At 38.1% G+C, this 144179-nt stretch overlaps 2 protein-coding genes, 2 long non-coding RNA genes and 1 pseudogene across 5 annotated transcripts; 4 read left to right on the top strand and 1 right to left on the bottom strand.

Moving 5' to 3' along the window:
• Positions 1-46072: 46072 nt before the first annotated feature.
• Positions 46073-84595, top strand: LOC148358570 (uncharacterized). The gene is made up of 3 exons (XR_015851601.1): positions 46073-46124; positions 69316-69387; positions 82991-84595. It is a non-coding gene; the product is annotated as an uncharacterized LOC148358570 (long non-coding RNA).
• Positions 62279-89000, bottom strand: LOC148358569 (uncharacterized). Its single transcript, XR_015851600.1, has 4 exons — positions 88977-89000; positions 87247-87347; positions 77089-77188; positions 62279-62904 (listed from the first exon to the last, which is right to left on the bottom strand). It is a non-coding gene; the product is annotated as an uncharacterized LOC148358569 (long non-coding RNA).
• Positions 80319-80561, top strand: LOC148358571 (U2 spliceosomal RNA; annotated as a pseudogene).
• Positions 89001-94079: 5079 nt separating the features above from the next.
• Positions 94080-117987, top strand: LOC148358568 (alpha-2-macroglobulin-like protein 1). 2 transcript variants are annotated; one of them, XM_088346470.1, is made up of 36 exons: positions 94080-94129; positions 98761-98889; positions 98964-99144; positions 100110-100269; positions 100835-100887; positions 101976-101996; positions 102237-102402; positions 102478-102562; positions 102664-102799; positions 103316-103433; positions 103507-103616; positions 103689-103856; positions 104885-105109; positions 105347-105410; positions 105549-105694; positions 105779-105928; positions 106323-106466; positions 106532-106845; positions 107318-107543; positions 107872-107998; positions 108102-108223; positions 108312-108363; positions 109360-109443; positions 109815-109982; positions 110452-110527; positions 111036-111192; positions 111304-111378; positions 112292-112454; positions 112758-112945; positions 113401-113613; positions 114822-114946; positions 115491-115581; positions 115664-115732; positions 115811-115916; positions 117660-117701; positions 117811-117987. In XM_088346470.1, the coding sequence occupies exons 1-36, from the start codon at positions 94095-94097 to the stop codon at positions 117813-117815; spliced, it is 4494 nt and encodes a 1497-aa protein (XP_088202596.1). In that variant the 5' UTR covers positions 94080-94094; the 3' UTR covers positions 117816-117987. The 2 variants fall into 2 exon arrangements, with proteins under 2 accessions (XP_088202596.1, XP_088202597.1); XM_088346471.1 differs by lacking the exon at positions 94080-94129 and having other exon boundaries at positions 106532-106622; positions 106698-106845.
• Positions 117988-119649: 1662 nt separating this feature from the next.
• tbcela (tubulin folding cofactor E-like a) lies at positions 119650-138135 on the top strand. Its single transcript, XM_088346516.1, has 9 exons — positions 119650-119712; positions 122736-122917; positions 125514-125653; positions 125837-126018; positions 127228-127484; positions 130433-130559; positions 130659-130775; positions 131546-131657; positions 132264-138135. The coding sequence occupies exons 2-9, from the start codon at positions 122770-122772 to the stop codon at positions 132468-132470; spliced, it is 1290 nt and encodes a 429-aa protein (XP_088202642.1). The 5' UTR covers positions 119650-119712; positions 122736-122769; the 3' UTR covers positions 132471-138135.
• The last annotated feature ends 6044 nt before the right edge of the window (positions 138136-144179 follow it).

The following is a 144179-nucleotide window of genomic DNA, read 5'->3' as shown; positions in this document are numbered from 1 at the left end:
GAGCCTTCCCTTGTGGAGTTTGCAGGTTCTCCCCGTGCCTGCGTGGGTTTCCTCCAGGCACTTCCTTTTTTTTTGCTACGCCAATTTACGATAAGTTTAGATAAAATTGAAAATGAAAAAGGGTTTTTGTGTCCAGTGAGCCATTAGATTCAGATTCAGATATACTTTATTGACATTCTTGTACACGTGTATACAGAACGACAAACTCAGTGTTTCTCAGCGACAGCCCAGAAACATTACTGATCTAGAGAAGATCCGTGTGTAGGAGTGGGCCAAAATCGCTCCTGCAGTGTGTGCAAACCTGGTGAAAGACTACAGGAAACGTTTGACCTCTGTAATAGCAAACAAAAGCTACTGTACAAAAAACTAAAATACCCTTTACTGAAATTAATAGATGTCAACAAGCAGTGAAGCACTGGCACTCTGTGTGTGGTCATCAAGGTAGGTAATTATTTTGTTTCAAAACCACACACCGCTTCGGTCTTTTGGACACATTTTGGGTTTACACTGAAGAAGCGGTCCGTTGTTTTGATAAAATGAGCAGTTAGTCATGATTTTTTGTTCATTTCTTGACTTGGCGACCATTAAATTGCGCTTCTTGATGAAGGTGCACAGTATCTGTAATATTAAACTCATATTATGATAGTAGTATGTAGAAGGGGGGAACTTTATATATTCGTCAACTATTTCTGTGACATTTAATCGCCTCCAAAAATTCTTTATTGTGACAGCCCTAAATGCATTATCTGTAACTATGCAATCAATTTCTGCTTTTCTGCTCCTTTTATTCTTTTCACCTGCGGCAAAGCAAGCAGCAAATGCGCCATTGTTCTGTTTGGGAGAAGACGGCACAACTGTAAATCTTTGCAGAGCCTGCAGAGCATGTTTCTTGCCTCCACTATCCCCTTTTCTTCCTCTCCTACTCGCTCCCCTCTCTTCCTCCTGCTCACCATTTTATTTCCCCTTCTCGGCACCCCTCCCCCATCCCGTGTTGGCGTCCTCATCTGACCCTGCTCGGCCTGAATAGCTGTCTGCGCCCATTTGGATCGGGCACAGCTGGTACTGGCGCTGGAAGCTGATAGCCATTACCCAGCTCTGCATGTTTGTCTGACACGAGCGACACGTCCCTATAATGAGATTCTCACTCTTTTCCTAATTTATGCAGAAGTAATTTATATATTTCTGCAGGATTTTCATCGTCGTCTTTTTTCTGAGCACCGATTACCGAGATACTGAACCTGAGCAATTAATGTCGCAGGTCATCAAATACCAAGAGGAAGGTATTTGTCGTTGATGGCTGGAATTGAGGCAACTGTTTACTATGCACCATATGCTGGTCAGCGGGTCTGGGCGTTCAACTTATGAACCGGGGGCCAGTTCTTCCTCACTGCATCATTTTGAGGCTTTATAAACTGAAACTACATCCGTTTTTTTTTTACCAAATGCTATGAAAGGCCAATACTGGGAATTTTGGGATCGATACAATCCAAGTAAATACAGGGTAGAATTGGTCAATACCGATCCATTACTTTTGTCTTGAAAACGCCATTATCATTGAATAACCCTTGCCCCCTTTGAGTTAGTTCATAATTATAATAAATACAGAACAAAAATTGTATCCACTAAAATTATTCATTGTTTACTAAATGACTATACAACCAGGAAAAAGCTAAATATAAATATTTCTATTATACTTGCTTCAGAAAAAAAGCCAAGAGAGTCAAACCAAAAAAGCAGCAATGTACCAAAAATGCAAATACTGTATACAGATGTCATCAAGACAAGTAATATAACTTTCATTGTGCAATATTTTGAAGATAAACTAAGAAAGAAGCCCTTTTGGTTCTGTTCCCATAATGTCAATGGGTCTATAGTTTTTTTTTTGTTCAGGAACAGTGATATTATAACATTTCTGGTTGCAGCTCATTGCTCTCACCAGGGTGATCTTTTTTCCATGTGTTTATGTAAAATGGTTGTGTTGCAACAGTAGCAGACCACTTTACCATACAAATTGAACCTCGCTTTGTCATTTTGTGTAGATTAAATAAAGTCCACACCGAGCTACACTTATTGTTTGCTGCTGACATTTTTAGTTTCCATTAGAGGAGGTTAGCATTTGTAGGTTATTTCAGTTTGTATAGTGGGTTTTTATCATAGTTTCTCAACAGTGAGCATACATTATTTAATGAGCTTCAATATAAAGGAATATTTTGCGATGTACAGCCAAAACGGGTTCTGTTGGTTGTGACATCTTGATCGTAAACTGTAGGTAATACTATGCCATTTATATATTGGAACGAACGCTAAATGTTATAAAACGAGCTTCAACGATGCACAGACCAAACCTGACACTGAGCTTACCAGATTTGTAACACTGCAGTGAAATTTATACAAGTAGCATATTATCACCAAGTCATATGTACTCATGAAAAAAGCCATGTATGGATTGCGAGCCACAGGTTCATAACCTCTGTCCTAGAAGGTAATTTTGACTAACAGCATGTTCATCCATGGAGAAACTAGGAAGACTGTTTTGTAGTCTGAAAAGTGGCAAAGCACATGCATTTGCACTGTTTGGCAGTGCAAATTCATGTTCCAAACACACCTGTCTCCAGGTGTGTTTGGAACCCAGAAAAACTGTTTTTCAGTTTAAAGCATGTGGCCAAATGGCAGAGATACAAAAAAATCCAAAGTATGTCCATCCATCCATCCATCCATCCATCCAGTAGTAGCTTTTTAAGGGCATCCTACACCCTCTACCAAGCCTCATTGTATCCTAACCAGGCCAGCAAAGAATATTTGTCCCTCCTGCATCTCTTGGGTCGTCCCTGTTTTTTACTGATGGTTGAAAATGCCCAGAACACATCTCCAGGAGGAATACAGTGCCTGAGCCAGCTTAACTGGCACTTGTCACATAACAAAGCTTCCCTATCTCTAAGAGAGAGAACACCCTGCAATGCAAAATTAATCTTGGCCTCCTTGGTTTCCTATATCTTGTTTTTACAACAACAACCAGCAGCTAATGACCATAAGCCAAGGTAGGAACATATACTGATCAGTAAATCAAGATCTTCGCTTTGGTTTCTATCTTTCTCCATCAAAGCCTCAAGAAGAAGACTGCAACAGATGACCATATCTCTCATTTGGAAGTGCTAATTGTCATCCCAACCTTAACACTAGACAAATTATTATTATTATTTTTACTATGATACATGTTAGTATTACTTTCAAAGATGTTATTAATCATTGGGTAGCTGACCGGATGTGGTCCCCTGATCAGATGTTTATATTTGTTTTTACAACTTTTGGGGTCCAGGTCCTTCATGAATTATAAATAAATGCTTGATATTCTAAATGTGTGTCTTTATTATTATTTTATTTTATTTTATGAACACTTAGGAGTATCGGAATATTATTGTTCACAATCAGCAAAGATAAGAGAAGAAGAAGAATTTACTTTTATTGTCATTCTTTGTAACCATGCACACAGAACGAAATGTCGATACACCTGACCCGTACAGTTAAACTGTAGCGAGCCGATGCAGCCGCAGCCAAACAGGGCGCCGCCATTTTAGACCCAACTGCTGTGTTGGGAGTCATTAGGTGACCAAACCCCCCAATTCCAACCCTTATATGCCGAGCGCCAAGCAGGGAGGCAATGAGTACCAATGTTGTAAGTCTTAAGTATGACTCGGCCGAGGCTTGAACCAACGACCTCCCAGTCTCGGAGCGAGCGCCCTACCATGTAGGCTACCGAGCTGGTAACATTAGCATGTTTGCGTTTCTTGGTACCAGCAGAGATTGAGAGCTTTATACACAGCATTTCAGTAAGTCGATACATACCAACTGTATGCCAGTGCTGGGTCCAGAGACTTCATAGATATTCCAGAATGTGTCTGTAATGGGAAAATGATAAAAAACAAAGTTAATGAAAGCTCAGGTTGTCTTCCGTGCATGTACAATAAAAAGCCAACTAACTACAAGCCCTCCTAAATCAGTTCTAAAATCCTGTTTTACCTGTCAGCCTGAGGGCTCATGATATTTATAGACAATGAACCACATGTGATACAAATTTAAAGAAATTGTTATCGCTGTTTTTAACAATCATGAAATGCACCTTCAGTTGTATGTGTTAACTTCAATGCATAACAATTTCAGTGAAATAAAAAAGGAAGAACAAAGTTTGAAATCTTAAGAGGGGGTTTCTGCAGTCCATGTTCCTTTAAACGCAATGACCTAACCATCAGGGCGGCTTGGCTACGGATGAGAAAGGAGCTATTTCAAGCCCCCTACTCATTCATATGTGTATGTATTTTAAGAGACCCAAAGCAGTATCCTGGATGTCTGGCTACATGCTGAAAAAGTACAACAGTTTTAATGGAATCAAGGGACAGCACATAGGGGGATGGTGGTGATGGAGGATCAGGGCAGATACACACAGGCGTATAGCATATCTTTAATGCTACTGATGTTCAACCAAACTGGCGCCCTGGCTTGCTGGCAGGATGCCAAATGTTCCCCTGCTGGCTGGGGGCTTGTGTAGTTTGGACTACTGCTGCCACAGAGGCCAAGTCAGAGGTGGCAGGCAAACAGACTGCAGACATACAGTGGCCAGAGGCAAAGAAACAAAAAGTACGGAATAAATACTGAATAAGTTGATGGAACTGCAATTCAATGACTTCAATAGTATGCCCATTTTGGAAGGCTGATTTCCATCACATATAATCAAACTTTTTATAGACTAACTTTTTACAAAATTACATCATCACTCCCTATTAGCAAATGACACGAAAACTTATGGTTTATCTATGCTTTGTAGCTCGCCCCAGCAGGCCGTGTGCGACCAAACGGCGCTTTCACTTTGCCCAACTTCACAGTCTGACTCACATATGCGACACTCATTAAAATGTACTGTTTTCCTCCAATTAATCAAAAATTGCCACTCTACTGTGGGCTAGCAGAAACCGTAACCATTTGTAGCCATACACTGCTTGTTTTTTTTTTTTTGCTAGTGTTGTATTATAAAGTCAGCGGGATTCAGGCCTCGGAAACGATCGACGACTTGGTCAATCACAGTCGCCAGGTCACCGTGACAGAGATGCATATATTGATGCTTGCTTTGGATGCTGGTGACTCAGATTCCTGCTGAGAGGGAAGTGGTCTTCCTGCATGCATGTATTGGTTCTTTTTAGCTTTTAGCCATGGTTTAAACCAGTGGTCGGGAACCTTTTCTGTACCACGGACCGGTTCATTGTCCAACAATATCTTCACGGCCCCACCTAAGGGTGGCATTAAACATGCTTAACCATTTTAAAAATATTGATAATAACAGCAATAATAATAACAATTATAACATTTATAATAATAATAACAATAATAATAATAATGAGCGTAACTATAGCATGGAATATTAAGATGACCTAATAACATCGACCAAAATCGTATTCATTTATTCATTTTCCAAACCGCTTATCCTAACAATGATCGCGGAGTGCCGGGCCCATCCCAGCCATGTTTTTTTTTTATGTGCGAGGAAACTGGAGCGCAAAAAGGGCCCGGGGAGAGCATGCAAACTCCACACACTAGGTAGTTGGAAATGAACCCAGGCAATCTGAACAGTGAGGCGAACGTGCTAATAGCAACACACTTTGGTCACTATTGTAAAATTTGAATGTCGATCAGCGTATGAACCAACTCTGCGAAAAACGTTTTAGTATGTTCTGTTCTTGACTCAGGAATCCAAACATGCTCCAACTCCATTCCCAAACATTTTTCAATAGCGGCACTTTTGCTAACAATCTTTCTAGCATGACGTAGTGGGCCGCACTTGACCATTCTCCATCCCGATTGTCTATAAGTGCAAACATTTTGATTTGATTAATCCTTCACTGTATTTTCTGTGGACGGGAATCTTTGTTGTTAAGGTGATAGTTGGACTGCCCGACAGGCAACTGCGTCCCCTCGTAGGTAAGGGTAAGGGAACTTGTTTTTCTATCTGTGCAGCGTGGCACTAAACAGCCCATGGCCCCGCATCGGTTCCCAGCCTGGTGGTTGCCGACCACTGGTTTAGGCTCAGCTACAAAAGATGTCATGGATGATAACATTAATTTGGGACTAAGGATGGGCAATACCAGGTATCAATATTGGCACAGATAACAGCCTTTTTAGGGCATTTTATACTCTTAAAAGTATGTGATACTAATCTTGGCTAGTTAACAATCAAGAACCTGGAATGAATAGACTAATAGCATGTAAAAATAAGGGAAATTAAGACACTGGTATTTAAAAGTACTTTTTGCAGACGTAGCAGATCTTAATGTATGGCGTTTGTATGTGGATATTGGTGGTATCGATGCCTTCTTAAGGAGCTGTGTTGGGACCAACAATCTTCAATGTGTACATTAACGACATTTTTGCAGTAGCCCGAGGACTTATTGGTTTGATATCTGTAGAAACTGAAAAAACTTGGGTATCCATATTGGTCTAAAAAAAATATGGTTTTGAACATCCCTACTTGAAACTGTTCAATTTAAGGAATAGTGTCACCATTATCTATTATCATAATAAATATCAAATATAGAGTGGGATGTTTTGGTATTGATGCGTCAGAAAAAAACATCAAAAACACCTTTCCTAAAGTTCAACAAAACGAAAATAAATAATTGCCGTTATTTTAAGTACAATTTGAATCAGGTCTAGGATATAAAGCTAATTTGCATTTTCTTTTACCTGCCGGGCAAGATACATTTCTGTTTTTTGCATTTCAATACCACATTATTGAATAGCACCTTTTCAGAGCTACTCTAATTAGAACTCTGTTAAAGGTTATTCAAATGTTTAGCCATAACAAAAAAAGAATGGAGTGGATTTACAAAACCATCCAATTTTAGATCCAGCAGCACATCTGGCTATACACAAAGGAGCAGGCATTCATTTTCTTGATAAAGAATAAACAGACCTGAGATACATCGTTGGTCTATTAAGCTATACACGATGTTGTAAACAGGTAAAACTCAATACAATTGATTAAAGTAAATATTATAAAAACAAATACACATTGCTTTTTAAAAAATATAAAATCTTTCTCTTCATTTAGGCAAATCATAATGTCAGCCCAATACAGGGGTTGGCAAGCCAAAATGTTGAAAGAGCCATATTGGAACAAAGGAAACAGGACAAATTTGCCTGGAGCTGCAAAAAAATAAAAGCTTTATATAAGCCTTATAACAAATGCAACACACGCCGTTTCTATCGATATTAGTTATATCATCAAAATGACTACGTTGGATGCAGCACTTAATGTGGAGAATGATGCACCACATGACTACGCTGTTGTAGGACGGCCAAACGTTTCATTACAATAATAATGAATTACAGATTGTTTCATTGCTTTGAAAAAATTCTTTACACTTCACACCAACCATATTGAATTGACGCACAAGATACTAAACTATAAAAATGTCAAACTTCTTTGTGCGCTGGAGATACAGTATAGAATGTTTACATACGAACTTGAAAGAGGAAGTGGGTGGGTGCTGGGTGACCTCTCACAGAGCCACACGCTGGTAGCGGCGGACAGAAACACGACAGTAATGTCCTGTACTCGGAAAAAGGTGCACACAATAAAAAACCTAACTTACAGCAATGTCCGTATATTTTTCCAAATCCCAAATTGTTTTTTTGTTGTTTGTATATATATATATATATATATATATATATATATATATATATATTGTTTTACGTAAGTCGAATGGCCGTAAGTAGGGGAGCGTCTGTGCAACAGTAATCTCGGCTAGAAAAATGATGACGGTTCTCTCTGTAATAAACGTTTCTCTCAGTTGCAATAGTTTGCAAATGTTACCCTTTTAAACATCATTTTAAACGTTTTTCTTGCCATTTCTTTCTTTGATGTAATGAAAAAAAGATTTTCTGCAAAAGTGCTAATGGTGCATCTCTTCTCAAAGACCCTGTCAATCAGGATTGACCTCCAAAAATGGTTTATTGTTATAATATCCAATACATTCCTTTCAGCAAGGCAGGAGGGCAAAGGCAGTCACCATCTAGTAATTATCTGTTCTCACCAATACTTGCTCAACATTCTTTTTGATTTGAAGCGCATTCTATCCCTTAATCCATCCTTCGTAAAGAAGCATCAAAATGTTTAAATTTCAGATGCATTATGTTATTTTTGAATACAGTATCTGCATGGCCTGTGGGCCATTCTCAAGGCAAAAATCAAATCAGCGAGGTTACACGGTGAATTGTGTAAATTAAGTTCTAGTGCTCAAAGTAAATTATGTAAAATGCACTTACATACAGTATGAAAACAACTTTCGTTCCATTTAATGCCAAAACTGTGTATCCTGTTTCCTGTGTCATATGTCATCCAATGCATATCTTTATTTGGCTGGCACTCAGTACCCTGTTGTAAATGTCTTCATCTTCCACTACCGTGGGTTTACGTGTATAACGTGCAGATCTTTTTATGGGAAAGCAGAAAAAAATCTCCTCGGATACGTTTTTTTTTCAAAATGTTGCGAGTCCAGCAGGTACAAGCTAAAAATTGAAAAGAATGTGCTGTAAAAAAACGTTGTGTAGTGTGTTCATGTATAAGTTACACTAAATTGAATTTTAAGTGTCTAATAAGTGCTCACGTAATCATCAAAACTCATGCGTTGTGACTCCTAAAACCCAGCTCCCCGTACTGTACTTGTTAAATGAATCAAGCTACGACCACGATTCTGGAACATATTAAGCTTGCATCTAGAGGTACCACTGGATTATTATGATCATTATTATTATTATTACATCTTTTGAATAAATGGCAACCAGTCCACCAAGCTGCCCCCCACCTCTGGCCCCAACACAACTGGGATGGGCTCCAGATGCCCCATGACTATTTTCAGGATAAACAGTCGATAGAATGTAAGGACAATTTGTTAAAATACATCCATCCATTATTTGCACCGCTTATCCTCAGTAAGGTCGCGGGGGTGCTGGAGCCCATCCCAGCCATCCTCGAGCAGTACGCAGGGGACACCCTGAAGTGGTTGCCAGCCAGTCGCAGGGCACACAGCGAAACTCAATTCACTCGCTCATTCACACCTAGGGACAATTTGGACCGGCCAATCAACCTGACATGCTCAGAGGAAACCCACGCAAGCACGGGGAGAACATGCAAACTCCACACAGGAAGGTTCGATCTCATGACCTCAGAATTGAGCCAAACACGCGCTAACCACTGCGCCGCCTTGATGCCCTGTTATGATACATGATTAATAAAACTGATAACAAATTGGCACAAAATAACAGTTTTAATCTTTGAATTTTTCAGGTTTCCAAAACTTTGGGGGAGCATTGATATGTGTATTTACAGTAGAAATATTAGAATATCTAAATATGCAATGATTGGCTTTTTTCCGCAGTTTGGATGCTTCCCCATAGCCTAGACTGGAACCTTCCCCCTCCCAAAAAATGCACATATAAGCTTCTATGTTCTATTCAGTTCTAAATAAATAAGGATTACTATTAGAAATGATTGTACTTGCTAGTTTTTATGGTACCATGTCTAAACGTTCAATGTTTACTTTGGGTTATTCATTGTTTTTGGGTTATTTATAGATATTCACTCTGCAGATTTTGTATTTTTATTTTAGTTATTGGATGAATAGATGCTCCATGCAAAGTTTTGTTCGTCTTATTTTGACAATGACAATACATATTGTAATTATGAATCTTTTGGGTTTGTCTATTGGCCTAAAGTGGCAGTAATAAGCAAGGATGACCGTATCATTATAGCACTGTCATGTTATAAGAAGTATGCATTTTGCTTTGCAGATAATTCATCAGGTTTAATGAACAAAGGTTATAGAAACCATTTTTTTAACTTTATCTGAAAGAGTCAATTCCCCACATGCAAACCAAACGTGGAAAAAAATTCTGCTCTCTCTGCCTTGGATGTTGCAACAGTTCTATTTTGCATTTTTGCAGGCGCCGGGAGAAAACTAGCTCCAACATTGCTGTCAGAAAACAAATCATGTCATCGCCTTCTCAAGGCTCATCAGATTACTCTGACATTGGCCTTGGTGCTGTGGTAATCCTCAAAACGCTGACTACACAATTAGCCTTCACTGACCAAGATTGGCAACAACTTGTAAAACTACGGTTACTGTTCCCAAACCAAACTTTAATGACCATATTTCCTGCACTTTTAAGGCGCACCAGATCATAAGAGGCATCCCCAAAAATAGTCAAATGTTGTTTATACGTCGCACTGGACCATTAAGGTGCATGGAAATAAAGCTACAGTAAGAGCTACTGTACCTTATTGATAAGTGTATAAACGTTGCACATTTCATACACTAACAGGATGTATTAATTCAACTATGGATCAGTTGAACAACGTCGCTGACAGAAATCGCAAAATGTTGCAAAGGGAATGAAACTGGTTTGCGGCCAAAGAGTGCAATCGGGAAGCAGCGAGCGCCGATCACAAAGACGCAGGGGAATTTCAAGAGGCATTAAAATGAATTTTTTTGCCTTAAGTTTTAGGAACCCTGAGTAACGCCCACATAGAAAAACACCATATTTTGTGGTACATAAGATGCAATGGGTTATAAGGCGCACCTTCACATTTTAGGCCAATTTGGAGTTTTCAGGTGCGCTGGATAGTTCGTAAAATACGGTACTAATACTGATTTAAAACAAATTTAAAACAAAAAAATATCTTCTTCTACACTGCCTTAGAACTCGTTTTTCCACCGTTATTGTGCATTCTGTTTGAAGTCAATGTCTGACGGGTTCATTTGGGAAGCGTTTCAATTAGACAGAATATTTTGCCGACGTATCTTGACGCTCATATGGTCTCACTTGAATATGAAAGATCCGACTTGAGGAAGTCATCACATATTTCATCACGGAAAGACTGACACATACTTGCCTCCAAAGAATAGAGCCTGCACTTCTCCAAATGCTGGTTAATGCTCCTCAGCCAGACAGTTTGATTTGCATAACTTGAATATGTATTGCACTCTTATTATTTATTTATTTTGGGATAAACTGTCTGGGTTTTGTAACATATTTCAAAGGGGGCTTACACTGCATGCTGGGTGGGGATTTTTGTATTAGGAAAAAATGAAAAAGGGGAGCTGCAAAACGACATCAAAACAAATGTAGTAAAGACATTTCTGAAATTTGAGAAGTCCCCGTAGCCGCCTCTTTCTTAGATCGACAATACTCCATCTGTTTTATTTTTTTGTTTTTTTTGAGAGTGAATAGAAAAAGCATTGAATCTCTTGACTGTGGTGGAAGGCCATCTGGGTTTGGGACACTCCCACCACTCTGAGGCCACTCAAAAAGTCCCAACTGACCGAGCAACAAACCTGGTGCATCTTAATGCTTAAGCCGATTTCTGTATCAGCTGCCATGCTACGTTTAAAAGTTGATTATATTCTTCTGAGAGGCACAGCAGGTAACCTGCATTTGAATTTACTGTTTGATTGTCATTAATAGATTACCTATATACTGTATTTTACGGCGCACCTAAAAAACAAAAATTCCACAAAGCGTGTTTGGAGGAAGAAGAATGAAGAGTAGAATCCAAAGAACACCATCCCTACCCTGATGCATGGGGGTGGTAGCATCAAGCTTTGGGCGTATTTTTCTGCACATGGTACAGGACAAGTGCACTGCATTAAAGGGAGGATGACTGGGGCCGTGTATTGTGAGATTTTGGGGAACAACCTCCTTCCCTCAGTAAGAGCATTGAAGATGGGTTGTGGCTGGGTCTTCAAACATGACAACGACCCAAACCACACAGCCAGGAAAACCAAGGAGTGGCTTCTTCAGATGCATATCAAGGCTCTAGCATGGCCCAGCCAGTTTTCGGACGTGAACCCAATCGAAAATCTGTGGAAGGAGCTCAAATCTTACTGATATAGAGAAGACCTGTGTGGAGGAGTGTGCCAAGATCACTCCTAGAGTGTGTGCAAACCGAGTGAAAGATTACAGAAAATGTTTGACCTCTTTAATAGCAAACAAAGGCTACTGTACTAAATATTAACATTCATTTTCTCAGGTATTCAAATACTTATTTGCAGCTATGTCACACAAATAAATAGTTTCAAAAATCATGCATCGTGATTTCTAGATTTTTCTTTTTAGTTTATCTGTCTCAGGGTGGACATGCACCTTCGATGAAAATTTCAGACCCCTCCATGATTTTTTAAGTGGGAGAAATAGCAAAAAAGCAGGATGTTTAAATACTTATTTTCTTCACTGTATGTTTGATCCACGTTTTAATAGGTTTGGATAAACAAATGTAAAGGGAATCGAGACAAAAACATTTCTTGCTGAAATAAACAGGAACTGGAACTCCAAGATTTCACCTATCACGTTCTCTAGATGTCTCTGGTATATAGCCTATTACTTACAAAGGTTTTGAGGGCCACCTTTGTATGTTTCACTTTTTATCAAAGTAACATTTATCTTTGCTTTTTGGCATTGAATTTTGGCTATTTTTCATGTTGGTGGCCTTTGTTAAGTAGACTTTTCTGGGCCGATTCTACTAAATCCAGGAATAGCACCTCAAATCCATTTTCACACTGCAGGTGTTGTGGCCACTTGTTTCCTTGAGAAGATCAGGTCAAAGAGTTCTAATCAGGTCAAGTCTTGCGAGAAATGCAAAATTTCTGGAGTCAACATTATTTGGTAATTCCTTGTACCGGCATATGTAGGAGTTTGATTTTAAAACAGTATGTCAAGAAGCCACAAGGAAGCAGTTTTGATGATGCTCAGATACTTACTTATTCAGGCTTCTTTCTTTCTTTGACTCCCCTTGGCTAAATCGGTAGCACGTTATTATTTGTACCGAGATTAGAGAAAACAGCCAATGTTTTTGCTATCCAATGGATGTTGCATTAATTCACTTTACATTCTGAGAGTTGTGTGATTTACCTAGAATGCAGCTGCAGTGGAAGGCCATGTGCACACCTAGCACAAGCTGCCTGAGATGATAACTGTGGTGTCTTGTGCGCTGTCTGGTGCTACTGATACGCAAACTGCTTGGAATCCCGCTAATTCACTGACAATGATGCTATAAAAGTCAACTATCCCTTTCTACTAGGCTGGGGGTCGGCAACCCGCATGCAGCTCTTTAGCGCTGCTGAGTCGCTCTCTGGCGCTTTTCCAAAAATGTTTAGGAATTGAAAATGATGGGGGAGGGAAATATATATTTTTTTGAAGATTACTTCTGTAGGCGGCATGGCGGCTGCATGGTTACCCCGTCCGCGGCACAGTTCTGAGGTCATGGGATCGAATCCAGCTACCAGCCTTCCTGTGCGGAGTTTGCATGTTGTCCCCGTACTTGCGTGGGTTTCCTCCCACATTCCAAAACCATGCATGTCAAGTTAATTGGCTGGTCCCAATTGTCCCTAGGTGTGAATGAGCGAGTGAGTTGTCTCTGTGTCCCCTGCCCACTGCCCATTGCAGATAATGGATGGAAGGATGGATGATTTTTGTAGGGGGAAAAACATGACACAAACACTTTACACCTTTTCCAATGCTATAAAAAGGCTTAGAATAAATATTACATTTCAACTAGGGGTGTAGCTATGAGACAAAAGGGAAGATCAGCTGGTACGAGTTCACGGGTGGGAAGTGACTGCCGCTTTCGCACTAGTATTAGGTTGTAAAATGACAGGGTAAAAGTTGTCGCCACGAACACAGCAGTCATATATTGTGATGTGAAGTTGTAGCTCTCAGGCTTGAACTCCTGCCTGGAGAACTTTGATGCATTGCAAAACTACGGCGCATCTCTTCTTCACTTCTTTTCCTTTCTCCCGTGTCACTTGTGTTAGAGCCGAGCTGTGTGAGCCCAAGCTCCATCCCTATTAAAGGGCAGCGTCACAAGCCAGGCAGGTGTGTGTTCGGCCATGGACCCCCAAATGTAAAAAGAAAAAAATAACTGCACAGAAATCAATCCTAAATTGTTTTAATGTGATTTTATTTAATTTAACTTTACAAAAGGCTGATATTTAATTTTCTAAATACATGCTCTGTTTTATTGCTGTCTGCATTGCCCAGATAAATTACACGTTATGCATGTTCCATTTTGTTGTTGTTTATTCGAATGTTCGAATCAAAAACAAACAAAAAAACTTCACAAATCAGATTTTTTTATTCATTAAAAGTCAACTATCCCTTTCTTTTTAAATGAAAGTGGAATAAGAAAGGTTGATGCTGTTGAGAAAATGGTTGGATCGCTTGTTTTCGGACACTTTTTACCACAGGGTAGGAAGCCACCTAACTCTTGAAGCTCATCTTCCAAAAGTAAACTTAAACTTACCCTATTTATCTTTCCAGAGCATATTATTTTTTGAAATGTTTATTTTTGAGTACAAAACAATACAGGTTACTTATACAAGCCTTAAACATACTCATATAAACCTTAAACATACAAAATATAACACTGAATCAACTTACGAACATATTTAACTTACGAACATATTCAACTTACGAACGATCGTACGGAATCTCGTTCATAAGTAGCGTTTGTACTCCTTAAACTTTGAACTATTAAAAAAAAAAAGATTTAAAACTGTCTAAAAATGTGTTTACCTCCCTCATCTTTTTACATTTCCAAAACTTTTTGACAAAGATCCAGGGAGCCAATAGAGCAGCCCTAAAGAGACGCATACGGGTCTAGAGCCGCTGGTTACTGACCACTGTATTAGTAGAATAGGGAGATTCATTTCGAATTCATAACTGCTTTGTGTGTATTTGCATCGAAACTTCACTCACATGGCAAATGTCTGTGGTGCAGTCTGCTTTTATGGATGGACATGACAGTAAATAAGTGTATTTGTATTTAATTACCTTTATTAAATTCATTTCACAAGAAATGATAAACAATTGCTTTTTTACAATTCTGTTCAAATTATGACCAAGGGGGCGTTTGTGGCTCACCTTTTGGTATAATTTTTTCAGCATGTACTGACAATTATACTATTTGCTTTACAGAACATAGTTAAATATCCCAAACCAAAAATTAAGCATTTACAATATTGATTTTTTTTTTAATTAAATTGTTAATTTCTACTAACCTCATTGAAAGCTACTTGGGTTACTGTTTTACTAAAAACAAAACAGGTTTTGCTAGTAAAATAAATAAAGAGAAACAAAGAGTGGCCTTTACATACTGTTTTCTACGTGTTGCCCTTATAGTAAAAAGATTGTTCTTCTTCATAGTATTGTTTGTGAGTTGTATCAACACATTTGGTCCATGGAGCGATTTTTTAAATTTAGATGTGTGTTATATTATTCGGAGGGATACATTTTGACGAGATTTTTAAGTCTAAGTAAAACTCTCTGTTCTGTAATTAACAGCCGGCTTCAGACAATAATGACTCATGCAACTTGCAAGTGTAAGTGTGTGTGAAAGACTGGATAGCGTAGGTGTGAACATGAGAATATGGCCTGAGTTGCGATGACAGCCATTGCTTGTTGCAATGTGTTTCAAAGGTGTTTTTAAATTGGATGTTAAGCAGTTAGAATATTACTGCATAACTTAGAGGCAATTCTCTTCCAGAAGTTGTGATTTTTTACTTTTAAGGGAGAGGACACACCATTCAAGAAGTATGAGAGGTAGGTAGTAACCGAGTTAAATTTACTTGAGTAAGTTTTGGTAAATTTTGTACTTCTAGTATTTTTGAGTCCTTATACTTTTACTTTTACTTGAGTATATTTGGGAAAGAAAACACTGTACTTTTACATTACATTAGGCAATATTGTTGTTACAACTTTACTTAATAAATCCACTCCACGTAAGTATGCGTCTTTTCTGTCTCCAATCTACCGTGTTTAACCAATCAAACGTAGCAGACCATTTTCACCTTCAGCGGGGGGAAAGGTTGTTTAGGGATGCAACAGATTGAAAATGTCGCTTAGCATTACCGACTATGAAAACACAGATGAGGAGGAACACACCTGGCCTCACCTCAAAAGCACGTTCTCCTTAAAAAGGGAGCCAAACACCAGCTACAATATGCAATGTCTCCTTTGTTCAAGTTGATGGGCTAGCTTGTAATTCTGCTTGGAGAGCCTATTAAGATATGTATTGGGTCTTTAAATGTGGTACATCAGCTTAATTTATTGATTTGATTTGAAGTATTATTTTTTTATTGTTTATTATAACACTTGAATTTACATTGATTATTTTATTCTACTTTTGAATTAACAGTATTTCTTGTTGATTGGATTGACTTTGATCATTTGATGATCTGATTGGTCGTTTGAAAAACAAATCAATAAATACGACGTTGCTACAGTTAGTCAGTACTTGGGTAATTTTTTCACCAAGTAATTTTTTACTTTTAATCAAGTGAGTATTTGAAAGACTACTTTTACTTCTATTTGAGTAAAATTATTCTGAAATAACAGTACTTTTATTTGAGTATTTTTTTGGCTACTCTACCCACCTCTGGGAAGTTGCAACACTTAAAAAATGCACACAACATTATTGTTATTATCTTTAAGAATAATTACAGTATACCCTAATTTGATAACCCAACGATCTATTGGAATTTTCTATTTTTACTGCTAAAACATGTGCAAACGTATAGAATTAGGCACAATGTTTATTCGATATATGCATGTACACAAAAATGTAATGTCTAAAAAACTGGGAATGAAAACGTGCAAAGATAGTAATAATAATAATACATTGTATTGCCCCTTTCAGGACACCCAAGATTGCTCTATATACGAGTACAACACAACAAAAATGGAGAGTAAAACAAGCAAGTAATAAATAGCCAATGAAACACATTATAGTTATTGGGGTTGGTTTGTGAGGCATATGGTCAAGAATAGGCAAGTCTGAAGAGGTGAGTTTTCAGTCCGGATTTGAATGTGGACAGGGTCGCAGAATTTCGGAGGTTAGGTGGCAATGAGTTCCAGAGTTGGGGGGCAGAGCGGCTGAAAGCTCTGCTCCCCATGGAGCTGAGGCGGGCAGGGGGTATAGTGTGATGGAGGGAGGAAGATGATCTGAGGGTGAAGGGTGACGTTGCAATGTAAAGGTCGGAGAGGTAGGGAGGGGTAAGGTTATGAATGGCCATGTAGGTGTAGAGCAGGATTTTGTAGTTGATTCTATGGTAGATTGGGAGCCAGTGGAGTTGCTGGGGGACAGGGGTGATGTGATGGCAAGCGGGGGTTTTTGTGATAATACGTGCAAATAATACTCATATTTAATTTCCTCTGTAGATGTATGAACAACCTTCCTCTGTCTCCATTCATTGTTGTTTTTTTATACATACACCTCAATGCCTTTTAACACGTCACTCCAAGTTCAATGTTGCAAGTGCAATTTTGAATTTTCACTTTGCCAAGGAGCCTTGATTGCATGAAAAAGACGTGTGCATGTCACTGCAAAAGAAAAGTGTGATGCTGACTTGTAAAGATTGAATAATGGAACAGAAGTAAAAGGCTCTTTTTATAGTTTGGTTCTATGAGTTCAAGAAAAAAAACAAAGGCACCTCCTGATATTATGGTTTCTGACTTGTGACAGCGTTTTTGTTTTGTTTAAATCAGGTTTCAAATTCCATGTACTTCAAGAGGCATATTTGTGTGTGTGTAGTTGTTTGAGTAAAATAGAGAACGAATAGGTATTACCTGATTTTAATGCCCTTCTTCCTTCGGGAATTGGTATGAATGTTACATTTTCAGACCAAAACCGAGGCTAAACTCTTAAGAAGCGATACATACTGATATCCGATACACGTAGTACCTGCTAATTAATGTATTTGCTCTTTAGACAATCCCTTCCCAGTTGAGCGTTGGGTAAAAATGGTCCCCAAAAATCTAATATGTAGCTTAAATTTTCAGTGGCAGGAAGTTCTTCCCTTTACTACTGGGAAATACTACCTTAATTATTTGCATGGTCCATAATAAATGTTCATAATTTAGACAAATTCCTTGCACTCCTACCCACTTTATAGAGCCTCAATTAGGTGTCCTTTTGGGAACAACGCTATGACGCTTACCGACAAAATGCAATAAAATTAAATGTGGTCCCTTTAAAACACACTGATTGACTTGAGAGGTAGAAGAGATCAAGTAGGGCATTATTGCCATCTACTGTTAAGGAGTATAATTGACACTCTGTTTTTTTCTTCTTCTTAGCATAATTTTGTCAAGGTAAAAGCTTAATAGGACAATGCCATACAAACGAATCCCAACTGCCGTTAATCATGATGAAAGAAGAAAGGCAATGGCAAAGTGAAGCCACCAGAGAGCATTCATCGTCATTTTTAAGCATTTTTTTAAACGTGGCAACAATTTCAAGCCTTTACAAGCATTCCACCTAACATCCGATCACTTTTCAAACCTAGAAAACACAACGTTAAAATTCACGCATTTTTGAGGGTTTCAAGCAGACATACAAAGCCTGGTGATACTCTGCATCCGTAATCAACCTAAAGATGGAATGAGTTTGGCTTGCATGTTTAATCTAATTTGTTTGGTTGGTAGAAATCTGAATAACAAAGTAGTTGAATCGTAACTTTCCATTCCCCGAAAACACTTTCAAACTTCTTCCACCAACTCAACCACATCTTTGAATGTCTACATGAGAGTCAGAACTGATCAATTAGTATCAACATTCAAGCCATAATAGATATAGCCGCAAGGATTTTTTCTCGACTGCTCATTTCAAAGCATTTCATGTTTGTGACACTACAATTTCTATGTATGTGATTAGCGCAGTCCCTTTTACTGCGTTTTACCATGAAGATCCCCAAGTAAAATGAATTAATCCTATTAAACAAATTTGTTCTTGGGATTTAAAGTTAAATATATAACATCTTTATTATAAAATTTGTATTGCCATAACACTTGGTTCTCAGCTGGTCTGACTTGAGACACTCCACGCGAATGTCAGGGTGCAAACCAAATCAAGAATACATTTCCATTTCTCAAGTGTATCCAGTGAAAGGATTACAAAGTTTAAAGGTGGGGTGCGTAATTAAAAATAGTGTTAAATGTTTAAAATGAAACATTTTCTCGACTAAGTGTGTTTTGTGTTAACAATGCCCAAAGGAGTTCAGTTCTGTTTTATTATTATTTTTTCCACTGCACGTATCTGCTTTTGTCCCACTTTTGCCCTCGTTGTTCCGACCACTTAGCGTATTACACTACAGAAAATGAGACGGGGGAATGAGGAAGGGAGTTTGATAATCCTAAAATGAAAACGTTGAAAGTAGGAAAATGACAGTTTCAAATACAAAAAATGCCAACCCAAACCCCTCCACAAAAGAAAAAGGAAGCGTTTATATAAGCGCATCGAATAATTTCACATACTTGCACGGGCAACAAAAGAAGTTTGAAAAAGGCTGTAATAATAATTTCAGCCAGAAGATGGTATCAGCAAGAAAAATATTTGGATATATTGGCATAGAGGTCTACATCGCATAACAGTGACCCCCACTATCTGCTTTAAAATGGCCACATACTACAAGTAATCTTGAATATTAATAAAGTTTGTACCCAAACATCGATAATTTAAATATGCAGTTAATAAAGATTAATATACTGGTAAAAATATTTAAATATAACATTTTTAAACCCTTTACTGTACTTTACAGCAGCGCTTCAATTCACAATTTTTGCATTCCGCAACAGTTTCCTCCTTTGACTCAATCCTTGGCCTCCTTGTTCTTCACTTTTACTTCCCCTTATTTCTAACTTTCTTGGGATTCATTATTATGGCCAGAAAAGGGAAAGAAAACCAACAAAATGCAATACAATTAAATGTGGTCCCTTTAAAACACACTGATTGACTTGAGAGGTAGAAGAGATCAAGTAGGGCATTATCGCAATCTACTGTTAAGGAGTATAATTGACACTCTGTTTTTCTCTTCTTCTTAGCATTATTTTGTCAAGGCAAAAGCTCGCGACCCTCTGCAAACGGGTCCTAGACCAAATTGTGGATTCCGACCCACCAGTTGAGAAACCCTGCCCTGGGCAAAGAGGTCCCCAACATCAAAGCCAAAGGAAACACCATGGTAGGGTGACAATACTAGACCAAAGCATCTTTTCATGGAAACAGTGCAGCTTTAAAACTGACATATCTTTATTTTCATGCTGAGGCAAGTCTGGTTTACCGTGCTTGGGAATTTGGCAGAAGATGCTGCACCACACTGGGGGATCTGGCAGTCCAAGAACATTTTCTTTCACACCTTCATAACACAATTAGCAATTTGGTGACTCATAGCAGCCTGGATTTTTAATAACATGGAGAGGGTCTGAGTAGCAGTGCATACATTTGATACTAAATTCATTTCATTCCTCTGGCAAACAATATGCTAGAAAGCATCTGAATTAAATTAGGAAAGCATAATTCAATCAATATTCTTCTTTTAAATTAATGGATGTGTACGTGTAATTTATATGAATCGTCAAACAATTTAAAGTAACGAAAGTACATCTTCTATGAAGCAATGTTAAATCATTTAGAGTATATTCTCAGTGTATATTATTTACACACTAGGTGTAGCTCACGAGCAGAACCAAGCTTGCAGGTGAAAAGGATTAGGAGCTTTTGATATGGAGATAATATGCCTATCAGTCAAAATCTGTCTTTTTAAATGTATTATTTTCAACAGCTGTACTATGTAAGATGGCAAATGTGTTCAAGGACGAAAAAAGCCTTTAATGGAAAGAGATTTGCTCAGGCAAATAACCAGCAGAACATTTTCTCTTTTTTTTTGAAGGGAGATAACCGTAATTTCCAGACTACAAGCGGCAACTTGTCACACAATTTCAACTCTGAAGTTTATATTTTTTGGTTGTGTTGTTGTTGCTGCTATGTTTTTGCTGTATTACTTGCTGTGTCTCTGCTTTTCCCCAGTGTTTTTTTGTAAATATCTCATGTTTTATGTGGGTACATGGAGCTTGTAGTCAGGTGCTGGTTATGTATTTAAAAAAGGTTTTTCCCTCTAAAAACTTATTGAGCGTGGTCCGGAGTCTAGGAATTACTGTGATTACACATAGTACAAAAAACAATGTTCGATATCACTAATACATAATTTACATACCGTAATCTTCGCTACGCCGCTGTTTCATTTGGAGTATTTTGAATTGAAATGTCTTAGTTGTCATTGATATTAACATAGCATGCATTGTGTTCTACAGCAGACAGCGCACAGCAAATGCAGGTTGTGTGTGTGTGTGTTAGATGGGCATGAGAGGGATAGGTTTGTGTATGCTGCCATTCTAACAGTGGGGTGGGCGAACAAAGCAAACAGTGAAGCAGTTAGTAGCTTAAGCAGCTCTTTACATTGAAAATAAATTCATCAATTATATCGGGAAGTCAGAAGAGCGTAAAGAAATGGTGATTACCGGCGGGTGCTCCTTAGATTACTATCTGGTTCGGGAAGGGACTGAAGCGGCATCGGGAAAGAGGGATATAGCTGTGCTATAGTCCGACCTACTGCTAAAAGCTAGGTTACATAAAAACTCTCAGGAGCCCCTCCCGAGCCTGTATCTCACCAATGCCTATTAAAAGGAGGTATGACTTGCGGGAAACCACTAGATTCTGGACAGTTGTATTTTCATTCGTAGAAGAGACCTGGCTCATTCCGAGGAGATCCGATGCTTTTGTGCAGCTAGCAAGCTGCTCTCTAAATCGCTTTCTTCCACTGAATGGAAAAGCTCTCCAATGTTGTTGTACTTTTGCACAATGACAATAAAGACTATTGATTCAAATACAATTCTGTGTTCTGTGTTTTTATTTGTAGAATTGTTATTTTATTGCAGTAGTAAAATCTCATTTGGTAAGGATGTCATCTTGAGGTAAGTTTGACCCTTAGGGGCTTTATAAACGGGTCTAGTTACTTCACAGATTTTCACGTTTTGCAGGGGGATCTGGTGCCCACTAACCACGATAACCAAGGGATTACTGTATTCATAGTCTTTCACATTTTTTTGTCATCTTGACAGTGTCATGAGTGAAAGAATGTGGGGAGAAGCTAAAGATTTCCGTTTGTGTACACATCGGTATGAATACGTTTAAGAACACATGTCCATCATATTCTTTTGTTTAATTCCTTTTAGCATATTTGTTTCTGTTCCCCGATTTCCCAATTGTCACTAGCTCTGGTTCACATATGCGCTTATATTCTGTTTAGTCTTTCCTTTATTTATTTATTTATTCCTTTTTCTTGCCACAACTCTCCACCACCAACCTTCACCTTCGCAACCTCCATCTTACTTCAGTCTCCGTATTTGGGGGTGGGAGGTAGGGGGATGCATTTTGTCTGGCATTTGGTTTGTCTCTAGCCTTTCGAAACCTTCCCGATTTAGTATTGGCTGGTTGGAATCTCTGGTATATTGGTATTGGCTGACTCCAGCAGGTGAGGGAGTGCTGTTCCGCTTAATCGATGCTCTATAGTGAGGAGGGTGTCGGCGTTTGGAGGAGGTGGTAGGTAGGTGTGCCAGACACACAGCACAGAAGCCGTCAGCATTGGCAGCACTCAACAAAGCAGAGTGTTGGCATAGTATGACCTTCAGACATTCGGGACTACACAAAACACACAAGCGCACACTTGCAAATCATATGAAATGAAATGTCTGCAGGCCACACCCAGAATTTACCCCGCCTCCACTGCAGAGGCAGACTCGCAGCATGGCAAATAGACATGGCATCACCTTGAGAAGGGCAGGGGGAAAAATACAGAAATTCAAACACAGGCAAACCTGCAGAAATTGCCATATACTTTGATTTTTTTGTAATAATTTAGCAACTGACCAAACATATAACCTCGGATAGGCATGTCCAAAGTCCAGCCCGGGGTCCAGTTACGGCCCGTGGCCCGCAACCACTGTCATTGAATCGATAATATGTTGCCCGCCAATAATGCTGACCCCAGTATGAAATACATTTGACAACAAAAAGCTAACTGGAACGAATGCTGTGAAAAGGTTAAGCAAATGGAAGATGTTTTAATTGCACTGCAGCGCTATCACGAGACCCTGCAAGTCAAATGAAAATGCTACAAAGGCGAGCTACGAGGTCGCGAGGATGATTGCCAAGCACTGCAAACCTTTTACGGAAGGGTGAAATTTTTTAAGATTGTTCAAAGAATGCTGGCTAAACAGTCGGCCATCAGCTTACCAAATCTGGCCTACTTTATGAAAAGTTTAGACACCCCTGGCTTACAATATGTAAAGAAAATGTGTTTTTGAGGGGATTAAAGTGAACAAAGTAGAATCTAATTTGTGGAAGTTCTAAAACTGACAAAATGCCTAAACCAGGCATGTCTAAATTACGGCCCGGGACCAGTTACGACCCATGATCAAATTTTTATTAACCTGCGGCTTCTATCATAAAATTAATAATGTGTGGCCCGCCAGTAATTTTGACAGCAGTATAGGAGAAATTACTACACACACAAAAAAAAAAAACACCAGTTCACCAGATGATGGCAGTAGCCCTATGCCCACCATGCCCTTGGCTTTTTGTGAGAATTTTAGCCCACCCGATTTCCGACATGGTGACTTTAAACAAAAAAAGGAAAGTTGACTGTGGAGGCCAGCACTTCCAGGACAAGTAAAAAAAAATTCAACTGAGTATTTGTTCAACTGCATCTGCCTAATTTGACAATAGACTGTGGCTGTTTTGAAATATTTTAAAATCAAGATGCACTGCCAGACAAACATGCAGACTACAAATGTTAAATGGAAACAAACACTGTTAAGCAACTGGAAGCTGTTTTAACAGCATAGCAGCACTTTTTCACGAGACCCAGCGGGTCAAATGAAAATGCTATAAAGGGGAGCTATGAGGTTGTGATGCTGATTGATCAGCAAGCACTGCAAACCTTTATGGTGGGAGAATTTATTAAGGACTGTTCAAAAAATGCCAGGCTGAATAGTCAGCCCTCACACATTTTCAGCTTAATCTGGCCCGCTTACTCAAAGGTTTGGACACCCCTGACCTCGGAGCGTAAAACATTTATGCAGAGACCCCTCGCCACTTTGCGCTTTGCTTATCGCTGTTTCACTGCACTGCGGATTTTGAATTAAATAGTCTTTATTGTCATTGATAACAACATATCGTGCATCGAGGTCTGAAGCAGACAGCACACAGCAAATGCTCCCAAGAGGGCAGGTTGTATGTGTGTGTGTGTTTGTGTTGGGTGTGTGTGACTGGTGAATGCTGTCGGTCCAACAGCGTAGGAAGCGCACAAGTTGATGTGGCCACCAAAACAAACTGCAAAGCACAGCACTAGCTAGCTTTACATTGAAAATAATTTCATAAATTAAATAGGACTCTGGGGAAATTCATAAGAGTGCAAAGAAATGGTGATTCCCAACGAGTGCTCTGTGGATTATTATTGGGTTCGGGGAGCGACTGAGGCGGCGTCTTGAGAGAAGCTAATAGTGAGGCTGAAAGTACTGACTACTGCTATGGCTAGGCTAACAACTCTCTTAAGCCACCCCTGCCAAGCCTTTATCTCACCAACGCCAGATCCATTACCAATGAAACCGATGACCTGAAGCTACAACTCGTGAGAAACCACTACATTCGGAAAGTTGTATTTTAATCATGACTGAGACCTGGCATCAGCCAAAGATAACTGATGTCAACATCTCCTATTTGTAGGCTATTGAAACAGAAATACGTCATCAAGGCTATAGAACTGACCAGTGCAGTGACTTTTCTTTAAATTTGCGAACCATTTATTTATGAGATGTGGAAAGTTGTGGATATGCGACATGGGTTAGCGGGAGATGGCAAAACATACAGCAGAGATTGCTGTCTAACTACAAAGACCTGCAACTTGAGGCGGTGTCGGCAACAACCACTATATATTTTAAGCTGGTTTCATGTGGTGGACCGTGCACTTTACACCTAAACCTTCACACCGATCTGGGCTGACTTCCACCTTGTGCCCGGTTCTCTGGGTCTGACGCCAACGCCGGCAAGCAGACTGTGCGAGACGTGAGGTATAGGTGGTCGCAAAGAGCCCCGAGCTACGCAGATGCGCAACACATAAAGCTTGTCTTTTGTAACATAATCTAAGTCAGACAAGACTGTATAAACAGATCAATGATGGATGGGTAATACAAAGAAAAAGTGAGAGAAAAGCTCGGCGGTCCGGAACCCAATGATTAACATTTTGGGCATGAAATTTGTATTGGGTCACGCTTGGACTTAGGCTTAAGATCTTACTTCTAGGCTGGAAGTGGCGTACAATACCTTTTCCTACTTGCGATAGGCTTGCTTGCTTCAGAAGCAAAAGCATGTCCTTTGTAACGAACTCTAAGCTAAACAATAGAATACAATAAGATCTTAACTCAATGCTGAAAGTTGGGACAAAAACTTTTCCTGTTTGTGCAAGGCTTACTTGCTTTGGATTTGTCCAAACTGTTGCTTTTAAATCGATACAACAGTCTATTTACTCTTTTAACAGCTATTGGCGCAATCATTTTGGTGAATTACTGGCTCCTATGTTTGTGAAAGTGGTATAATTTTTAGGCCTTCCAGAATCCAAATCTGAACCAACTAGTAATCTGATTGGCTACTTCAAAGGTTTCATTCTCACTTGTTTTTTCTCATGAGAGCCTGTGTATCCTCTTCTGCAGGCCTCAGGGTAGATTTCCTTTCAACAAGTAATGGCTGAAATGTGATCGGTTAAATGCCTGAATATAAAAGCTCACATTTGGAAGGAGTGTAGCCAGGGAGAAGCAATGAAAGGAAGCTGACAGACAATTTGGAATTATTTAAGTATAAGTATTGATGGGAAAAAAATGAACATCACATGATTCAGACATTTTACGCTAGCAGAGAAATCCTTGAAGAACCTCACTGCTCACCACTGCTAGACAGAATACCTAAAACAAAGTAAAATAAATAATTTTTCTTTTAAAATGCAAAAAACGTCAAAAAAAGCATTGCATTCTATTTGATCCACTTCTACAAAGCTACTGTAACTCCGCCCACCTAAAACACCTCCCTGAATCTTGACCTTGAAACCTTCCCCTGCCGGTTTTCTCCTTCACTCTCTCGTCATTCCTAAGAAGACCCCGTCGGCCCCCCACGTAGAGAACCTATTAACAGGCCCCGCAATGCCGTAATGATGCCACTCCTTTTGCCTCTGCAGCTGCAGTGTTGAATGAAAAGTAGACAACTGGGATACTCCAACACCAACGCCAATGTTTTAATTATTGCTGAAGTACGGATGGAAAACTAGAAAAACAATACAGGGCGTCCCCAAAAATATCTAAAAATATGTATACACATTTTAGCAGTGTTAACTCTTGTTTCTTTTTTAGTCATAGACTGGACCCATTGAACCAAATGATGGCAGCCAGTCTTGACTTTGAAAGGAAATGTATTCTAAAACGGTACTGGAAGTATGAAAACACACTAAAATCCAGGAACAATAAAAAGCAGCAGAAGCTATGGCAATAAATGCGAAGCTGGCCAAGTTACACCTGACACATAGTATTAGCTTCTGCCTATAGAAAAAAAAACACATCTGCCTGTTGCTGGGAGATCCATCGGTCGCAGGAATTATTTCAGCCTTGATGATGACCACAAGATGCATGCAGCCGCAGAACAGGGGGATAAACGTGAGACAAGGAAGTTGTAGAAGCTTGAATAGATGTTCATTTTATCTATTTGACATTGCGACAAAAACACATAATTGTTAAACGCAACAAAATATGACCTGATCCCTCAATCTAATTATTTATTATTCATTTGTCACACTGGCCTTGAATGCTTTCTTCACTCCTCGCTGCTGTTAAACTGTCCTTAAGAGCCTATAAAAAGCACTGTAGGCAACATAGACTGAGCATTTTTTTTCTTCAATGTCAAAGTTTGGAAAACAAGCACTTATAAAGTGCTTGCAGTTCTTTCCAAGCATCCAATTTTGTTGGTTTCTGCCTTGACCTTTCGGCTCCTGTACAACATGAACAATGGGCAGACTTTATCTGCAGAAGTGGTAAATCCAAGTGTGGTAGCATGAAATGTTATAGATTTTCTCTCAATTTGCTGCGTTAAGTATTCGATCCACTTGCACAGTACATTCTGCATAGTTTCAACGGGTCTCAATATGTCATTTTTTTTTGCAATATTTTGCAATATGTCAGAGCTGCCAAACATTGACACTATTGAAATGAGATGAAATAATCTGCATTTATATAGCGCTTTTCAAGTCAAGACTTCCCAAAGCGCTTTACAGTGTGCTTCACATTTTCCAATAGCGGCCGTGCAGCCATGTAAGGCGCTAACCTGCTTTTTGGGGGTATTAAGGGTTCAGTGTCTTACCCAAGGACACTTCGACACGTAACACGGACGAGCCGGGACTCGAACTGGGATCCCTTGATCCCAAGACGAGCGCTCTACCTCCTGAGCCACTGCCGCCCCTATTTCAGAATGTGTAAAGAGAATTTTCAGATGTTTTAGATAGATAGATAGATAGATAGATAGATACTTTATTCATCCCCGTGGGGAAATTCACACTTCCAGCAGTCTCCCTTGTTGTTTATTAACAGATTAACAGCATGCCCTCGGAGTGGATGACGTCACACGCTTCTGCCTGTTTTCATAATTATTACACTGATTTAATTCTCTGGCAGATACTGGGTAAATGTGGGTTGGTACGGTGCCATCTTGCATGTGCACATAAAAGGTCACCGTGAAAACTCCCCCAGGGGGTCGGCCAGACCAGAGCCAGGACCCATTGAACCTCACACCTCGCAATTCAGTGAGCTGACCAGAGGCAAACGAGTTCTCTGGAGCCAGATAAACAAGCAGCACAGAACCAAATATTTGCCAGTACGCAACCATAAAGATTCTGACCCAGTTCTAGCCTGATCGAGACAGCGGCCAACTCAAAGGGCCACAGCCAGCGACCTCAAGGAAGCCTACACCCACAGCCAACAACGGCTTCAAAACACTCGTCCTGACCGTGTCTCTAGCCTTGAGGGTCCCTAACCTCTCAACCACTGAGGACATCCAGACTGGGTCTTCACTCTCATCGAACCATAACCACAGTCCATTTCATGGTACTAGGTATTGGTATCGGGGTGATTTTAATGGGGAATTGGATCTAAATACAATGGCATAATAATTCAGCCATCTTTGTTTTCTATCTAAATCTTAAATTCAGATTCAGATTCAGGATTCCAACTTTGATCTTTCTTTCTTTTATTTTTTTATTCTTGTTTTGTTTTCTACTCCTCTTTCTTCTAAAGATGGTTAATAAAACAAAACTCTATAAATACGAGTGTGTGTCTTGATTAAAGTATATTGAACTATCAAAAACAGTAAAAATAATTCACTGTAAGTTGTGTGTAGCCACCCCTTCAGAATAAGTTTTTCCTGATATAATGATTTAAAACTGTATGTGGTGCTCTAAAAAGGCGGAACGAGTATTGAATACAATAAAAGCGGGTCTTTAATTTAATTGGTCACTAAAGTACTGGTTAAAATAATTTATTGACCATCCAAATTATGCTACAACCACTTTTAAACTATTTTACACATTCAGCCATTTTCCCAAAAATGTGTTTTAATTCACAATGGCAGTTTTTTATTTTGCATTGTAATACGCTGTTCTTTTTTCACACACTATGATTACCTTTTAATCATTCCGGCAGTGGAATTAAATTACCGAAATTAGGCTGGCTACAGTTTCATACTGGATAAATTATAAATACATTAGGTGCTCAGTAAACAGCAGCTAATGAAGATTTGAAACCACCAAACTACGCATATAGTCATCCTATTTTTTTTGGGTAGATTAAACAGTTGTCAACAATGTTTGTATGTAGATTTTTAAACATGTGAAATGTTTTAATGGGTGGCATTGTCAGTATAAATTTCCATAGTTGAATGGTACATAACAGTAACATACCTGTCAACTGTCAATGTTTTCCAATATTTTATAAGTTTGTTTGATCATTTCTAATTGTGTATTAACACATTTTGCATGGGTTTTTTTTCTTCAAACGACTGATTTTGTGTTGCCCATTTCAGCTTTAATCTGGATCATCTCTGTCACTGGTAGAAGAAGACAACGCCATCATAAATTGCTAAGATTTATTTTATGGTACTCACTGTGTTTTATGTACCGTTACCCAATGCTAGAATTCTATTGCACCCTGGGTGTCATGAAAGGGGTACAGCCACTTGTAAGGCCCCTTCTCAAGGTTTCTTATTTTCCTTGTGATGAGGTTTTGAGTTTTTCCTTGCCCGCAGGTTGGTTTAGCTCAGGGGATGGTGTCATTGTAACATGTGAACTCCTTTGAGACATTTTGTGATTAAGGGCTTTACAAATAAATGTGAAATACAAATAAATGTAATGAACATAAACTTCTCGAAATCCTGCACAGCTACGTGTGACTCAAGAGAAACACCAAATTTACTGCATGTGGGGAAAGAACTAATAAGCTAAAATAAGTTTGTTTTGTTTATTCATTACATAAAATAGTCAAGTCACATTTATTTGTATAGCCCTTAATCACAAAAATGTCTCAAAGGACTGCACAGGATTACAACTACACCATCGCCTGATCTTAAACCAACATCCGGGCAAGGGAAAACTCAAAACCTCAGCGTGAAGAAAAAAGAAACCTTCACAAGTGGTAATCCCCCTTCCAGGATGACCAGGGTGGAATTGATTTAGCATTAGGTAACAGTACACAAACATAGTGAACATCGATAAAAGACAACACTTACATGTTGAAATTTGTCCCAAAAGTCCATAACAGCAACGACGCAGCTTCCCATCTTTACACAAATAAACCTCTTTACACAAAGTATCTTTGATTTTATTCTACAGTCTGTCTTGCTCTAAGTAAATAGCAGCCGCGTTGTGTTTAGTATTTAGTTAACTAGGCGAAATGCAAGCATTTATAAGGGGAACAATTGGCTGAGGTTGCCAGGCGTCCATTAACTTTATCCTTCTTTTGTTAGCTTCGCTAGCTATACGTCAAAACATTGTCGGAGAAGGTGGAAAGTCAGTGTTGCGTTCAAAGTGTACACTGTAGGTATTTTTATTTCTTATTCTTTATTTTTTAATGCAAGTCAATTGGGGTGAGCTGGACCAAAAGCTTGGCCATTTGTGATATGGAGTGTTATATTCAAAGGTAACTGTCAATTAAATGTAGCATAAAATTACAACTATAAGATGTTATTTTTCCCTAGGTTCTGAACCATGTTGATTATACTGTGAGGCAGACAATTAATTTGTTTTTTGACCAATTTATGTATTTTCTTTAAACAGGTGCTAGCAGCACTTGAATGGAAAAGTAAGAGCAAGACTGGTGCAATATACGTCAATAAAGACATCAATTTGGATTATTCGTCATGGAAAAATGCTAGAAGAAATGCATTTGAAGCAGCTTCTGGTACCCTTAATACCAAGTTACTTCTACGGCATTGTTTGAAAATAAAAGTTAAAGTGTATCGTTTGAGGTGTCCTAAAAAGTGGAAAGTTCAAGATTTTCTTTTTATTAAGTACGTGTTAAAAATGCGCAAAAGAGGTCAAAGAGCCTGACATATTTTGTTCGACCGCGCCTATCTGCTTTATCTTACTTTTGTCAGAGGTGTTCGGGACTCATAACACATTACGAATAAGAGAAAGGGGATGGGTGGAAAGTGATTTCATGCTCGTTGTTGTTGTTTTCTTTCAAGTGTAGCCTGAAAATGGTAGAAGTAAGAAAAGGACTGTTTCAAATACAGTCCAAATGCCAGACCTAACCCCAAAAGGGATACAAAAGAATTTAAGCGCATGCATCTAAGAAAAGCACATACTTGATGAATGAATGAGCTGCGATCATGAGTTTAAGCCAGGAGATGGCGGCAGAAAGTAACACAGTTTCAAATTGCTGACACCACCTTTAAGGTTTGTGATTAAACCTTGAGAAATGGTTAAAAAAATTGGCAGTATTGCCTCTTCTAGAAATCCAAACAGAAATTTCCAATTTTGACTTGTCACTATGACAAATAATTATTCATTTGAGATAGGGTTCATAAAGATTTTTCATGGCTAAGTGCAAGCACTTTTTAAGGACTTGAAAACCAATTTTCCAATTGTTCCAGTACCATTCAAAGAACAAATACGGTGTGCATCAAGTATTTTACAGAGGCATAAATATATCTGCCATTTGCGTATGCTATTTTTAATCTGGCGTTTATATTTATCGAGACATTTTTAGATCTTGAGTAAATCGTGAATACGTTCGTGAACCTGAGCAATACGTGTGTGAATATATTTGAGGCTATATGGAGCCTTAAACAAAGTTTGAATCAACAGACCAAGGATACATTTGCCATCCTGATTGACAAAAGTACACTAAAGATCGTTTAACGATACTAACTTGATGAAATACTGGCAAGATGAGCAATGAAGTGTTCTTGTGGTTCCTGCATTACCATACGTTGTCCTTGAGCGGACCCCTGCTGCTTTCGCCACACTGGCTTTAGCATGAATTAGTTTTCATATGGCAGGATAAAAGATTATTTTGTCCAATTCAGTAGATCGTGTAAATGCAGCATTGTTACACGCCACATGTGATATAGCATATATAGTTATTTACAGTATATACTATTCAGTAGTATGCAGTCATTTAGCCTGTCATGGCGCTGTGAGAGCTAACCCAATAGCCACTCAAAAGAAGAAATCCAGCTTCTACTTCCTAGTTCGTGTGTACTACTGTATCTTCCAGAATTGCTAAGAACTTTGACATTTTTATTGTTTGATATCTAGTGCAGCCATTCAATATGGTTGGTGTAAAGTGTAAAGAGGAGCCAAGCCGTTTGTTTTGAAATGAAAGTGGAATAAGAAAGCTTGATGCGGTTGACAAAATGGTTGGATCGGTTTTCTGGCCACTTTTTATTATGGAGGGGGACCTCTTGAAGAGCATCTTCCAAAAGTAAGTTAAACTCAACTTTATTTATCTTTATAGAGCATATTATTTTTGGAAATGTTTATTTTTTGTAAAAAAAAAACAATACAGGTTACTTATACAAACCTTAAACATACAAAATATAGCACTGAAGCAACTTACGAACAAATTCAACTTACGAACAATCGTCTGGAAGTAGGGCAGCATCAGTACACTCTTCCCCAATGGGGCAAGCTGATGCAACAATATACATTAAAGGCCGTACATTTTTTAGCGGATCCCTTTATCTAATGGTTCCCATCAGCAGAATGAGTCATGTGATAAGCTAGCAAGAGGAATTTGGAGACCACAGTAGTTCATTGTTTTATAACCAATAAGAGTAGCCTTCAAGTTGTATCTTTTTAATTAAAGGTACATTTTCTGGTGATTAGGAACTTTTTCTCTTGACCTTGAAGGTGCTTGCCTCTAAAAACAACTCGAAATTGTAAAACCAAAAAATATAAACATATAGGAGAAAAGTTACAAGAGTATATATTGGGTATAAGAGTGTAGAATATAGTATAAAAGGCACATTTAGACCATAAGGATTGAAGGATTTACAAGGCAATGGCGTAAGTTTCTAAACGTGTTTATATGATGAATAAACAACTATATCCTGTAACCATTCAGACGGAGGTAAAGTTTATGCACTTTATTTTGGTGGAATCATTGGCACATAGTCTTAACGCACTGTATTTTGCTTTTGCAGTTTTCACCATCCAGAGAAGGGAATTAAAACTTTAATAACACATCCCCTGCTTCCACGTTTCGTCTTTGGTGGTTCAGCCTGGTGTCGCATCGATGACACCACAAGTGGTTTAACACACCATGTTGTAACAACAATTGAGTTAAAAATTGTATTAATAACACGTTACCGAACTCATTGCCGAGAATAATAATTGTGTTGCAGGAACACGTTCCTTTGTAATGCATCACACCCAACACTGCTTTTGACAGACGCTTATAAAACAATGCATTAAGATTGATAACAACAATATTGCCATTGGTGGCGAAAATTGAAGAAGAAGAAATAAAAAGCAGAATAATAATAACAAGAAGCGATGTCCTAGTGAAGTGTATGGAAAACCTGAGGGGTTTTATGAAGACAGAGAGGGGCGAGTTCATCCCGAGTTTGAGCTGGCGTCTGCGACGTGAGGCTGGCGGCGCCTGCGCCTCATTCAGAAGGATTAGATCGTCCCTGACTGACCTCAAGTGACTGTTTTTTCCCTGCAGTCTGCATTACCTTTATCCATATATCCTCTTCTCACCAGGGACTTTTTATCTTTGCTTTTCTTAATTTTTAATAGCAGGCGTCTTTTGAATGCTGTAACACATCCAAAAATTACTGCCCCCTATACATCCCTGTACAGTAAATGATAGTAAATGTTAATGATAGTATAGTATCATATCAAAATGTCAAGAATAATATTATATAACGAATTTGCCAAATATTAAAGTTGAGGTGTCCTTAAAAAGTTGAAAGTTAAATACTTTATTTATTAAGTATGTGTTAAAAATGCCCGACTGATTTCCAAGAACGCTTATGCGTGATTCCTATCTTCTATATATCTATCCCTGGTCATATCCCTCAAGAGGGGTGACTGACAGCAAGACAAACACTTACAAAAACAAAGAAAATATCAAAAGGGAAAAAGTAGCAAAAAACGTTTGGGGGGACCATGGCCAATCCAAATGCCCAAACACCCAAACAAGTTAAATACCTCGGCAAGTTGGTCATGCTTTCGTCCCTCCAGATGAAACGGGACACAAGAAAGCGGCCATGTCACTCGGGTCAGGATAAGAAAACACACTCTTCTGTTCAAGAGCTGTTCGACAGCTTTCACTGGTTTACCCCTGCCGCATCATACAGGTGACCTGCCCATCCCTTAGAACGCGTCCAAACATCCCACTATCCTTTCACATCACCTCTCCACTCATTCCTATCACCATCAAGAACTCTAGCTTCCACTATATTTAGACCTCTTTCTAGCAGTGTACTCATAACACCATCCATCCACGTCAATCGCAGCCGTCCTCTTTGTCTCCTTCCATTTACTTCTGCTGGGTAGATTCTCTTCAACATTCGCTCTCACAAACGCTGTACTTGTTTCTCTCTCTCTGTCTCTCTCTTTTTGTCTTTCTTTGTTCCTCTGTCTATTTCTCTATGTGTCTTTTTACATTCTATGGCTCTTTCTTTATCCTTTTCCCTCTCTTTCTCTTTCTTGCTTTCTCATTCTGTCTTTCTCACCTTCTTTTGTTCTCTCCTTCTCTTTTCTCTTTCTCTCTTTCTATTCGGATTTTGTTCTTTCTCTCTTCCTTCCCGCCTCGCTCACCATTTCTCTTTTGTTTCTCACGCTCTCTCTCTCTCTCCCTTTCTCTGTCCCACCCTTTCTACTTGTCTCCCCCTTTATTTCTCTTATTTGTTTCTCTTATTTTCTTTCTTTCTAACCTACTAGTTCGCCCCCGAGAGAATGTCTGTTCTTTCGCGTGGCCCCCGAGTTAAAAGGAGTTTGACACCTCTGGTATAGCTGCAACTAGTTGTCCTTGGTGCAGTGGCGTGCGCTAATACACACTAGGTGGTGCAAGAGCTCAAGGCACTCTTCCTATTCAAAAAAGTGCCCATATGGATTTTTCTTGAAGTGCCAATTGAACAACCTAATAAAGTCATGATATGTTGGGTTGTGTTAAAAGACCTGATTTTTATAAGAGCTCTTTCCTGTAATATTTAAACCATTTCAGCAGGGGATAAAGTCTGTTCCAGACAAGAAGACAAACCTCGAATTTTTATAGCGTAGACACTCATGGTTATATCAACCCTAAAGCTGATGAGAAAAATGTTAAATATCATAGAGAAAACTAGCAGTGCATTCAGCATGTGAGCATATTCAAATCATATATTCATTTTGATGCTAAATGTTACACCTTTATTTAGAAAATTTCGAGAATTAGCTATCTTCTCTCTCTCTGAACACTCGCCGAAATGTTTGTGCATGGGCTGCTGAAGTGGTCATGTAGGCGGATTTCTTTTCAGTCAATTTCAACACATTTCAATTTATTACTAATGATACTTGAAAGCTTCATGATTATCTGATTCGTTTTTGCTGATGCGGGTCCCACCACTACATTGTTACATCCTTTATGCAATGCTTTTGTGTGATTCGTTCATAGTGCTCTGCCATTAGATATGCAAATTCTCTAATATGCTGCAGTTAATTTTTATAAAATGGATTAGACTTTATTGTGTGGCTGTTTTAGAATGTAAGCCATGCAAAAGGAGAGGATACTCACAGTATAGAAATCAGTGGTTCTGTTATGGGGGTACTTCAAGTATCACTAATTCAACTGTTCTTACTTCCAGGGGAGAATCGTCTCCACTAAAATAACTTTTGTAAGAAAAGTCATTAACAGTGAATCAAACATAAGATGCAGTGCCTAGAAAGTATGGGCCCCCAAAAAGGATTTTGTCATGTTGCCACATTTCAGGCTTGAAACCAACTGAAAACATTTTCTAAAAATAAAAAAAACGATCGAGACACAATTGTGGAACCAAATTTTTTCAACATTTTAAATTGTATTTACGACAAAAAATCTGAAAAGTAGGTGTTTTTAAATTGTATTTAACACAAAATCTTAAACAAAGCAACAAACAAATGGTCAATGAACAACTGAACCGTACAAACCAGAAAACAAAATAAAACAAACCTCGAAAACAAGAATGATAAAAAAGGGATGTGTAAAAATTAAGTGGAAAATGAAAATGACCTGACAATGGGTATTGTCCGAAATGTCCTTTTGAAGGGTCAGTTATGGACAGGTGTGGGGTGATTGGACACACCTGTCCTACTTCCAAACCGATTAGGCCCCGTCTGATGGACGGAGGTGCGCCAGACCCTAATATGAACATTGCTTATTATGGCCTACTACTACAGCCTCCTACTATAGTTTTTCATTATATTATAATATTTGGGAGTTTCTAAAACACTTGCAATAATTAAACAAAACCGCCAGGAGAGGGATGGGCGCGGCCAGGCTGTACTTGCCCAAGACACACCATAGGAAGTGGTGTCCATACATCCCTAGCGGGTTAAGATTTCTGCAAACCATGAACTCTGAGTGTGTTTGTTAGAAAAAATGTTGAAACCTCTCCAAGCCCTTCGAAATCCGCCCCATCTTAATTCAGATCTTCATGTGTCTTGGGCAGTGTTCCCTCTAAGCTGCGCGTGTGCGCAATTGCGCACTGCTCGCACATTCTTGGCGCACAAGAAAATCTAGCCGGCGCACAAAAATGAGGACTCAAAATGACTAATTAAGAAGCGACTCACGTCAAAAATACAGAGCATGAAGGTAAAATGCACGGGTTCCCCTGACGTTGTGGCCTCAATTCGGTATTTTGAAGTCGAGTCGAAGGAGAACGAAGTTGAGTAAAGTTAGTAGAGTTTTTCAGGGAACCGGCTTCTTTGGCTCGGCTCACTAAAAGGAACCGGCTCTTTCAGGTCCTAAACGGCTCTTCAGGTTGTTTTTGCTTCTTTAATCCCAACATGACCAAATATTATGTAAAATTATGCACAAAATGACTCAAAGTAAGGAGGGAATAGAACAAAAAAGAAAAAATACCAAAATAAAAAAGTAGTGAAAAGCTGAGAAAAAAAGAAACAAAAGGAAGAGAAAAAAGAAGGAAAAATTTAGAAAAAAAGCCAGAAAAAAAAGAAAAGAAAGAAATGTAGGAAAAAAGCAAATAGAGAACAAAAAGAAAAAAGTAACAGCTCGGAAAAAATAAACACAATGAGATTTTTTTTTTAAAGGAATTAAAAAAAAGTAGAAAAAAAACACGGAAAAAAGAAGAAAAAGTTTGTGTTGCATTCAAATAATTTCCAATTATATTAAGTGAATCTTGTTGCCAAAATTGTGCTTCCACTAAAAAAATGTGATTAAGTACAGTTCTGTATTCTACAACCGACTAAATAAGCCCCCAAAAATGTTAATATTATGCGACAAAATATATCAGGAAATAAAAAGAAATGGATATCTTGGATTGCAAGACGACGTAGGCTGTACAACCTTTGCAATAGTACATGAGTCAATTCATTCAAAAGAGAAAAATAATTTTGCATTGCCGGAAACTCAGCAAAATGTAACTTGATGTCAAGTTTTGGACATGTTTGATAATGAATTATCTTGCCACACTTGGGATTATGGTGGCTCACTGTTTCAAGCGCTGCTCACCGACTTTGTGTGAACGCTCAGACCCGTGGAAAATTAGAGGGAACATTGGTCTTGGGTCTCTTTTACACATCTCGTCCTTGCAGTATTCTCACATTCATCACATTACCGACACACCTCCCTCCCTCTTCCCCTTTTATTCATTCTCGATATCTCTGCCTCTCTAACCTGTCGATTTAGTTACCTATAATTGGACTGACAAATTCACCGTGCTCGATTTTAGATGCTGAGAAAATCTACAGCCCCGGCATTAAATTGATGTTACGCCGAGTCAAACTATCAAATCAGCACATACAGTAAAGCATATTGATGAGAGTGCGTGCATGTGTGCGTGCACCTCACGTTTCCTCGCTTGCTGAGAGGATGGGGTAATCTGCGTCGGTTTCCATGGCACCAGACAGACCTTGCTCGACGAAGGCACGTAGCTTCCTCACTGCTCTATTTCCCCGGAGCCCTCCACTCTTGAGTGTGTGCATAAGAGTCTAACCAGGTCTATGAATAGTCTTAAATATTCATGTGTGTTGGGAGGAACATGTTACAAAGAAACTTACTCGGTAACAAATACTGTAACATACTGTTAATGACATATTGTTACAACATGGTGTCACAGACCAGAAACGGACACAGGACCCAATAGCGCTCGTTTTCTCAGTTTTTATTAATAAAGAGGGAGAGCAGGGCTTGCTTCCACGATCCCATGGCTGACGGACAAGAGGAGCAGGAGATGCGGAAGTGGCACTTCCGTGTCTAGCGAGAAGGGTCGAAGACAGGCCGGAATTACAAGTTCCTAGCCGGGACTCGAGAGCAAGGGCGGTGTCAAGTTCGGAAACAAGGTCAGCAACAGGAGGCAGGCAGGTAACGGGGCAAAACAGATCGAGTAACAGGCAGGGAGAACGGGGCGTCAGGTCCGGAAACAGGTTGGCAATGATGATCAGACAGAGAAAAGCAGGGCAGGAACAGAGTCTGACGTAAGGGCTTACTGAGCTGGAGGCAACAGTTCGCATAACGATCTGACAGCTTCCTCTTGGAAGCCGGGGATTTAAAAAGAGTACATCAGCCAATCAGCTGTCAGGGCTGTTGGCGCCAATTAAGCAGTCACAGGTGCTCTGAATCGGCAATCATGACACATGGTGCATTACTGCACAGCTTCTTAAAAGCAGGTACAGTAATCCATAGTAGATCTGCGCTTCTTTTATCGCTGGTTCACAGCTTCACAGATTTATAATTGAATTTGATATCAACGTATCGTTCATGGTGTTCAGCCGCTAAACTGTTAGCTGCAGCAGTGCGTCGCAGTTTGTTCTGGTGGAAACCTTGACATAAGAGCCCATCCTGCTGTTGGAGAGCATACTAAAAGCCTATCACAGTCGCACACTAAGACAGTCACACCCACCCAAATAGAGGTAATATCAGGCCTAATAATTCTGCCCGACCCGACCTGAGTCGTGAATATGAAAACTGGAACCCGACGGATGAACTGGCCCGAAATAAACCCGAGGCTTTAATTTGCTGCCAAAGTAAACACGAAACTTTACTCCGACCGTGCGTTTCAGCTCAACCACATAGCTTGGGGTTTACTTGGAGCCAAGTCCCTCAAATCAAGTGTGCACTGCAAGGGCAGCGCCAAAATGAACAGTTTGGCGCATTTCGGCGACATACAGTGAAACCGAACCAAATGTGAAAGTGTAACCGAACCAAATGTCACTGAAAAGAAAATCAAATTCCACAGATTACAAGCAAAGATTTGGCTAAGAAGCAGAAAGAACGTTTGTAAAGCTTATAAGCTATTGGCAAGAAGCAGAAATGACGTCTGACGTAAGGGGGGTGGAAGGAGGAAGCCGCACAAGGAGGAAGTTTCTTTGGATTTTGTGATTTTTAGTTAAACTACCGTAATCGTTTGGTAAGCAATTTCTTTCTCTCAATAATTACTTGAGTAAAAGTAAGAGCATTCTGTGTAAATTCGGGCCGGGTCAGGTCGGGTTCGGAGCCGGGCTCAAGATCTTACCTCTACACCCAACACACACACACAAACACAAGTCATTCCCAATTCTTCTTTCTGTGTGCTGTCTGCTGCAAAACACAATGCAAAATACGTTGATATCAATTACAATAAGGGCAATTTAATTCAAAATCAACTGAAGAGCTAAGTAGCGAGATATCTCTGTATGAAACGACACAAAACGCTTGCTTCTTTTATCAGAGGTCATTGTTTGGTTTGCGCACACATCAGCTAGGCTTCTGTTTATTTAACCCATGATGTTTAATTCCACCGTAAGAACTCATGCAATTACACTGGTGCGTCTCAAAAGGCAATCGCCGTGTTTGGAACCACTTTCCTCACAGCATTCACTGCCAGCTCATATCCATCCATCTACGTATCTCCAGACTCCCGCCTAGCTGAATAATTTAGCAGGCTATATTTCCAGCCATCTGCTTCCCTCTCTCACTATCACTACCTCATTCCTCTTCCCTCGGCGGCACGTTCGCTCTTCCCGAGGTTGTCTCTCTTTAGTCCGTTATCTTCTGCTAACAAAATTCAAATGATTTGCAAAAATATGTGCATTATTTCAGCAGGGCATTTCCAGCTTCCAGCAACACTGTGCAAAAAGTCAATACAATAAAAATCCCCAAAACAGGTAGCGGTATACAAGCAATATGATAATTTAAAAAGTTGGATTTGTGTTGTTGTTGATTTACTTGAGTGTTGAAATAAAAGTGCTTGAAGGCACAACTTTAAATACAAAGAAGTGTTTCAAATATACAATGTTAAGTATGAATATTTACTGTTAACTTTTCACTGACCTTTTATACCATTCCAAAAAAGACAGACTGAGTAGCAGAAAGCCAATTGCATTTGCACAATTTGAAACAATATAGAGACGGTCGAAAAACGGTAGATACGATTTTTTTCGGGATATCAAAAAATATTAGGACATTGCTGCAAGTTATAATTTGTATTGTACAACTATTTTCCAGTACAGGACAGTACTGTGAGAATGGCCTGTGGATGCAAATTTTTATGTAAATGCAACCATTTCAAAACTTTATTTACAATTAGGCTAGAACTCCCCCGCAAGCCTAGTGACGATAAGCGACTGAAAAACAAATGCATGGGTTTTCTATTGGATTTGTTTTGTTTTCCCCTGAAAATTACCCATCTTTAAAAGTACAGTATGTCAAAGGAGGTGCCACATTGAAAAAAATGTTGAGAAACACTGACCTCAGCTATAGGCTTGTTGATTTGTACTGTGTTTATATGTATATACAGTGTTTCCCACCAATGAACAATTGGTGGTGACTTGCCACAGTCTCGTTTGTGTCATGGCTTTTTGACTTAAGATTAAATTTGAAATATTCCTGATATGCCCTTGTGTGCTCTTAAGGATGATACCAACCTGTTATGTTCATATACAGGAATTTATATTACATTCAGTGGTCTCAAAATGCCCTAAAGATATACACCAGGCTTGAAAATGTACACACATACCCAACCCCAGGGGTCAAAGACCTTCCCACCACAGTCTCCTAAAATCCCATGGGAAACACTGATATATATATTAGTGTGCATATCTATCTTATAAACTTTGTACCGGTTCGAGACCGAGTGGAAACATATGTTGGCCTGGAGAGGGATGGATGCCACCAGACTGAACTTGCCCAAGAGACACCACAGGAACTGGTGCCCCTACCACCTTAGTGATTAAGGAATCCACAACCATAACATACCAAGGCATGGATGGAGGGGACGTGTGATCACCAATGCCGAGCAATCATTGTTTTGTCTCCACCAATATTATGTGACTTAAGAAATGTGCTATGTCCCCACCAATGCCAAGACCAAACCTCCGCCCTTAATGTATACATGTACCAGAATGGTGCGCTTTAAATAAAACCTGGCAAAGCTACCAGCAGGGGGCAGCAGAACCTCTATTCCTCCTCTTGAGTTAACCCTATGTTTCAGAACTGGAGTGGGCAATGCTTTTGAGAGATGGGTTGCACTAGGTTAGAGAAATTGGCAAAAGCTGGGGAAAAAAAAAATGATTATATATATATATATATATATATATATATATATATATATACATCTTTAATGTTTTGTATCTACCAATACAGGCTCAAATAAAATACATGAGGAAAAAATATAATGTAGGCCTATCTCTTTTTTGCCATTACTCAAAATATTTTCCATCAGGATTGTTTTTTTTTTAAACCTAACCAAAAAATTAAGTCTTTTTACAGGAGCAGTGGCAATATATATTTATGAATAGACAAACAGTCTGACATTTACAAGTACTTAAATATTTTTTTAGCTCTTTAATCCAATTTATTTTGAAAAGCTCAGAATTGAAGCAAAGTAATAAATTGTGTCCCTATTTTGAGCCTTGTATTTTATAACACGCATTGAAAAACTTAAGCTACAATACAGATAGCATTCATTCATACATTTGAACCATTTGGATGCACTTTTTGTTTTAAGTTAATTTAAGTCATGTTGGTTGTATTGACATTTTTATTTATTTGTTGTAAAAAAATTCTGGAAGCTATTTAAGTCTTTATGTACCTTTTATAGAAATTGGTGATAACCTGATTCTATTTCCTGCCCTGTTTTCGGTTTGAGTGGAAGATAAGCTATGTTAGTTGTGTTAGCTTTTTACATTTTTTTACGTGCTATCGAGCAAACATTTTATCTTTTTTTTTGCTAGTTATCAAGCTAAATATTGGCCTCCTTTTTAGCTAACCATATAGTTTTGGGCCTGGCTATTTACTTTTACTCTTTTAGCTAGCTATCTAGCTCCCTCTTAGTTTTCTACCTGAGTATGAACTTTACATTAAAATATTAATATAATTTATATAATCATCTTTGGCATTTGGATTCCTTATTTTGCTTAAAATATTTCTGTTTTTACATAAATATTTTATATAGCTAATGTTGTATTTTAATAGTTATTTGTGTAGTTGTGTTCTATACAGCCCTTTGTGATAAAGGGCCCTAAAAATAAACATGACTTGACATATGTTGAGAGCTAATTCTAGTGTCACCAATTATAAAAACTAATTTTTGCTATTAGACACAGACACCTTTTGCGGAATAGCAAATAGTATAATTTTTTTGACTAGCTTTGCTTTACCTGCAACAATTTAGCAGCTAATACTAGTGTTACAGATTTTAACTACTAATGTTATAATTGTCATTCATTCATTCATTGTGGACACACATGCTAGCTGTTAATTCTAGTTTCTTGTCATCAATGCCTAATGTTGATAAAAATGATCATGATGAAGATAAAAATAGTAAGTAAAGAAAACTATAGCCAGCTATTTGAATGCTGGGGACACTGTTATTTTCATTTGGCAGGCTGGTTGAAAAAGCCTGCCGGGCCCAGCGTCGTTAAACTGAATCAAGAGACCGCAGGTTCGAATCCTGGCTTCTCTGTGTTACATGTCGAAGTGTCCTTGGGTAAGACACTGAACCCCTAATGCCCCCAATAAGCAGGTTGGCGCCTTACATGGCTGCACGGCCGCTGTTGGTAAATGTGAAGCACATTGTAAAGCGCTTTGGGAAGTCTTCATTCACTTGAAAAGCGCTATATAAATGCAGATCATTTCATTTCATATAAGAAGAAAAAAATGCATCAGATTCACACAAAGCTTACTTAAAGGTGATGTTCTTAACTTCAAAATATTTGACTTGCTGACAGCATCTTAATTGCAGCCTCTGTCAATCTTCTTTTGTTTCGCGTGCAAGTATGTGAAATTCTTAGAAGCGCTCGTATAAATCCTATTTGGGGGTTTGGGTTGGATTTGTGGCCGTATTTGAAACTGCCCTTTTCCTACCTTCACCATTTTCATCCTAGAATAAAAGAAACCTGCAAGCACGTGCGAGAAATCGCTCTTCTACCCCCCATTTCCCCCTTTCCTCCAGCACAATGCGCTCCGTGGCTGAAACACCGAATGTAAAAATAAGATAAAAGAGTAGCGATGGGAAAAAATAATAAAAGCTCTTTGAAGTTAGTTAACCCATAATTAATAGAGAAAAAAAAAGCAACTTTCAACATTTTCAAGGACACCTCAAACGACGCAGCCCACCTTTACCTTACATATACATACTGTAAATGTGAAAATGTACACGCAGGTCAACAAAAAGTTAATTTGAGTGAATAAGTTAATTCTCATTAATCACCAAAATGGAACCTGATGTTCCACTTGACAGGCAGGCTGACCTGCTGCCTGGCTATAAAACTAATCTGCTGATCTGCTGATCTGCAATGCAGCAGTCCACATCAAGCCTCGAGTACACCAGTGTGTGCAACAGATTTGCAAACACATCACCTTTTTCTTAATCTAAACACAACCTGCAATGGCTGCCTTTATTTATTTATAATGTCAGTCGGACGGCGAACCCAGTGAACCAATGCACAATCGAGGAACACTGACCAATAGAGGAATGATCCCGCCTCGGTCATCTAGACGCCTTTGTAATTGGACCACAGATCAGCTGGCTGCACTTTTACTGTAGCTCTTGGTCAGCTCTAAGAGCACAACCAAAGAATGTATTCTGTTTCTAAGAACTGCAGAACACTTTAAGTGGAGTAGCTGGTGTTATTTAAGGTATTGGTCTCAGAGTTAGAGGTCTGAAGCTCAATCCAAATATCGATATTATCGATACTGAACAAATATTTGGATCGAAAGGATACTATTGCTCCTGGATCAATACTTAGTGCTGCCACCATATCCTCAAAGCGCCACTTGTCTATGTAGGTAGTGACTCCCTTCAGCCTCTTTTTAATTCAGAGCTTTTGACTGTCAGGCACACTTTAAACACCTCTCCCTACCTGGCTTGTTGCTGCATCTTACCTGCCAGACAGAAGAGCAGGCCATATCTATGCGCCATATCCAACCAGAAGCTACAAATGACAGAAGCAAATAGGAAGCGCTGTGTGTTGTGGATTTTTTTTCAACTACAGAAAAGGTTCGTGCAAGTCGTAATTTGTGTGGTAAAGTGGTCTGCTTTGTGGCAACACCACAAATTGACAAACACATGGAGAAAAAAAACTATCAATCTGCTGTTACTATGGCAACAGAGCCAAATAGAGACAATCGATACTTTGTTTTATTTTAAAAATATTACACAATGGAAGGTACTGTCGTTGCCTTGTTGTAATTATTTATTTATTTTTCCATTAGTGCGACCTAAAAGATTGGATATGGAGACTTTTCTACAATAATTAATAATCCATACATCTATTTTTGCACCGCCTAACTTCAGTAGGTTCGCAGTGGGCGCTGGAGCCCATCCCAGCCCTCTTAAGGCAGTGGGCAGGGGACACCCTGAACTGGTTGCCAGCCAGTCACAGGGCACATAGAGACAGACAACTCACTTGCTCATTCACACCCAGGGACAATTTGGACCGGCCAAATAACCTGACATGCAATATTTTTTGGGAATTGTGGGAGGAAACCAGAGTGCCCAGAGGAAACCCCTGCAAGCCGATGCGTTTACCACTCATCCACCGAGCCGCCCATATTAATGATAATTTTTACAATAGTTTACCTTAAATAAAGTGCAGGAATCAATGACATGTGCCTGGAGAGGGATTGGCGCCACCAGGCTGCACTTAGCCACGACACACCACAGGAAATGGTGTCCCTATGACCCTATTCAGATTCAGATTCAGATCTACTTTATTGTCATTCTAGTACACATGTATACAGAACGAAATGTCGATACATCTGACCCGCACAGTTTCCTTGAATGTACAGATATAAATAAAATGTTGTATTGAGTTGGAGTATTGGTCACAAAGTTAATTTTTCAACACAAATATGAAAGCCACAACTGATGCAATGTGTATTGTTCAATGTGATTTAAAAAACAAAAACAAAAACGCCTGGAAAGGGATAGGCACAGCCAATCCTTACTTACTGCTCAAGACACACCACAGCAAGTGGTTTCCCTACAACCCTGGCGGTTAAAAGATCCGTGACATTGTTATACAGTAATCATATTTTGTTTACATTCCTGCCTTTTGGTTTGACTCTTGGCTTTTGTTCTGAAACAGTTGCAAAACAAATATTTCTATTTCTTTACACTTTTAATATATGTTGTTAATTTATAAAAATAGCAACATTTTTACAGCTTAAAATTTTGTGCAGTGTTTATTGAAATTCTAAACCAACTGATGGGGAGAAGGGGTTCGATTATTCAATGATTATGGCATTTCCAAGCAAAAAGAATCGTATCAGTATCAAACAATACTACCCTGTGGTTACTTGGATTGGATCAATATCAAAATTCTCAGTATCGCTCTCACACGTAATTCAATTGAGAGCAGAATGCACTTTTTACACTCAGCCACACTTTGATGTACATATAAAACCAAATGTTTAGTCTTTTCCTTAAGGTATAGACATACTTGATTGAATCTTTATTGTATCTTAGTTTTTAAACTTCTTTCATCGACATTTTACAGGTTGTAAAGAAAACATTTATGTCATTTTTATATTAATGGCAGTAAAAACTATGTTGAATCTTGATAGGTCCATTTGCAGCCATGAGCTGATTTTGCAGATTTAAGCTACATGCGTCACCCACATTTTGCTCACATCGATCAACTGAGACAAGACAAGAAGGAGGTTAGATTAGAAAAAAAAGTCTGAGAAGGTGGCGTAAGAGGAAGGAGAGCGGGAGAGTGGATGAAGGGGCTGGGAAGGGGGATGCGCGTGAGGAGGGGGGTGGCGCCATTCGCTTACTGCTGATGGCAGAGCAAAGCACGGCCAGAATGAACCGAGTGAACTGCAAAGGAGGTCACAGAGTCCAACATTCCTCTGGAACACTCTGTTTACACTGCTTGTGGAGGGGCGGGAAGGGAGAGGGGTCTTGGGGGGGTTGCAAGGAGGACAACAGGCAGTGAAGGAAATCATTTCCCGCCTATGACAGAGAAGCCAAGGTAGGGGTCTCAAATTCATTTTTGCTTGGGAGCCACATGAAGGAAAAAAAAAATCTTACTGGGGCCAGAATCATACATTAAAGAGAGAGAGAGAAAGAGAGAGAAAAAAAAAAGAAAGAAAGAAAGCAAAAAAGAAAAAGAGAACGATAAAAAGAAAGAAATAAAGCAAGAAAGAAAACAAGAAAGAAAGCAAGAGCGAAAAATAACAAGAAAAAGTGAGAAAAAAAACAGAAAAATAAAGAGATCGAAATCAAAGAAAAAAAGAAGAGAGGAAAAAAAATAAATAAAGGAAGAAAGAGAGAGAAAAAAATAGAGAATAAGAGGGAGAAAATCGAGAAAATAAGAGAAAGAGAAAATGGGGGAGGAAAAAGTAAGAAAAAGAAACTGAGAAACAAAGAAAAAAAGAAAAAGAGAGACAGAGAGACACAGTGAGAGAAAGAGAGAGAGGGAGACAGAAAGAAAAAAACAAATGAAAGATAAAAAACAGAAAGAAAAGACAGAAAGGTAAAAAGGAGAAAGAAAAAGACACAGGGAGAAAGAGAGGGACACACAAAAAGACAACATTTTGAGAGAATAAAAAAGAGAGATAGAGAAGAATAGAAAAATAAAGAAAGAAAAGAGAGGAGATAGAAAGGGACAAAGAGGGAGGAAAGCAAAAGACAGAACAAAGGAGAAAATGAAAGAGACAGAAAGACAGAAAGAAAAAAGGACAGACAAAAATCAAGCTCCAGTGGTTTTGTGAGTGGCGCCTAGCTTTGGAGACGTCATGTGAACATATTTAAGACTGCGGCTCATTTTTACCTTGTGCTTCTCTCACTGTTGCTACACGGACTGGGTTAAAACCCTTGGCGGGCCTGATCCAGCCTGTGGGCCGTACGTTTGACACACCTGGGCCAAGGCAAAGTGACATGGTGAGGGGTGGAGGCATATAATTTTATTCAAAAATGTCAACATAGACACACACACATCTACTTTCAAAAGAGTCAAACGTATCCTGAAATTTGGTAGTTTAAAGAAAAATGTCAATCGGCTAAAGTGATTTACTTGATAAATGTATACAAATCATATTTTATGTCTTACCATTGAGTTTATGTCATGCATGGGAAAATATTTACAATGAGTATGTGCCTCTTTGGAGGAAATTAAAAGGTGTTGAACGCCAAGGTTGCACTCTGCACACACATACACCCCCTTCATAGACAGAAAAGTGCTTCATTTTCCACAGCGGAAAGCTCAGTGTAGGGAGTATTAACCTTCGAAGACAATTACTTTCCCCATCTGCTGGTACAACCGAGAAACTACAGCACTTTCAAATATGTAGAAAATGAGCAGCATTCAAAAGTATGACGGAAAATTTCATATATGAAAACAGTTTCTCGATCCAAATTGATGGTTGTTGCTTCCATGTGTATTTCTAATGTAAATATCAGTATATATATATATATATATATATATATATATATAGATATATATATATATATATATATATATGAGGGTGGGGCAGCATAAGGAAGCAAGTGGAGACGCTAAGGACTCAATCAGACAAAATCCAAAGTCATACTTGACTTCAGGGGGGCAAGCACAGACCCAGTCGTCATAAATGGTACAGTGAGAAGAAAATCCTTTTTCCTCCTACGACCTCACAGGAAAAGCATACAGAGAATAATCAACACAGGAGTCTAAGATAAATCTTCCATAAACAAAATATTCAAGTTCCTTATGTAAACATGGTAAAACACTCATCTCTTGCACCGAACTGATCTAAAGTTGTTTGACGAGGTCCACTGTCTGACTGTAACGCCGCACCAGGGTGCTTAGCTTTCAAGAGATACATCAGGGAAGAAGTGATCCGATGGGAATTAAATTCAGCTTTGCAAGGCATACATATCACTTTCGCCTTGTCAATATTCCCATCGGGCAATGTTTTAAAGCGAAACGGTCCGCCTTAACGTGTTTCTCTTTTCCATCACTAGCATGCTACGCCACATTAGCCTCCGTAAATGAAAGTGATTCTTCTTCGTTTGTTGGAAAAGCACCCGGGGGTGTGCTCAGGGCGGAGATTTAATCGTTATGTTAATACATTTTCACGTGTTAAACTGAAAATTATAACGTAAATTGTTAACGCAGCCCTAATAAATAAATAAATTACACACACACACACATATATATATGTACAGTGGAACCTCGGTTTTCTAACGCCTCTCAGTTTGGACAAATCGGTGTTCGACCAAAAATTTCGAGAAATTCTTGCTTCACTGTTCGGTCAAAAAATCGGGGTTCGAACGCCGGTACGCTATGGTGCGATGCTGAGCGGCGTACGGGTGTTTTAGCCCCCAATTATACCTCCGAAGAAGGTCGGTGCAAGCAGGACAGGTGAAAAAAGACAAGTTGTTCGTACAACTATTGCCTTTAAGAAAGACATAATAGCTTTATATGAAAGGTGTTAACGAATTTCCGATCTTGCTAGTGAATACAGCATGGCTAAATCTACTATCAGTACGATAGTAAAGAATAAGGAGGCTGTGAAATCGAGTGATGCGGCTAAGGAAGTTAGCGCTATTAGCAAGCAACTGCCGCAAGTTTTGGAAGAGGTTGAAAAACTTTTGATGATTTTTCTCTCCCCAGCGTCCACCACAAAGGTAAGAAATCTTATTCATAATCCTTTTTTTTTATTTTTACACGTTCATGTTAGCGTAATCTTTCGTACGGAAGATTACGATAACGCGAACGTACGATTAGCCTGGGTTAGCTTTGTTTACGTAAAACATTCAGGGTGTTGGAACGGAGCTCCCTTTCCAATGAAGCGCTAGCCACTTTTTGTGGAGACCCGGGTGCTAAATGACCTGATTTTTTTATTTTTACACGTTCATGTTAGCGTAATCTTTCGTACGGATTAGCCTGGGTTAGCCTTATGTTTACGCTCATGGTAAACATTCAGGGTGTTGGAACTGATTAAAACGATTTTACATTACTTTTAATGGGAAAAACGATTTCGGCGATTGAACAAATCGGTTTTCGAACAGGGTTCTGGAACGGATTATGGTCGAGAACCGAGGTTCCACTGTAAATAATTTATTTATTTATTTTTTGCTTTGACGGCGCTTTGTGTGAAAAAAAAAGGTTCCCAACCCTTGGGTTAGGTGCTTAGAGTGACCAAGTTCAATAATCCACCACAAGTGGTCACTGTATTGTAGAATGAAGCCTGAAGCGGGTGCGCTCGAAAAGTGGAACTACTGAAGTCCAAAAGGCTATTTATTTTCAAAAATTGCAAACTTACTAAAAATACTTATTATTTATTAAGCGGTGGAACACTGAATCACAGAACTCAGTGATGTTTGCTTACATTAGGTAAGTGAATCTTGAAGTTGGATTTATATGGAGGAGATAACAATAACAACAAATGCTAACAGCGAGCTATCGGCTTGAGCCAAGTGGCTGACATTAGCAAATAGCAAGGAAATAGAATGTTTTGCAAAGGTCTGCAAAGTAAGGTGAAAGTAAATATGTTTTTACCTATGATTCAACTCAAAAGTTTTTATTTTGAATTATTGAAGTGTTTTTAAACACAAAAAGAAACTGAGTGATTAACCTAGTCTTAGTTGGAAGGTAGAAACACTAATCTTTTGAAATTTACTTTCAGGCTGCATAACTACATTCAAATTCTAAATATCCACTATAGTATTGATCCATTTACTTATACCTATTATAAACTGCTGTAAGCTGTTACAGTAGGTTTGTTTTGCATTTGCCCTAAAGCTGTAGGAAATATATTACTTTGTATTCTATATATCTTGACTCTTAACCTGACATTCAAAATATAGATTTCTTATTTTGTGAACAGCCATTCGAATCCCAACCTTGGCTTTTTGGATTGCCTTTCAATTTGCCGAATGTAAAGTTAGAGTAGAGCATACAAGCAGTGACATGGAAAATGGAGAGAGATGGGCATGGTAAGGCGAGGTGAGGCCAAAGCACTCAAACAAACCATTTGGATAATTTTGGTGAAAGGCTTCATTTGATTCTCTCACTTCTGCACCTCACATCCCCTTTTAGCAGAAGTGAGTCCTTGCCCTTTCTCCATGACAGGCAACATTCTTTTGTCTGGGCTTGCTAATTTGTATTCTGGCCCCAGGATAATTCAGGAAATGGGGAAAAGGCTGATAAAATGCAGATATAGGTTCAAGGAGCCATTTAAGAAAAGTAAGTTGGTAATACACATTTCTGATGGAATATATATATGATTTGCAAATCATGTCTGACCTATACAAGAAATGTAATATTCAAACTGGTAAACTGTGCTTGTTAAAGTTTTTTATTTTTTCAATTAAGTGAAGAGTATTGAAGGTTTGGTCAGAATTATGTCTCGCAATGTCAGATAATGATCAAACAATGGCAAGACATGTGAAGTGAATACTGTGTTTTAAGTCAATGACATAGATATGTTATCTGACTGATACTGGTGGAATATGAGGTTGGGGATGGGGGCGTTACCTTGCATTTATGCTTCAAAGGTTGCCGTGGCAACTCCACCACAGGGGATCAGCCCCTCCCAGGAGAGCTGGTACACGTCTCAGCTTGCAAGGGCAGTCTGAATCTGGCCAGCAAAAAAGGCAACAAGGCATATCCTAACAAGAAGAACTGGACCAAAACCACGGCCGGTCCTGACCAAGTCTGAGCTCAACAAGCAGCCAGAGAACCTTGCCAAGTCAGCAGCCAAGCTTGATCTAGCTAGTGGCTAAACCGGTGCGACAAAGCCAGGAACATCAGAATAGCCTCAACCCACCAGCAGTCAACCTCTGCTTTAAAACTCTGCATCCTGAGGTCTTCTTCTCAACTGGGTCTCGAGCCGACCCGGATTCCTCACCACTCTACAGCCGAGTACATAAAGACTGGGCCGTGAGCTTCATCAGCGCAGAACATCTCATTGTTGCTAGGTATCGGTATCGATGTAACGTTTATCAAAATGCAATGACATAATAATCAAGCCAATGTTGTTGTCTATCCAAATGATGCCAGTTTAAGTTCTCAACTTCTAGTTGTCTTTATTATATTTGTGTTATATTCAAGCTTCTTTAGTAGATGATTTGTAAAAGAAATGTCTATATATTTAAGAGTGTGTGTGTCTTTATTAAAGTATATTGAACTATCTAAAATGGAAAAAAAAAAATCACCTCAAGTGTGTGTAGTCACCTTTCAGACTAATTAGACAAGGTTTTTCATCCGTTTTCCTGACATAGTGACATATGTGGTCCTCCATAAAGGCAAAACGAGTTTTGAAAAGAATAAACTCGGCTCTTTAATTTACCGTAAATTCCGGACTATAGGCCGCTACTTTTTCCCCTAACTTTCAACCCTGCGCTTATTCAGTGATGCGGCCAATTTATGTAATTTTTCTAACGGCCGCTAGCGGCGCTCGAGTGTTGCTACCATTAACTGCCCTGTCAAAGCTATATTATTATTAAAGCTTTGAAAACTCTCTCGGTGTACCGTCTTTCTTTGTAAATTTGTGTAACCCGTGTATAATATGTATTTGCAACTGTATATTTTTGTAATGTATTTATTGTAGACACTTATTCTGATGTTTTAAACGGGTGAACGAAAAATGAGGGCCGGAATAAACGTGGGGTGCCGAGTTTAAGTGGGGACCGCTAAAGGTGAGGGACAGACAAGGAAAGAAGAGGGGGTAAAAAGTTGGTTAAAGAAAAAAGGAGTTGCGTGAGTAAATGTGTTTATCAGATATATTTTTCCCACCCTTACCTTTGGAAATATACAATTTTTTCCTTGGATTACTTTCAACGGGACCTGGACTCTGCAGTCCTGCATCAAACCTTAAGTACCAGTATCATTTTCCTTTCATTTTGCCGGCTGTGATTTTTGGACTGTGGACTTTGATGAAGGAGATTTAGTTTCAATCGCGGGACTTGAAGTCGGGTTTGGGTTAATTTTGTGTTTGTGTTACATGTTTAAATGTGGGCGCATGCGGCTTATATACTGGTGCGGCTTGTGTATGTACAAAATCGGTTTTCCTCTCAAAATGTGTTGGGTGCAGCTTATAATCAGGTGCGCTCTATAGTCCGGAATTTAGGGTAATTGGTCCATAAATCGTTTGTTAGAATAGTTTATTTACCACCCATATTCGCTACAGAATTATGGCTTTTAAAATTAACAGGTTGCAAAAAATACTAGCGACGTGGCAAAAAAGACTGATACTAATAAAACATTGCATGGAATAGTTGAACTAGAACAAAACATGACAAAGCATTTTCTTTTACGCATCAGTGTAGCTTCGCTGTTTAGAAATATGGACCCCTTTTTCTTCACGTCTAAAATTCCTTCTTTATCTTTCAGGAAATGCAGTTTGTTATGCAAATGTTAAATCCCAGCTTTGGGCCAACTCAGTCTAATTAATAAATGAATAAACTAAAACAGGAGATAGAAGATTACATTTATTTGGGGGTATTATTCAAATGTTAAATCATTTGCTAGGTAATAAACCCTTAATAATTCAATATTTTCAGTTGTTTTCCAATTTAATTAAATGTTATCATCCCAAGTTCTAAAACACAAATACTCACCACTGCTTTAGAAACAAGCAGACAGGTTGCCATTCGAATAAGATCCAGGTTGCATTTGTTCATTCGAAGTAAGATAGGTCATTCTCCATGTGTTGAATAGACACTCTAAATCAGAAATACATTTTGAATGGATTAAAAAAAAACAGTTCTTTAGTTTGGCCTGTTCAGCTGAATGGGTGTCAGACCTACAATAATGGGAACTGATGGTGAATACTTCACAGATAGGGTTATGTAAGAACATTTTTAAAAAGTAATGGACTGAAAAGGTTGTTTTTTTTTTTTACTCACTCAACGTTACAGAACTATGACGCTATACACGTTATACAAAATAGTAAAGAAATAAAAAACACCTTGACATCCCACCTGGCCTCCATTGTCCAATAGGAAAATAAAAAATGATTCAATACATTTTTTGTTCATGATTTATTATTTTTTTATTGAATCCAAGCCAGGGTGGGAACTTAAAAATCCTAGAGAGATGACTAAAAATGTAAGTGGGGGCAAAGTAAATTATGAAAATAGGATTATAAACTTACCATTATTTTTTTGGTAATTTATTTATTTGTATATTAATGAATTTTGGTTGGTTAGTTTCTGGCCCTCACCTATGCTGGTTTCCTGACTACTTGAGTCAGCTGGGAGTCGAAATGGCCAATGTTTTATGAAGATTTATACTGAGGAGCACAAATACAGGCACACACGCACACACCCCAAACACGTAGACATGAAAAAGCAAGAGCAATGATGTCAAGAGAAATTATCTTGCTAAGATAAATAGACAAACAAATAACAAGTATTCAAATTAAATTATTTAAAGGCTCTTAAAAATTATGTCTACAAATTCACGGTCCTCGGGTAACGGATCCCTTAAACACCAGGGTCGTCGGGGCACCACTTCCTATAGTGTGTCTTGGGCAAGTACCGTCTCTCTCCAGGAGATTGCTCGAGAGGTGGGTAGAGTAGCCAACAGTTTTACTCAAGTAAAAGTACTGTAACTTCAGAATAATATTTCCCAAGTAGAAATAAAAGTACTCGTCCAAATACTTACTTGAGTAAAAGTAAAAAAGTACTTTGTAAAAAAATTACTCAAGTACTGAGCAACTGTAGGACTATTATATTTATTGATTTTTTTAAACAAGCAATCAAATCATCAAATAATCAAAGTCTATCGAATCAACAGAAAAATACATTTAATTTAAAAGTAGATTAAAATAATCAACATAAATTCAAGTGCTTTAATGAACAATAAAATAAAAATAGTACGAATCTATTAAATAAATTAAGAACAACAACAAATTATATATATATATATATATATATATATATATCTCATCTCATTAGCTGTCCCGCTTATCCTTATTAGGGTCGCAGGGGGGCTGGAGCCCATCCCAGCCATCTCCGGGCAGTGGGCAGGGGACACCCTGAACTGGTTGCCAGCAATCGCAGGGCACACGTGGACAGACAACTCACTCGCTTAGTCAGACCTAGGGACAATTTGGACCGGCCAATTCACCTGAAATGCATGTCTTTGGAATGTGGGAGGAAACCGGAGAGCCCGGAAGGAACCCACGCAAGCCAGGGAGAACATACAAACTCCGCACAGTAAGGTCGGTAGCTGGATTTGAACCCACGCAAGGTTCCCACGACCTCAGAACTAATATATATATATATATATATATATATATATATATATATATATGTATATATATATATATATATGTATATAACACCTAAATTATATGCACTGTGCACAGTAAAAAAAAGCCTACCTATACATCTACTTAATGTAAAAATAATTTTTAAAACGGGAAGGTTGAATCAATATTAATAATAAAACATTTTACTTCAAGGCAGCTTTCGAGACACCCAAGTTCGCTGTACACAGAATATCAAACAACAATAAAAAAACAACAAAACAAGCAAGTAATGAATACCAATTAAAACCAAAGTAAAGTCGAAATTAGAATTCAGGTAACCGACTGCTACATGTTTCCTCAAGTTCGATGCTGAATTCTTGAATGCAGAAATCTCCGTTTGTTTAGGCAAACAAAGGAGACATTGCATATTGTAGCTAGTGTTTTGCAGCCTTTTTAAGGGGAACATGCTTTTGATGTGCAGCCAGGGGGGCTCCTCCTTTACGGTCTTTTTATAGTTGGTATTGCTAAGCACCATTTTCAATACGTTTCATCTGTAAACAAATTTTTCGCCCCTGAAGTTGAATGTGCTCACGTGACGAGGCTGCTACGCTTGATCGGTTAAACATGCTAGAGCCTGCCGGAATTCTGCGTCAAAATAAATGCGCCTTAGCAGAGATAGACAGACAGACGCGTACTTACGTGGAGGGGATTTATCAAGTAACAAAGTAACGACTTCAATGTTGCCTAATGTAGCGGAGTAAAAGTACAGTTTTTTCTTCACCAATTTACTCAAGTAAAAGTATAGGGATTAAAAGTTTACCAAGAAATCCAAAATTTCCCAAAACTTACTCAAGTAAATGTAACGGAGTAAATGTAATCCATTACTACCCACCCCTGGTTTGATCCCCCACATCAAACAGCTTTTCACCAGCTGTGTCAAATAGACGTCAAGTATAAAAACAAAAATGTCAAGATATTGAAGATCAAATAAGGAAATAGACATTAGGCAACAGCATCATATAATAAAATAAACTTAGTGGATGGATCGATGTTGTTTTTCAATACTCTTTTAAAGTACATTATTTGAAGTGAACTGTAAAAGTCTACTCTTCAAGTACCAAGTTGGCATGTGTTTAATTTTTTTCTTTCACTCTAATTATTAGTTAAAACAAGAGCAAGTTCATTTTCAAGGGTGTCACATGTACACACACAATGCAGATCCATAAATCATTCTTGTGGCGACATTGCCACAATAACTTTCACATTCTGACGGGACACAATTAGCGCAAAATGCTAGCCATTTTTAACGGCCTATTTGGGAAAGGAAGCCAAGGGGAAGTGTGTGTGGAACAAATAACTGGAAAGGAGAGAATGTGGAGAAATTAAGTAAAAGCAGGAAAACCGAATCCAAACCAGCATAAATACCCAATTAAAGAAGGAAAACAAGCGGGTAATAAAAGCAATGATCTACAACAATCCTCACTAAAATAAAGATTGTGTGACATACACTTTTGTCAGGGAAGGTTGGATTGATAAATCCTATTAAGCTTTTGAATATAGGCGTTTCACAAACAAAATAATTAGTTATTATTATCTAAACAAACCGTTTTGGAGAATAATAAGTAACAGTATAGAGCAGGGGTCGGGAACCTTTTTGACTCAAAGAGCCATAAAAGCAAAATATATCAATTTTATTTTGGGAAAGAGCCACACCATATATTATGAGACAAATGTACTAAATTGCTAAACCCAGCACATTTTTTTTTGATGATTTGATAGGAATTATGAAAAGAGAATAATGCCAGAGCCCGTGTCCCAAAATCAACAATCATACCACTTTAAACCTGTCTCTTTCTTGCAATTACTTAAGATCGGTCAAACTCATTTTGACCCTTTTTTTCATTCATATTGGTTTCAAAACCAGATGCAAGCAGTTATTTTGTAAAAACGTCACAACATTCTGCAAACAAGGAGCCTGATGTGCTTATTTATGGCACAGACGGTGCAGGGCGAGAGATGGGAGGGAGTGCTTGCACTTTTTGCATAGCTCCACCCATCCCTCCCACTCACCCAATCAAAAAACTTTAAGTTCTCTTCCGGTGTTTTGGCGTATTTACAGTTTGTTCTGTGGATTCATCATAAGGTATCTGAACACTGAAGACAGATAATATAGTGATGTTTTATATAACGGATTATTTAGCGTTGTACAGCCAGAACGAGTTTTTTTTTTTTTTTGTGACACCTTGACTGTAAGTTGTAGTAAAAATGTGCCCTATATATACTGCGAAGTACTGCTTCATTGTTAACTTTGGTATGACTCTGCGTGTATTTGAACAGGATTATTTGAAGCTTATCTTTTGGACGAGATGGAGAAAATTTGCATGCAATCAAATTTGTCTCTGAGCCACAGGTATTCATGGAAAGAGCCATATATGGCTCGCGAGCCATAGGTTCCCGACCCCTGGTATAGAGGAAATATGTTAAATGTATACAGAAAGAATTGGATTTTAAACAAAGACCTTTAAATTTTGATGAAGAGGTGCTAAGTAGTCATACAGTCTGCCTTCCCCGGCTTATGTTGCCACAAAGGGAATAGCACCGAAACATAAGAGTGATAAACATATTAACATATTTCACTCTTAAAGTAAAATCATTGCTTACGAAAATGTAACAACGCGAAAACAAAAGTAAATCTAGGCAGCACAGTATTATTATAAAGTAGATTCCCAAACTGTTAAAATAAATCGCCAACAAATCCCTGTACTGCAATAAATATACAAAGAAAAAAAACTTAAAGAACCATCAATAACCACCTACTGAGAACCAACAAACCAACTTTACATCAAACTGAATTTATTAATTTGTAAACAAACAAAACAATCCAAGCTGTGTCTAAGATTTGTAATCAGTGAGTTTATTTTGGAGGCAGAAAACAACCTGTTAGAACCATTATATACTGTTGTATGTGTGTGTATAAATTGGTTACTCTTTCAATAAAAACATTTTCGATCAAAGAATGTGGACATATAAATACAATTCAGTCTTTTTTTTATCATTTATTTTACTGATAATGATTGCTAAACTTTTGCCCAACATAAGCTTGTGTTTCAGTCTAGACAACATAGTTAAAAAAAACATTTCTAAACCAGGGGGTTCCAAAGTGGTGACCACGGGCACCATGGTGCCTCATAAGAAGAGCTAAGGTGCCTGCGGACATGATTTAAAAACAGCTCACCAGTGCTGGGTCATTGTGATTTTCTGGTAAAATTATTGTTTTTTTGTGGTTGACTGGAATTTAATAACTATTCTTCCAATATTTAACCTGGTAATAACATAATAGCAAGATAGTTATGACATAAGCTGTTATATAAAACTGGGTGCCCTTTGGGGTAATTAGTAACAAAAAGTAGCTATCAGATTGAAAAGGGTTGGAGACCCCTGTTTTAAACAGCAACTATAAATATGCAAAGAGAACTGAAAGGTTGTCTCATGAATATGAATTCTACTGTTCTAGCTTGTTTCATCTGAATTGCGTTTAACTTTATAAAGATGTAATCTCCCAAATTGAGTGTAGTAGATGAGAACAAAATACAAAACGCAGTCAGCCCTCCCAGTAAATCAAATTTGGAGGTACTGGCTGTCTCTTGATCCTTTTACCGAGACTAAGTGGGGCAGCAGCACATAGAGACCCCTCAGGGAGGTGTACATCCGTAGTTGGCAGCATGGCGCTGTAGACCACCAAAATAATTACTTGCCACACAGCGGTGGGTTGGTGAGTACAACCCAAAGCAATCATTTTACACCTTCAAACATGTTAGTATTGGGTGTTAGTCCGACCATCACCATTTTAACTGACCCGCGCTCCTACCCAGGTTGAATTTACTTCATTTTTAAAGTCGTGTTTCTTACTGCACTTCTTGTAAATGTAAATGGTCTGCATTTATATAGCGCTTTTCAAGTCACTGGAGACCTCCCAAAGCGCTTGACAATGTACTTCACACTTACCAATTCACACACACACACTCACACACACACCGATAGCAGCGTCAGCCATGCAAGGCAATAGACATTAGTGATTCAGTGTCTTGCCCAAGGACACTGTGGTACTGTCTTACTTTCAGCACACTTTCAGCACAAATAATTATAATTTATTAGAATAGTGGGCTAACTAAAGCCAGTCAGGCTTTTTAATCCCGCCTGCCAAATCAAAATCGTTAAAAAGATAACGACAAAATAGAGAATAGTATATAAAGTAAGAATAATAATAACAAATGTTTTTTGAGGTGAAAACATTGTCCCAATTGTCACTTTGTGTTTCTATGACAAAAATACTACGACAAAAATATGACACAAATATAACAGAACTTCTACAAAACTAAATATAAAATGTAGTGCTTGAAAATGGGGACATAGTATATTCTTTGGCTTTCTTTCTGGAAAGGAAAAAATGCGACAAATATCTTAAAATGATACTACTTCAGTAATACTATATTATAAAAATACTACTACCGAAATAATGAACCAGAAATACTAAAAAAAAACAACACAACCACAGTATTATTAAAAAAAATATACCAATATGGAAATACTACGAAAATACTACTACTAAAGAAATACAAATTTGGGAAGACTTTAAAAATACTTCTACTCTAATTCTACAAAAATACCATTAAAGTAAAACTATAATACAAAAATACTACTCCTGAAATATAATGACAGAAGTACCACAAAATACTACAGAAACTTTAAAACAGAAATACTGCAAAAATACAACTACAGTACTACTACAAAATCTCTACAGATACGGAATTACCACAAATATTCTACAAAAATACAAAAGAATGATACACAAATACTACTGCGAAAAACTACAAAATACTACTCAAAAAATACTACAAAAATGCAAGTACACTGATACAACTAATATAGGGTACTACGAAAATAGAATATAGAAATACTACAGAACTGCAACTATGACCATACTATAAGATTCTATATTTATGGATTGTCTCTATTATCATGTACAAAAATTGCTAATGAAAGATAATACAAAAATAAAAATACAGTACTACAAAAACGAATTCTAAAAAAACACAAATGGGGAAATACAAAAATAGTAAAAAAAAAACCTACAACTTCAGTTATACTAAAAAAATTAAACATCAGATTACCGGTAAGTGCTTAAAAAGGGAGATAATATAATATTTTACTTTTTTGTGAGTGTTTAAAAACAAATTAATTGAATTAAAAACAGATGTTAAGAAATAGACAGACAGATAGACAGATAGACAGAGACAGATAGATACTTTATTCATCCCCGCAGGGAAATTCACATATAACAATAATTCAAAAATGAGAACAACTCGATAAGTCTCGAGGACTGACCGCTTGGCCAGAGTTTGTAACACAATGCCACCCCTCAGTCTAAATACTGTAGTTGCCCAACCCTGGACTAGATGATAACATAGGGATGAAAGAATTAAAACAGGTAATCACACTTATCAAAGCCACTTACCTCAGGTTCTCTTTCACTTGTGACACAGTAAATGTACAAATTCAGGGAGAATGTTAGTTAAAACGGATGCCTTTAGTTCACAAAATAGGTAGCTATCCAGTTACGTGTTCAAACTTCAACAGCAATTATTCTTTGTTTTCACAAGAGAAAACTATGCAGCCAATGTTTAAGGTGGATTTGCTTTGATTGAAGTAGAAATTCTCCTGAAGAATAATATATACACATTAAATGTGTTTAAACTGCAAAATCCAGCAAGGCACCGAGTCATTTGCCAATTAAAAGATTAGGTCAAGTAAACATTTCAGGTTCGGCTAGAACCTTTGCACGAAGCAAGACAAAAATACACTTTCTGCTCATATGCCTCTTTTGAAAAATAAACATTCTCTGTTGCCCTTGGCGTAAAGCCACTATTGAATGAGCAGTGCCCCTTACACCTTCCCAGAAAATAGTCAATAAATCTTCCCCCCCATCAACCTCTTGTCATGCGTAGGCTCTGGCCTTGTCACTTCTTTAAAACATGTCTTCCTTTCATAGGAAACTGACCGTAATTACCTGCACATATACTTTGAGCTGGAAATTACTAAGGTTTTTAAATTTTGAACTAATGAGTGCCTGTTAGGGCAGCACGGCGGAGCAGTGGTTAATACTTGTGCGGCACAGTTCTGAGGTCACGAGATCGAACCTCCTGTGTGGAGTTTGCATGTTCTCCCCGTCTCACTCGCTCATTCAAACCAGCCAATTGATCGGGCATGCATGTTTATGGAATGTGGGAGGAAACTGGAGTGCCCGGAAGAAACACACGCAGGCACAGGGAGAACATGCAAACTCCACACAGGAAGGTTCGATCTCATGACCTCAGAACTGGTGCAGTTGTTTAAAAAGACATCAACAATCCATTGTAAACATCAACACCTTTTACTTGACCCAGCAGAAGTCTGATTACATTGTTTATTATTTAATAGATTCTACATTTGATTAAACCAAAAATGAAAAACATATTTAGACATTCTGCAAAAGAGGCAACTTAATCAGAGGACCCTGTCATACTTTTTGATATCAGTAGTTTGGTGAAAAGGACATATGCTCTAGCACAACCTTGTCTATCAGTGCACACCACTGATGAATGGTTTTCAGTTTCACAATCATCTCAACAGTAGAAAAAAAATGTCCACATTAGTAACATTGAGTAACATGCTACTATTAAAGTATGCATATTCTCGGAAACCAGTACTGTCCATGAACGAATCCAAACCAGCATAAATACCCAATTCAAGAATCATGAACCACAGCATTTCAATTCCATGACCTTCAGACTTAAAGGGTTTAAAATAAACTTATTTTGCAAACAGACTACTTACCCCTTTTTCTCTACTGTAATTGCAGTGTAATAGGTTCCAAATGTCAGCGCTTTCCGGCTGCATGGACCGGAAAATGTTAGGTAGTGTCAATGCTTTATGTCCAGAACTTGTATTCCTTTACGTCACAACCTCTTGAACAAAATAGTGTTCTGTACTCAACCGTACATATACTAATGTATTATTCGACCAGATCTCTCACCAGGTTTCCTGCTTTGGTTTCCCAACATCTAAGAATTTGTGTTTCAAATTAGCATTACACATAATACGAAGATTAAAATATTGTTTAAAGACCCAGTGTGTAACATTTGGCACTGTGTTGTCTGGTGTGAGCGAGGCCCAGTGCACAGCCTGGCGTCTGGATGCCAAACAAAAACAGCATTTCTTGACCTTTTTATGAAAATTAACATTCGTATGATATATAACGTATTTTTGCCAAGTATTCAAAGAAATCTTTTTTTACTGGATGAAAGTTTTTTTGTACCACAAAGTGGGACTAAATATCACACACTGTCCCTACAATAATAATTTGACTTATTTAAAAGACTGCAGGTGGACTCCATTTAAGGGGGACTGCGTACGCGCTTTCCCCTGTTAGACTGTCAAATACTCTCTACTGTGGAAAAAGGACATTTTAGAAACTGTTGAAAAATCATATATGAACACTGGGTAGAAAATGTTGCTTCTAATAAAAGTCAGTTAAATCAGTTTTGTTTCAAACTGTTGAGAATTGTTGAATTCTTTAGTTACAGGCTTTGTGGTTGACCACTGAATGTGCTTCATAAAATGGACATCATATTTGTTTTATTTACTGGTGTACTGCTTCTAATGTGTGGGTTTTTTTTTTTTGGTTACAGGGATAATACATTTACACTTGATTTTGATCTAATATGTATTTGCCTGTCACTAAATATGGACAGAGGTTTAATAATGGATTTATGTCTCAACTGATCAAGCACAGCGTCTAAATGGTTTTAGATGTATTTTTCAAAAGTATTCTTCTGTTTATTATCATGTACCAGATACATACGCTGCCCTACTTACGAACGAGATAGGTTCTGGACGATCGTTCGTAAGTTGTATTTGTTCGTAAGTTGCCTCAGTGCTATATTTTGTATAGAATGTATGTTTAAGGTTTATATAAGTATGTTTAAGGCTTGGAAAAGTAACCTGTATTGTTTTGAAACTGAAGAATAAACATTTAATAAAATAATATGCTTTATAACGTTACAAAGCCGGCTGAGTGATAAAGTATATTACTGAAAAACAAAGATACACATTAGGCATAGACATTCTGTGGTCCTTTTGCAGCCATTTGAGACTCAAAAAAACACGACTTGACTATAAATATAAATAAAGTTAACTTACTTTCGGAAGAGTTAGGCTACCGCCTCCTGCGTGGTAAAAAGTGGTCGAAGAAAAAAAAGCGATCCAACCATTTTCTCAACCGCATCAAGCTATCTTGTTCCACTTTCATTTCAAAAGAAACAGCTCGCCTCTTCTTTACACTTTACACCAACCATATCGAATGGATGCACGAGATATTGAACAATAAAAATGTCAAAGTTCTTAGCGTGCTAGAGATACAGTGCAGTGTCTATACACACAAACCAGGAAGTCGTATTTCTTCTTCGGGGTGGATGCTGGGTGACCTCTCACAGCGCCGCCCGGCGGAAAGAAGCAGTACAGCACTGACCTCTACACGGATAAAAGGTGGACACAATAAAAATCTAATTTACAGCAATGTCTGGGTATTTTTGACATCCCGTAAAAAATGTTCGCATGTACTGTTGTTTGTAACTCGAATGTTCGTAAGTAGGGGAGCGTCTGTAAAGAAAACCACTTCATGCTAAGGTTAAGAAAAAGATTCATTTTTAACCGATTATTCGACTAATCATTACAATAGGTGGTGACTATTCGACTATCAAAATAGAGGTTAGTTGCAGCACTAACTACTAGCATAGGCTACTTCCAAAAATATGGCTAACACGCCCTGACCTAAAAACAGGAGCATGCTCATGTCTAATATAGACCGTAAATAGGGAACCTAAATAGTTAGAGTAAAACAGTTCTAAGCATATGACTCCAGTGTTGACTGAGAAGTGTAGCCTTGGCCAGGTGTCAGGACTCCCTAAAGGCCAGGCCAGTCCCAGTGCACAGCCCAGACCAAAACCAGACTCACGAGGGACTTGAGTTGAATTCAATTTCACCTCTGGCCTCTGTGGCGGCAGCTTGAGCCACGGGCGGACAAAGAGCTGAGCTTTACGTTGAACGTGAGAACCCCCTCATCTCCTGACCTCTATTAACATATGAATGCGGCTGAAAATGGAACTGGAAGCAAATGGTGATGGACAGGAATAGCAGAGTCGTGGCAAAATTGACTAATTGTTATCTCAGGTAACGAGTTAGCGCAACAATTTGTCTTCCAATGTCACAACGCATTAGGAGGCCCAACTAAAACATACATTAAAATCTACTTTGACTTAAAAATCATTAAAGACAGTTAGCTCCATACTCAACTTGGTTAAAGGCAAAATTCACTACCTTTAGGGTGGATTCACACTATGGCCATTTCTTCCGTACTGTGCTAAGCATGACTTTCCCCCTTTCCTGGTTCCTTTTCTACCCACACTTGACTGAAGGGAGGTTCCTAGACGCCACACAGCTGAGCAGCTAAGCATCATTTCCCCAAACCTGCTCCTAATTTCATTAACCGTTATAATGACTGCTCGGACAGCACATTGGGTCGGATCATTTTCTATTTCAAGTTTGTCTATTTGTTGCTTGGTTCTGGTTTGGAAATTTTGTTGGTTGTTTTGTGACCATTTGTTGTTTTTTTGTTTTTTTTTTTACTTTTGTACTTTGGTATCGCTAATAAATGCCATATTTGTAGCACACATGTCTCTGTTCTTGATTCCTTGCATTTGGGTGCACACGCAAAACGTAAAATAAGGGGTAAGTAATTTTCAGTTTGGGTTTTTTTTAAGTTACAGAGCATATGTTTTTGGCCCCCCTGCAAAAATCCAGATGTGCCACCAATGACCCTCAGGCCATAATCAGAATATTTTTCAACTCCAGGATAGATGTAAAGTACTGCGGAGGACAAGAGATGAAGGCGTGCAAAAGTTTGCAGAATAAGCAACAAGTTGTGGACGGATGGTGTGATGAAGGGTTTAGTACAATATCCTGAGTGAACTGAGACGAAGTTGGGTCAGCACAAGCCACAGCCCCAACAACCTCACTCAAGTTGAATGCCCTGTACACCAAGCCTGACAACCCCGGGCCATTATGCTTGTAAAATAAATGACAATATGCAATATTTGTGGTTAGATTTTCTGGGGCTTATTCTGGGTACCATATTAAATTCAGCCATGAGGTAAATTAACCCTAGAAAGTTGATGTTAACCAATTACCATACAGATTAGGAAAAAAGTAAGTCTAGTATTTGCACAACTTGGGAGTGTAAATGTATTCGTTCATTTATTTTATGACATGCGTATTGTTTGGAGTTTTCAGTTAAGCTCAAATAAAAGTTTGGGAAATAGAAAGCCATATTTTAACCTCCCTAAAGCACAAGAGAGTAAAGTACATGCAATGTATACATGAATGTCTAATATTAGAAAAAAACACTATAATAAATCTGCTTCCCTTTTTGCAAATACAGAACTAAAAAACAAGGGGCGAGAGCAACTATTTCTCCAACCATTTATTTCACTGATCTGGGATCAGGTCGCAGGGGCAGCAGCCTAAGCAGGGAAGCTCAGACCAACCTATCCCCAGCCACTTCATCCAGCTCATCCGGTGGGATCCCGAGGTGTTCCCAGCTTAGAGACGTAGTCTCTCCCGTGTGTCCTGGGTTGTCCCCGAGGCCTGCTGCCATTGAGACATGCCCGGAACAGTTTCTTACCTTATCACTATGACAGACCTCAGACCTCTGCAGAGGAAACTCATTTCAGCCACTTGTAACCGGGATCTTGTTCTTTTGGTCATGACCCCCGGTTCATGCCCATTGGAGAGGCTTGGAACATAGATCAACCTGTAAATTGATAGCTTTGCCTTTCGGCTCAGCTCCTTCTTAACCACAACGGAAAGGTCCACATTTCAGACTTTAAATTTAAAGCTAAAAAACTACAAATATTTTCCATGACTGAACAGCATTTGAGACACAATCGTGAAGTGGAGTCATTTTATTACATACAACATTCTGCATGTTTCCGTAGTGCAGTGGTTAGCACATTCGCCTAACATGCGGAAGGTCCCCAATTCAAGACCTGGTGGAAACACATGTTGGCTTGGAAAGGGATGGGCGCCGCCAGGCTGTACTTATACCCAAGTTCCCCCACAGGAAATGGTGCCCCTTATGACCCATGTGGTTATAGGATCCATCCAACCAGCAATATTATATTTACAACGAAAAAACTCAAAAGTAGGTGTTTCAAAAATATTGGCTCCCTATTCTCTCACCTCAGCCAACTGACTCTAGAAGTTCCCTGATGACTTCTAAATTGTCCAATGTTAAACTATATGACTAACAATGACAAACAGAGCCCCCCTGTGTTTCATTAAGTTTCAGTTTAAATGGACCTGCTCTGTGATGGGCTCAGAGTTCTAAAAAGGAGATACATTATAAAGACCAAACAACACACCAGGCAGATTTGGGATCAAGTTGCAAAAAAAGCTCTAAAAGTGAAATGGGACACAAAAAGATTTCGCAAAATTTACACATTTCCTGGAGCACTGTGCAAGATATATCAAAACGGAGAGAGCATAAAACCACTGAATACCTGCCGAGACCTGGCTCTAAAACTTTTGCGCCAAACAAGTAGAAAACTAATCAGAGAAGGAACCAAGAGGCCCAGCCATACACATCCGAGGTGGGAGGATTTGTGCATAAGACAACTTAGTCATACTTGGCATAACTCTGCTCGTTATGGAGGAGTGGAAAGAAGAAAGCCCTTTCGGAAAAAAATACCATAAAAAAGTCCGTTTGGCCTTTGCATAAAGACACATGGGAGAAACGGATAGTGTGTGGAACAATGTGCTCTGGTCAGATGAGACCAAAATTGTACTTTTAGGGCTAAATGCAAAGCCTTACTTTTGGCATAAGTTTGGCACATCACCCTGAAAATACTATCCTCACCGTCAAACAGCGTGGTGATGGCGTCGTGCTTTGGGGTTGCTTTTCTTCAGCCGGGACTAGAATTGATAGAAAAATGGACGCAGACAAATACATGGCAATTCTCTGATAAAATCTGTTGGGAGTATACAAGAGACCTGAAAGTGGGCCGCAAATCTTCAATGGAATAGTTTATAACTAACAATACGAAGGTGTAAGAAGGCCAAGCCAAAGTCCTGACTTCAATCCCATTGAGCATGTTTGGAAAGATCGAAAAAGTCTATGTACAAAACATAACCATCAAACCTTAAAGAGATTGATCTGTTTGTAAGGGCAAGTATTTCTGTTTCAAGATGTGCAAAATTTATAGAGACGTACCTAAATAGAATTGTGGCTGTGATAGCAGCAAAAATAGGTTGTATTAACTCAAAAGGAGCCAACATTTTTGCAATGCCTACTTTATCTGTTAGCATAACATACAGTGTTAAATAAATTTAGTTTATTTTCACGATTGTATCTCACATGTTGTTGATTCCTAGGAATTTTGTGAGTTTTTCATCAATAAGTTTGAAGCCTGAAATATATCAATATAACAAAATATTTTTGGGGGAAATACTTGTAGATGTTTTGAATTCAGCATGAATTCAGTGTGTTTCAAAGAAAGAATATCAGAATCCAGATTAAAAAAAACAAAATAAAAAACTTCACCTGGTCACATTTTGTTAAATATTGTTTTTGAACTTTGAGGTTTAAGCAGCTCCAAACATATTTCAACTAATCTCAGCATGCAAGAAAGCCATAGGGACACAACTTGAACATCTGATCTCCCACGTTCACCTAAACGACCTCGTCTGATGTCACCCCAGAGTACTTCCTATCAGCGCTGACGTCTGTACAAGTAGTAAACCAAACACAACCGTGACAGTTGATACATAGTATAAACTCTGCCCGGGGCATTCGCTCCATCATCCATCATCAAATCAGTGCTTTTGCAGGTTCGCGCTGAAGCCTCCCACACAGTCAAGTGCCATCTCCAAAACACCCACACTATTTCATGTCGGCATGTAATCTGGAGCAGTCATTAAAACAAAGTGCAGAGCAAGGGGTGACAGATGTACAGTACCATGATTTATCATAATGGGTTTACTGCTCTTACGATGTATACTTAGGAGTGACGTACACATGAAAATATCTATAATCAAAGATACATCTGTGTTTGTCATGCTACAGGGTTTGACCTTATTCAAGGGCAAACTTAAGCACTTTTAAGGACTTTCAAAGCCAATTTTCCAAGTAAATCATGAATATATTTGTTTTTGAGATAAATCCCTCCCTCAATAGGGAATAATATGTAGCTGGCATTTCAATCTGCAAGAAGTTATTTCCCTTACAATTTCAACTGGGAGACACTACCCTAATTAATTGCATGGCTCATAATAAAGGTACATAATTAATATGTAATCCTTGCACTAATACACATTTTATAGTGTCCTATTTAGGTGTAACATGCACCTTTCCTCTTGGACGCTTTGTAGGACAATCACGTAAAAACTAGTGCAAGCTGCAGTTAAACACGAGGGAAGAATAAATGCAATGGTAAAGCGAAGCCACCAGAGAGCAGTGTCTGTGTTATTTCTAAGCAGACTTGTTAAGAAACATGGCAACAATTTCAAGCATTTATAAGCACTTCATCCAAAATTCAAGCACGTTGCAATTTTTGAAAACAAAACATTGAAATTGAAACATTTTCTAGCACCCGTACGAACCCTGTATTATTCTGTTCAAGCGTAGTTTTAGTCTAGTTTGAGAGCAAGGTTCAAGGTATCATCAATTTATAATCTAAAAAATGGAGTACAATTTTCCCCCAAATGTTTTTTAATTATTAAATTTGTACAGTGTGTTGCAGTATGTTGTGCAAAAAACTAGCACAGTTTTTATTTTTGCTGAAATCTAACTTCATCTTTATCAAACAAATATCTTGTCTGAAAAATTGCTTCATTTTGCTTTGCACACAAAGCGAGCATCAACTTGGAATCTGAAAATTATCTTGCAGGTAAGGCCAAACGTACACCTGGTGCAAATCACGTGGCAATTAGCATTTTGCGGGGCACATTTTGTAAGAAAAAGAAAACGCACGTTGCAAAAGACCGAGTATCAAACATGTGTGATAACTCACAGGTTCAGGAAAACTGAAAGCTAGTCTTTCCACAATGCATGCACTCCACAATGACGTCTGAGAACATTTCAGACGCTCTTCTAAGAGGATAAATTAGTTTGTTTTTGAGCAAAAGACGTTTGACAGTAATTTATTGTATACCTACAATATCCTCACAATATTTCAGTATTTACACCCGGAAATCAAGCAAAATCCTCAATTTATATAGAATCTCACCGCAGGGGAAATATCTAATCAACACAATACAGTTCCCGTTTGATATAATCAGATTCATTGTCTTGTTGATAGAGTTCACTTTAGTTCTCGAGGAACAACGAAAGGTAAATGCACTTTGATGTGATACCGTAGAAACCACCAGTAACAACAGAAAAAGAAAACTTCTCACATTTATGCTGCAATCTGGGCTGGTATGGTTCTTTATGGGGCTGTCAAAGGTGCTCCGACACTGTCGTCTAGATATACAGGGCTTAAACCACATTTAATGCAACACAGCCTTAATTTTTTTCTTCTGCACAGAAAAAAATATGTGCTTGTTTTCTTAATTGCAGCTTTTTTATGCCCAAGAATTATCTCAGTCTTCTACATTGAAAGCTAATGTCATCTTCTCCAACGCAAAATTGAGTTTATTTTGAACGTCTTTTCTAAAAGGTAGCAAAGTTTTTCTTCAATAATTTATCTAAAACGGTACATAAGCGGCCACAAATACAAATCATAATTAATGCTTTTACAGTACCTGTGTATGTAGCAAAATATCCGCTGATAACAATTATCTGAATCTTATTTAAACTATTGTTCTTATTCTTGTATCTGGTGAGAGAAACCTATTTGAAGTCATGGATTGGTCCGCCGGAAGAAATCCTAAGACAGCCTCTTCATCACCCAGCAAACCGTAAGTTTTCTTTTATATTCTGTGCTCATTAAATTGTAAAACTCTACAGAGAAAAACAGAAAAAGTGATTGCCAAAGAAATAAAAGCCCCTTGAGATTGCCGTTTTGAATGCATGCCCTGTTGAACAGTCTGGAACTGCGAATGCAAGACAATAACAAAAGGAAAAAAAATCTATAGAAGGAGCTCCAAGCCAGCAGACCCACTGTGCGTATGATAATGTACCACGGTTGTAGTTCCCATTGTAACAAGAAGATAGAGTCATGCTGATGACCCGTCACAACCACAGAGGGAGGCAGGATGTGGCAAAAGGACCAAAATATGAATGGGAGGTCAAAGGGAAATCACAACGCTAGACTTGATATCTCCATTCAGATGCTGCACTGGGAAACGAGCCGCACTGAATGCGACCCAATTATTTCAATCTGACCACAATATTGGGAAGTAAAGACCTCAGAAAGGGGACGTAAGGGAAAAAGTGGGGGGCTGACATTAAGTCTGGCAGGCCGAGGGAGGTAACAAGTTCACGGGTCTTTCAGAAAACATGACTGCCTGCTGCGTGATGGATCATGAAGCCTTGGACCGGGCCTCACTGGTGTGATCCTGGGAAGAATGCATGGGAAACTTATTTTTACCAGAAAGAGCAGAGTAAACCTGATGTTCAAAACGAATCCCTCCTACAGCTTCTGATGTATACAACTCATGAGCATTATCAAACAAAAGCTCCACAATTAATTTTCTTTGGTTTTCAAACAGTAATAAATAAGGTAGTCTTTATGTAAGGAGAGGATTTAATGAGATTTTACAGCAATGACAACAGCAGAATTAAGTCAATTTAAGAACAAGACAATATCTACCAAAATAAAATAGGCGGCAAAGAGATTTACCTTTAATAGGTTGGACAGTCATTTTAGGATGCTAGCTATTGTTTACAATACTTAGGTAAAAAATGAATACAATATGATTTGTTTATTAGCAGAGGGACAAAGTTCAGGACCACGAAGTAAAAACCGTCACGCAGTTTGTATTTATCCACAGGGGCTTTCCATCAACCGACAGGTAAACATGCTCCTGAGTGGAAACACCTGTCGTTAAAAGTAAACCTTGACTGGGTGTTTTACTTGCCTGAAATATTGACTTTGTTTTTTTGTTGTTGCTTTACACATGTTTCATCCATCCATCATATGCTCCCCTTATCCTCAGTAGGGTTGCGAGGGTGCTGGAGCCCATCCCAGCTATAATTCACTATTTTGGATGTTTCTTTGGGATGTATGGTTTAAACTTCATTGTGTATATTTACTTTTATTACTTAAAGGAGCTGTACAGAAGTTCTAACTGTGGTACTCTCTGCCGCCATCTCCTGGCTTAAAGTCATGATGGCAGCCTCAGTCAGCTCAATAATAATGAGCGAGCAACTATGTGTTTTTCTTGAAGAAACTCTTGTTTTATCATCTTTTTGGGGGTTTATGTTGGCGCTTGGACACTACTAGAAGCAGGCGTTTTTATACTTTCACAATTTTCATACAACACTGTCGAATCAAAATTGGGGGAATAACCTGTGGGGACGAACATGATGTCACTCCCCAGCACTATCCCCAGACTCCATTCATCAACTCTGATAAAAGTATTTTAAAAGCAGATAAGTACAGTGAAAAATAAAGCATATGGGCTTTTGAACTCAGTTTGGCATTGTTCACACATACTTAATAGAGGACAAATGTAACTTTCAACTTTTTAAGGACACCTCAAATGATGCACCGGACTTTTAAAATAAGAAATTATTAAGACCATTATCTGGCTTGGTCACAACTCCCTGAGTTGATTGTTTAATCAGCTGTGTTGAAAAACAAAACATTCAAATCATACTGGGTAGTAATAAAGACCTTCTTACACGTTTTTGCAAATCAATATTCATTAAAGGGTGACAAGATACAACTGTTTGATTTACGAAACAATAATGACATTTTAGACAAAAGCATGATATGGTATTGAAAAAGTTAGAGTTTGTAAACATGGGAGGCTAAATAATTCAATTTCACCGTGTGTTTTATTCTTTGTTTTTTGTACTTTTGGTGACTGGTTGAATTAAATACTTCTTCATTCCATTGACATATTAATTCTTGTTTCAAGCTGAGATAAACGCTTTGTCAATTAACCACATTGTATCGAGCATTGATGCAGGGGGGGGGGGGGGGGGGGTGTTGACGGAAAGTCTCTATAATTCCCAAGCATGTTGGGGGGCCCATGTGAAACTGGTTCATGAAGAAATTCTATTCAGTACATCAACTCAAAAGATTTTATTGTTCTAACACGCCTATTGCAAGCATCAGTTTCTGAACAGTCCAGTGGCTTACACCGATTCAGAGAGCTCAGTTTGGAAGCAAATACATCTTTAAACACCTCTGCAAGGCTCAGTAGTATCATGTCAAAAGATATCAGACCAAATGAAATAAGATGATTTGTGAGGTTGCTGAAGCATGATGATAGCCATTTGCTAATGGAGTTCATAATATACCTGTAATCCCAAACCACCGTATTAGTACACAAGTTGAAATCTGTTAACACAATATCCTTGGATAAGAAGAGTGTGAACCGTGAAGTGTGTTACATTTGTCATTAAAATAACGGTAAAAGCATGCAAACACAAAGTGCTTTTGAATTGGTCAAAACTCGGAGAGTAGATCTACAGATATATCACTGCAGAGTAGCCAATTGAAACAAGACATTAAAGAAAGTCAGCTGTGATAGTATGAGGGAGAATAAAGACAAAGGCAGGCTTTTGAAACACTCGCTTATTTTTAGTATCACTAAAGAATGTAATCATTTCTTGAAAATATCGAAAGTTTAATATATTGTACACTAAATACAATCAAAAATGTATACAAGCTAAACAATGTAATAACATTGCCAATATTATGAAAATATTGACATATAAACATATAGATATATTAACTTCTACAACGGGTCAGATGTATCGACATTTCGTTCTGTGTACATTGTTACAAAGAATGACAATACAAAGGAAATTATTATTATTATTATTATTATTATTGGAATTAATCATTGCATTTCTGCAGATTTATCACATCTCAAAGTATATTTTTCCCATCAAAACTGATCATGTAAAACTTGTTTATTTTGCGTATAGTTCAAAGAATCCCCCAATAAATGAATTGTCACAAAGGAGAGTCTGATTTTGTTTATGTTAAAGCTTATACAAAAAGCCCCTTACCTTTCAAAACTGTTTTTTTTGCAGTTGATAAGTGCCAATTCTAGCGAGCAGAATGTGGGATAAACATAGAGCTGCTGACAGAGCCGTAATGTTTAATGCAAGAAGGTGCTTGTCTTAACCTAAAATTGGTTTCCAAATGACACATATTGAACATTAATGAAAATCCGGAATACTGTGAATCTACAAAAACTATTGCAAAGTAGCAATAGAGCACCGTGTATAAAACTTGATTATGTTTCCATAGCTAAAATAAAAGATTATTTTCAATATTTTAGTGTGAAATACATTTTGGTATTATTCCCTAATGTATGATTACTCTAATAATGTATATGTATAAACATGAAATAATAAGTGAAGGTCATTATAAATTCCAAAAGCTAAGAACCACTTCAATGGCGATAATTGAGGCACAAGAGGAAAAAAGGAATGCACTAGACCAGAAAAAGTGTGCAGTTGGTATTTTTGTGAATCTTAAGGCATTTGAAAAAAATGGAACTCGAGGAAATACTGGAAATGGGTTACAGAGTTACCTAACAGTCAGGGAATCATATGTTAGCATGGGACATTACAGCTCAAGCAATCTTTGTATTTCATGTGGGGTTCCACAGGGATGTGTGCTGGTACCAAAACTGTTCAATGTGTTCATAAACTATATATTTGCAGTGTTTCAGGTACTTAGGCTCATTCTGTTCGCAGACAACACAGACTTATTTTTATGGTAACAATGATTATACTGAGCTAGTAACGACTGTTATTAGTGAATTAAAAATAGATGGACATTAACAGATTATCATTATCTGTAAGTAAGACCAAAGTAATGTGCTTTGGCAATTTTAAACAAAACCTATTACCTATCCTGGTTGATGATGTGCTAATTGAAAATGTGAGTGAAAAAAATAAAATTGTAGGGGTCATTATTGATAACAAAATGTCTTGGAAACCCCACATCAAACACTTAAAAAACAAAATCTCCAAAAACCTCTCAGTTTTGAACAAGGTAAAAACATTCCCTGAAAAGGACGCACTTGGTATTTCGTACTGTACCATGGTCCTTTCATGCTTGACATATTGTGTGGAAATATTTATCAAAAAAACAGGGAAACCGTTAGTTACAATACAAAAACGAGCACTGGGTATCTCGATCTTAGGCACGAGCTGTTTCTGCAGTCTAAGTTTTTCTTATTTTATATTTGACAAGGTCCTGAAATTTGAAGAAATGCAATGGCAAAGCGAAGCAACCAGAGTGGTCTCGGCCTCATGTTAATACATGGTAGCATTTTAAGCATTTACAATCACTTCATCCAAAATTCAAACACTTTTCATAACTTGAAAAGCATTAAATTCAAGCATTTCAAAGATTTTAAGCATGAGTAGAAACCCTGATGATTACATCTTCAGGTGTTGTTACATTTCGAAAGATGATGACATCATTACATGGTGCTTCATTTTTGCACCCAAAACTAAGATGTAATGTTACAGAAATGTTGCAATCTAGTTATTGAAAAACTCCATTTGGTGGGAATAGAATTGCAGCTTGTAGCAGTTGTGAAAAAGTAAGAACTCACATTAAACATTACACTGGATGACAATACTTTTCATACAAATGTGAACATCCAAATTAAATAACTAAATGTACCCTGCAGCTCTAAGTAGTTCAATAGACAGAGCTATGCCCTTGCACAATAGTATTGCACATTGGTTAACTACTGTTCAAACCTCACATTGTTAGAACATGATATAAGGAAGTTGTGAATGTTAAGTGTCGATAATAACTCTGACATTGTTTAATTGATGTTGAAAATGTCAGAAAAAAAATGTTAAACGTCATATTGTCACGTCATATTGTCAGATATAACGAAATTGTGAATATGCTTGATTGCTGTTAAGATTGTCGAGAAGGGTTGTTCAAACCTCACATTGTTTGTTTGCTGTTATTAGTGTCAATACATTTGTTAAAAAAAAGACCTATTGACACTAACAAAGATGTTAAAAATGTCAGAAAAATATGTTAAAAAGTCATATTGCCAGATATAACGAAATTGTGAATATGATTGATTGCTGTTAAGATTGTCGAGAAGGGTTGTTCAAACCTCACATTGTTTGTTTGCTGTTATTAGTGTCAATAAATTTGTTCAAATCAATATAAAAAAAATAACACCAAACCAGACAGTTTGTGCCTTAAAAACCCTACTATCATTATTATTATTATCATTATTGTTTAGTCTTGGCAGAGGTCTGCTACAAACAGCTTTTGTATAATCCTCCATTGTTTGTTTCCTTTGTATTAGAGTGGCTCAATTCAAAATCTAAGAAATGATAAACCTGCCCCAAGGGGCCAAAGATGTCATATCGTTTTCAGTGCCAAGGCATGCTGGGGAATCTACAGAGACAAATCTTTGAAGTATGACTCTGATAGAAGACAGAGAGAGAGCGGGCATCACGTATTCGATTAACTCATTCAGTGCCATAGACGTATTTTCACATCATTTACAGTTGTTCTGCCTACAAGGTTTTATTAAATACTAAAAGAGACAAATTTGCCTTTTTTAAAATACCATCTAGTCATAAATTGAAGTAAAAGTAAAGAGTTAACAATATCAGTATAAATATAAGTTAGAAAGAAGAACTAAAATCAATAGCATTTTCTTAGAATTGGGTGAAATTATTATTTATTCTTTGGAATATGAGTATAATACAGTCATAAATTGAAGTAAAAATATTTTATAATTACAAAAAAAAGCAAAACTTTCTGATGTCGGGGTAAAACTATGAACTATTATTTGCCAAGTGATTGTTACTTCGTTATAAATTGAGAAGAAATACCATACAATTAGAAATAAACTCAAATAGTTAAATTATTACTGCTATGGTGGAAAGAGATTTTACGTGCGTGATGGTTGTTTTCACGTATTCAAGGATGAAGATTGTAAAAGTATGAAAATGCATATTTCAAATATAGTCCAAATGCCAACCCAAACCCCCAAAAAGATGAAAACGAAAGAGTTCATTCACACGTGTGCATGCCACAAAGTCAGCAATAATGATTTCAGCCAGAAGATGGCGTCAACAAGTACAATATTTTTGACGTTACGGACATCACCTTTAAGTTATTAATGGTACATTGTATAATATATGACCACTAGATATCTAAAATGGGGCTGCACGGCGGCACAGTGGTTAGCACATGTGCGGCACAGTTCATGTCATGGGAACCTCCTGCGGGGTTCAAATACAGCTCCAGACTTCCTGTGCGGAGTTTGTATGTTCTCCCCGTGCTTGCGTGTGTTTCCTCCGGGCACTCCGGTTTCCTCCCACATTCCAAAAACATGCATTTCAGGTGAATTGGCCAGTCCAAATTGTCCCTAGGTGTGAATGAGCGAGTGAGTTGTATGCCCTGCGATTGGATTTAAATCCAGCTACCAGCCTCTCTGTGGAGTTTGCATGTTCTCCCCATGCGTGCGTGGACTTCCTCCGGGCACTCTGGTTTCCTCCCATATTCCAAAGACATGCATGTCAGGTTATTTGGCTCGTCCAAATTGTCCCTAGGCAGACTTGACACGCTGGGGTCATAGATTATGTCTGTCTGTGTGCCCTGCGACTGGCTGGCAACCAATCCAGGGTGTCCCCTGCCCACTGCCCGAAGATAGCTGGGATGGGCTCCAGCACCTCCGCGACCCTACTGAGGATAAGAAGTGCAGGTAAGGGATGGATGGATGGATTTAAATCAATCCTGTTTTTGTTTTTTTCAAATGAATAAATATGTAAGTCTACAGAACAACCTGAAAAAATAAATATATGGGAAGCACGGCGGTGCAGTGGCCAACGCGTTCTGAGGACATGAGATCAAACCTTCCTGAGTGGAGTTTGCATGTTCTCCCCGTGCTTGAGTGTGTTTCCCCCGGGCCCTCCGGTTTCCTCCCACATTCCAAAAACATGCATCTCAGGTTAATTGGCTGGTCAAAATTGCCCCTAGGTGTGAATGAGCGAGTGAGTTGTCTGTCTGTGTGCCCTGCGACTGGCTGGCAACCAGTTCAGGGTGTCCCCTGCCCACTGCCCAAAGACGGCTGAGATGAGCCCAAGCACCCCCGCGACCCTACTGAGGATCAGCGTTGCAGATAATGGATGGATATGTTATATATACATATACACACACATTATTCAAACCCATACGTAAACATCAGCAAGAGCTGCAAAGGCAAAATCCTGGTTTTTAACCTGTGCTCTAATCCCCCACGTGATTACTCTCCAAACTGATCATCTGAGTCTTTTACCCCTTCATCACATCCACGTGGTTCAAATTTGCAGAGGACTGTCTTGTACGAAACATGTGCATGCATGCAAACTGGTTTTACCATAACATCAACAAGAAACAGATCTTATTCATTGGTTTATTATGGAAAATTCAGCTGTTATTTGGCACTACAGGTAGCAAAAGAGTTTATAAGCAGACACGTGTAGTTGTTTGTACTGACCTGAACAGCCGAGCAAAGACATCCCCGGTAGGACCCTCATCCTGCTTCACTTCTCAGATTTCAAACTCCACGTCCCTCCTGACAGCCTCTTGAAGTTGGTCTGAAGCGGCAAAAAAATAAGGGATGACGAAGAGTGGCAAAACAAGCTTGAGGTTAAGTCTATCCTCAACCACTCATTTTGACTTTCTTTCTTGTAATTTCTCCTTTACACTTCAGGTCAGTTACATATCCTCTTGCTCAGCCATAGCACGCAACTCTCCACACACTCCTGGATAAAATTAAAATAATGGGGAGGGAGCAAGGGAGGGCTTAACGGGGAGAAGGTTGAGAGTGAGGGAGAAAGGGGGGGGCAACAAAAGTAAACGCAGCCTTCTTTCAAATGTAGACGCTAGGTTGGGGACTGGAAGGCGAGCTCTACTGGGCATGCTCACAACAGACTCACTTCCTTTCTTGTTCTTGTTCTTGTCTTCCCTCCCTCGCATGATTATGGCTGTGTTTGTCTCCACCTTCGTGTTTGTCCATTATCGCCCGATCTCAAGTCAAGAATACTAAAGTCCCTCTTTCATAATTCTGAATTGGGAAGAAGAGATTCTGCATTTATTTAGTTTTAAAACTCCTTGCAAAAAGAAATAAAACCCAATAACCTGACATTTAAACATGGATAATGTGCAATTACCAATTCTTTAATCATATTGTTACTACACAGCGGCACTGTCAAACTCATTTTAGCTCAGAGGCCACATGGTAGAAAAAACAGCCATATGGGTGCCAAACTAATAAGTTAATGGCGTAAAAAGTGTGTCTAAGCTGGAGGGCTGGGGCTCTTTTCGGAGGCTCACTATTAAATAATGATTTAAATATATTAAATATTGATTATTGAGGGTTTGTTTTCCTCAATAGTCTTTCTTTCACTAAGATTTATTTTCTTGTATTGTTCATCAACTGTGCCTTTGTATTGAAAATTAAAAAAACAAAAACAAAAAAACTAACAATTCAATTTATTTCTATTATAGTTTGTTTAACTCTGTGGAACTCATGCAGACTGGAATGTGACAAAAACATAGCATACGAACAAAATGATTGATTGAATGATTTTAATTTTTTTTTGCTTTTTTTGTTTGTTAGTTTTATGCTGTGTAATTTCTTTGGGGGGGGAGAATAAAAGTTGTGCCCTCTGCCCCCTCCACCCACCTGCCATGCATTTGACTGGCCCACCTTGCGACTGATGTCTGGGGATGCCACTGGTTCGAAACATTTGGTATGCAGTATTTACTAAAGGGCGAATCCAAAAATAAAATGTCAAAACGTCTTGTACAGTGAAATTTAATTCAAAAGACAATTCCTATCACAAATGAGGACAAGGAGTGTATGGAGAAAATACAAAGTTCCTTCTGCATCTGAATTTTTCTCTTAGACTTAAACCATCTTGAGTCATGTTGTGATCTTTTTGAGAAATGCTTCAGTAAAAACTAATGTGTAAATATTTCTGTGCAGAAAATACTCAATGCCAAATCTATTGCACCCTGGTCATCCTGGAAGGGGGAATACCACTTGTGAGGAAAAAGGTTTCTCATTTTCCTCATACTGATGTTTTTGAGTTTTTCCTTGCCCGCATGTTAGTTTAAGATCAGGGGACAAGGTAATTGTAACCTGTGCAGTCCTTTGAGACATTTTGTGATTAAGGGATATACAAATAAATGTGGCTTGACTTGACTTTACACACTGCCTATAGTACTATTTTTCTCAACGTCCTTCGACTGAAACAACAATGTAATCTTGTGGACAGGGGCGGGGTAATCCATCCGGACTGTCTGAAGGGCAGCGATAAAGGTCAGGTGGAGGAGGTCCAGACGGCTGCAGACTTGACCCGCTGAGGTCATAGATTATGTGAAGCAATAGGTCAATATGATGAGAAGTCAAAGCAACGGCTGCACACACCAGAAGTGCTTGTGTCCAGCTGATAGATGGAAGGAGTGTGGGGGGGAGGAAATACAGATAATTCAAATGAAAACAGGAGGTAAGATTTTGTTGTTAAAATGATTTTGTGGCACCAGATAGAAGAAAATTTGCAAAAAATGCAATTAAAGTGCAATAATTTATTGGTATCGAACATACACGTAAACACAAAGTGAGCGATACCTAAACCTGATAAATCACATATATAGAGAGAAAGAGACGAAGAAACTCATTAATCCATATGTAAGACCTATTGTCAGACCAAAGGTTTGATTTCCATAACACAATTACCGTAAATTCCGGACTATAAGCCGCTAGTTTTTTCCCAAACGTTCAAGCCTACGGCTTATTCAGCGATGCGGCCAATTTATGTAAATTTTCCTAACAGCCCCCAGCGGCGCTCGAGTTCAAGGCACATGACGCAGCTTACAAGCTGAACGCAATCGAGCAGTCCGATAAAGAAGGAAACGGAGCTACGGCACCCAAACTATACTTTTCGAGCGTGTTGCTAACATGTTTTTGAATAAGGGAGCGTGGGACGAAATCTATATGACAAAGTCTTTTTCCCATACTGAGGGAGGACAAATTTGATGGCGTCAGTTATAGGGAGGAAGATAAGAACAGTTTTCCAAGGTTTCTCCATGTACAATATGTTTTTTTTTTTAACAGACCCGCTGACTGGATTGTGAGCGCATTGTTAGTAGCGTTTTGCTACCTTTCACGGGCACGGTTTGGGATGAAAGTTATAATATTATCATTAAAGCTTTGAAAACTCTCTCAGTGTACCGTTTTTCTTTGTAAATATGTGTAACCATGTATAACATGTATTTGCAACTGTATATTTTTGTAAGGTATTTATTTTGGACATTTATTCTGATAAGTCTTGCACTGACCAATTAAAAAGAAGGGGCGTAACAGACGGGGGATGACGGGAAGTGGGGACCGGTAAAGGTGAGTGTTTGTGGACACGGCAGACAATAGTGGATGTATATTTTTCCCACCCTTACCTTTGGAAATATACACTTTTTTTCCTTGGATTACTTTTAACGGGACCCGGACTCTGCAGGTCTGGATCAAATTTTAACTACCGGTATCATTTTCCGTTTTTTTGCTGGCTGTGGTTTGTGAACTGTGTACTCGCCGTGAGATTTTTAAATAATTGGCATGTTGTCTTAATAAGAGCTTGCTCTGTCCACTCCACGCATCGGCCCGGTATTGCAGTACCTCCGGGAACGGTGCATTCGCAATGATCGCAGCAAGGCTTTAGGGCTAGGACCTTAGCTTGGCCTTTTGGCTGAGAGTAAGTGTCCCGGCTCCTAGGCTTTGTAGCGTATTATGAACTGACCAATAACGGATAATGGATAATGAATAACGAAGATAGAACAATAACCCTTAAAAACCCCCAAGTGTAGTATCTGTTCTTGATTTTTGCAATCCGGAGATGAAATAAGAGCTTGCTCTATCCACTCCACGCATCGGCCCGGTATTGCAGTACCTCCGGGAACGGTGCATTCGCAATGATCGTAGCAAGGCTTTAATGCTAGGACCTTAGCTTGGCCTTTTGGCTGAGAGTAAGAGTCCCGGCACCATTTCCTTTATTGTGTCTTGGGCAAGAACAGGCTGTTGGCATGCACCCAAAGCCAACATATGTTTCCACCTGGTCTCAATCCAGTGACCTTTCGCGTGTTAGGTAAATGTGTTAAATGTTTTCACTACGGGAAAATATTGTCTGATAGTGTCTTTTTAAAAAGTTAAATCGTACCCTGTGTCCAAGAAAACACAAAAAAATACGAGTCTTTGTCAATAAAATTGACAATAGTCAAAAATACATAGAAATGTATTCTATACCCCGGCTATTATGTAAGATACTCTTTTTCTTAGCACCCTATCCGAAAATCATATTATGTTTGCACTTATCATACAAAACGAAAAAAAAAGCAATACATTTCTATTTACGTGTAGATTTTTTTTTAATCTACAAAAAAATAATAAAAAATGTAAGGAACCCCACTTCTCAAAATGTAGTCTACAATATTGTTTTTTTGAGGTTACATTTTGGAATATGATAAATAGTGCCAAAATTAAAATGATACATGCTCAAGAATTTGCCAATTCAGTAGAGTTAAACATATAATTGTTATTATAATGGTTATTTATACCTTATTAATTTAATTAACTTATTTTGAGATTTTGTTCTCTCTGTATTTCTGTAGCACTCTGCTCACTTGAAAGTTCCTAACTTTGTTTCATGATGAAATATTAAACGAAACAAAGTTGAAACTAGGCAGCACGGCGGGGCGGTGGATACCGCGTGTGCGTCACAGTTCTGAGGTCATGTGTTCAAATCCAGCTACCAATCTTCCTGTGCGGAGTTTGCATGTTCTCCCCCGTGCTTGCGTGGGTTTCCTCCGGGCACTCTGGTTTCCTCCCACATTCCAAAAAACATGCATGTCAGGTTAATTGGCCGGTCAAAATTGTCCCTAGGTGTGAATGAGCGAGCGAATTGTCTGTCCCTGTGTGCCCTGCGACTGGCTGGCAACCAGTTCAGGGTGTCCCCTGCCCACTGCCACTTGTGTGACCTCGGCCATTGTCTGATGGCTGGGATGGGCTCCCTACTGAGGATAAGCGGTACAGATGATGGATGGAAGATTAAACTTTCATGTTAATTTAATGATGCATTGTACAATATCTAGTATTTAAAAAAGGTAACAGACCAAAGTGGCACTACTGAACAAAGCGTCTCAATGGAATGGTGCACATTTATTTAAATTATAATAACGTACTAGGTGGCTTGTAAATAACTTGATACAACAAATCGATAATCTTATTAGCTGCCTTTGCTTTTAATCATCAATTTTAAACAATTTTACAAAGTAGTTGTTGCAGCCCCAATTCATTCATTAGTTTTCCAATTGATGCTGGTACCCATCCCAGCTGACATTGGACCTTTAGCAGGTGACACGCTCGACTGGTTGCCAGTTAATTGTAGATATTTGTTACAAAAATGTACAGATCTACAATTTTTATAGTATAAGCTGATACTGTAATCCATCGTGGTTTTAATCGGTTTAAAACTTGCTGTATAAAATACAAAAAACGTGTATAATTAAGGCAGCACGGCAGCGCAGTGGTTAGTGCGTCCGCGGCACAGTTCTGAGGTCATGAGACCGAACCTCCTTTGTGGACTTTGCATGTTATCCCCGTGCTTGCGTGGGTTTCCTCCCACTTTCCAAAAACATGCATGTCAGGTTAATTGGCCGTTCCGAATTGTCTCTAGGTGTGAATGAGCGGGTGAGTTGTATGTATCTGCGTGCCCTGCGACTGGCTGGCAACCAGCTCAGGGTGTCCGCTGCCCACTGTCCAAAGATAGCTGGGATGGGCTCCAGCACCCCCGCGACCCTACTGAGGATAAGCGGTGCAGAAAATGGATTGATGGAAATGTATAATGAATTCAAATTGTATTTTACATGTTTATACATACCTCTCAACTTATGTTTTCTCAATATTTTATATGTTTTTATTTTCAGTCTGTTTTCTTTGTAAGGTCTATGATCACTTAATAATGGGAATTGCTATCATTAATAAGGGGAGCAATTGGTTGAGGTTGACAGGTATATTTATATATTATTAATTGTTTTATATCTATACTATCTATATAATTTTACTTGTAAAAATAAATTTGTGCGCACGTCAATGGATAGACATCATAATGTTTGTTGACATGTCATGTTTAACACCCTTTTCTATTAACTGTCAAGTAGTTAAGTTGTTTGTCAGATGAGAGGAGATGCTTTTAGACCCGGTTTTGGTCTTACGTTCTGCAACCAGAGAACATAATGGCGTAGATCTTTTTGGCATTGTCAGAAACACATGAGTACATTGTTGAAACCAATACTAGCAGACTCTTGTTAGTTCAATACTGAGTCATTATCCCTCTCGCCCGCAGTCTCCAAGGACCTGTGACCTCGGCCATTGTGTGACGTTGGGCCAAGACTGACCAGAGTCGCAGACTACAACAAAGCTAGATTGGATGCCCTGTGGTCACAATTTGCCTGTCTGGCTTTAAATTAAGTGGGTCAGATAAACACAACACAAGCATCATCAACTTTAACCTTCCTGCGCATCATCAACCTGACCCAATACCATCTGATAAAGGCAGTGAGGGACAAGCTGCTTACAGCCAGTGGGTTCAATCCACCTGCTCATCCAATTGGTAACGTCAAAGTAGAATTGTTGGAACACAATAGTATAGTACTTTAGTTTTATCACTCACCAAACAAGCTCAAGTAATCCCTTGCTGTATCGCTGTTTATTATCTCGGTTTTGCTACTTTGCGAATTTTCATTGTAAATTGTGTTCTGCATTCTGATTGGCTAAACAGTTTCCCTGCCCATTATCTGCCTATGTGTCTGTGCGTCAATGACGGTAAAATCTCAGTTGTACACCTGAATTTTTATCTGCGCAAATCATTCAACAAAACGCTCTGCATCAAGAAAAGCACTTGCGGCCAGGCCTAAAAGGCAGAGAAGGGGGCTAGGTTGGGCTTTTGATGTTCCCTTGTGGCTCCCCTGTGATTTTTGAAAAATGTATAAAAATGAAAAAATACAGGGTTTCTGCAGGACAAAACAAGACACATTATTAACCTTTTAAAACGAATAAAAGTAGTCACAGTATGTGGGCCCTTTCTAAAAGGCTTATATAAGGCTTCTCATTTTTCGCGGCTAGTTTTAAAGTTTTTGGTCCATGATTGCGACAAAGTATCACGCAAGGTACTGTGGATCGTGTCTTTAAAAGTGTTCAAAATATTCTACTTGATGATGCCATCTTCTGTCTGAAATCATATTGCAGCATCTGTCAAGTTGCTTCTGTGGCGTGTTCTCGTATGTGTCTCTTTTTGGCTAGATTCACGCTGCAGGGAAATTTGTTTTTTTTTTTGCACATACGTGACCTGTATCTGATGTTAAAGTCCATCTGAACGGCACATATCTGCTTTTTTTTCAAACCACACCCAGGCCACTTTCATTATGGGTTCTAAATCCGATACATATCCGATCTTTTGAAATGTAACTTCAGTCTGAATGGACGAAACCCATTAGTGCGACCTGCACATCATCAAAAGGCAGCGGATGTGATTTTTCTGGCTTCAATTAGGCGGGACCACGATGGACGAAACACAGAGTGTCATTAAATCATTCATTTATAGACGATAAACACTTGTTTATTTTGTAACTCACGCATCATCGCGTTGCGGATTCACAACAAGTCGCTGGAGTTCATTCCTAAGGCAATAGTATCCTCCAGTGGTAACAATAATTACATTCAAAATCCCACGACATGGGCAGCATTCAATGGGGTGAAGTGAGCTTTTGGATGTAATTAATATGAGCATCCATGAGTACTTCCACAAACATGAGTGCATTGAACGATCTCACAAAAACATCGGATTTAACGCAAGAAATCGAAATTGAACATTAAACTCTGCAGTGTGAACCTAGTCTTATATGCGCTAAATAAACTCATGTTTTGTCATGTTTTAGAGGGTTTTGGTCGGCATTTTAACTTTATTTGAAACGGTCCTTTTCTCATATTTACCATGTTTACACTACAATTAAAAAAACCTCAAGCACGCAAGATAATTCACTCTACTTGTAAAAATGTCAACAGCAATCCGTTATGCGCGGACCAATTTCTCCTACTTTACAGAGTGTGTTGATCACAAAATAATAAACACACGTACACACACTCATTTAGCGACAGAAAAAGGCAGAGGCTGAAGAGCAAAGCCTTCATGAACATGGACCCAATTTGTTTCCATTCCAGTGTTCGAATAAGAATTAAATTAAATATAATGTTATTTATAATAAAGTTTTTTTTAACTAATCTTTATAATTATATTCTCAAAATAATATAAAGGTAAGCACTAAGTAAAAAAAAAAACAAAAAACCTCCACAAAAACATTAATAACCAAATGTACGTATTTGCAACTAATACATTTATCAGAAACGTATTTGCAAGCAACAAATAAAAACAACAACAAATACTTGGAAAGCCTGTCACGGTACAATACTTTTGTGTGTGGAGTAAAGTTACACCTTGGTTTTATTAAGACACTTGAATTACAGATAACTTTCGTATCAACTGATGTAGAGATGCTTTTTTAAGAGATCTCTAATAAAGACTTTTTATTTATACATTTTCACCCTTATAGAAGCATGATTGCATTTGTGGTCGTTTTAAGAGTAAATCGCCGCCACTCCATGCAATTATCCAAATACACAAAAGTCAGAAAATACTGTAGCCCTTTATGATTGAAAATAGTTTCTTATATAACAACCTTTAGATATTTATACTGTTATTAATAAGGGATTTTTTTCGTAAAATATGTTTGGTATAAATACTGCATGTAATCCCTGGAAGTTTTGAATATTTGCAAGTCACATTTATTTGTCCCTAATCACAAAAGGTCTCAAAGGACTGAACAGGCTACAATTACACCATCCCCCTGGTCTGGAAACGGCATGTAAGATCCAAATATGTTTGAAATAATAAATGAGCTTTGTTGTAATAAAAGGTAACTTTAGAAACTGTGACACACCAGTGTTATTCAGTCGTATGCCTAGGCTGTTTATTTACGAACAACTCTGAAGAGTGACAAATTCCCAAAAATTGTTTGTCGTAAACACCTTCTAAAAATTAAGATACAATTGATAAACCAAAGGTTTATTGGTCATTTCGGGTATATATTTATGTATAAATCGGAGTCATATCCCCCTTAGTAGAAGGTGGCTTGAGATAAGAGCACTCACATTCTTGACTCTTTCTGTGAGATTGATACAGAAGAGGGGATTCCCAGCCCCTTAGCTCCGCCCCCTTTTAGACACCTCCTGCGTCATGAGGGAGACCCAACTGTTGTGTCGCCCACCCGTCTATCGTGCATTTTCAATATGTATTGAATGAAAACTTAGTACTGTACTATTAATCATATACTGAGGTGTAAATCCAGTCAATCAGAAGGCTGGGTAAAAAATAGTCAATAAAACTAAACATTTGGTGATTTAATATGCATAATTTTCAAAAACTGTTAAGTTTCTTAATTACCCTTTGTGATTGATCATGAAAGCACAGAAAGTTCAAGGGCTCGTGATTCTTTTTTGTCTCAAATTGGATGTACAGTATTCAAGTATTCACTCATTTACGTATTTAGAAATATGTGACGGTTAAAATTTATAGTGGAGGAAAATAATGCTAGGTTCCTAAATATAATTGATGGCCATAATGTTTCTATCAGAAAACATGAAGTTAAACATCCAATCTGAGGACATATTATAGAGGGGAGTGAGTTGAGGATTTATGTGGTACACTACCACCACCATGTGAATTTAAAAGAAACTGCGGCAACTTTAAAAATCATTCCCAGCCAACAGTGGTGGTTATTGAAGTCTGCGTCTCTATTTAAATGTATATGCTATTTCTGTTTAATGTTTGTTTGAACTGCACCTCTGACTTTCTGATACCGTTTCGTATGGTTTCAATAATATCAATAATTATAGTAATTATAATTAGTATCGATCATTCCGTCCAGTCCTTTTTTAAGTTAATTGAGAAAATGATTGGGCGGTTGGGCTACCTGCAAACATAATAATAATGATAATAATAAGAAGAATTATAATAAATAAATTAATAATAATAATTAAGAGATACGTTAATTTAGACGGATTTATCATTAATGAATCTTCTATGAGAGGTATTGCATTATTTGATTGGATCCCTTTGCCATGACAGAGCATAAAATTATATAGAAAAAAAGAAAGCCAATGAAATAAAAAAAGAGGACTCACATAATATCACTTTTATCTACCGTTCAGCATGCTAATAAAGCTCATTGGTGTTTGTGGTGCCTCTTTCTTGTGAGATACAAGTATAAATACAAATATGTGCTACCAGCATATACATTTAAATAATATGTATATTAACTTAAAACTCACAATGAATACTTGGATTAAAGATTAGATTAAAATTTCTTATGAGGAAAAAACAGTCTAGTTAGTTCTTCTCTGTAGGACAAGCTACTTAATTTAAAGAAATTACAATAATATTCCAATCTTTGCAAATAATAATAATGATGTTCAGTGTGGCAAAACGCTTGCACACTTTGTATATGTGAGCTTGATGATAAACTAATATGATACATTTAATCTCACCTGAATTGTGATGACTTTGGAGGTAAAATGATTCATCATCATCATCATATGAGCATAACAATGGCTTGCTGTCGGGAGAGGCAGGTGAGGCATTGCCTCAACTGTCATAATGGAAATATAAAGTAAAAAATGTATTAAAAGGTTATATTTATTCAGTGTTAAAAGTTATTTCTCATTTAACTTTGCAATTTTTAGATTTTCATTTTCAGGCTGCTAAAATTTTCATCATTTTATTTCAATTATTATTAATACAAATAGTATTATTGTGAACACCATCTTTATGTGCAAAGGGAGGCAAGCGATTCACTTGCCTCATGGTAGAGGGCGATAGTAAGACCAAGGATTCTGATTTGGTGCACAAATCATTCCAAACAAAAAAATAGTGAGTATTGGCAAGCTAACAGTTAGGCAAGCCATTCAGTATTTATTTTTTTTGAAGCATGGACCTTTTTTTCATAATGGAGTATTACCTGTCTATTGATGCTTTTATTCAAAAGGAGTAGTATGTAACATATTATGAATTATATATATAGTCAAGTAAGGTCATATTTATTTGTATAGCCCTTTATCACAAAAGGTCTCAAAGGGCTGCACAGAGCCCAACAACAACAACACTTTTAACAGTTTGAAATCAGTTTTCATTTGAATCCACCGTTTCCTCCCCCTTCTGCATCCCTCTGCCACTCCACCGTACCAGGTAAATTAATTTGTTTTTTTCTCACATGTATATTTATTTACGATAGTCACACATATATGACACATATGCAGTACTAAGTATTTCCTATTTTGTTATTTTATTGATTTTGGTGAGTTTTTATATATATATATATATATATATATATATATGCCCAAAGATATCTGGGATGGGCTTAGGCACCCCCGCAACCCTACTAAGGATAAGTGATGCAGATAATGAATGAATGAATGAATATATATATATATATATATATATATATATATATATATATATATATATATATATATATATATATATTTCTATTTCCTTTCTCTCTCTATATATTTTTATTTCTCTCTCACTGTTAACCTAGTAGTCCAGCCCCTGTGAGTTTTTTTGCCCCCTAGCTAAAATGAATTTTACATCCTTGCTTTTGAGTTAATTGGTTAATTATTTTCGCAGCAACATTTTGGTGTCATTTCTGTGTTTCATGTTTTTATTATGTTATTACAACCCTAATATATTTAAAACTTAAAATATATAGTGGTCAAGCTCAAGGATGGATACAATTATAATTATAGCTTGTTTTCTTAATCAGTGATACTGAATGTCTTACACTCTGCAATTTCTTAGCAAACATTTTACCCGAAAAGCTTATTTAAAAAAAAGTTTTGTTTATAAACAAATACATCTAAACTTTATGAAGTTATATTATTATTATTATTATCATCATTCCCCGACCTAATTTACACCCTGTTTCGGTCCCCAACCCCACCAGTTAGGTCCATAGACCTAAGAGGGTGGAACCAAACAGGGTGGAACTCTATTTTAGCTAACATAGCAGTAGCTCTTCAGTTGATCAACATTTAGCTAGCTAATATAATAATCAACATATTGACAAAACTTTATTAACTTAATATAATGTTGTTGTTGTAAATTGTACTGAATAAACATTTTCCATAAATTTTCATAACACGATAGAATTTTGTGAGTGACTCATGCAAGTATATTACATTTAAAATAAAAAGTAAGGAGAGTTCAAGTTAAAGCTTACCTCATTTTCTACAGTAGAACTCCTACCAAAAATTTGTCACTTCCGGTAAATGGCTTTTATGGAGTTGTAGTCTTTTTGCGAGGCAATTGAGCATATTTTAACATAGTGAATTGTTACTACTGGGAAATTGATCAAAATAGCAAATAAAAAAATATAAATTCAAAAGATTTAATTGCATAATGAAATTAAGTATAGTTTATCAAACTATCAAAGAAAACAAATATTTTATATTCCTATCGCCTACACCTCTTGAGGAAGTTAATTACGTTGCACAGCGGACACAACAATATTGAGCATAACGTAATAATATTCGAATTGCATTTTATTTGAGGTTAAATTATTGCATACACTTGAAATGAACATTTAAAGTGGTTTTAGTAAAAAAGAGACAAAATCTGGAAGAAAGATGGGGACACGAAATGTTGTTCCAAATAGAGAATCACTCCCATTTGACATGGCTGATTCCCATCAATTTACATACAGTATTATATTATGGCTCTCTTCCTATCGTCTATGCATCTAATTGCCACGGACGTTGCTAAAGAGTGGACGATGTGGCTAATGTGAGCACAGGTGCGTCAAAATGTCCGATATACAATTAAGAACTCACCTAAAAAGGCGGTGCGAGATAAAATGCTTGATTTTCGGTCGCAGTCACTTTTATCCTGTTGTTTGTTTTCCTCGACAGGTGAGTAAAAAGCCTCCGCCGCTGAGTTACATTTGGAAAAAATCAGCAAAATGGCAAAGTCGGACGTCGATTGTTAGAAGTGAAATATAAAATGCAGGGTTTTTTTTCCTCATCTAAGCACGTTTCCCTGAAATCTTGAGATTTCGACTGGTAGCGCTAAACTACACGATGAATAAGACATCCTCTTATGAAGGGGATAAAAGTTCTCATTTAAATTATATTCGTAAAATCTTACTGATGGCACCACCGTCTCTTGTGCCTACAAACTAACATTTTTTAAAACGAAAACCAGATTTAGTTGATTTTCTTTTTATTTTGGTTTGTGACGACTAACTTAGTTAAATGGTAGATGGTCAGCATTTATATAGCGCTTTTCAAGTCAATGAAGACCTCCCAAAGCGCTTTACAATGTGCTTCACACTTACCCATTCACACACACAAAATGTAGGTTTTTATTCTATTTTTTTAGGTTTTATTTTTTTAAGTATCTGGTAATCGTGTTACAGTGTTATCCCAGATCAAGGTACAGTATGGTCTATAGAGGTCTTGCTCTACATTTTGGGATCCACGGGCACTTTTCTTCTTCTTTTTTTCTCTTTAAAATAGAAAATGTTCAAAAATTAATTCTCAGCGTCTTAAATCATAAAGTTGCCCAAATTGACCTCATTGTGTTAAGTCAAGTCAAGTAATTTTTATTTGTATAGCCCTAAATCACGAAGAGTCTCAAAGGGCTTCACAGATTATTACACTATATTACACAGACTATTTTTCAGCCGACGAGAAGAGTAGGTTATTCATATGCTATGGAGTAGAAGTGAGTTTTAAGCTTAGATTTAAACATTTCCACTGAGGTTGCAGATCGGATCTCAGCGGGAAGAGCATTCCACAGCACCGGTGCCCGGATGGAGAGCGCTCTCGAACCAGCAGAACACTTCTTTGCTCTTGGGATCACCAGAAGACCGGCACTCTCAGATCGTAGGCTTCGGACCGGGACATAGGGGCAAATCAGATCTGAAAGATAAGAAGGAGCAAGTCCATGTATGATTTTGTATAATACTAAGAGAACCTTGAAATCACATCTAAGGCTAACTGGGAGCCAATGCAGGTTAGCCAAAATCGGTGTTATGTGATCGTACTTTTTTGTCCGAGTTAAAAGCCTCGCTGCGGCATTTTGTACCAGCTGAAGAGACTTGATTCTAGACTTCGGGAGACCAGAGAGTAGTGCATTACAGTAATCGAGACGGGAGGTAACAAACGCATGAATTATAATTTCCGCATCCGACTGAGACAGTATTGAACGGATTTTAGCAATGTTACGAAAATGGAAGAAAGGGGTTCTAGTAATTTTCTTTACATGCATTTCAAAGGATAGATCAGGGTCAAATATGACACCTACATTTTTAACTGAGTCACTCTGTGTGATGTGACATTTGTCAATGTTCACAGCAGTTTTTGAGAATAAGTCACGGCATTTAGATGGACCAATGACTAACATTTCGGTCTTTTCAGAGTTAAGACGCAAGAAATTGAGTGACATCCACTCTTTTATCTCAATGAGGCAGGCCTCCAAATTTCCACAGTTTAGTGTGGGAGATTCCTCCAACGGAAGATATAGTTGAGTGTCGTCTGCGTAGCAGTGGAAGCTGATATTGTACTTGCGAATAATATCACCTAATGGAAGCATGTAAATGCTGAAAAGAAGGGGGCCAAGCACTGAACCCTGCGGAACACCACAGGTAACATTAAAGGGCTCAGATGTCATTTCACCATGTGTTAAGTATTTCTCATTGTTTGTTGCTCAACAAATAGATTATAATGATTGTTGTTTATATATATATATATATATATATATATATATATATAATGTCATGGGAACCTCCTGCGTGGGTTCAAATCCAGCTCCAGACTTCCCGTGCGGAGTTTGTATGTTCTCCCCGTGCTTGCGTGGGTTTCCTCTGGGCACTCCGGTTTCCTCCCACGTTCCAAAAACATGCATTCCAGGTGAATTGGCCGGTCCAAATTGTCCCTAGGTGTGAATGAGCGAATGAGTTGTCTGTCCCTGTGTGCCCTGCGATTGGCTGGCAACCAGTTGAGGGTGTCCCCTGCCCACTGCCCGGAGATTGCTGGGATGGGCTCCAGCCCACCCGCGACCCTAATGAGGATGATCACACGGCTGATGAGATGATATATATATATATATATATATATATACACACATTCCAAAATCTAAGTTGATAACATCCATTCATCCATCCATTATCTGCACCGCTTATCCTCAGTAGGGTCTCGGGGGTGCTGGAGGCCATCTCAGCTGTCCTCGGACAATGGGCAGGGGACACCCTGAACTTGTGGCCAGCCAGTCGCAGGGCACGCAGACAGACAATTCACTCGCTCATTCAAACCTAGGGAAGATTTGGAACGGCCAATTAACCTGACGTGCATGTTTTTGGAATATGGGAGGAAGCCGGAGTGCCCGGAGGAAACCCACGCAAGCACGGGGAGAACATGCAAACTCCACACAGGAAGGTTTGATCCCATTACCTCAGAACTGTGCCGCGGACGCGCTAACCATTCAGCAGCCGTGCTGCCAAGTTGATAACATGACTCTTATAATTTGCTTAAAATGTTTGAAAATAAGATTGCTATATTGTGGCTGATTTCTGATTAACTCTATGCTCATAGCTTATGATGTATTTCAGCTAAAATTCAGGTATAAGTGTGAAGTATTGGAATCCTTTTTACGTATGCTATTGGACGTATTTGAGCTAGCACTTTAATATAAAGTATCGAATTTATTGCAATTCTAGATTCTGTAGATTTTGTGTCAGTACTGAAATGGCCTCAAATATGTTTGCCTCTCCAAAAAAGCATGACAATTCCCTTCATTACTGTCTGCAGTGTCTAGTGTTCGCTCAGATCAATTTTTTTCTTTCTGTTCCAATCAATGGATTATTTATTCATATTAAATTAAGTATTAAAGTAATATAAATGCAAAATTTGATATTTCTAATACGGCGGCACAGTGGTTAGCGCGTGTGCGACACAGTTCTGAGGTCATGAAAAACATGCATGTCAGGTTAATTGGCCGGTCCAAATCGTCCCTAGGTGTGAATGAGCGAGCGAACTGTCTGTCCCTTGTGTGCCCTGTGATTGGCTAGCAAGCAGTTCAGGGTGTCCCCTGCCCACTGCCCGAGGATGGGCTCCAGCATTCCCGCGACCCTACTGAGGATAAGCGGTGCAGATAATGGATAGATGGATAATTCTAAAAGTTTTTAAATCAAGTTTATTTTAAATCGTTTTATCTTTATCTGTTTGCCATCTTTTGTATAGCGACCAATTATTAAAACAAAACAGTCAATGTACACCACTTGACATTTTTATGCCAGTGCTGGTGTATTTTAAGGGCTTCAACTGGATGGTATTACTTTACAATAGTGAACATAAGCTGGCAATCAATATTCAGTCCTTTGAACTTTAGAACGAAGGGTATAGGTTGTTTACAGGGGCCCCCCAAAAATCACCAAAAGTTTGGTGGACAAGTCAGCTAGGTAATATACCCAAGGAATAATCAGCATTTGGCACACTGACGCTTCTGTATCAGCCAAAGTATGTTACGCAAGTATTCCTTCTCAAACTGTTGGCCACACAAAATACAAATTTTACAGATTGCAATGCAAACTTGCAGGTTTTATGCACTGTTCACGTACCAATTAAATTGTTTTGACACAGCTTGTTTCAATACACATTTTGCCAAGGGTGAACTCTTGAGAAATGGATGCATAAGTGTTTGTTCTTAGAGCAAATTTTAATCGCCACTCTAACGGGTTGACTTTTGTTTAGTTGCTAATTAGGTCTCGCTGGGAGAGGCGGTCACCAAAAATTACTCGCATTTAAATGTCACTCTTACAAAACCACCACTTACCTCGTATCCAACAACTAGAATTAATGAGTCATAAGAGTGTTGACTTTTACCATCAATAAAATAATAGAGAAAAATTACTAACTGCGGAACTCATGCACTAGTATTGAACTTGGTTTTACCTTTGACCCCGTGTTGAAGTGTATCACTGTTTGAGAACTTTATCAGTTACAAAGTTTTCATTAAAGCCTGTCGTTTTTACTGGTAAGTCTACAGTGGAGTTATTTGCCTAGCAAACTCAAACATGCTTCTGAGTAAAGGGCAGCATCGAAGCAGTTGCTCAATGCTAGTTTGTTTGGAATATACTGTATGGGCAGTTTAACTTTGTGTTTTTCCTTTAAATTTTATGCCCCGAAAAAAACTCTGTTAAAAAATGAATTACCAATAGTTCTAGAGGTGTGAAAGTTGGCAACCGTTAATCAGCATGTTTTGAAACCAATATGCATTGGGGCCCCCGGTTGAAAGCAGTCTATACTTTCTCCGGAGATAATGAAATCAAACTGAGTTTTCAATGATAAGAAGATCCCGAGTCGTCGTAATTGAACGGTATGTTTTATCATTGTTCATTATTAACTTGTCTCAGGGTTCTGTTTGTTCACCTGGCCTTAATGCCAAGCTGAAATGTTTGCATGCTTTGTAAAGCTTGAATTGAGGCCAGCACCCTTGTTAGATGTCTCCAATTTAGGTGAATGTGCAAGCCTAGATGGTAGGGCGCCCGCTCCGAGACTGGGAGGTCGCTGGTTCAAGCCTCGGCCGAGTCATACCTAAGACTTACAACATTGGTACTCATTGCCTCCCTGCTTGGCGCTCGGCATTAAGGGTTGGAATTGGGGGGTTTGGTCACCTAATGACTCCCAACACAGCAGTTGGGTCTAAAATGGCGGCGCCCTGTTTGGGTGCGGCTGCATCGGCTCGCTACCGTTTAACTGTACAGGTCAGGTGTATCGACATGGTTACAAAGTATGACAATAAAAATAAATTCTATTCTATTCTTTATTTACTGTATAATATGACTCACAAGCCTTCGGTTTTAAAGAAATTAGCTTTCAAAATCAATGCTACACCGGCACTAACAATCATTGTTTTTATTAAGTATTGAGGCAGGATTTGGACAAAGGTGTTTTGGGCAAATTCTTTTTTTCATGATACTCTGTAATTAATGTAAAATCTCTCAGCCAACTGTTAGGTTGGAATGCATATTATTGGATTTCTGTTGGCAGTGTGCGGGAGAAGTAGCAAAGGGATAATGAATAGGTCCTCCCATTATAAAAGCAGTAGACTGAAACTATCAAAAGTCTTTGAATTACACAGTGTTCTCGCTGCCTTCTTGGTATGCATTAATTAGTACATAGAAAGACATCATGAAACATGTCGATTTTCTATAATTTCGTAAATGGCATGTTTATTTGTATAGCCCTTAATCACAAATAGTCTCTAAGGGCTGCCAGACCACAGATTATTGCAAATCGCAGACTATTATTACACCATCCCCTGACCTAAAACCTTCATGAGGGCAAGGAAAAACTCAAAAACCTCACCATGAAGAAAATGAAGAAACCTTGAGAAGGGACCGCACATGAGGTAATCCCCCTTCCAGGATGACCAGCCTGCAATGGATGTTGTAATAACAATTAATACAGATATCAACAGGAAATATAGGTCATTCATAAGCTATAGAATAGAAGTGTTTTAAGCCTAGATTTAAACAGTTATACAGAGTTTGCAGATCAAATCTCAGGGAGAAGAGCATTCTACAACATAGGGCCCGAATGGAGAACGCTCTCGAACCTGCAGTTCTCTTCTTGGTTCTTAGGATGACTAGTAGACCAGCATTTACAGAGCGAAGACTCCCGACTGTAACATAGGGGGAAATTAAATCTGAAAGATATGGGGGAGCAAGACCACGCATTTTGTATACTACCAACAGAACATTAAAATCACATCTTAAGCCAACAGGGAGCCAATGCAGTTTAGCTAAAATCAGGGTAATGTGATCAAAACTTTCTTCGCTAAAAGCCTCACTGAAGCATATAAAATCTGCAGGCTCTTGATTTTGGAGTTCACGTGACTGGAGAGTAGTACATTACAGTTTTCGAGACTGGAGGTAACAAGCGCATACATTGTAATCTCTGCATCGGACTCGGACAGCATAGGCAGAATTTTAGTAATGTTGCGAAGATGGACAAAAGCTGTTCTAGAATAGAATAGAATATACCTTTATTGTCATTATTACAAAATGGGTTAACATATTGTGACAACGAAATTGGGCATGACACTCCAGTTTCACACATTCACAGTGAGGTAAAAAACCCAAGAAGATAAAAGAACAGAGAAGATAAGGTTTAAAACAAGGAGAATAATGTTATAGTTATAATTTACGCAAAATTTACACAAGAAATGTCGGCATGTAAGATGTTACAGTAGTAGTAATGTTCTTAACGTGTGTTTTGAAAGGACAGATTGTGGTCAAATATGACACTTACATTTTTAGCTGAGTCACTCTGGGTGATATTACATTTGTCAATGTTAAGAGCAGTTTTGAGAACAAGTCACAGCATTTAGATAGACCAATAACTAACATAAACTGAACTCAATTCAGACTGGAGGGGGTGGGTAAGAAACAGAGCCCTGCAGACAATGGGCGTGCAATCCAAGTGTATTGAAATCAGTACAAAAATACAGTACCGGATTCAACCAGATTGCACCAAAAATTGCTGCTCACATGCAAGTATTCCATTTCTGTTTCGGCCTCCGTTTTATCCAGCAGCGTCTGATTGTAACATGTGAGCAAAATCATAAGGAAATTGGCTGTTTGTGATGGCCAAATGTGAGAGTAGGGCTAAGATTAAGGTGGTGGATGCATATCTGAATAATTTTTTCAGGAACTAGAATTGTCCAAATTCAAATTTCTGTATTGGTATTACGTTGAAATCCTTTTATTTTCCAGTTACATGTGCATGCAAGGGCATTAGATTAATCCGTTTACTTGCGCACCTTTACGCACACTAGCAGTGTCCCCTCATCCAGGAATTTTTTGGTTCTGCTAGGAACTGTGGACCTGTAGTACACCGAAAAATGATACACACAAATTGCGGCTTACTCACTAAAAAGCCTCAAGTATAATGCAGAAACAATGTCTATTTTATTAATGCGTGCTGGCCTCTTGATCATATTGCTCATAAACGACATTTATACGGGGTTATTTGTTTGCTACTGGGTATGTATAGAATTGAAATGTAATAGAAATTATTTTGGGTTAGTCCGGAAATCCAAATTTTATTCCCTGCATGTGAATGTAGTGACTTAAGCAAATCGTCAATCTGTGATTCACATCAATGAGCTCTATTGATTCATAACTGTGATAGAAAAACTTCAATTCCCGCCACATAATATGACAAACCCGCCCAAACTTTATATTTAACATTAGTTTTTATCTGTTTTTTTTATTGTTGGGTGTGTCACAGCAGCTGCACTATAATTTATTTAAAGCTTAAGTCAACACATAGGAATTAACAATTTTATTTTGTATTGGCCACTACTAGTCAAAACAGGCTATTTTGTGTGTTTTTAGAATGAGTCAAGTAATATTCACCTGTTTTCATCCTTTGCTGTAGGGAATTATTTTGTTTTGAGTAAAAATGTCATCACAGTTGCTGTCACCTCAGGTCAGAACCAACCACGGCTCAGCTTCAGAAAGCAGGTGAACTGAGATTGAGTGGTGAGCCCTGGGCAACTTTGTCTTCATTCTCAAAACAGAAGCCCTAAGAGCTGGATTAAAAACAGTCAGGCTTTACAGCCAACCTTATAGTCTCAAAGAACTATCTTCATCATAATGACCGTTAGCAGTGGCGGGCTGTGTATGTCACACCTAGGCCATCATAGTGCTACGTCTGAATCAATCCAACTCTCAACAACGAGTATATGGCTATAAAACCTTCATTGCTGTGACATATAGAAAAAAGCATCAATAATAACCTCATGAAATTGCACTACTATTTAGGAATACTGTATAGCCAAATTTTCGTCACCCAAAAATTGGGATTTGTACACAAAATCTGTCTTTCTTTTGTCACTTGTTCATTGATAGGTGGTAATGTAAATATGTGATTCTCTCAGAAATGATAGAAAGAAGCTCCGCATAGTTTCCGTTCTTTTAAGATTCAGGGCTTTGGATGTGTCCCTGAAATGAAAGTTCCTGCTTTTGACAGTCTTGCTTGCTTTAGAGTTATCCCTTTTGTATTATGTCCAGATTTTCTTAAAAGGTCTGTCTTGCAAATGTCTTTGACAGTAAATCTGTCACCAAATCCATATATTCTACTCCTTATGCAGGTAGACAAAAGCACTATTAAAACAACACAATAATATATTTGCTTGTGCGGCTCGCTACGGATAGTTTCATAGCTCTGGATAGTACAATCTATCATTTAGCACCATAACTTTGGTGCATTATCGCCCCCTAGCCAATCTTAATTTGTGAAATCGCTGACTATTTGTTAAAGCAACTGCTTTATCAATGCTTATTTTATGCTATAGGGCCTGCAGAACTGATTGTGAAGGCCTAGCAAATCATCGTTAATAAAGCCAATGACTGTTCATTACGTCTTCGAGAAGGCCATGTTCCGTCAACTCAATGTTATTGGCTAAACTAACAACTTTATCAACGCTGATGTTGTGCTTCATGCAGAACTGATTCTAAAGGCCTCAGGACAGATTTCTGACCCTGCCAACAAGTAAGGGCTGAAATGTGATTGGTTGAATGCTTAAATGTGGAAACGCATCTTAAAAACCAATAAACGGTATCTGACAAATAATTTGGAATTGTATAATACATATTCTTGGACAAAATATAGTTCACACTATAAAGATATTGTTTAGGCAATAAGAGAAGGTCTTGCAGGCCCAGATAGACTACCACTGTTTGTTAAATAAGGAGATAGATAGATACTTTATTCATCCCCGCAGGGAAATTCACAAGTATGGGTTAATTCGGTTGGCTTTTTCTCTTGGCAACTGGTGCAACTTGTATGTAATCATGACACAATAACACCTGATGAAGACATTAACAAACAAAACACTTGTTAGCTTTTTCCAGTCAGACACACCTCCCTGTTGTGTGTGGGGGTTGAGGGGGCGGTTGCAAAGTGCTTGTGAGTAACATGGGGTCGATGTTTTTTCAGTGGCTATTTAGCTGGTGCAGACAGAGGACTGTCCCAGTCAATCATGGCTCCTGCGAGGAAACAGTCATGGACCTGGACATGGTGCGTTCTCCTAAGCTCAATGTTTGTAGCTTGGGCAGAAGCGGGACCGTAAGTTGATACTGTTGTTATTTTCTCCTGCTTTATTTATTATGCTCTACAAGATTCTTTCTCTGTTTGTGCAGAAGCTACCTGGTTGGAATTCCTGCTGTTCTGGAAGCGGGGGCTGAAACCACCTTCTGTGCCAGTTTGCTGCACCCCAATGAGACTCTCACCATGACAGTTCTTTTGAACTCCAAAGAGGAGAACAAGACCCTATTCAAACAGGCATCCAGCCAAGATTTACACAAATGCCTCAAGTTTAAGGTCAGCCTTTAAAGAAGCACATTTGGCTTGTTTATGCATTTCTACAAGTGAACTGAACAGATTTTTCTTAAAGCTTTCATAAAGCAGCCTGTTATTAAAATAACAGTTTACTTCTAAGTTCCATTTAATGTATTTTCTGGACTATAAGGCACACCTATAAACCCAAAATTGGCCAGAAATTTTAACATCCGCTTTGTAACTCGGTGTTCTCATATATGTGGACAAAATGGGAAATGCACACAGCATTTATTTGTGTGTGTGTTTCTAAACAAGGGTTTACGGTAGAGGACTGTATTTGTGCAGTGATTAAGTAATTCAAAAACTTTGCTAACTAAAGTACATAAACCTGTTTGCAATGGGTATCAAACCCAGGTCGTGGCAGTGAGAGCACCGAAACGTAACGACTAAACTACCAGTGATCCTCATGATATAAAGGCATTATAGATTATATCATTATCAAAATTTTTGTGACAGTGCCAGAAACTAATGTTAGAAAATAGAGAAAACTAAAAGTAATCTAGAATGATAGAAACGCAAAGTGCAGATCCTCATCATCAGATACACCAGAGTTTTTTCCTTCGTCTTGCTTTATTGCGTTTATTTACATCTTTCAAGTTGACTTTGTTTTCTGCATCCTCAAACTTTTGTCTCTGGCACCGTGAGTAAAAAAATGTGTGATCAATAGATAAAAACAAATGCATGCACATGTATCACTGGTGATGTAGTGGTTAGGTTTTGGCTCTCTCAATGCCGCAACCCGGGTTCAATTCCCATTGCATGCAATAATCTATGATCTTTGTCAGCAACATTTTTCAACTGATCAATCATTGCAATAATATATATTGTCGGTATATAAAATGTGCAATGGTTATTTAAAAGTAACTCCAGTAGCTCTTACTGCACTTTTAAATCCATGTGCCGGGAACAAATTATTTTTCACATGCGAGCTGTCATTTGCCAACCAGGTTCCGATCCCTAAAGGTCCTGATGAGGTACAAAATATTGTTGTGGAAGTTCAAGGTGCAACGTTTCGGTCAAGAGAGGTCAGGAAAGTCATGATCAAAGTGTACAAACCGCTGACCTTCATTCAGACCGATAAGCCCATCTACCTCCCAGGACAAACTGGTACGTAAGCAAGTCATTGTTAGTGATTAATGACTTTTACTCCCTTCCTCTGATTATTTTAAAACTTGACTCCTTACTTTGACATTTATCTGCATGTGATGTTTCAGACATTTAAAAAAAACACACAATATAACTGGAATGTCAACTTCAATTCAGCCTATCACGATTGTCTAAAGTTAAATTGGTAAATTTTCTGATGACACCTAATTGTATTCCTCTGTTGCAACAAGGTTTTCTTTTAACATGAACTAAAAAATCCTTTATTATAGTTTACTTGCCCTTCACAGTAAACACACACACACACTCATAAGTGTAAATGCCTGGAAGAAAATATTTACATTTTTGCATAGGTACTGAACACTTAAAAAAACAAAACAACAAAAAAGAAAACATATTTTGAGTGCCTGCTGTAAATCTAGTACGCTTGTCCTGCAGTAGATCGTACGTCCAAAGGTTTTGTATTATCTTGGTATGGACTGTTGTTTTTTTTTGTTTGTTTGTTTTTTATGTGAAGATGAGGAAATGTACCAATACTCGGGCTAATGTTTCCAATATCCTCTCTCAGTGCACTACAGAGTTGTTTCGATGGACACAAAGTTCAGACCTGTTGTTCAAATGGTGAGTGTTTCCCTCTTTTTCCTTAAAGGTGGGGTGCGTAGTTTAAAGTGTCCTTAAAGTGTAAAATGAAATATTTTTTTCTAAATTATGTGTTAACAATTCCCGATTTGAGTTCAACGGGCTTTTAATAATATATTTTCTACCAGGCCTTGTGAAAGTAAGAATAGGACTTTTTTGAATACCGTCCAATTGCCAACCAAACCACTAAAATAATGCAATAGAAAGTTTATTCTAACGCATATAAGAATTTCAAGTACTTCATGTGCAACAAAAGGAGCTTGACCGAGGCTGCAATGATTATTTCAGCGGGAAGATTGCATAAGCAAGTAGAATATTTTGAAGCTAAGGACACTGCCTTTAATAATGAGCACAGTACAGATTTTTAGAAAACCACCAAAGAGGATAATATGAAAAAATTGTTGCTTAATGATTTGACCAATATACATCTGGCCCTTGACCGTTAAAACAGAAAGCCTATAGTATGACAACATCAATAGTTTAAAACTTGGCTTGTTGCGTAAATTTGCTAATGGTATTTGTCAACATGTTTCCAAGAGCTGAACGTGGGAAAATTGACACAGTTTGAACACATTAGTTCAATTATGTGTATGTTACCTGACTGAATAAAACTGACCACAAAGTCTGAATTCCATTCATAATAAAATTTTGTTAGTTTTTATAAACTTAAATGACTACAGTATGAATAACCTATACTTTTCGTGGACAATATCTCTGTATTATTTGTGATTGCAACATCCTTTGCTGTCTGGTCATCCTGAAAGGGGGATGCCACATGTGCGGTCCCTTCTCAAGGTTTCTTCATTTTCCTCATGTTGAGGTTTTTGAGTTTTTCCTTGCCCTCATGTTGGTTCCAGATCAGGGGATGGTGTAATAATAGTCTGAAAAAATAGTCAGTGTAATAACCTGTGAAGCCCTTTGAGACTTTGTGATTAAGGGCTATACAAATAAAATGACTTGACTTGACTTATTTTGTGTTAGTTCTCCAAGGAAAACTGGGTTTCTTTGCAACAAATGCTGTTTACTTTAATGCCAAATTGGACATTAACTAAATCATTCTCCTTTTGCAGTACGACACCATAGAAATTCAGGTAAGATGAATTTGAAATTCGACTACAGCAATCAAAATGTGCCTGCGCTTTTTGCAATTTAGTTTGTGTATTTCACACCACAATTGATAAACGTCATTTCCATTATCAACATTAGACTGAACAATTAAATTATCACATTTGCTGCACTAAAATTCCAAATTGTTTGTAGAGCGTTGTGGATGTAACTATGGTTTAATGGTTTTACTATGTACATGTTCCTGCCACATTATAATGTTGCAGAATCCCAGCAACACCCGCATTGAACAGTTGCTGAACCAAACATCCGAAAGTGCAATCTTGCAACGGTCCTTCTCCTTGAACTCAGAGGCAAGGCAAGGTTCCTACCAAGTCATTGTGTCAATAAATGAAGAGAAAATCTACCACAGCTTCAAAGTGGAGAAATATGGTATGAAAAATATTATTCATCCTCCAGTCCCCTTGTTTTTGGATTGGTAAAAAATATTGTACTTTTTGTGTCCAGTTTTACCGAAATTTGAAGTAAAAATTAATGGACCAAGTGAAGTGGTAATAACACAGGAGGATGTCATCATTGAAGTATGTTCAAAGTAAGTACCGTTTTTAGCATTCAATGTAATTTCAACATGAGATTAATGTCTTGCCCCTTTTAAACTTTACAGTAAACGGTTTTCTAATTTGAAATTGACAGGTACACATACGGGCAGCCCGTGTCTGGTAGTACCAAACTCAAAGTGTGTCGCCCACTCTATTCATATCTTTATAACAATTACGAGGACAACGAGGACATTTCTATAGCACCTCCTTGCTATGAGGATACAAAACGGGTAAGTTAGTATAGGTTTGTTTTTGCTAAACAAATTGTGAATCTTTCACGCTCGTGGCATAATTGAATTTTGTCACTTTGTGGATGGATCATGAATATAAAATGGTTGTGAAGTTGCTAAATTAAAGGGACAGTTACATTATTTAGCATCTCTTATTGGTAAAAAAGTGAAAAAACAAATATGAATTCAAGTAACGAGCAGATATGCATGAACTATCATAGAAATTGGCTTCTTTTTTTTTTAAATACTTGTAAGTCAAGAAACTCCCATTTTACGTCACATGAGCTTCACCTAGCTAACTTGATTATCTGACATCTTGCTGCTACAGGTAACTGAAAAAAAGCAAAAGGCTGGGATAAAAAAAAAGTGTGGTTTGGTCACTTTGAGTCCCAGTTTGATTTTGTTTTGTGTTTTTTGGCGCTTGTTTTCGGTTGCACAACACAATATAGGCAATCTTTTCCCTTTAAGGAACACAAGTTAATTTACCATCTCCTTTTTTTTTTTTTTACTTTCTAGACAAATAAAACCGGCTGTGCCACTTTTATCATGAAGATGTCAACATTTACAAAGATTGACCAAAAGGCTGTGCAGGATTCTCTGGAAGTTAATGCTGAGATGGAAGAAGAGGGCACAGGCAAGTATTAAAATATTTGTATTCGACAATACGAAACTATGATTGATAAAACATATGTACCTTTTTTGGACAGGTGTTACCCAGCCTGATTACAAAAAAATGCAAATTTCCTATGTAATTGGAAAGCTGTCTTTTGAAGACACGCCTAAGATTTATCAGGAAGGGACCAACGTGGAAGGAAAAGTGAGTCTGAAAATGACCATGGATTGAAAATTGAGCTAATGAAACCATATGAGATCCTTGTGCTCCCCACAGGTTAAAGCAGTTCACTACAGCAACTCTGCAATTGAAGGCATGGACCTGTATCTGCTCGAGGGCGAAAGGTGGTCAGCAACTCTCCGACAGAATCTCACAACAGACGTTAATGGCTTTGCTAAATTCTCCATCAGCACTGCCAACCATAAAGGGGAAATTCACCTCTATGTAAGTAATGTTACCATAAACATTTGAAAAACACTGATGATGGACGCTATAGCTTGTGAAAATATCCAGGGGAGAGTAAATGGTCTGACTGTGATGAGATGACTTGGTATTTTTTATCCCAACCACAATCAGTAATACCTTTATCTGTTGATCGTTGGGCCACACTCCTTGTAAAGAATACAGTTTCTGTGTTACTTGACATTGAAGTTGTTTATATAAAGTTGAAAGTTTAATATAGTAATAGTTCAGAAAAATTAAGGCTATTATAATATACCGGTAGTAGTTTTTGCACAAAATAGGAAAAACTGTTAATGTTTCGTTGTTATTGCTAATGTATAGACTAGCGAGCCTGCTGATTTCAGTGAGTTCTCTAAAAGAGGCTGGAATACTCATCACTAATATGAAGTTTGTATTTAACAAAAAAAAAGCATATTCCGATGCATGAATTTGAGCTGTCAATCATTCAAAGTCATACTCGTCATTTTGACTTGGAACTGAAATAATTTGTTGCAATACAACTACTATTAAACTAACAAATAAGGTTTGTTTACAGTTTAAAACTTTTCATATAGGAATACAGAAATAATCAAAATTATGCAAGTTTGGAATTTTGAAAACTAGTCCTTCCTTCTGACGTGTTGAATTAAAAACTGATTAATTCTGTAAGAAATGATTGCTGTCAAACTTAAAACGTTTGGTTAGCATTGTGTAATTAAGGGTCTTTGAAAATCGCATTCTAAACTAAAGCTACGCATATAATTACGGTTTGATAGGGACCTCAAAGCGCTGCCTCTGACCGTCGGTAGGGACAAAAACATTTAAGAATTATGCCGAAAATTATCTTTATATAAATTAGCCTTGTAAATTGTCACAATCAAAAATCTTCCTTTTGGAGTCTAGTATCACTATATGAGATTATGGCTTCACACTCTATTTGACCGCGTTGTTGAATACTTCATTGTAAATTTAACGGAGCAGAAATGAATCAGTTGTATGTCACAACTAATGTTATATTTTGTCTAAATTAGATAAGTGCCACACCAAACCTGGATTACGCCTACAGGACCCCATACCATGATAATGCACAGCACACAGTTCAGCCAGTTCAAAAACCCTCTCTTGATACAAAGACTGTCAGCTACCTGATGGTGAAGAATATACAATCACCAATTCCTTGCAACAAAGATGAAGATGTCACCATCCAATACACTGTGGCCGGAGAGTCTCCGGGTATTGCTGATCTTATGTATCTGGTGAGTAGAATTCAAATCTCATGGGTTTTGCAGGAGATGTACTGTGTGAGGGTGGCCTTAATGTTCTTAATCGAAAGCATGTTTCAAATACACACGACAGAAAGAATATAGTGGGTTACTTTTTTTTTTTTGCTCTTTTACATTATTCCTGTGTTTTACCAAATTAAATATATATATATATATATATATATATATATATTAAAGCAGATATTCTTGTCTTTCCCTTCTATAATAAAGGTCCTTGCTAGGGGAGCCATTGTTTTTCAAGGAGCCAAGCAGATTACTGTTGAGGATAAGACAGGTGTGATTCTTGTCAACTGATATTGTCAAATGTATATTTGGATTGACTGAAATGCTAATTTGTTGCCAAAAACTGCTTTCGTATGCGTATTTACCTGATTCAACTATTGTTTTTCTCAATGTCTTCAAATCCTTTCAGTAACGGAGGGTGAGGTGATTTTCCAGTTGAAGGTTTCTCCAGAGATGGCGCCAGATGTCCAGATAGTTGCATATGCCGTGCTTCCCAGTGGCTCAGTGATTGCCAACAGTGCACACTTTACCACTGAGAAATGCTTTGGTAACAAGGTAAGTGTTTTTCGCTAACCACTCATGTTTTGATGGGTTAGGTCAAAATTGTTAGGTGTGTGTGTGTGTGTGTTTGTGTGGTAGGTCTCTGTTGAGTTTCTTCCATCTTCAGCCGTCCCAGGCGAACCAACAACTTTGCAAGTGACAACACAGCCAAACTCCCTGTGTGGGGTAAGCATTGTTGACCAGAGTGTCCTCATCAAAGAACCTGGAAAGACCCTTGAAGAGGATAAGGTAATGCCCTTTGTTGGTTATAGTCTTCTAGCAATGCTTGTCGAACAGAGGCATGTAGGATTTAAAAAGTAGCATCTCTAGAAAATCAGCAGTACAGGTAGAGCAATATCTTTTTTGATAAAGTGAAATATTTGGCAAGCTTTTACATTTAGTTTTTCCAAACAGTGTTGCGATATCAGAAAAGTTTTACCTTAACCAGGAATAACCTGTGAATCATTTTTCAAATTCAAGAAAACCCTAAGATTGTTTTTCTTTTCTTTTTTTCTTTTTTCTCCCTCCACTTAACGAAACTAGAAAGTTTGGCTTAATAAATCGGATAACTGCAGGATTGTGGAAAAACAATGTTGGTTCTCTGTTATCAAAACTTAACGTTTTTTTTTAATTCTCCCACCAGATTTTTGGCTTATTACCATTGACCAAAGCAACATACATCCCATACAATGTTGAGGATTCAGTGGATTGTTTAGTTGTCAGACCAAAAAGATCTTTTATGCCATACCCTGGGCGGGACATTGATGATCCTCATACAGTTTTCAAGGTAACTGTAATCAGAATGCAGAAATATCACTGATTTACTTTAAATATGTTGTCTTGTTTTTTTAGGATAATGGGTTGAAAATGGCAACAAATTTGTTTATCCGAGTGCCATCATGTCTTAGGTATATGGGAAGAGAATACCATAATAGGCCTTACGGTGAGTGTGATATGCACCAAATATGTTATATCATCAAAATACGTTTGCTAATTATGCCTACTCCCTTATTTTTAGGTATTGCTTTAAGATATGAAACTGGAGATGCATTGGCAGCTCCTGTTCCAGTTGCAGGTTTTGGAGGTAACATAGGCGGTGTCAATCCAATTCAGACGATCCGCAATTTCTTTCCAGAGACTTGGTTGTGGGATCTGGTGGAAGTTGGGTGAGCTTCTGGGAGACATTAGGAAATTCAACTTGTTATATTTCTATAATGATTTTGAAAGGATTCTAATTAATGTTGTCATATTGTCTACTGTCTAATGAGAGTATGGTAAGTGTATGGCTGACTTTTTAGTTGCACTGAAATTGATTAGGTCAGTTAACATTTCAATTAGAGTAGCTTTTTCTTTTGCATTACAAGAAAAAAATGAATGAATTCCACTGCAGTTAAGAACTTGGAAATTTTGCAGATATCGACCGAATGCCATAGACAATTGAATTAAACTGCATTTAAGTACAAATGTATTCAAGACACATTTGACCAGATTATATAAGATTAGCTATTTATCTTCTGCAGTGTGCCTCAGGAGTTCTAACATTTTGCAGTTAAGTTTGTAACTTGGTCTTTATTGTTCATACTCTGTTGACATTTAACTGTCACTACATCATTTCAAACTGTGTTTTTGCTTTATCAGAAATTCTGGCAAGAGGGATGTACCCCTAACTTCCCCCGACACCATCACCACATGGGAGACTGAGACTTTCTGTCTGTCGCCTCAAGGTTTTGGCTTGGCTCCTCGTCAAAAGTTAACAGTCTTCCAGCCGTTCTTCCTTGAGCTTACTCTACCCTACTCAATCAAACGCGGGGAAAGCTTTGAGCTGATAGCCACCACCTTCAACTTCCTCTCCAAATGTATTATGGTAATGACAGACTTCACCTTAAATAACCCAGTTTTTTTTAAGTCAAAACAAACAAAAAACTACCAATATTGCTAAAGGTTTAGTTTAATCATTCATTCGCACTTTGGGGCTTTAATTCTTACACATCACATGAGAAATGACCAAACATCCTTGTTCTTTGAATATTTGGCTAAAGTGTTCCTGTGCCAGCATCTTCACACACACACACCCATAAGTGCTTTTTCCTCTCAGGGCGCACATTTAGGCCACTGTTTGACCACTTGAGGGACCAGTCATTATTTAAACAAAAATGGCAGATGTCTCATGATTTTTCTGTCTGTTTTAATAGGTCAGTGTGACTCCACCGCTGTCTGCCCATTATACCCTCACCCCTTTTTCTGCTGACCAGTACAATACCTGCCTTTGTGGCAACGAGCGCAAGACTTTCAGATGGAAGATGGAACCCACAACCTTAGGTGTGGATGCACAACACATGTTTCCTTCTCAAACTTTTAAGATGAATGTGTATCATTTTCTACTTTAAGAGCTTATGTTTTTTGTATTTTTTTATTTCCACAGGAGTTGTAAATGTTACGGTGACTGCTGAAGCTGTGGCATCCCATGCGTCCTGTGACAATGAGATTGTGAATGTGCCGGAAAGGGGTCGTATCGATGTAGTCACACGACCACTCATTGTGAAGGTCGGCGTCTTCTGCTTGCCGTATTTTGTGCTGTCACAAAGTTGTGTTAGTATAAGATAAATAAAACACTTGTTTTATCCGTTTTAAGGCTGAGGGAACAGAGATTACAAAGACTCACAACTTGCTCCTTTGCCCTAAAGGTAAGTTGAGTTCAGTGACGTGGGGAAGGGTTCGTGTCTGGTTAGCCACAGTTAGCCAACAGAAAATAATTCAGAAGCACTGCCTTAGACCAACCTGACATTTTGCTTCTAGCCTCTTAAGCAGAGTTTCTCAACCAGTGTGCTGTTGTCCGTTATGCTTCAGGAAACTGTCTAATATCAACCCATTTATTGTATTTTATATTTTACCATCGGCAGAAACATTTGCTAATCTCAAGTATAAATTCATTTTAGGGCAGCACGGCGGCGCAGTGGTTAGCGCTTGTGCGGCACAGTTCATGTCATGGGAACCTGTCGTGGGTTCAAATCCAGCTCCAGACTTCCTGTGCGGAGTTTGTATGTTCTCCCCGTGCTTGCGTGGGTTTCCTCCGGGCACTCCGGTTTCCTCCCACGTTCCAAAAACATAAATTTCAGGTGAATTGGCTGGTCCAAATTGTCCCTAGGAGTGAATGAGCGAATGAGTTGTCTGTCCCTGTGTGCCCTGCGATTGGCTGGCAACCAGTTCAGGGTGTCCCCTGCCCACTGCCCGGAGATGGCTGGGATGGGCTCCAGCCCCCCCCCGCGACCCTAATGAGGATAAGCGGTACGGCTGATGAGATGAGATCAATTCATTTTACTGGGGAAAACAAGTTCAAATACAGTTAAAGTGATTAAAACAAGTTAGGATTCTTGAAAATTCCAAATATAACTTTTAAAAAGAAATTAGCAAATTAGTTACTAAAGTCATTATCTGAAATATCTCTATTAACCGATAAATAAGAAAGTCTCTGTCTCCCATTTACATTTATCACATGGGTTGGAAATTTAAACAAGAATTAACTAGAGCAGAGAACTATGCAGTTTTACATTTTCTACAGGCCGTATACCTTTAGAATATTTTTTTTCCTTTTTTTAATGGGAGAGAGAAAATGTGCCTTGGCTCCAAAAAAGTTCAACTTTGCACTTAAGTATCACTCGAGGATTTTCTCTGTACAACAGGAGGCAGTCTGAAGGAGGAAGTAGAGTTGAAGCTACCTGAAAACGCAATTGATGGATCAGCACGTGGGCTCATTTCAGTTCTGGGTAACTGTTCTTTTTGTCTTTGATTTATGTGGTTGACCAATTTACTATTATTTCATTAATTGTGCATTTGCACAGTGTGTACATTTTATTTGGCAGAACATCCCATTGGCATTTATATTCAGGAATTGGTGTTTTGTGAAGAGTAGCCTACTCAATTTTGGCACACGGAGATTAAAGTTCATGTAGCCTCACTAGTTTTGAAGCTTATAAAAGTATATTTTTCTGTGCATTGTGTTTAAGAAAAGCAAAATGATAATTCTCTGCTATTTTCACTTTATGAATTGTATAACGTTAAGATTCTTAAAATTTGGTGATCAAGAACTGGTATCTGCTAATGTGTGCCAATTGAGTGATCCAATCTTTTGATACAGGTGACATTTTGGGCCGAGCTTTGAAGAACATTGATGGGCTGTTAAGAATGCCGTATGGCTGCGGAGAGCAAAACATGGCGCTTTTGGCTCCCAACATTTATATTTTACAATACCTTAAAGACACACAGCAGGTGGCTCCAGCAAAGGCGTTAGATTTCCTGACTGGCGGTGAGTCACAGGTAGACTGTTGTAAAATATATTTTGTTTTTGCATGCCAGATTCTCAACATCTTGGTAACAAAAATTATATACAGGATTTTTTAAACATGAAAATATATTCTAAAACTTTATGTAAAATAAGAACAGATTCTGCAATGAAAGGAAAACCCCACCTTTTCTTTAGAATGAGGCAAAAACCTTTCCATTGCATCTATCTGCCATCATTACATAATGCAACAATTTAGTCATAGAACTACATAACATGTTAATTTGCGTCACATAAACACATTTCACAGATGGGGAGGTTAAGCTATATTTTGAAAGTTTTCACTTAAGCAAATTGAGTTTATTTTTAAATGTTTTATCTGCATATTTTCTAAGTCCGACTTAACTAAGCACAATGTAAACGTTCCAAACATGAATGTATAATAGTGCACCGTCTTGTTGGCTCTTAAGTGTTTTGTTTTATCCTTACACAGGTTACCAAAGACAACTTAACTACAAGCATTCCAGTGGCGGTTATAGTACTTTTGGGACTGGCACGGAAAACACTTGGTGAGAACAATACAAATACCAGGATTTGTACAGGTGCTTTAAATCCCTGAAAAGGTTTGCATTTTATTGCTGTGTTTGACAGGATTAGAATTTTTTGAACTTTGGGGGAAGTGCTTGTAAATGGTTGAAATTGTTGCTATGTTTAACAAGTCTGCTTAAAAATGACGCCGACACTGCTCTCTGGTGGCTCCACGTAGCCATTGCATTTCATCCTTTGTGATTAACAGCTGGCATTAGTTTGTATGGCATTTTGCTATGAATAATGCATAAGCAAGATTAAAAATCACGTATGTAAATCAATATATATTTGTGGATCTGCAAATTACATGATTCACGCCAGATTTCTTGTATTAAGGGTACTGGGATAAATGTAAAATTGCCTTTGAAAAGTGCTTAGATATGGCCATGTAAAAGGTATGCAAGGTCATTACCGGAGTGTATTTGATGGACATTATAGCTACTGACGGCAAATGTTCAGCGATTGTTTCTCATCTTTCCATGCTTTTAGGTTGACCGCTTTTGTGATGAGATCTTTTGCCAAAGCCAAGTCTTTTATCTACATTGACCCGGTCAATATCGAAGAGGCTGAAGCCTTCCTGGAAAGCAAGCAAAAAGAAAATGGTTGTTTCCAGATGTCAGGAAAACTTTTTAATAACAGAATGAAGGTATAAATGTTTTTCTGGTTCAATATTTAGTACAGTATGTTGAAAATGAAATGATTAGTTTAGTTCAGTTCAGGTTTTTTTTTTTTTCAATTTAATGATTATTCTCTGCAGGGTGGCGTTTCTGATGAAGTCACTCTCACCGCTTACATCACTGCCGCCTTTTTAGAGATGGGTAAATCGGTCAACGTGAGTAAACGACACTGTCATTTAATGTTTTGCCTTTTTCATTTTAAATAATGATAAAAGATGCTCAAGAGTGAGTTTTGGTATTGTTCCTGCTTCATTTCTGAAGTACATAGAGCCAGGGTGTCAAACATGCAGCACGCTGATCAGTCCCACAAGACAACGCTAAGAGACGTAAAAGAGAAATAAAAAGAAGCAATCTTACATATATATACTAGATTTCACCTTTGAACCTTCCTGTATGGAGTTTGCATGTTCTCCCCGTGCTTGCGTGGGTTTCCTCCTGGCACTCCGGTTTCATCCCACAATCCAAAAACATTCATGTCAGGTTAATAGGCCGATCCAAATTGTCCCTAGGTGTGAATGAGCGAGTGAGTTGTCCGTCTCTGTCTGCCTGCGATTGGCTGGAAACCAGTTCAGGGTGTCCCCTGCCCACTGTCCGAAGATGGCTGGGATGGGCTCCAGCACCCCCGCAACCTTACTGAGGATAAGCGGTGCAGATAATTGATGGATAGATTTCACCAAAGCTCAAGAGCCTCTCTTTGAGCAACTGTTGCTGTGTTTCTTTTGCCCTTTCTTTCTCTCTCTCCTCTTTCGCTCACTTTAATCAACTACTCCAGCCCCATGGGTTTTTTTTTCTAGCATGTGGCCCTCAAGTTAAATTAATTTGACACCCTGGCGTAGTTGATTGACAATAATTGTGCTATTAGCAATTCCACCCATGTCGTCTAAGTAGCAGTGTTGCATTCCAAACCACTTGAAATCCCAAATATCATTTGCTTTGGTTAAGCATTTCAAGTTCATAGACATTCAGTTTTGTTTGGTTGTTTTTCCTTGTCGTCTGTCACATGATGGGAAATGTATTTGTTAACAATACGTGGACGACAAAGGTTATAAGACTTTTAAATCTTTGCAGGATGCCAAAGTGTCCCAAAGCCTGTCTTGCTTGAAGGACTCCCTCAACGACATTAGCAACACTTACACAACATCTTTGATGGCCTATGTCTTTACCTTGGCTAAAGATAAGGAGATCCGTTCCCGGCTTCTGCAGCATTTGGACAACGTTAAAATATTAGAAGGTGTTTATCTTTGACTAAACTATTGCACCTATTGTGCAAAGTTCCAATAGGTTTCTTTCCTTGGATTCAATCCAAAAGTAACATGTAGAACTTGTTAAGCCCACTTTTTTTATGTGAACTACTACTTTTCCAAACAGGACATGAAGTAATGTATCAATTTAGATTTTAAAGTATTTGTTAGATAATTTATTGAGCAATAACTCTATGGTGTAACATTTTTCATTGCACAACACACAAGTTGAATGTGAATTGTCAGTCGTGCACTTGGCTTGTCTTGCTCCAACAATCATCTTTCTATTTCAGATGGTTTGATTCACTGGTCCCAGAAATCAAAAGACAACTCTGAACATTTGTCTGTGGAGATCAGCTCTTTTGTGCTCTTGGCCAAACTTGGCAGTTCTCCTACAGTTGAAGAATTGGGTTATGCTTCCAGCATTGTCAGGTGGCTGACTAAACAGCAAAACTATTATGGAGGCTTCTCTTCTACTCCGGTATGCAATCAGTTTGATATGCATTTATCAAATAACAGATTTACTGTTATGTTATTACAAAGTTGTATTTATAAATGGGGCTAAAACAGGCCCAGTCATCTACAAAAATATTTTCCTCGAAAAAACACTGGGCAAATAAATTGTAATTGATGGTCTAATTTTATTTAGATGTACTCCGTTGTTAAAAATTGTGTGTAAAGACACTGATCAAGGTAATGATTTTTTATGCCAATTTCAAAACTGCCAAAGTAAAACCATTTCTGTACATATTCTTCATTGTTTACATTATAATGCCAATCAATGTTATATCTATATTTTCAACAAATTTGAATAATGTACTGAATTTGTTCTAGTGAAAATTACAATTCCATGATTTCAAACCTTTTTGATATTTACATTTATATTCATAAAAATAATTCAATTAAAACATCGGAAATCACATTGTTGTGTTGCAGGACACAGTGGCGGCCCTTCAGGCCCTCTCTCGGTACTCTGCTCTAGTTTTCAGTCCAGGGGGTTCCAGCACAGTGACTGCATCATCTCCCAGTGGCCAGATCTCTTTTGAAGTCAACCAGGACAACAAATTGCTCTACCAGGAAGAGCTGCTAAAGGATCTTACAGGAAAGTACAGTGTGGAGGTGAAGGGATCGGCATGCGCTTCAGTGCAGGTCAGTAAATGCCTGTGCAAAGAACTTTAGAGTTGTGCCATTTTGTAGTAATGGACTTGAATGAAATGTCTAAGAGGATAGTAGTTTTGCTCTGATGTCAGCGACATGGAACCTCTTATACTATTTGCAAGGGTTAAAATAAAGAATGGTCTAATACACTTTAATGTATTTAGGCTGACCTAATGTTCAGAAAACAAACATTTAGCTTCAAAAATATTAAAAATAAAAATTTTAAAAATAGCGTGTAAACTGACTGTACTGTATTCATGAATTAATTTATCCGACTTAACAGGCTTCATAAGAAAAAACGTGACTTACGTTGATTTACATCTTCATGGTGGCTACGCATGATTTTTTTTTTCAAAGCAATACTTAAAAAACATTTTTCTTTAATCCATATTTTTAAAACTGCTAGGAAAAAAATGAATGTACGTCACGCAGTGCTGCCATTTCCTACCTTGGCTTAAATTCATTATTGCAGTCTTAGTCAGCTGTTTTATGATGCGTGTGCAATTACGTGCATTTGTTAGACGTGTTAAAATAAACTTTTCATCTTTCTTGGGGTTTGGGTTGGCGTTTGGACTTAACTATAAGCCGTTTCATACATTCACCAATTTCTTGCTACCCTGACGACAGAAAACATTCAAGGATGAGCATATGATGTCACTCTCGTGTACTTGCCCAGCTCCGTTTCCTTCTGTAATTTCTTCCGACCTGAACACCTCTGATGGCGGATAGATGCAATGGAAAACAAATCATAAAGACTATTTGAACTCAGTTGGGCATTGTTAGAACATACTTGATATAGATAAAATGCAATTTTCATTTTTAAGGACAACTCAAATGACACACCCCACCTTTAATATTGCATTTATTTAATGTAAACTCACAATTACTTCAATTTCAGGTTTCTTAATAGTGAAATAACCACTAGAGTGCAGCTATCTGCTGTGCCATTCGTAATGGCACTAGTGTCTTTGTATGTTGTCTCTAATAAACTTTGAGATAAGTGGCATTTGGCCACACAAAAACTAAAATTGCATCCTGCTTTATGGCATTAAATCACTTTTTCTGTTTGTCATAGTTTGAGGTTTGTCATAGGTTTGTGGTCGAACAGTACACATTTAATCAAATAGTACCACCATATCTAATAAACACTGAAAGTTGATTTCTTTAAAATAACTACTCGTATACCTGATTCCTCCTAGATGACTCTCCTCTACAACATCCCTACACCAACTGAGGTCACTGCTTTCAGTGTCACAGTGCAGACTGAGGCCATCTGCACCAACCCAGCTAGCAGACCTAAACTCAACCTGAGGATAAAATCCCTGTAAGACATCAACTCCACATACACACATTTCCATATAGAAATTTTACTTACATAATTTAGTTAACAGGGGTTATCATTTTACATATCAGATGTTATTTTCAGTGTTACCAATATACTGTAGGTGTTGTGAACAAAGAAATGACCATAATTATTGACATTTTGCACATGGGTTAATGGTGCAAATTATGTAAAAGACCCTGTCAGTCATTATCAACCGTAGTAAATTATTTCATAATTAACAAAAAAATAAAAGAGCACTTTTAAATAATGTAGTGGTGGGAACTTTCCAACCTAGTGTATCACTGGGCCATGGAATGGTATTTTGGAGATCAACCTAGTAAAATATGTTAATATAAAGGTAACCCTTTAAAATGCTGTTTCTTTTTCTATTTTATATCACCAAACTAACCACATCAACAGCCGTGGATGGAAATGTACCCTGTTCAATTAATGATTAGGATCCAATTATAATGATCCACTCTAGGATTCTCCTTACATAATACTGTTTTATAAATAGTGACACCCCACTTTCCAATTCTAACAGCTACAGTGGAAAGGAAACTACTACAAACATGGTGATTGTGGAAATAAATTTGCTGTCTGGATTCCAAGTGGACCCTCACTCTTTGCAAAAAGTGAGAAACTAATTGGTAGAGCAGTACTATTGCTATGGAGTCATTTTCCGTCATTTGACATCTCGATGTGGCCACTTCACAGCTCAAAGGCGCTCTGCTGGTTGATCGGGTTGACCAGGAGGAAGATCGCGTGCTTATGTATTTGGAGTCGGTGAGTATTCAATACTGGTTGTTAGAACTGACTTTGTGTTTTTAACAAGTCTGAAATTTTATGTTGCATTTTTAACAGTTGCCAAAGGATATACCAATTTTCCATAACTTGGAGCTGATTCAGGAAATCCCAGTTCAGGACCTGAAACCAGCTGTGATTAAGATTTATGACTATTACCAGCCAAGTAAGTTTATAATAGTCTAAATACATTTAAATGTGTATTGCACCTCACAATTCAACATTATCGCAAGTGCTACCAGTGACATGTGGTTAGGTACAGATTTACAAATGCACCTACATCATATTCACCATTTGATTGGCTGATCCAGAAAGCAATATATAAACTATAGGGAAGAAACACCTTCATTGTTTATTGTGTTAGCTTATCTTATTGACTCCTATTGAGCAATGTGAGTGTTCTTGACTCTAGCCACTTCCCACTAGTGGGATATGGCTTTGGTACATAGATTAACTTATAAATGAAGTGTATGCGATGCTCCTTTCAAATAAAAGCATTATTATGAATATAATGATGAAGAAACATCAATGTACTATAAAAAAAATTACTGAACGGCTGGACTTGCTGTTAGCCAGCTAATAATGTTGCTAATTCTATTGTTAAGAGCTGAGGTGTGTGCTAAATTAGAATTCTTGGTCTCACTATGGCCCTTTGCCCTGAGGCAAGAGAATTGTGTGACTCGCTCTGCAGATGCACAGTAATACATTACATACTAATTGTATTCATATGCATAACACAATGTAAAAAATCAGCTAACTTGAAAAACAAAATGCAAAAGTTAAACCACAAAGAACTTTACCACTGAATCAATACAACCATTAAATATTTAATTTTGCTATTTCCATTATGAAAGGTTGAGACACAGCCTCGCCCGACTACATGTCAAGCCAAGTCATGTTTATTTGTTTGGCCCTTAATCACAAAGAGTCTCAAAGGGCTGCAAAGACCACAGATTATTGCAAACCACAGACTATTATTACACCATCCCCTGATCTAAAACCTACATGAGGGCAAGGCAAAACTCACAAACCTCAACATGCAGAAAATGAAGAAACCTTGAGAAGGTACTGCACATGAGGTAATCCACCTTCCAGGATGACCAGGCTGCAATGGATGTGGCAATAACAAAAAATAAACAGATATTGTCAACATAGAATATAGGTTATTCATATGCTATAGAATAGAAGTTTGTTTTAAGCTTAGATTTAAACATTTCCAATGAGGTTGCAGATCGAATCTCGGGGGGAAGAGCATTCCACAACATCAGGGCCCGAAAGAAAAACGCTCTCAATCCTGCGGTTCTCTTCTTGGCTCTTGGGATCACTAGTAGACCAGCATTTTTAGAGCCAAGGCTCCGGACCAGAACATAGGGGGAAATAAAATCTGAAAGACATGAGGGGGCAAGTCCATGCATGATTTTGTATAATACCAACAGAACCTTAACATTACATCTTAAGAGAACAGGGAGCCAATGTAGGTTAGCTTAAATCGGGGTAATGTGATCAAACTTTCTTGTCTTGGTTAAAAGCCTCGCTGCAGCAATTTGCACCAGCTGTAGGCTCAGTCACTGAGTGTTTCAGGTTCCGGTTGAAAACAAATTTCACTAAGGAAAAACAGACTTGAAAAAAAAGCAGTACAACTTAAAGATATCAAAAGATCTAAAACAATGAATTAAAAAATTGAATAAAAATAGAACTTGGACATCTTTCAATAAGAGAAATCATGAGGCCTTTGTTAAAGGACTCGAAATTTTGAAGCCCTCATCTACACACCATATAGTCAATGATGTCAAAACTTTGTATTAGTGAAAATCGGGCAGATGGTGCCTATATTCAGACTTCCAGCAAGACCGTTAAAAAGATTTGTTTTAATGGGATGTCCATTTAACTGTTTCCCCCTCTCCCTTAGGTGACCAGGCTGAAATAAATTACAACTTTGATTGTAAGACAGGTAACAATTGAATTATTTTTTTAACAAAATATACTGGTTGATGTTTTCTAACATTATAAAATGGCTGTATTCATTTAGTAAGGAAATTGTAACTTTTTTTCCACCTCAGATTGAAGCTGTCGGCGCTGCATTCATCACTGATTCACTATTACCTAAGCTTGTACTTTGATCCAGATTGTGTAACTCCATTTCTGCTTGTTTAACGTGAGTAGGACTTTTATGAAAACAATATAACTCATGTCTACAGTTAATCTGCAGTTTTAAAATAAAACTGTGAAACATTAAACTGATCTGTCTCTTCTCCCTTTTCTGATGGTGGGAAATGCAATTCAGCATGAACTGCAGTGGTTAGAAATGTGTACCTCTAACATACCACGCCCTTCTATGTTTTTTCTGTTTGGATTGTGGGTTTAAAATGAGATGTTAACGAGCATGCTTTTGACTGCTAACTAAGGAAAAATAGTCTATTAGGTTCCATGTTTGACACCAGAACATTTCTGTTTATGGTTGTTCTGATTCACCAAAGATAGGTCATTCTAAAACCACATGAAGACTAATTAGTCTTCACGTACTCACGTTGAAAATGTATTCATACGTTTTTAATGTAAGAACTTAGCACAGTCATAAATATACGTTAATACTATTTTAGTACGGGGTTGTAATTATTAGAGGTTCAAATAAGCTCAGTCAACCATGAATTATCATGCCAGTTGAAGATCAAATTTCCCCCAAAAAACACACAACTCATGATACATTTTCAGAAATGGTCCGCGGGCTACCTTTTGCTCGCGGGCATCACGTTGGAGACTTGACTACGCTTACTCAAGCAGTTTTTGTGATAAACAGTAATCTGACGTATTACTTATAAATGTTTTTCGTCCCGTTTGACAACTACACTTTTGGATTACGCAAAAAACTGCGTTTATTCGAGGAATCAACTCCTTGCCCTGAAGAATTCTCGTGCTGGCGTGATGAGGGGGCCCCATCGTAGCTAAGGTGAAGGGTAAGCGGCTAGCGGCGATATAAGCCCTAGGTACCGTCTGTAATCATGGGACACGTGAACTCTCTACCAAGTAAAACATCAAAGCGTACGAGGAGTGCAGCTTGCTGAGTTTTACGGAAACGTGGCTCACGTCTAGCATCCTGGACGCTAACGTGGAGCTACCCAGCTTCAGCGCTGTTAAGGCAGATTGAGACACAAAATCCTGCGGGAAGCGGAGAGGAGGTGGACTTGCTATCTACGTGAACACAAGGTGGTGTAACCCTGGGCACAAAGATTTCCATCTGCTGCAGGGACGTCGAACTTTTGGCCTAGCGTGTGACGTCATCCACTCCGCTGTTGCTAAACTACAACACAGCACCCTGAGGCCATCCTGTTAATAATAAACTTAAGGATTCTGCTGGAAGTGTGAATTTCCCAATGGGGATGAATAAAGTATCTATTAAATTAACACACAGTATACTACCTTTGGTCAAATTAAATGTAATGAGCAAAGGTTTGTATTGTTCTCTTAAGAATTGTACCTCAATTTTGTTTTGTCACAGTAAAAGGTGTCCAGGATTCAAAACAAAATGCATACAATTAATACATAATACTTATTTATCGGGCCAACTGTTAAGAATGTAATCACTTTAATAAAAAAAAATCCAATTTCATGAATATAATTAGTAGTCGGATCAGAACTGGGGTCAATTAAACCAGCTAATTTGACAGTTTTCATCTTAATTCAGTTGAGGTCCTCATCCTTGTCTCGTGATGTAGAAAAGAAACATACTGATTTTGGTTTTTTCCTCCCGAATTTGATTATATGCGATAACAATACACAGAAAAATTATAAATAAATGGCCTTGAATGACTTGAAAAGCGCTATATATATGCGGACCTATTAAACATTTTACATTCTGAAACCAATGCGTAAAAGGCAACACGTGACGTCATTTCCGGGATACTGATCCGAGCAAGACAGCTGGGATGTTTTCATCGCGGGACATAGAAATTATTTGTTAAAAGGTATGTACAGTGACAAACCCTTAAAATTGCATTTCAACAGCCTACATTATTAAGTAAATAAGGTTATTCGCTATTATAGGATGTTGACATACGTTTTCACTTCGAGAATCACGAGCTGCTGACTCGGGTCAAACGAAATATTCGACTGCCCTTTTTTTAGATAATTGTCTCTTATTAAGCATGCTATGAAATAATAGCAACCATACCAGTTCTTTACAGGTGAAGTGGGCTTCATCCAAAATGATGCCAATTCTGCAATGTATGCGCCATATTGACTCGTTTATTCCACAGATAAGCGCTAGTTTCAGTTTATGTGAACTGCAACCAACCATCCATCCATTTTCTGCACCGCTTATCCTCAGTAGGGTCGCGGGGGTGCTGTAGCGCATCCCAGCTTTCTTTGGGCAGTGGGCTGGGGACACCCTGAACTGGTTGCCATCCAGTCGCAGGGCACACAGGGACAAACGATTCGCTCCCTCATTCACACCTAGGGACAATTCAGACTGACATGCATGTCTTTGGAATGTGGGAAGAAACCGGAGTGCCCGGAGGAAACCCACACAAGCACAGGGAGAACATGCAAACTCCACACAGGAGGTTCGATCTCATGACGTCAGAACTGTGCCGCACACGTGCTAACCACTGCGCTGCCGTGTTGTCCAACTGCAACCATGTTGAGATTATTATTATTATTATTATTGTGGGCATTTATCTTTAATTCCCTGAAATACGGGTTAATGTTGGGTAATTCCTCTTTTACATACTGTACTACTCAACTGGGCAGGTGGTGTACTCCATGTCCAGTAGCTTTAGGGGAAAAATGCTTGTTGTAAAATAACTATATTACATATTTGTCAAAGTGTGCTTTCTTTCTTCTAATAAAATGTAGTTCAATAATATTACATTTGTAAAATATTTATTCGATTAGCTGTATATTTTCAAATGAGTTTGGAAGATATTGAGCTGTTAAGTATTATTTTTTTTTTCTGACAAATCCCGACACCCAGATCTTGGAATATTCAATACCGATACCACATTGGCCTACAGTTAAAACAACAAATTTATTCTGTTTAAAAATGGCTGCTAGTCTTTATAGTAATATATTTAAAATTCAATATAAACCCCTTTTTTTATTTAAAGGTGGGGTTCGTCGTTGGAGGTTCTAAAAAGTAGAAATTAGAACTTTTTTTTTCTATCAAGTATATGTTAACAATGCCCAAGTAAGTTCAAAGAGCCTTTATATATAAAAAAAAAAAACCTCCACCTGTCTGCTTTTATCTCACATTTAGCAACGTTGATGCGCTGCACACTAGGTGGGAATAGGGGGAAGGGAAGTCATTTTATGCTCATCCTCCTGATTTTTTTGTTAGTGTAGCATTATAATGGTAAGTAAAAGTAAGAAAAGGACTGTTTCAAATATAATGCAAACGCCAACTCAAACCTCATAAAAGATGAGGGTTGAGGTAATTTACTCGTGCGCATTTAGGAAACGCACGTACTTGCATGCCCCACAAAAGGAGCTTGACATAGGCTGCAATAATGACTTAAGCCAGAAAATGGTGTCCATGAGGAGAAAATTACCAAATTAAGTATAGCACCGTTAATAAAAACTACTATTCCTGTAATTTCAGGTTCTTGACCAATAAATGGCCACTTAAAAGCAACTGGCTCCTATCTTGATTACTGATTCCTTGATACCAGTCTTTAATCCATTCTCAGCTATCACCAGCTATCACAACTTGCACATCCCTTGTATATATGTATTTAAATACAGAGAAATTAATAACGCAAATAGTCCAGTACTCCACATAAAAATGATCTTTATTAAATCGCCTTAAATATGTCTTTAATTAAGAAAGGAAAAAAAACTTACAACTGGTCTCAAATGATGTATATTTTGGTTTAGTTTATTAATATAATTGCAGTATTTCATTTTACTAGTGAGTAATAATTACATGCTGTCAAGCTTAGTTTCTCAATCAGACGTTGTGTCTGAAAAGTATTTTGAACATGTTTGTCTGTATTGATTCATTTCATTCATATAGGTTGAGGTCATATTACTGTAGACACTTCATGTTTATACAGTAAACAACCAGAGTCCAGTAGCCAAAGTACAACCTTTTGGACAATGGCCTCCTGAATGCGTAGGAGTTTGGTTAAATTCTAATGAACTTTCAAGGGGTTGGCACATTTTAACTAGATTTCAGGAGTAGCTTAGCAATACTAGTTTTACTGCCTTTCAAAACAAATTTTGACTGTGAATCCACGGAAGTAACTGCCAATCTACAATAGCTGGTTGTAGGTACCACCGTGGCTTACATCTTTATAGAACAGGGCCACAAGAAAATAAATGTATGTAACAACAATAAACCACCAATTTAAATTGCTTATAACTGCAATGTAAATGTGGAGTAGGAAAATTATAACAATAATAGGTTTTCAATGGAGGAAGTGCACTTTGCTTTCAGACTTTACTGCAGTTTACCAGCAGGCTATTTGATTAAATCAAACATTGTAACCAGAGCCTCCCATCCGTGTTTTTAGTTTGATCTGATGGGCCTCTACATAATGTATGCCTTTCAACAGCAGATTCCATAGCGGTCTTATCTAGTCTGTATCCCAGCAACCTCACGACTCACTCTAACTGCAAAATGTTTCATACTGTAAGCAAATTGTGTTATAGTTTAAAATAGTGAGTTGAAATATCAGATACATCTATTTTCATATATGTTAATAACATGATTCACACTTTTGTACACATTCTCCTTGGGCTGTACAGACTACAAGTATAGTAACGATATTCTTCCAGCAAATCACACTTGGTGTGCCCTTGCTTCAGAGCGTAGGAAGCAATTTCTCCATCCATTATACAGCAAAATTATCCAGTTCATTGTGACAAGGTTAGCAGCTTAATCCCATACCGCGTGACATGAGGTTGGAGTTCAAGTACACTTTTCACTGATTGAAATGACAAGTTTGACGCATGGACAAGAATCCAAGCTCACATTAATGCATGCTTGTAGGGTGAGGCTGTTCTGAAGACAGAAGAACAGAAAAATGGGGTCACCAATGTGCCAGGATGGCCGAAGCTTTGTGGAGGTGATCAATGAAAAGTACAGTCCAGAAAACTTTCCATGCCGTCGAGGGCCTGGCATGGGTGTAGTTGTGGTGCCCACTGCTTGCCCTCAAGGGTCACCCATGAAAGGTAAAGTGGAACATATATTTTGCGTATAGGCCTTCAGTAGTTTTTTGTCTGAATCAATCCAGACCTCTATTTTTTGGCTATAAAACGTTTACTGCAGCTACACCTGTGCCGCATATACAAAGCAACAATAATAACCATATAAAATTGCCACATTATTCAGGGATTTAGCCACGTAATCCTCACCAAAACTCTTTATTTTTGCATAACATGCACCCTCCTCTTTTCACTTTTAAGTAGACACGTGTTAATGTAAATATGTGTCTATCAGTAATGAGAGAAAGAAGCTCCAAATTCCCTTTGTTTTGGGATTTAGCGCTTTCTTTGTGGCTCCGGATTGAAAGTTCCTGCTTTCCCCCCAAAAAACGACAGTCTGTAAGTCTTGTTAAGATTTCTCTATTTTTCTTCACCTTTTAGTTGTGTAGCTCAGTTTCCGAGCGCACTTGCTCGCATAAGCTCTAAGTTCGTCTTGAAAATGGCTTTGATGGCAAATCTGTGACCACATCCATTTCTTTACCGCCTTCAGCCATTGTGGGTTGACAAAAACACGATTAAATCACCACCATATATATATATATATATATATATATATATATATAATTTGCTTCTGCAGCTCATCCTAATAAAGTTTAACTGCAGTTGGTGCGATCACTAGCCTATCATAGTTGAAAGCTGTCGTTTTCCTTCGCCATCTAGAAAGACTATGGTGTCGCCAACTCAAAAACGGATTGGCTAAAGCAACATCTTTATCTGCACTTGTTTTATGCTACATGGCCTTCAGAACTGATTGTGAAGGCCTCCGGATAGATTTCAGACCCTTGCAACAAGTAATGGCTGAAATTTGAATCGTGAAATGTTTAAATATTAAAGCATAAATCTGGCAGCAGCGCAACCAGGATAAACACAAAAAGGACGTTGAAAGACAATTTCGAATTAATCAAGAAGTACTTATGGACAAAATATGATTAAAATCACAATTCTGATATTTTTCAAGCCATTAGAGAAGGCTTTGGTGGTCCTGGACACCCTACCACTGCTGTTGATGTCTTACATCTAATCAATACATCTGTGTTAATCGTACCTCACACATTCATACACAATACAAATAAGAGTGTTTAGCGTAAAAACTGATTAAAGTTACTTTTTTAAATTTAACAGATTAAAAGTGAAAGTCAACAAGTCTGATTTCACGTAAAGTCACATTTATTTGTATAGCCCTTGATCACAAATCGTCTAAAAAACAAAACAGAACATTACAGCGTCACCTTATCTGAAACCTTCATGAGAGCAAGGAAAATCTTAACTTCAGTATGAGCAAAATTAAGTAAACCTTTAGAAGGGGTCACACACAAGAGAACCCCCTTGCTGGATTACCAGGCTGCAATAGATGTTGCAAAGGCATCACAAGAAAATACAAAGTGAAAATATGAAATGAAATGAAATGAAATGATCTGCATTTATATAGCGCTTTTCAAGTCAATGACTTCCCAAAGCGCTTTACAATGTGCTCCACATTTCCCAATAGCGGCCTTGCAGCCATCTAAGGCGCTAACCTGTTTATTGGGGGTATTAGGGGTTCAGTGTCTTACCCAAGGACACTTCGACATGTAACACGGGCGAGCCGGGATTCGAACTGGGATCCCTTGATCCCAAGACGAGCGCTCTACCTCCTGAGCTACTGCCGCCCCAATAAAATAAACATAAGTAATAACTAAAATAGCGCGAAAGTCCAATTAAAAGGAACAAAAGCTTTTCATCTCAATCCCAGCAGATGCAGCAGGTTGTAGATAACTCTCAATTTTTAGGACAAATAGGCTCAGAGACATTTTCTTTCCTGGGGTATCACCTACCTAAACAAGCAGAGACGACTCTAAAAATATATACACAATAAATATACAGTATACCTTGCCATTTTGTTAAAAAAATGGGTATTCATGTCTTTTTTATTGACTTTTATATCTGAATTATGTTGCTGCTTAAGGTTATTGCACTATTGGGCCTGATGCAAATACAACCGAAGTCAGTCGCTAAGCATTACCTTGTAAATATTTTTGCCCAGTTATCCTGACATTATTTATCTTATTTTACTCATTTAAGTGTTTACAAGCATAATGTCTCAGCGTTGACCCGCTTGCGTTTGCCTTGCATTCTATTAGGGCGAAATGGTTGGGGCTATGGCTTGTTTAAAAAGCACCAGGGAACCACAGGGGAGGGCCAAAAAGCAGTTTGACCACATGCAGCTCCAGAGCCACTTGTACACGAAAGCAGATGTTTATTGATTTTATTGGTGATGCCTTGACACAAAACCTAGCTAAAGACACTCCCAGAGGCCTTGAAGTACAACAGTGTAAATAGTCCCGAAGATCAATTCAGCTGTTTCAGAGCCTATGACATACAAGAACAGACACGCACTTCGGGATTTATAAATACATTTCAGATTTAAATAAATGAGATAAAAATTAAGATTATATTAGATGGATACGTGTTTATCCTGTAGTGTCATGTCTAATCTCTAATGTTCACTTCATTGTTATGAATGACAATAAAGCCATTTTTAATTGAAACTGATTCTGACTGTCATTTTCAATGTTTTTGTCAGACCGCCTGAACTTGCCAAGTGTGCTGGTGTTGAACGGATGTGGAATCAGCAGAGCTGGGGACCAGAGTGAAATAGCAGCTTTTTGTGCCCATGTCATGGAGCTGGACCTGTCCCATAACAACCTGCAGGACTGGCATGAGGTGCTGTCTCTGGGTTTGTTCTTTTATTCACTTTCAAAATGTCCATATGACACAAATGAGATTATGCTTGTTGTATGTTGCCTATGTCATAGTGGTTCAGATGTGACCCATGAATTCGGCGTTATTTAATGGGCTTTTGTTCTTTTAATCCAGGGATGGTAAATTTTAAAACCTGCTTTTCAGATCGCTAAAATTGTGTCAAACATTCCGAATCTGGATTTCCTTAATCTGAGCTCCAACCCGCTAGCAGGGACTACCCTTGATCAGCAGTGTGCTGAAACCTTTTCTCGGGTGCGACGCCTCGTCCTTAACAACACCCAAGTGTCCTGGGACACCGTCATGCTGCTCACACGCCAAATACCAGAGTAAGTAATGTCTGTACTGAAAGTTTCTTATCACGTGATCTGCCTGCAGGCAACCCACGTAGTGGTGGCCATGCTGGATGGGTACCTACCCATACATACATTTGTACACCTGTTTTTTTACATATGAAGTCTCAAACTCAATTTATATGAGGGCAGCAGAGGTATAGGGTCTGGGTGAGGTTTGCCCAATCAGGTTTTCCACAAAAAAGTTTAAGAGAAGAGGACTGGTCTGTGTCGTCGACGAGGCAGATGGTTTGCCTGTTGAATAAAAGTTAAAAACTAGTTAATTTGGAGTTAAGTGCTGTATAGCTACTATAGGGGAGCAAGCATTTCTGTTTTTGACTTGTATGGAGAGAATCTGAGAAGTACGGTTAGTTGGTAGCTAGCCTCAGTAAGAGACCAAGTGCTGGTAATGTTATAGCTGGCACTTGGCAGGAAAAACAAATGTCTGGCCTGAGAAGTTACATTAAAGCTGCTATATGGAATGTTCAAGGCTTGTACTCGCCGATGCCATCCTCTGGGTTAAATCATCGTTGCAGCTGATGTCGGGCTTCTTTTGTCGCACGTGGAAGTACGTGCATCTCTTAGGCGCACTAGAATATACTCTTCTTTTTCATTTTTTGGGGGGGTTAGCATTTGAACTGTATTAGAAACTGATGTTTTCTTACTTTTACCTTTTTAATGCTACACTTACATCAAAACTGTGATGAACACCATAAAGTCACTTTCCAAACTCCCCCTGCCCCCTTTCCTCTTAATGTGTTGCGCGTCCCAAACAGCATGGCTTAAAGTAAGATAAAAGCAGATAGGTGCGGTGGGAAATAATTTTAAAGGCTCTTTGAACTCAGGGCATTGTTAAAACATGCCTAATAGAGACAATATTTTCTCTAAACTTTTTAAGGAGACCTCATACGACGCACCGTACTGTTAAAGTACCTGTTTACCCAATAGAGAGTCAACAAGAAATACAACCAAGAGGTAACTATAGCGGGGATCAATAAAAACAACTTCTTCCAATGTCCTTTGAACAGCCATAACAGCAGTGTATACTCATGAGACCATTAAACCACATCTGTTGGACCCATCCAATATGGCCGAATGTCCACATACGGGTATGCACGTGACGTCACTCAAAAACTATCTATAGTGCTGTAATTACTGTCCCTATTGAGAATGCCTACAAATGGAGTAACCAAAGTCAATTTTCAGGCTGGAGGAGTTGTTCCTGTGCCTTAATGAGTACAGTGGCGTGCGAGCCTCCAGTGTGGCCTGCCCCAATCTCCGCTTGCTGCACATAACAGATAACAGCCTGCAAGACTGGGCCGAAGTACGCAAGTTTGGATCCATGTTTCCTGGCCTGGACACACTGATCATGGCCAACAACAACTTGGCGTCCATACAGGACAGTAAGGATATCCTGCCACGGCTCTTCCCCAACCTTCGCAGCATAAACCTCCACAACTCAGGTTCGAGGCTCTTTAATAATTTGAATGCTCCTACCTGTCTAACTCAGTCAATCGCTCCTCTTAAAGATGGTTGCAATTCTCCATTTTAAGCGATAATTAACTTTAATAAACACAAAGCGGGGCAGCACGGCGGCACAGTGGTTAGCGCTTGTGCGGCACAGTTCATGTCATGGGAACCTCTCGTGGGTTCAAATCCAGCTCCTGACTTCCTGTGCGGAGTTTGTATGTTCTCCCCGTGCTTGCGTGGGTTTCCTCCGGGCACTCCGGTTTCCTCCCACGTTCCAAAAACATGCATTTCAGGTGAATTGGCCGGTCCAAATTGTCCCTAGGTGTGAATGAGCGAGCGAGTTGTCTGTCCCTGTGTGCCCTGCGATTGGCTGGCAACCGGTTCAGGGTGTCCCCTGCGCACTGCCCGGAGATGGCTGGGATGGGCTCCAGCCCCCCCGCGACCCTAATGAGGATAAGCGGTACGGCTAATGAGATGAGAGATGAGATGAGAAACACAAAGCGGCATACTACGTAGAATAATATCAAAGATCATTTGTGTTAACAGGTCTATTTAACCAAATAAGCAACACAATTTTTCAGCATATTTCTTAAATCTTTTCCCACTTGCAGTAAACTTATTTTTGCTTATATGTAGCAGTCCACTAGGCGCAACATTCACATCATTTTTCGACTGAACGCCGAGTGAGAAATAAGGACCTTTTGTTCATGATTTAATCAATCCAACCGACTGTATATGCCTTGAAGAGATTCCCACTATTTTTTTGTGTTGACCTGATTCTTGACCTTTGTTTTTACTCACCGGTTCTTCCATGCTTATGTTCACGATTATAACTGTTTGATTTTTTTTATTGTTAGACAGAAGACTGACTTCAAAATATATAGAATCAGGTATAACATAACGCGCCCGTACATCTCATGCTTTATCGACAAAGCTGCAATATCATCTTAAAATACATGCTTTATCATAACATTTTCTAGTGTACCTTGTCAATTTTAGCAATCTACAATGACATTGCTTAATTTTCATTGAGAACAACATAGTGAATGTTGTTTACAATGAGATTAGTCATCGCACTTCAGGATACACAAATAATGAAGTCTTAAAGGAGAAAAATGAAATTAAAAAAACAACATCTGTTGTTGTTGGATAGTAACTTTATATCAGCTCTGGCAAGTTATTTAATATTTCATTGGGATTTTAGTTTTGCCTTTTCACAACTATATAAACATTTGAATAATAAAAGAAAAGCAATTACTGCACCGAACAGGGTGTTGTCCATTTACAAGTTCATACCATGGAAATGTTCCTTAAATGCACTGTTACTTGTGCAATACAGTGTTAGTGTGCTAAGATATTTGGCACTACTCCGTTTCAAGTTCATTGTAAGAGTTTACAACAAAAGATTGTTGAGTCATCGGTGACCTTAGATAAGCATTATAAAGGGATGGAAGGGCATTTTTGGATTTGTTAGTAATACTTTAAAAATGAGGTAGTTGGTAAAATTAGAAATATTCTCATAGCAACCAGAAGCTTTGTTATCTGCAGCTGCTCCCTCTCCATTTCACTTTTTGAGCTCTGCATAAAAAATATCAGTGGAAAGCGTTGTGCTCTGTCTATTTTTAGACGTTATATGAGAGTACAAGGAACCAAAACCATTTTTGTGTACTTAGGGTTTGAACTTACCATGATGATTGTAATCCTGCTTTTCTTTAAAGTATTTTGTTGAAAACAAGTGTATCTTCATCCATATTAAAACAAAATGAAGGTTCTTAAAATCTTAATACAGAAAAGATTCAAATTACAGACTAATAAAGCATTCAAAAAAAAACTCAGTAGATGTTATAGCTGGTTATAATGCTCATCATTTTGCAAAAAACTTCACACTTTTGGTCACACTTTTAAATAATTATGTATGAGAGTGAGCTTGTAACGCTAATGTTAATTTGAACTGGTTTAATACTATGAAACTCATTCATAACATTGTTTCATGACCTTTTGTGAGCCAATGCACACTTATGTTATATTTTCTAACGTTCAACTAGTTTGGCAATACAAATGTGTTCTTATCAAAATGTCTTAGATAGAAAAACAAATTGTCACACTGTGGTCCAGACAATTTGTAATGACTGCCAAGTCATTTTTTTTTTAATTTCATAATTTATTTTATCCTGCTTGACATAGTTTAACTTTTATTCTTGTATTGTAAAGACATAACAAACATATTATTTGCCATTGAAATAAAACCACATGTTTTTTTTTCTCCCCTTCTCTAAAGCCACTTTAAATTGAAAACAAAATCAACTATATCAGTACAAGCTCAAAGGTTATCTTCAATTACCGAAAGTTTTTTTTGAGGAGAGTTAAGCAGGTAAATATAATTATAAAAATGTTGATCTGCTTCCACCTAGTGGTTAGGGAGGACCGCACAGATATTCGATCCTGTTTGCGGACAAATGTCAAATTGTTGTCACGGATTTGACAAAAGTGGACAATTTATGTCGGCACACCGGATCCGGTTCATGGCACACTAGTGAGCCACCGCACACTGGTTGCAAAACACTGAGTTACAGTACCTTGCCTAAAGATATAACAAATCTTTGAGGCACAATTCCTTAACCCCCTCATCATTAACAAATGAAGAGCTGATGTATATACTCATCAATAGCACTTTGAATGTTTTAGGTTGCAAAATCCGATCTTTTTTAGCGACCTCAACAACCAATCGTAGGTCCGCGATGCAAAAACAGGCTGTTGTGATTTGCAATTTTCTGTGTAATATAATTTTCTAATGATAGTGAGAAGCCAAATGGCCGCACTCAAGAATCTGACAAAAATGGTGTTTCTCACATGGTTTACTTGTAAAAATAAATAAGATGACCACTCCCTTAACTGTGACAGTTTAATACCTTTATAGTACGTCTCCTCGCAATATTTCCAGGTCTTAATCGATGGGAAGACATCGAAAAACTGAACTTCTTTCCAAAGTTAGAGGAAGTGCGATTACAAGGCATCCCTTTACTGCAGACGTATACAACTGAAGAGCGGCGTAGCTTGATCATTGCGCAGTAAGTCACCTGAGAAAGCGAATTCTTAGTACTGTACACTTTATTGCATTTTTACACTGTGCTGCAAATATCTGCCTAATCATTTTCTTGTATCTTCAGACTACCTTCTATTTCATTGCTGAATGGAAGTATTGTGACTGAAAGCGAGAGAGAAGATGCTGAGAGGTTCTTCATCCGTTACTACTTGCACTGTCCTGAGGAGGAGCTGCCTCACAGGTATGTGTGTATACTCACATGACTCATTCGGTCACAGAAGTCCTTAAAAAATAAAAAAATAAACCTGTAAGGGCGTATTGAAACTCCCGTCTAAGCTTCAACTGGCGGTGACAATTGTAGTTAATCACCACTACTATTTGGATCTGTAACTGAAACTTGAGAGACAAAATGTCTTTGTGTTAAGTTTACAGTTAAGTAGACACAAAAAATAGAAGACATCAATGAATCTTGAGCTTGAAGGAGAACAGGAGAGGACTGTACAACAACCCTCAGGTTGCAAAAATACCAACTTGTTATAAAGGTCCTCCCTCTAGCCCTTTCTTTTGATTAAATTGTGTTGGTTACTTGAATCAAATTAGCCTTGAAGAGTGTGAAATATCATAGAACAGCAACACAACAGTGACAATTATGTAAACAGTGCATAATAGTTAACAAAAAAGATTAACAGTGACCCAAAAGAATGAATAAGTGTTCTAAAATAGTCAAAATAACAGACCAACCTGGCAACCTCTGCAGTGTACTTTGCAGGTCTTCAAGGGTAAAAACAGATTCAAGTTTTCAGTGTAAGTAATTCGAACAAACATTAAATGATTTACTTGTTACTTTGTAAAGATTGTTTTATAATAAAAACACAGGGTAAAGGAAATAGTACTCGTGTGTTTGTTAGTACAGAGGTGTGTTAATTATACATGCACTCTTTGTAACAAAAACACATAGTAGACTGGGACAATCTGAGGACCTCAATTCCAACAGTGTCTTTTGTGTTAAAGATTCCATTGTCTGGTGAACAAGTATGGGAAGTTGGAACCTTTGGCTGAGATCGATCTCCGACCACGTTGCCATGCTCAAGTTGAAGTCCACTGCGAAGAAAAAGTAGAACAGGTCAGTTGGTTGCGTCAAATAAGCAACAAATTACTACATAGCAAATGTATGTGTATGCTCTCATAATTATTGTATTTTCTTGGACTATAAGGCACATTTGAAAACCCAAAACTGGCTAGAATTTTGTAAGTGCGCCTTATAAACCACAAAATACTGTTGGATAAAATAGGATATGCAGCCAGTATTTATTCACATGTTTTGTGTTATGCTATTGTATATCACTGACCAAAATCACAAAAAAATCGTATGCAACAGGAATCAAACCCAGTTTGTGGCTATGAGAGAAAATCGAGTTGCAGAAAATGATTGATAAATGTTTTATAAAATTTTAAAAAGTGACATTGGATAATCTCTCACGGCACACTTGTGTGTCGCGGCACAGTGGTTGAAAATCACTGACATATACAACAAAAGACTGTTTTGGGGTGTGCGCCTTAAAAAGCCTAAAATACGGTATTACATGAAACATGCACTGGAACTGATGAAGCTAGATGTCGTAACTGTTGTTATTTGATTTATGGCTGACTGGTTGACCATAAGACTGATCTTTAAAGTTAGACATGTAGCACAAAGACATAACTGTATCAATGATGTGACTTTTCCTAGCTTAACATCCGTTTGGACCAAACTGTGGCCGAGCTGAAGAAGCAGCTAACGTCGGTGGTGCAGCTGTCCATCAACAGCATGAGGCTGTATTATATCGACAAGAACAGCGCTTTTGGTCCGGACGAACTTAAGTACAACACACGAGCCCTGCACTCCTACAATATACAAGATGGGGATGAGATACTCGTTGTGCCCAAGACCAAGTGAATAGCTGGCTTCCAGCTAAGCATTTTATTTACTTTGGGACTAATTGAGGATTGTTTAGCTGGCATTGAAGAATCGTTACAAAATGCATATCTCGTAGTGCCGGACCCTGATTGATAACGTGAAGAATCAAGCAGAGATAGGTCACTCTTTGAGCGACATTGGGTTGCTGGGACGCCTCCCTGGATAGAAATGTCTTTTACTATATTTAGATTTGGTTTGTGGCATCCACGAGTTGCAGCAATTAGGAGGACAGCTCAAGAGAGAAAACTTTGTTGGCAACTCTAATCTTCTAATGCGATAGCACTGCCGCACCTTTATCTTTGCATGGTTGCTCCACAAGAGCATCAGTGGAGTAACATCACTTGCTTGGCCACTTGCGGCAAAGGCCACATGACATCAAGAGCCTGGAATCAGTGATGCTGCGTCGCCTGCGTAACGAAAATGTCATCTGCACATTTCTCAGGACTGTGTTTGATCTCATCTTATAAATCAATTGTGTTCTGTCGTAGCGATTATTTTATTTCATTTCTTTGATGCCAGTGTTATGTTTAAACTTTAGTAGACACTCAAACTAAGGAGAGAAGACATCAATGGATTTTGAACTTTCAAGGAAGAACAGGTAGAAAAGCATATGAGATCATTCCATTCCTCCCTGAACTTCCCCTTTTTATTACGTTTTCAAGCTAACAAAGAACCGATACGGCTTAAGGGGTCTGTGTGAGTTAAAGAACAGCAACGTGATTGGCCGATAGTGACAATGACGTCAAAACAAAGATCAATAGTGCAAATTAATAGTCAATATAAGAAACAATACTATTTGTCCAATATTTAAAACATTATTAACCTCAGCCACACATGGTTATCAAATAGTGTGTTCAAAACTATTTTAATTTAAATAACTTTCACTTTGGACGTATATTAGAACCTCGTTTTTTATGACAAGTATTAGTCAGTTTAGAAATTATAATATGGCTTTTCATGCAGAGTTAAGGGACCTCGAGAGTAAAAGTTAATTCTGTTAAACCCAAGTTACAGTCAAAGTTGACTTTGTTGAACTATAGTAAAAACGTATAGAGGCTTTAAAGCAATAATTATAGTGTTCAAGTATTTTAAAGCTTTAACTTCAGTAAAGCTTTAAAGCTATTTTAATTGCTTTTACAATTTCATCGTACCAGCATTAAAGGGACACCGTATAATATTCAACCACTGTTGCTGTATTGTGTAGCGAGTGTAACCGAAAATTAGTGCTACAAAGCACAAGGAAGATTACAAACTACAGAAACTCACTGTGCCCGAACAGGACCATTTTGCTTCTTATTTTTGCCCAACTTTTCACAAAGTTTTTGGTTTTGCAGGGTAATCCATAGGCGCATGATGGTGGACAGTGGTGTCTGCTCCATCTTAATTCATGTTATAAAATCAAATACGTTTCCTGACTTGCGAGTATTTAAAAAAAAAAAACACAAGTTTGTAAGATAGTTCATGTTTTTTGCTTATTATTCAAACCAATATAGTTTTTTTAATGCAATTTTTACCATTAGGAGGCTGTAAAGAGTAATTATGTCCCTTTAAGACTAAAACTTGAGATTCATAGCAGTTTGAAGCGCTATTTGCTAGTTAAAGCTTTAAATTTCTCAGCACTAGCAAACTATATTTTACAGATAAATTAAGTATTATGCAAAAACAATAAAAAAATAAATTACTGTAGAACCAACCTAATCTTGGTGTACAGGGAAATACAAGGGTGTCATTTTCTAGGTTTCTTCTTTTTTATAATAATAATATTAGTTAAATACTTAGCATGGAACATTGCGCTATATTGATTAAAAATGCTTCAGCAGATGGCCATATGTACTGCACATACAATTCAAGGCATTTGCTCAGCAACACTTGGGTCTGTTAAATTAGACCTTGAATAATAGTAGCAATTGTTAACTTTTAAATATGATAGAACTTCACATTAGTAGTAACATAACTAGATTAGTACCACATAATACTGCTGTAAATTATTTCTTATTGTGAGAGCAATTATAACTTGAAAAAATGAATGACCGATCAAACAATTCACCGCTACTTTTAACCACTTTCTGATACATCATAATCAAGTCTCTCGCAATGAGAAAAAAAACAACTTGGTCGCTTGGCCGTATGTACAGTATTGACCTTATTTGGAAACTCCTCCAGAAATGACCATTCTGCAAACTGTAACTTGTTAGTGTGGTCTCATGGCCAAGAACAATAAGAGCAAGTTTGTGGTCTCACAATACTGTCATGTTTGAAATATACATTAATCAAAGGAAATATACAGGACATAGTCGTTATTTTACTTTATGTTCATCAAAAGTCACCTTTCTTTTGTCAATTTACCTAATGAAGGTGTGTAGCATATTTAATTAACACAGGAAGGTCAAACTCTGACTCTGGCCGGATCGAGTTTCTGTTTTCAGGCGGGCCGGATTAGTAAGCGAGTAAACATTTTTAGCTTTCTGTTGTTTTTAATATGATGCTTTATCATTACGCCTACTTTAGTGGCCTACCCTACATATTACAATCATGCAAACTGAAGTAGGAGCAATGAAAACTATTTCATTTTTGCCATAGTTGTTGTACTGGTTTGAAATAAATTAATACAAGTGTTAGCAGTGCATTGGCAGTAAATTTAGACTACCATCAGATCAAACTACTACGGTATGCTTACTAAAAATGAGATTATGTAATTTAATGCCCTCTAGCGGCCAGAGGGAGGATTTTGTTTGGATTTATTTTAGAAATCATAATTGGATGGAAATTACCTACTCTCCCTTTTTCTTTTTAAAAAGATACTCAAAAATCTATGGCGGGCCAGATTAAATCATCTAACAGGCAGGGTCCGACCGGTGGGACATATATTTGACATGCCTGAATTAGCATGATCCTGAGCAAAGCATACAGAGTGGTATTGCCTTGATTTTGTCGTTTTAAGAAATACGAGTGTCTGAAACTCGTGACAAAAAGTTACCAGAGCAGACAACTCTGAAAAGTTGCCTGCCCAGCCATAAAGTTGCCTGCCCCATTTTACACAACATGAAACACAATAAGACGACTAAACGCAAAAATAAAACATTGTTGCAAAGTAATAATGACTGATAATCAGAATATATACCGGAACAACACTTTAAAATTAAGTTTATCATAAATCTACTTATAACATTCATCGCATGTATATGACATCTCAGTTTTCCATCTGCCATCAGTATGTACCTGTATTTCCTCATCTACATTCATGCAATGTTTGCGTTGTGTCGTCTGCTACAAGCCACGTGAACTCCTCTTTTCACGATGCTTTTAATGTACGTTTACGTTTTGTAGCGTCATAAATTTTGTTAGCTTCTTTTGAATCTTTGTTCTAGTGCTAAGGTTTTGGCTTGATTCCTAACCACTTATTCATTTTCCTTGTGTTCTCTGTTCGATGCAGTCTTCTGATTGGCTGCCAAAAATGCAAATTGCTAAACAAACCGAAATTCCGAAATTTACAAACCGAACGAAGATTTCGAAATTGGAATAAAGCAAACGTTTGATTTGAAAATAATGTTTTGCTTTTTTTTTTCTTGAAAAAGTTGTCAGCCACCCGGGCGGAGACATTTTGTAAGTTGTACGCCCGACGTAAAAGATGCACGCCCTTGGCATCCGGGCAGACATTATTTCAGACACTGGAAATATTTTCAAATTTTCTGTCAAATACAAGAAACGGTAGTATTAATATTTCATTAACCTTATTATTATTTAAAAAACACAAGATTTAAAATGTCAAGTGTTATTTCATATACTCTGCATATTGTACACACATTTTTGATAATGTCATCACTATAGTCATCACACATTTCTCTGTAAAAAAGACAGTAGTATGCAAAATTTCAAGAAACAAATGTAGCTTTTAGCTTCGTAACACCAAATGTAAATAGTTTTGTTTTTTGGGGGGGGTCGTTGATCTTTTGCACCAATTCTGTAAATTCAGTGGATTAATAATACAATCTCCTGGTTTGTTGATCGAAATAAACCAGGAAGAGGACAATAAGATGACAACAAATGGAGCCCTTTCTGTCTAACATCCCAAGGCTTATGTCGGCATTTCCAATGTTTTCTATTGGATTGTGTTCGTACACATGGAAGCAATCTTGTATTGTATGTTGCCCTCTACAAGCTCTGCCTCCACACAAATGTGTCATACATGTTTTTTCGACGTTTTACACCCAAATTTTAAATGCACCTTAAAAGAAATCCAGCTCTGATTGCTTATTACTGGGCTAAATTGGCGTCCGGGCACCTCTTACATATGTCCGATCGACCTAAAACTTCACAAGATGTGTTTTCTCATGTTTTCACACAATATTTGTGCTTTCGCTCCTCAAAATAGTCATATTGGAAATTCTCCCTATAAAACAACCACCCATCATGGCTTATTTATCTACTTGCAGGTCACATAAGTGTTTTTTATTTGTCGTTTGTTTAGATTGTTATATATCGATCATTGTTCACGTTTTTCTTTGTTATTTAGTAGAAAAGGGTTTAGTATTGACATAAAACACCCAGTCCAGGTTAAATGATCAAAATAAGACTTTTTGAAAGCATTCACAACCACACTTTTTATTGCAACATTAATTGCACTAAACAATGATTAGACCACACCATTCTTAACACCTGAGTCTTTTATTATTTGGTTAACTTTAAGGAACAGTGTTACCACTAGATGTTGCTGTATTGTGTATTCAACCAAAAACAAGTGCTAAAAAGCGCAATGAAGAATATAAACTATGAGAACGGAAAGTGACGCAACTGCACCATTTTCCTTTTTTTTTGCAGGATTTTTTTCATTTACCTGTAGCAGCAAAATTGGGACAATTACTTTAACTCCCTTTAGTTGAGCCTCATTTTATGTCAACGAAATGCAAAGTTCTCTATGAATATTTTAACATTTTTTTGCATTTTTACATGATAGTTCATGTGTTTTTGATTATTTTTCAAACTAAAATTGTTTTTTTTTAAATGAATTTGTTTTACTGGGAGGGAAAAGATAACACACTGTCAATTATAATGTATAATAAATATGCTGTGGCAGTAGCAAAGCTATTAATACATAATATATTTAGAGAACTCAAGTGAAGGTAAAGGCAATGACAAAATAATAATGCTAAATTTTACTAAAGTCATTGTCACCATTGGGTTTTGTGTAGAATAATTTTAAAAATGAAGGAATCAGAAGGGTGTAATACAAGTATGTTATTCTTTAGCAAGTCTCTTTCATTCATTTCAAACTACTACAAACTATGTGACTGTTCTCTTATATTGTTGCATACGCCTGCTTGTTTTTCACCAAGGATATTTTGTGGCTTTTTGTGAATTAATTGATTTTGTATTTTTTTGAACAACCTCACTACCATGTTGAATGTGAGCAACTCATTGATTGTGCAAATAGATGCTGCAATCGGATTACAAATCTTTTTTTTTTGTGTTTGTAACATTTGTTGTGTAAACACTTTTTTACAGCTGATTTTCAGTAGTGTCTCATTGTATACCGTATCATGTTAGTTGCTTGATAACGGGCTTTAACATTATTTCTCATTGAAACTCACAACCGCTATACTTGAATATCAGGAAATGTAACTAATAAAGTTTAAATAAGAACAGATTTGTAATTCTGAGCGAGTTATTGTAGAACATGAAAATGTCGGGTTTTTTTGCATTCAAGTTAAACATGTGAATATGTGGCATCAATATCCGTACGGCGTTTCCGTGTGTTGGATACGTTTGATAGACAAAATAAGGAGAGTTGAATTTGCAAAGAAAACAGCAGAGCACTGCAAACAACCCTCACAATGCTAAATTCCAAATATGTTCTAAAATCCTTCTCTTGAGCCCTTTCTTTTTTATTGAATCATCTGGGTTACAAAAAGAAAATCTGTCCTGAAAGGTGTGAAAATCTCTGGCACTTTGTCAAAAATGTTTGATAATGGAAAATGATAGGGCTCCTGTAGGAGGATAAACATGTTGCAAACATTCGTGACATGTTCTAATTAATATCAATATATAAAGTACAGGGTGTTCAAAAATGGTAGACCCCATTTTATTGTTTAATAATTTTGACAAATATCGTTGGAATGACCTCACATTTTTACAGATTGTGTAAAAACGTTTCAAGTTTTTGTGTGTAACATTTGGAATTTCTATCTTCTCAGGTTACAGTAAAGGCCGTTCACTTCAAACAAAGGCATTTTGCGTGTAAGTGTATGCTCTGACTCAGTCACCGAAGACATTTTTCAAATAAGGCACCAAGTGTGAAACAATTTTCAAGAAAAGGGCTACCTATGCTAACCTAATTGCCATGCTATAGCAAGTTTGCCACAAGCTCGAATAGTGAATTGTCACAGGCAGCGCTCATAGTAAACATTTATGAAAATCTGTAATACAACCAAATTAGATTTGTACTTGTCTTTGTAATTATTAGTAATAAAACCTATAACCCTTAATATAGAGTGTATTAAGTTTCATTAGGATCCATCCAGTAGTTTTTGAGATGTGGGCATTTAGAATGGGGTCATCAATTTCGGAACACCCTGTATGTGTTGGCTTCCTTATAAGGCTCACCCCTGAGGCCCTGCAGCATCAACCTTACCACCTTGAGAACCAGCTGGAGAGACACCTGCAGGAACACAACAGAAATAATAACATTTTCGTACAGTGACATCAGTAGGCAGAAATCAAATTCCCTCAAACATCAGTACATGCCTGCCCCAAATCTGACAGAGTGCTTGGCTCAAAAATCGACTTCCATTGCCATGTGAAGTGGCATCAACATCAAAAAACAACCAAGATGTTCCCCGCATGTCCTGGTCCGGAGCCTTCACCCTGAAAATGCTGGTCTACTAGTGATCCCAAGAGCCAAGAAGAGATCCGCAGGTTCGAGAGCGTTCTCCACTCGGGCCCCGGTGCTGTGGAATGCTCTTCCCCCTGAGATTCGATCTGCAACCTCAGTGGAACTGTTTAAATCTAAGCTTAAAACACACTACTATTCCATAGCATATGAACAACCTATATTTTATGTTGACAATATCGGTTTATTATTTGTTATTGTTTCTGGTGTCCCATTTTATCTGGAGGGACGAAAGCATGACCAACTTGGGTGCCGGGGTGCCTAACTTGTTTGGGTGTTTGGGCAATTGGGTTGGCCATGGTCTAAAAATTTTTGTGTGTTTTTTTCTGTGCTATTTATTTTCCTTTTATTTTCTTTGTTATTGTATGTGTGTGTCTTGCTGTCGCTCACCCCTCTTGAGGGATATGACCAAGGTAGATAGATAACTTGTTATTGCAACATCCATTGCAGCCTGGTCATCCTGGAAGTATGATTGCCTCATTTGCAATCCCTTCTCAAGGTTTCTTCATTTTCCTCCTATTGAGTTTTTCCTTGCCCTCATGTAGGTTTTAGATCAGGGAATGGTGTAATGATAGTCTGTGGTTTATACAGCCCTTTGAGACTCTTTGTGGTTAAGGGCAGGGTTGGGTAGGGTAACTTTAGCTGGATTACTTTCAATGACTTTTGAATTACTCCAATACCAAATATGCTAATAAAAGACAAAATAAACTAAATATGAATCAAATTACTAAATTTCTTGCAGGCTTGGGGAGTAACGGAATACATGGAACGGCAAAAATGATTTTGGCGAGCTGTTTGGATTTATTTTCATTTTGTTTCTGTTGCATTTTATGTTAGTTTTGCCGGAGATCAAAGAGATCAAAGCCGGTAGAGAAAGCTTACCACGTGTTGTGAGTCCTCACTTTATTCATATTTAGTTTATTTTGTCTTTTATTAGCGTATTTGGTATTGGGGTAATCCAAAAGTAATTGAAAGTAATCAAGTTAAGGTAACCCTACCCAACCCTGGTTAAGGGCTATACAAATAAACATGACGTGACATGTTGTCTCTGCTAGTGTAGTGCTAGAATTTTGGATGCATTAAAGCAAAATAAATTTGACAAATACTCAGGTTAGAACCACAAACTATATATCAGGTAAGAGAAACTAAACGCTTGTGAATGTATCACAGCCATCTTCAAGTGGAAATTTAGAGGGGTTGAAAAGCTCAAGAGATAGAGTGAGTCATGCTTGAGTGCATTTACCCAAGGCCACAATTAAACTGTATATATTATTTGTGTGTTAGCCTCAAAGCTTATGAAAGATTTTTTTTTTGGGGGGGTGGGGTTGCAGTCGCTCAGGAGGTAGAGCGCTAGTCAAGGGATCGCAGTTTGAATCCCGGCTCCTCCGTGTTACATGTCGAAATGTCCTTGGGTAAGACACTGAACCCCTAATGCCCCCAATAAGCAGGTGGCACCTTGCATGGCTGCACGGCCGCTATTGGTGTGCGAGTGTGGGTGAATGGGTAAATGTGAAGCACATTGTAAAGCGCTTTGGGAAGTCTTCATTGACTTGAAAAGCGCTTTATAAATGCAGATCATTTCATTTCAATTTATTTTGCTTAAAGGGACACTTTGTACATTTTGACCACAACCTGTCGCTGTATTGTGTAGTGCAACTGAAAACAAGTGCTAAAGCAGAGGGGAGAATACAAACTAAGTACAAACCACTTCATTTCTCTACTCATTTTCTCATACCTGTCAACCTCAGCCAATTGCTACCCGTATGAATGATTTCACATCCCTTTATTAAGCGATGATAAACCTTACAAACAATACAGCACCTCTTTACTTACAGCAAGACTGACTATACAGAATAAAATAAAAGTCATTTGTGTAAACACGTATTTTATATATTAGACAAAAAACGACTACTTTCAGCATCTTTCTTGGTTCTTTACTAACTTGCAGTAAAATTTAGGTTCATAATTATATGTTGCAGGACAGAATTTCACAGACTTTATCTGGTAAATGTTTTTTTCTTGGAAGTAAACTCACAATTAAATCTAATTCACAACAAAGATGTCAGAGTTTCAGTTCCCATTGTCTTCCAATCCTGCATACTTTGTATGCACATGGCTGAAAACTCACTGTCGTCATTAGACTGAGGAAGCCACCTCTGAATTTTGTAAATCCCTTTCATTAATGGAAAGCGATCCTGTTCAGATGCACTTTTTTAATGTATAGTTGTGTGTCCAAAACGACTCTGGAGTAATCAGTCTTCCTTCTTGGCATCTCTTAAGGCAGGGGTGTCAAACTCATTTTAACTCGGGGGCCACACGATAGAACAAACATTCTGTCGGGGGCCGGACTAGTAGATTAAAGAGAAAGAAAAAGAGAGATAAAGAAATAAGAGAAAGAGTGAGGGAAAAGGAGAGAGGGTGGGACAAAGAAAGAAAAAGAGTGGGAGAGAGCGTGAGAAACAAAAGATAAAAAGTCGTGAGAAAGGGGGAAAAGAAAGGGAGAGGAAGAAAGAAATCCAAAGAGAAAAAGAAAACAGAAGGAGAGAAAAGAAAAAAGAAAGCGCGAAGTGTATGAAGAGAGAAAGAGAAAAGGAAAAAAGGAAATTAGAGCAAAAGAGGTTAAAAGACACAGAGAGAGAAAGAGACAAAGAGCAACAAAGGAAGTGAAAAAGCGACATAGAGAGTAAAAGAGACAGAGTGGGAGAAAAGAAAGAAAGCGAGAGAGAACTAAATACAAGTACAGTGTCTTTGTGAGAGGCACCTGGCTTTGGCAACATCAAGTTGACATATTTCAACCTGCAGCTTGTTTTTCTCTTGCGCTTCTCTGAGTGTTGTCTCTCTATTTGACACCTGTGTCTTAAGGGATGAGAGCATCGTTTCTTGTGATTAAGGGCTATACAAATGAACTTGACTGGAATAGACATCAGGTATCAGCTGGTAACCTGACCATTCATCTTTTAATCCGGGCTTAATCCAAACTGGACAAGACGAGATCAGGCAAACAAACTAAAACATTTTTTTTTCTATTCATTAAAACAATAATTGTTCATGTTAAAAAAAAACTAAAATACTTGGAAAACGCATAATTTACCAACCAGAAGGTTATTTTCTCTGGCCTATGTTCCATGTTGACGGACGTCTGTGTAGTGTTTGTTGATGCCCTTGCAACATTTATTGCAGCCTTGTCATCTCAAAAGGGGGATTACCTCGTGTACGGCCCAGTTTCAAGGTTTCATTTCCTTATGCTGAGGTTTTTGAGTTTTTCCTTGCCCGCATGTAGGTTTTAGATCAGGAGATGGTGCGTTAATTAATGACTGTCGCCGCACAGTGGTTGAAAAACACTGGTCTATATGAACTGTGTGGAGGCTAAATGTAAACAAAACACTGCCAATTAGAACGCCACTGTGCCCTAGTGTAATGGAGGTGCAATTGCACTTTGTGCTGGGATACTTGAAAAAAAAATTCAAACGCGCTGCAAGCCCCCTTCCTCCCAATTTGAGAATCAATGCGCTACCACAACATGAAATTTCATCTGTTATCAGAACCAGAACAAATGGTAGACCCAAATGTGTAACGTTTCACACAAGTTTATTGGGATATTGAGGAAACAAATGCCAGTGATCCGGTGCTCGCTGGACAGGGGGGGCAAGCAGCTCACGGGATCAGAGCATGATTGGAATGCGGAAGTGAGTGGATTTGCCAGGACGGGAGATCAGAGCGTGGTTAAATGAGCAAAATGGGTCGATAGCCGGAGCTGTAGATCAGAGCGTGGTCGGTGGGCAAAAACGGGTCAATAGCCGGAGACAAACGGGAAAGTAGGAACAGACGAGTGGGATACGGATGAAGACGGGACAGACGGGAGCCAGAGTCAAAGTACTTGCCTTGCGTGTGCAGAGGTTCGCTGACAGACTGACAAGGAGCGACTTGAGTACGGAGTTTAAATAGGATTGGAATCAATCAGGCAACTAGCAGCAGCTGGCGCCAAACAAGCTGGCACAGATGAGGGAAATCATGACATTTGTATTTTTTACTTTAAAATTGAGATACACCTAAATTGTAACTTAGTTTGTACTCCTGAGATTATGGATCTATTATGACATCAAACAAATTCCTTCCTAATAATTTATTTTGGAAAGATTAATTTTTTCTTTCATGTCTTTTGGGGCAGCACAGTGGTTAAGTGGTTAGGGCTTACGTGGCACAGTTCTGAAGTCACAGGATAAAATCCAGCTGCCAGGCTTCCTATGCGGAGTTTGCATGTTCTCCCCGAGCTTGTGTGGGTTTCCTCCCACGTTCCAAAAACATGCATGGCAGGTTAATTGGCCGGGTAAAATTCTCCCTCGGTGTGAATGAGCAAGTGAGTTGTCTGTCTCTGTGTGCCCTACCAGCAGGGTTGGGTAAAGTTACTTTAACTGGATTACTTTCGATTACTTTTGGATTACTCCAATACCAAATATGCTAATAAAAGACAAAATAAACTAAATATGAATAAAATGATTACATTTTGTGCAGGCTTGGGGAGTAACGGAATACATGGAACGGCAAAAATAATGTTGGCAAGCTGTTTGGATTTATTTTCATTTTGTTTCTGTCGCATTTTATGTTCGTTTTGCCGGAGATCAAAGCCAGGAGAGAAAGCTTTCCACGTGTTGTGAGTCATCATTTTATTCATATTTAGTTTCTTTTGTCTTATTTTTAGCATATTTGGTATTGGAGGAATCCAAAAGTAATTTAAAGTAATCCAGTTAAAGTAACCCTACCCAACCCAGCCCACCAGTTCAGGCTGCCCACTGCCTGAAATA

Source organism: Urocampus carinirostris, chromosome 10 (assembly GCF_059441175.1).
Source record: "Urocampus carinirostris isolate Australia breed hairy pipefish chromosome 10, RoL_Ucar_1.0, whole genome shotgun sequence".
Lineage (NCBI taxonomy): Eukaryota > Metazoa > Chordata > Actinopteri > Syngnathiformes > Syngnathidae > Urocampus > Urocampus carinirostris.
This window is presented reverse-complemented; position numbering and strand designations above follow the sequence as displayed.

What these genes read in the sequence shown, in the direction of transcription:
- tbcela (XM_088346516.1), top strand. Translation starts at nt 122,770, where the DNA reads ATGGGGTCACCAATGTGCCAGGATGGCCGAAGCTTTGTGGAGGTGATC. An exon ending in GAGGAGGAGCTGCCTCACAG is followed by an intron (nt 130,776 to 131,545) that starts GTATGTGTGTAT and finishes TTTGTGTTAAAG; the next exon opens with ATTCCATTGTCTGGTGAACA. An exon ending in GCGAAGAAAAAGTAGAACAG is followed by an intron (nt 131,658 to 132,263) that starts GTCAGTTGGTTG and finishes GACTTTTCCTAG; the next exon opens with CTTAACATCCGTTTGGACCA.
- LOC148358568 (XM_088346470.1), top strand. Translation starts at nt 94,095, where the DNA reads ATGATAAGAAGATCCCGAGTCGTCGTAATTGAACG. An exon ending in TCCTCTCCAAATGTATTATG is followed by an intron (nt 107,544 to 107,871) that starts GTAATGACAGAC and finishes CTGTTTTAATAG; the next exon opens with GTCAGTGTGACTCCACCGCT. An exon ending in TGCTTATGTATTTGGAGTCG is followed by an intron (nt 115,733 to 115,810) that starts GTGAGTATTCAA and finishes CATTTTTAACAG; the next exon opens with TTGCCAAAGGATATACCAAT.